The sequence below is a fragment of the Podarcis melisellensis genome (genome assembly GCF_964234715.1).
Source record: "Podarcis melisellensis genome assembly, chromosome: 1".
Taxonomy (NCBI): Eukaryota; Metazoa; Chordata; class Lepidosauria; order Squamata; family Lacertidae; genus Podarcis; species Podarcis melisellensis.
Window position 1 is genome coordinate 30,572,920 of NC_138528.1, and position 138,898 is coordinate 30,711,817.

The following is a 138,898-nucleotide window of genomic DNA, read 5'->3' on the forward strand; positions in this document are numbered from 1 at the left end:
GAGTCCGGAAGCACCTTCAGGGCTAAAAACTCGTGGAACATATTCTGCCAACAGCTGTGGAAACCGCGACAGCACGAAGCTCATTGTGCATGATTCGTGCTGCTCACCCTTTTGTAGTAAACGGGTTTACTTCACACCGGGAATCTCTCGAACGAAGTCACCGGCCAAATGTCCTTTTTATTTCCAGTCACGGGAAATGCCAAAACTAGGTGAAGTAAAAACAAAAAAGGCTTAAAACGCCGGAGGGCCGCCGGTGGCCTCGCTTTCCCTTGACCCGGGAAGCAAGCAAGCACCTCGAGGGGGAAAGAGACTTCGCTTGTTGCAAAAAGGGGGCAGCCCGAAGCGGCATGGGAAGATCCGGCTCAAATCCCCGCGAAGCAACAGCCGCCCCATCATTTTATTTAGAGCCGGGACAATAGCGAGCTGCCTTTTGGGGCTCGGCAGGGACGCCGACGGTGTCTTCTGAAATGCAAGCGAGGCAACCCCGCAGCACAGACGCCGCCTCAGAGGCGCTGCTCCCGCCAGCTCCCCGCGTGGCTCTCCCCTCGGCCTCGCGCCTGGTTCGCCAACGGCCTGTCGCGAACCTCCCTGCCGCCAGGCCGCGCCTGGGCTTGAAGTGGTTCCGGGTCGGGAGAAGCCGCCAACATGGAGCGTAGGGGGCCCGCGGGGCCTCCGGGAAGCCGGTGAAGGAAGGCAAGGGGCAGCCCGAGGGGGGTGGGGGACGGGACCCTGCTGCTCGCCTGGTTCTGAGGCCGCGAGAGGGGCGCGCGCGTGCGCACTGCCGGAGCCCCGCGGAATCCGCGGCAGCGTCTGAGGCCACAGCAGGAAGCTGCTGCTGCTGCTGCTGCCCACCGTCTCCCTCGCAGCAGCGGGGCCGCGGCTGGCGCTCGAGCCCTGCGGCAGGGAAGCCTCGGCGCCCCTTTCCTCAGCCCCAGGGCAGGCAGGCAGGCAGCAGCCATGTCTCTGGGCGAGTACGAGCGGCACTGCGACTCCATCAACTCCGACTTCGACAACGAGTCTTCCGGCAGGAGCGGCCCCCGGCCTGGCCCTGTCCTAGGCGGCGAGCAAGAGGAGCTGCATTATGCCCCCATCCGCGTCCTGGGCCGGGGCGCCTTCGGAGAGGCCACCTTGTACCGCCGGACCGAGGTAAATCTGCGCCCGCCGCCGCCGCCGCCGCGCCCCGCCATTCTTTCCCTCCTCCCATCTCCGGGCGCGTTGGCTGAAGAGGCTCCCCTCCTCCCCCGGAGTTTGAATCCCAGCTCTAACCCCGCGAAGGAGGGCAGCATTATTGGGCACGAAATGCTCCTTAGATAGCCTCCCCCTCGGGGTTCCCTCCCTCCCTTGTCACTGACATATCAAAGACGCCAGAGACCCAGCCAGGAAAGCAAGCAAGCAAGCAAACTTTGGCCATGCATTCAAGTAGCGTCTTCGCGAATACTTAAGCTAAAGTGTGAATAATTCTTCAGAGGAGTTGTTTGCAAAGGAAGACACAAGTTAACACTTCGGAAATCACGAAGTTGGAAGGGATTAGGGGGGGTGTCATCTAGTCCAACCCCTTCAATGCAGGGACTCTTTTCCCCAAGGCGGGGCTTGAACCCACAATATTGAGATAAAGAATCTCATGCTGTACCAACTGAGCTATCACAGGAGTATAAATGACAAAGCAGTTCTTGATTCTGGAAAGTGTGAGAGCCCCTCAGAAGACATATGCCTCTCTGATAGGGGTTGATGAAATCAGGAGGGTGCAAAACCCAGGAGCTTCTGTTGCGTTAATTTGAACTGGGTGCAATTAGGGCTAAACGACACTTGTTGCTAAATGCCTCATTGGAGTTGTGTGATTGATTCTTTAACTGAAAATGTCATCTGGTTAATGTGGATATTCATAAGGAAAGGGGTAAACACTTTTCTCCCGGCCCATGATCTCAACTAAAATTGAAGCTTTTGTTTGGCGTGGGAGAGTTGCTTCCATTGATACCAGTTGTTAATTCCCAGTTCTAATTTGGCATTTGGAAGCTGATGGAATTTGGGTAGCTGAAAATGAAATGTGGCACAAGGATGTAGTGGTGATATTTCCTCTCAAACAGCTTCCTGTACAGGGATAAAAAGAATGACAGGATGGAAGAGGGAGAAGGCAGCTGTAGAGCTGCATCATATTTCTGCAAGGATATGCCAGGCATATCATTTACAGTGCACAGAGGCTGATAACAAAGGATAGTCATAGACAGAAAAAAACAAGCACAACTTTTAAGGAAAGTGTCTTACACAAGGTTATAAGTTTTGCACCCATATAGACACTAACCTTTGCAGAGCTGGTGAGTCAGTGGTAGAGTTGCCATGTGTTCTCTTTTTCTAGGACATGTCCTCTTTTTCAGGGGTGAGATTTGAGACAAAATGCATTTATTTGCTTTGAATAGCCATCATAGCATCCTCTTTTTTGCTCTTCAAAATATGGCAACCCTAGTCAGTGCTATATAGATTGTGAAAGGTACATATATCATTGGCTTCCTCAGCAAAAAGGTTAACAGGGCCCAGTTAATTTAAAGGACCCGAAGATGTGTAGTTGTGGTTTTTGGAGGTTGAGATAGAAATGCCCACTTCTGTCACTTTCCTGAATATCAGCCAAAGTCTTCCCTTAATACATTTCCATTTTATTAATTGTTTTGCATCATTGACAATGGTAGGTTATTATTTCTTTATTGATTGATTAAATTTATATACCGCCGTTCAAAGATCTCAGGGCAGTTCACCAGCATTCCCTGTGCGGAAAAGGAAGCTTGATGGCACAGTTCAGTCAGTGATATATTTTAAATATGGCATTACAGAGAACCTGAAGGCCCCTGATCACATATTCTGCTACAGCTTCAGGGAGTTAATTAACCCACTTAATAGACTGCCTAGGTAAAACCAGGAATCTGCTTCAAGGATATAATACTAATTACTCCCAAGCTTTTATATCATTTTCAATATAATGTTGTTGCTGGAATATCTGACAAGTGCTATGAATTAATCAATTCTTGTTAGCGAATTTAGACAGTGTTTGTGTGGAGTTGTGTATGAAATAACAATAACCTTTCTTCTGAAAAGTCTATGTGTGATGGGACGATGAGCTGCTTGTGCGTAAAATGCAAGTCCCTCAGAGTTTGATCAGGTTTTCAAACCTCTGCCTGTGACGGAGCCCCTCCAGCATGGCTGCGTCAATCACTAGTAGAATCCGAAAGTGGCTGCTTTCGGAAACGTTTCCAACATAAAAGCTCCTTAACGGAAACACGTCGTCTGGCCTCTCGGCGTGACAGTTTCCGTCGAGGTGTGGGTGTCCCTATAGGAGGTCCTGAGACCTCCCCACTGGTTTCGCTTGAAGCGTCTCTGAGCCATCCCTCCGACTCACTTTCTCTTGGAGTTCTTGCTCGCCCTCTACTGGTTCCCTCTTCCGCTGCTACTGCTCTCTCAACCTCAGGGAGCCTTTGCACCTGCGGCGCTTTAGATGTCAGTTCCCTGACATCCACCTCCCCTCCAGGGCCCCCTTCACCCCCTCCCGTCTCCTCTCCTACTGGCGGTGAGGAGGTAAAACCCCTGAAAGAACCTCCCTCATCTTCCGACGTCGCGAACACTTCCTTCCACTTGTTGCTGTTCCTACTCTCTAGGTACTCTTCGTCATCAGAGTCCACTCCATCTTCCAACTCCGACTCCGCGAACCCTTCCATTTCCTCTTCCTCATCGGTGGTGCCGAAATACTCCCTCCTAAACCTTGCTATAGGCTGAGGTTTCCTCGGGAACCTTTGGTGGAACGTTTCTGTTAAAACCTCGTCATTGACTTCCTCTGCACTTACCCAGGTGTTTTCTGACTCCGGTTCCCCTTCCCACGCCACCAAATACTCCACCTGATTACCCTTCCACCTGGAATCGAGGATTTCCGCTACATGGTTGCGGCGTTCCCTCTCTTCCAAGGCTGGTCCCCTGACGTGCTCCCCTTCACGTCCCCCCCTGTATGGTGACAGTAACGACCTGTGGAACACTGGGTGCAATTTCATGTGGTTGGGTAATCGGAGTTTGAAAGCTACCGGGTTGACCTGCTGAATCACCTCAAAGGGTCCCAATCTTCTGGGCCTCAGTTTCTTACAACCCCCTTTGAACGGCAACCCTTGGGTTGACAACCACACTTGATCCCCCACCCTTATGGTTTCACCTTCCCTTCTGTTCTTGTCTGCCTGCTTCTTATATTGTGCCTTGGCCCTTTCTAAGTTGAGCTGGAGCTGCTGATGGATGGCTTCCATCTCTTCTACAAAATGTTCAGCCGCTGGAACGCTCCATCTCTCCCCTCCTTCCCCTGGAAATGCCCTGGGGTGACACCCGTAATTAGCCAAAAAGGGACTCATCCCTGTGGACACATTCTCCGCATTATTGTAGGCAAATTCTGCCAACGCCAACTTTTCGACCCAATCGTTCTCTCTGTCATTGACATAACACCTAAGATATTGTTGAAGAATGCCATTTGCCCTTTCCGCCTGCCCGTTGGTTTCAGGGTGCCGGGCAGTTGAAAAATTAACTTCCACGTGTAGCAAGCTCATGAGCTTCCTCCAGAACCTGGAAGTAAATTGTTTGCCTCGATCTGAGATCACCCTCGAGGGAGCCCCGTGCAACCTAAAGATATGTTCCACAAACAACTTCGCCGTTTCTTCCGCTGTGACTGCATGTGAGCATGCTACAAAATGGCACATCTTAGTTAACAGGTCTACTACTACCATGATGGCTGTTTTCCCCTTGGACCTTGGCAGATCCGTCATAAAATCTATTGATATCGCTTCCCAAGGCCGTTCTGGTGTGGGTAAAGGTTCTAATAACCCTGCCGGCGCCCTTCTTTCCCCTTTGGCTCGCTGACATTGGTCACACCCTCTTACATACTCCCTTACATCTTCCCTCACCTTAGGCCACCAAAATTCCCTGGTAACCAACCACATGGTTTTGTGTTGCCCAAAATGTCCCGCCGTGGGGCTATCATGCAACTGCTTGAGTACTCTCCCCCTCAATTCACCTTCGGGTATATACAGTGCCCCTTTGTAATACAATGCCCCATTTCTTTCCTCAAAACCTCCGGGGCTCTCGCCCTCCCCCCTGAGACCTCTGAGCTTATCCTGGGCATATTCATCATTTTCCGTTTCCTCCACCAGTTCCCGTTGCCCCACCAGCGCCGCCCCACACACCCAGCGGTCCTCCGGGATGACATGTCTCTCTTCGATCACCTCCTCCCCTTCCCAATATTCTGGTTTGCGTGAGAGCGCATCCGCCCTGATGTTTTCTGGGCCTGGCACATAACAAATCTCAAAGTTAAATTTGGAGAATTCCTGTGCCCATCTCACTTGTCGTTGGTTGAGCACTCGAGCTGTTCTCCAATACTCTAAATTTTTGTGGTCGGTGCACACTTGCACCTTGTGTTGTGCCCCAATTAATAAATGTCTCCACCTCCGGAATGCTTCGTGAATGGCAAGTAGTTCCCTGTCATACACCGTGTAATTCCTCTCGGACTTATTCAGTTTCCGCGAGAAGAATGCACACGGTCTCCACTCCGACGCACTCCTCCCCGGTTGAAGAAGGACCGCCCCTATAGCCCGGTCGGATGCATCTGTTTCCACTCTCATGGGTTTTTGTAAATCCACATGCAGAAGTTGTTCTTCCGAGGCGAAAGCCCTTTTCAGTTCTTCAAAGGCTCGATCCGCCTCCACCGTCCAAACAAATTTCTTCTTGCTGCTGAGGCAGTCGGTGATGGGCGCCGTCAAGTGGGCAAAGTTCTTGATGAACTTCCGATAAAAGTTCCCAAACCCCAAGAATCTTTGCACGTCCTTCTTGGTCTTCGGTGTCTTCCATTCCAGTACCGCTTGAACCTTGCCTGGATCCATGGCCAATCCCTTGTCTGACAAGCGGTACCCCAGGAATTCCACCTCCTTGGTATGAAACTGGCACTTCTCCAGTTTCACCCACAGCTGGTTGGCTTGCAGCCTGCCCAACACTTCTCGAACGTCCCTCACATGCTGTTCCTCATCTTCCGAATACACCAACACGTCGTCTAAAAAGGCCACACAGTTCTTGTAGAGCAAAGGTCCCAGAACGTGGTTTATAAAAGCTTGAAAACAGGCGGAGCCCCCTTGTAGACCGAAGGGCATAACGAGGTATTCAAAGGCTCCCAAAGGGGTAAACATGGTGGTCTTCCATTCATCTCCCTTCCTTATGCGTATCAGATTGTACGCCCCCCGCAGGTCCAGTTTTGTAAAAATCTTTCCCTTCCTTACTCTGGTCAAAATGTCGTCAATTCGGGGCATAGGGAAAGCCAGGGGCTCCGACACTGCATTGAGGCCCCTGAAGTCACACACCAGTCTCGGTTTGTCTGTGTTCTTTTTGTCCACAAAAAACACTGGGCTGCCCCCCACCGCTCGGGACTCTCTGATGAAACCTCGCTTCAAGTTTTTGTCAATGAACTCCCTCAGCTCCTGCATCTCCCTGTCTGACATGGCGTACAGCTTGCCTACTGGGAGTTGGGCCCCTGGGAGTAGGTTGATTTGACAGTCAAAGGGTCTATGCGGTGGCAGTTTGTCTGCTTCCCTTTCGCTGAATACGTTGCTCAGATCTGCGTATTGCGGGGGCACCTTCCCTTTGCCCATCACTTCCATCCCCGCTAGGGTGACTCTGTCTCCTCCCGAGACCTTCCCCTCCTTGCAGTGTTCTAGGCAATGCGCTGACCCAAAGGAGACCACCCTCTGATGCCAGCCCACTAGCGGATCGTGTAGCGCCAGCCAGCTCATCCCCAAAATGATGGGCGCTCCTCCCAGGATGGCCACATTAAACGCTATCTGTTCGGTGTGCCTTGCCACTCTCATTATCATCGGGACAGTCTGTTGGCTAACTTCTCCCCCCAACAGCTCTCTGCCGTCAATCGTAGTCACCTGCAAGGGGTTACTTAAAGGGATGGTCTGTATCTGGTGCTCAGCTGCAAACTCCTTACTCATGAAATTACAGGAGCTGCCTGAATCCAAAAGCGCCTTGACCTTTAGTGGGTGTCCGTTTGGCAGTTCTAGTAACACCTCTATCACTAAAGCAGGTCTGGGAGGTTCTGGCATGGGCACTTTCATTGCTCTTTGGCCTGGCTGCTGTGCCCCGACGGTGGCAGCCAGGCGTTGGCTTTTACTTGCTCCTTGCTTTCCTCTTCCTTTCCCCCAACAGCTCCTGCCATCCCTTGCCATTCCTTTCTTTGTGGGCAGACTCTGGCAAAGTGCCCTGGCTGTTGGCAGAGATAACATCTCTTGGCGCTCTTTCCCTCCTTCTTCCGCCCTTCACTGGGATTTGAAACTGCGCGCGCCCGCGCTGTTCCAACTTCCATCGGCTCTGCCGGCGGGAAAGATGGCTCTGGAATGTCTGGAATGCGGAACTCCCTCCAACGGTCTCCTTTCCCTTCCCGCCTTTCCAAAGCCCTCGCCTCCTGGCGCGCTCCTATGGCCAGCGCAGATTTGGTTAATTGGTCCATAGACTCCGCCCTGGGCCCCCGGGAAAGCTCATCTTTGACGGTTGAAGAAAGCCCCTCTTCGAAAAGCATTTGGATGGGCTCCGCCGATAGGTCCCACCCCAATTTATGAATCAGCATAGTAAATTCAGTCCAGTACTCACGGACAGATCTGCTTCCTTGCTGGCAAGCCATTAACTGCCTTCGCACCACCCCCTGCTCAATATCGCTGGAAAACATCAGGTCCATGGCACGAAAAAACTTCCTCGTGTCCTTTAAGATCTCATTATTCGCTGCCATCAGGGGTCTAACCCAATCTTTCGCCCCGGATTCGAGATGGCCAATCACATACGCCACTCGCGATTCCTCGTCGGGGAAGTCATCAAACTGCAAGTTTAGAGCGTATTGCATCTCTGTTCTAAAGGCATGATAGTTCCTGGGATCCCCCCCGAATTTCTGCACCAATCCTGGTACCTTTCTGGCGAGCGGGGTGGTTTTCTCCTTTCCCTTTTCTGCATCCTGAGCCCTCCTCTCCTCAAGCCTCGCCGTTTGCAGCGCCAACTGGATCTCCAACGCTCTGTACCTTTCTTCCAGGCTTGGACCCCCTCCAGCTGCTCCTGCACCCCCGGTTCCGGCTGGGTTGCTCATGATGCTTCTCTCTGCACAAGCTGGCTTTCGGTGACTTTCGGATTGCTGTGATGGGACGATGAGCTGCTTGTGCGTAAAATGCAAGTCCCTCAGAGTTTGATCAGGTTTTCAAACCTCTGCCTGTGACGGAGCCCCTCCAGCATGGCTGCGTCAATCACTAGTAGAATCCGAAAGTGGCTGCTTTCGGAAACGTTTCCAACATAAAAGCTCCTTAACGGAAACACGTCGTCTGGCCTCTCGGCGTGACAGTTTCCGTCGAGGTGTGGGTGTCCCTATAGGAGGTCCTGAGACCTCCCCACTGGTTTCGCTTGAAGCGTCTCTGAGCCATCCCTCCGACTCACTTTCTCTTGGAGTTCTTGCTCGCCCTCTACTGGTTCCCTCTTCCGCTGCTACTGCTCTCTCAACCTCAGGGAGCCTTTGCACCTGCGGCGCTTTAGATGTCAGTTCCCTGACACTATGCTATTTGATAATTTTTCAAAAGGAAGAGAGTGTTAGTTGTAGATAGCGATTTTTGGCATCAGAAATAAGGAAATGCCCATAGAGAATTTTTCAGACTAAATCTGAAAGTGAATGCAAAAAAGATTGATACCTTGTAAGAAATTAAATGCGCATTTAGCTAACTAGATTTTTTGTATTCCAGGATGACTCACTTGTAGTGTGGAAGGAAGTGGATCTTACAAGACTGTCAGAAAAAGAACGCCGTGATGCTTTGAATGAGATTGTTATCCTTGCACTTTTGCAACATGACAACATCATTGCCTATTACAATCACTTCATGGATAACACTACACTTCTGATTGAACTGGAATACTGTAATGGTGAGAACCCTTGTCTTGTAAACAGCAGGCATCTCTTCCATCTTAGGTTCTGTGGGGGAAGATGAAATGCAGAATCACTTTGTCTTGTTTATAGATGGCAAGCTTTAGTGACAGTTCTAACACAAACCAGAGTCATCTTGGAGAACTGCCACTTACGTTTCGCAGATACATATTCTAAAATGTATTTGTGGGAAGAAGAAACTTGGGAAACAGAAATAGCTAAAGGAAAGATGAGGCACTAAATGCTCAATAAATCAGATATAAATCTGCAGAATCTTGCAGGGGAAGCCTGAAAGAGGGCCTTCTTTGTGGCAGCCCCTAAGTTACGGAACTCCCTCCCCACAGAGGTGCATCTGTCTAGCAACTTCATTATACAGCTTTCAGCGAATAAGAAATACACACCTCTTTGCCTTGGCCTTTGACACCTGAGATGTGCATTTTCAGAACCTACCCTTAAAAACCCAAAAGATTATGATTGTATTTTTTAATTATAAGTTCTTAAATACTTTAAAACTGCATTTTGGATTGTTGTAACCTGCCTCGGGATGCTTAGGGTAAAGAGCAGGTGATAATTATAATAATGAGAAAGCTTGGGGAAATGGCAGATTCCTGGAGGATTTCTGGTAAATGCTAATAGAACATTTACAATCGATAGGTAAGCATTTCTCTCTTTTAATTGCAGGGGGAAACCTCTATGATAAGATCCTGCGGCAGAAAGACAAGTTGTTTGAGGAAGAGGTAACTTGAACAAACTGAGAAGAAACAGAACAGAGTTTAGTACTGTTTGATGTGCCACATTTTCCCAGTATTTATTTCATGCTTATTGCTATAGTATTAGCAAATTGCATCACTTGTGCCAGGAAACAACCAGCCTTTTCTTGGTGTTCCAATCTTGAACAGAACACTTTGATTATTCATTGTTGATCACGTAGCAAGAATAAAGACGTTACAGTGGTACCTCGGGTTAAGTACGTAATTCATTCTGGAGGTCCGTACTTAAACAGAAACTGTTCTTAACCTGAAGCACCACTTTAGCTAATGGGGCCTCCCGCTGCTGCCGCGCTGCCGGAGCACGATTTCTGTTCTAATCCTGAAGCAAAGTTCTTAACCCGAGGTACATTTCTGGGTTAGGGGAGTCTGTAAACTGAAGCAGTGGCGTAGCGTGGGGGGCGCAGGGGGGGCCGGCCGCACTGGGCGCAACATCTGGGGGGTAGGGTTAGGGGGCGCAAATCCACGGGTTAGGGTGCGCAAATCCACGGGTTAGGGGGTGCAAATTACTTGCCTTGCCCCAGGTGCTGACAACCCACACTACGCCACTGAACTGAAGCGTATATAACCCGAGGTACCACTGTACTTGGGTTTCAGTGGTGTCCAGGTCTTTTGTTCCCTGTCCCCATGGAATGGTACTCTTCTGGGATTGTTCATTAATATACAGATAATCTTGTAGAATGTTACATTTTATTTGTAAATAAATAAAAAGATTGTCTTTAAAAAAATAAAATAGTTAATTAAACAGTTAGTGTAATTTTGAGAACAATTAAAAATAACATAGAAAAGTGAGCAGCAGAAATGCAGTGAAAAAGGTTCTTTAGTAGCAGAACTGTTCTTTACTGTATGACAAGAGTACAGTTAGAGATCAAGCCTTACTTGGGAAGGTGGCTCCAGGGTGTAAACACAACCTTTGTAAAGATCTTACTCCTTTCTCTAATGGTACTCATCTTAGTAAATGAGGGCATGAAGAACAGGGTTGTGCTTAAGGACCTTGTGGAATGGGAAAGTACACATGGGAGGAGGCAGAGGGGTTGCCATGCCGTGGTAATTAGTTCTGTGATTTCACAGTCTTTATCTTTTTTTAGTTTTTTATTTTGGCCTGATATTCAGCCCATATTTCTAAACATGGCTTGTAAGTAGTGCAGTAAGTGTCTATCTGTAGGAGTCTCGTGCAAAGCAATCCCTGTGCATGTTTACTCAGCATTAAAACCTACTGTGTTCGGTGGTACTTACTGCCAGGTAAGTATATATAGGATTGCAGCCTAACTGTGGTTAGCTATTATTACTAGTTTTCTGTAGCTTCCCCTTGGCTTATTATTAAGAGATTTAAGAATCTGCATGACTACAATTACACAGCAAATCATAGGATAGCAACTCTAATGTAGAAACTGGTTATTCCTGCCAGTATGATTAGAATTCCAAACTTGCTCTTCCATTCTATATTTTTTAAAAGGAGCAAAAGTATTTACATTCTTCAATATCCTTAATCTAATTCTTAAATTTGGTAAGTAGAATAATACATGAAATTACTGATTTTTTTATTTATAAATTTGTTAGTCAGCTTTACAGCAGTTGACAGTGCAATACTTTGCATGTTTATTCAGTAGTAAGTCCCAGTAGTGAGTGTTCAGTTGGGCTAGTAAGTGCATCTGGAATTAGTGCTCAAAATGATTTAAAGCATTTTAAAAACCATCATATTAAAAACAATTTAAAAAGCTAAAACTAAACTCAAAAGCATATAACAAGTGTCTGTAACTGACAGATTCTGGCAATAGCCTTTACAATTAAACATTTTCAATTGCTGGCATAAACTATATCGTGAAGTGACAAGCACTTGTCATCTTACATCATGGAGACCATGTTATCCTGGAAAGATTACACCTTGAAAAAGATCTCAACACTGAGTTGTTCATATTGGAATAATAAAATTATCTTTCTAAAATAAACTTCCTGCATTGTTTCCCATGTGAACTCTCTTTTTTTGCAGATGGTACTGTGGTACCTATTTCAGATTGCATCAGCAGTGAGCTGCATCCACAGGGAAGGAATCCTTCACAGGTAGATGTGATTAATGAAGCTTGGGCTAACTTGTGGCCTAGTGCCTGAATATAAAACATGCTTGAGAGTATTGATAGCCTGCTTCTGCAAAGTACCATTTTAGTTTTTCCCTTGCTGCATTTTTTGAGCATCTACAGTGATTCCTTTTTAAATTGTCTGTTGTTATTTTTAAATATTTTACTAACAGCATTTTAATTTACTTGGTATTTTATTCTAATTGGTACTTTTATTGTTGTTAGCTGCTTAGGGCATTTGATATGATGACAGGGAATAAATATTTATCATAACAAATTGTGGGCGGTATTAAATATGCTTGTTCTATCAGTGAAACTTCCCCAGCTGTCCCTGTGAGCCTCCCACATGCTCCCTAAATCTGTGGGTTCCTCCAACCCACTGGAGCAGATTGGGGAGGGCACTGGGTGCATGTGTGGGGCAGGGAGTTCTGTTACGCAAATGGAAATCCTTGTGCTAATGGAACAAGTGCATTGGACATCATTCTAAAAGTAGAGTAAAGGGAAGCAATCTGATTTGCTTCACTCTTCTTAGCACAGAAATTGGATTTCCTATACTACAGATAACTTAATACCCTAGTGCAGTCTTCCTCAACCTTGGTACCACCAGTTGTTGTAGGGCTACAAAAATCTGTGACATCAGGTGTGGAGAGGAATGAGTTAAATCCTTTCACAGTAACATTAATAGAGGAGGAATAGCAGCATACTGAGTCCTATACCTGGTGACTGGAAGAACTACATCACTTTAATGCTTCCTTTTTCTAGAGATATAAAGACACTGAATATCTTCCTCACTAAAGCAAATCTTATAAAACTGGGTGACTATGGTTTGGCGAAAAAGCTGAACTCTGAATATTCGATGGCTGAAACAGTGAGTGTCTGAAACTTTAATGTTTTGATAGACTAATGTCTGGGATTTTGTGCGCAAATCAGGAGCTTGGGTCCTTTGGTGCCACTTAATGCTGTTTGCTTCTTTTCCTACTCCACTTCTGAATTGTCTTGTTAGAAATATAATATATCCTGTTACTTTGTAACCTGCCATCAGCAAATATGTATTCATTCAGATTTGCAACCCTTCAGTTGGGAAGGGCAGCAGATCCAGCCTCCGTGGAGCATTCTTGTAAGTTACCACTACTGCCTCTTTCTCCTCTGCATGCCCACAGCCATGCAGTCATGCTGTTGCTGCTGCACCTGTTTGTCACCCAGAAGCGGGTGGCGTGGGCATGCAGGCGGTAGGTGTGCAGCAGAGGCAGTGGGAGGGTTGGAGAGGCATTTTCTGTTCTGCCTTTAGGAATATCTAGGAATATGGGTAACTCCCAAAAATATAGATTTATACAAGAATAACTACGAGCCAGTGTGGAATGAAATAAGAAAGGACCTGGAGGTGTGGGGAAGAATGAAATTGTCATTTTGGGGAAGGATTTCTACAATCAAGATGAATGTGCTACCAAAAATGTTATTTTTATTTCAGACTATCCCCATAATTAAGGGGAATAGAATTTCCAAAGAGTGGCAAAGAGCGATTTTAAGATATATTTGGCAGGGCAAAAAGCCAAGAATTCAATTTAAGTTGTTAACAGATATAAGAGAAAGGGGAGGCTTTGCCCTGCCAGATCTGAAATTGTATTATGAGGCATCATGCCTTTGCTGGTTGAAAGATTGGATTAAACTAGAAAATAATGAATTGCTTGACTTAGAGGGGTTTGATAATAGATTTGGATGGCATGCGTGACTATCTCTAACATTTTTGCTCTGTTGTGTAGTTGGTAGGAACCCCGTACTACATGTCTCCAGAGCTCTGCCAGGGAGTAAAATACAACTTCAAATCTGATATCTGGGCAGTTGGTTGTGTTGCCTTTGAGCTCCTCACACTGAAAAGAACTTTTGATGCAACAGTAAGTCACACCTATGCTGGTCACTAACACTACATAATTTCCTTTCGTCATTTTTAATGTTCTGTGTGTGCTTGAGAGAGTGAGAGGGAGCCCCCAGTTGTGAAGAATGTGTTACAGTGAGAGCTGTAGGTCAGTTGGGTGCTTCCTGTTCAGGGATGATTATCATACTTGAAATTGATGGACCCAAATAACAAGTCCATTGATTTAAGTGGTTCTGAATGTGACTTACTTGGATATCACCCAGTAAATTGTCCCTTGCTGATGTTCTGAGTCTGTCTAGAAAGTGTATAGGAAGCTGTCTTCTACTGAATCATAAAATTGTTATATGTAGCTTGGTATTTTCTACACAGCCTGAAAGTGGTTGTCTAGGGTTTCAGGTAGGAATCTCTTCCAGCCTTACCTGGAGATGCTTGAATTGAATCTAGAACTTTTTGCATGAAAAGCAAATGTTCTGCCACGGAGCTATGTTCCAATAGAACGTAACATCTGAAACAATCAAAGAGAGAGAGAATATAATGCAGATCCACAGGACATCTTCTTAAACAGGTTCTCCAGATGCACTTGAATGATCACACTATTTCCCTTCTAGAATCCCTTGAACCTCTGTTTGAAGATTGTCCAAGGGAACCGAGCAATGGAGGTAGATTCCAGTGTTTATTCTCTGGACCTCATCCACATGGTCCACTCCTGCCTTGATCAGGTTGGTGAGATACAATTTTCTTTCAACTTTGCTGCCTCAGTGACACAACTTCAGAGGAAAGTGGGGTAAATGCCTTGTATTAATTACAAGACTGGATATGTAAGTTCTGGGCATCCTTGTCTATGGGCTCTGCAGAATGTGTGTTCTTGGCTGCCCAAGTTCTGCAGCAGCTTAGAAACTGTTAAAATACCTTTGTATTTGACGTGAAGAATCTACAGTGGCCTTTAACTTGACACTTTCTGCTAACTTTAATGTTCCTTTGATTCTCTGTGTTTTGGGGAAATGGGTAAAGACCATAAGAATGCGGTTAGTTAATCTGCCCTGAGACTTAATTGTTGAAAAATGATCCCTTTCCTTAGGGAGTGACCTGTCACTCACCTCTTTCAGGATCCTGAGAAGAGGCCGACTGCTGATGAGCTGCTTGAGAGTCCCCTTATCAGCAAGCACAGGAGGTAAAGAGTTGTACATTCCTTGGTCATGAACAGGCCATGTTGTTTGGGAGAGAGCTACAGAATCTTGTACAGCCTACTAGTCATGTCAATGCATCCCACATCCATTCACTTTGGCCATTGACTGATGAGGCACATCTTAGAATCATAGCGTTGGAAGGGACCCTGAGGGCCATCTAGTAGGATTAGGTAGGATTCTTCTGCATGGCATTTAGTGTCTGTTAAGCCTGTTGGAATCCCCTGTCAGAAGTGCTGTAATAATAGATGGTTGCTATTCTTCTTATTGCTTTTTTTTTCCACGGCAGGGAGATGGAAGAGAAAGTTGTGCTGCTTAATGGCCCAAACAAACGACCAAGGTAATGGAGTGCGTGTTGTACAGCGGAATTAAAGGAAATAGGTCCCTAGACATACTCACCCTTACTTGATTGCTTCACACTTTCAATGCTATCTTTTAGGTAATGCATGAGGCTACCACCTTGCTGAAGCTAAGCGGGTCTGAATCTGGTCTGCACCTAGATGGGAGACCAGCTGGGTACAATGTGTACACTGCCTTGAGTTCCAAAAGGGAAGAAGGCAGCTTCCACTATTGTTGTAAACTGTGCCCATTCTTCTCTTCTTGAATTGGACAGCATCCAGCTAAGCAGTTCTGCTAATGCAAGGAGTTAGCTGTGCAGTGGAACTTACCTGCCCACAACTCTTCCTGTTGTGACACTTAAATCTGTTCAAGGGATGCACAAGGAGAAGGTGGGGAAATTCCATTGTGCAGCTAAAAGTCCTTGTGCGCAGCTAGCGAAACTGTTTAGTTGTATGCCACCTATTGACTTGACACCAAACTGCACTTAAAAATACTTCATTGCTGATACTACTATGTTTTTCTCTCCTTAAGATAAAAGCCATTTGCTGTGGAAGATTATCCTTCATGGAATGCTGTAAATTTGCGTGTAACAAAATGTTGATGTTCTAAACAAAGTTGCTGAAGTGTTTGCATATTTTTTTCAATTTTTAACTGTGAAGTTTCGCTCATGCTACTGTTTCTGGAAATTCAAAAGCCTTGCTTGAGTCATCAAATTGGATTCTGATCTTTATTTGTATGCAGATTGGAGTAATCTTCTTCAACCTTTGTTTATCTATCCCTAGGTTCCCTACCTTTAAATTCCTAATGCTGTTTATGTGGCTTCTGAACAACATGAGTACCACTAAGGCTTATATAAAATGTTTCTGCCTGGAACCTGGGAATTTAATTTTCTTCCAGCTTGTCTTCTATTTCAGGGCTTCTAAAGCTACTCATGCTAAACAGTGATGACTCTTCATAACTCCCCTATTGACCTCATGTTTTACAGAACAAGCACCATGAACGAGGCTCCTATTGCTGTGGTGACATCACGCACGAGTGAAGTATATGTCTGGGGGGGTGGGAAGTCATCCCCTCAGAAGCTGGATGCCATTAAAAGTGGCTGCAGTGCACGACAGGTCTGTGCAGGAAACACTCATTTTGCAGTGGTTACAGTGGAAAAGGAGCTCTATACTTGGGTGGTAAGTGAAGTGTATGAAAAGTACTTTGGAAACTTGGATAATGTGTGAAGGCAGTGCAGAATGGATCTTGCATGAGTCATATTTAAGGTGATTGTCAGTACAGTTGGATATTCCTAGTTAATAAGTTGCAAAAAGTTGTAAGAGGTGTTACTCCCCATTCAAGAGTTTATGCTACTTAAGTTCAAGGTCTAAAACATGCACAGGGTTTTTGTTTGTTTGTTTGTTTTGCTTTCTGTATATGGCAGCAGTTATTTCACCTCCAGGAAAACGCCCCAAAGGTTCAGACAAGTGCAGCAACACCCTATAACATGTGAGAGGCTGTTGCTGAAAGAAAAATAGGGCACTCTCCCCGGTGTGTGCATGAAGGTGTACATGGGTCTCTCAGGATCCCAGTTGAAGTATATATAGTTTGTTACTTGGTTCCTTCGCATCAGACCTGCTAATAATGCTCCTTGGAGTTCCCAGGAAGCATCCTTTACCATCCTTTACCATGCTTCTGCATATTACAGAACATGCAAGGGGGCACCAAATTGCATGGCCAACTGGGACATGGAGACAAAGCCTCCTATCGGCAGCCTAAGCATGTGGAAAAACTGCAGGGCAAAGCCATTCGCCAAGTGTCTTGTGGAGATGACTTTACTGTCTGCATTACAGGTAAAATGTACCAGCAGATAAATGGCGTGGAAGAACTCAAATGCTATCTTGTTTTTGTTATATACATTGTAAACCACCCTGTGGTCCCTGGATGAAGGGTGATGCATAAATTTAAAACATAAATAAACAAATATCATATGTATTGACTGAAAAAGAAAATGACCTTTGCAGCAAGAGAGCATGAAATATTATGGCATAGGTAAATACAGGGATTTGCTGTACTGCTGCACTGGAATTAGTGCAGCTTCCCAAGATCAATATTTATTTCATGTTGCTTTAAACATTTATATATCACCAACATCTATATACAGCATAAAACCAATACAATAAAACACAAAAAGATGAGGAAGAAAACACGTTTTACAGTCAAAAAAGATTCTGCATGGTAACCTCTGTGATATGCATACACGGTGTAGATATGGGGCACCCTATCATTTAGTGGATGCAGGGCAGGGCACATTAGTCCAAGCATGTAATTGACCCAACTTGATCTAGATAATTAGATAACATGGTAGTCTGGTTTCCCTGTGTTTGAAGGAGTCAGAATCTCTATCTTACTCATTTGTCCCTTCCTTTCATGTAGATGAGGGTCAAGCCTTTGCCTTTGGCTCAGACTACTATGGCTGTATAGGTGTTTCCAAGGCATTTGGTTCTGAGGTTTTGGAGCCCAGGCAGCTGACCGTGTTCCTCAGCAACCCGGTGGAGCAGGTTTCTTGTGGAGATAACCATGTGGCTGTGCTGACCCGAAACCGAGAGGTCTACACGTGGGGCTGTGGCGAATATGGTATGTGGCTTTCTGTCTGCAGTCTCTAATACTGGCAGTAGAGACTGAGGCAAAATGCACACAATAAGAGTCATTCGAAGGAAAAACATGCATGCTCCTTCTCAAGTTTCATTTTATATGGTTGTGAACCACTTAGATGTTTTCTTAAAATCAAATGGTATAATTTTTTGTGTGAAATAAAAATTATACTACAGTATAATCACAGGCAATTGAGAGGCACTGTTTTGGTAACTGACTGGTGACAGATCCAACTTTTACTGTTATGAAAGACATCAGATTAAATTGGGATCCTTAATTCTGGAAAGATGGATGGTCATATCTATGATGTTGGATCTGTGAACATGAGAAATGAGGCAGCCCTGTTTCCTCAGACTGGACAGTCTGCTTTAAATCTGAAAGTCATTATCTGTAATAGTGTCCTTCAGCCAGGGGCGAAACTAGGCTTTGCTTCACCCAGGTCAAAGACCCAGATTGGCGCGTGCGCACACACAACCCCACAAATTTGTGTACAAACACACAGGTTTGGAGCCTCAGTGGCGCCCCTCTAGATGCTTTACTTGGGGCAAAAACCCCAATTCCCCCCCCCCCATAGCTATGGCACTGCCTTCAGCACTAGGAAATTTCTCATTATTGTCTCTTCTCAAATGCAGGTCGCTTAGGTTTGGATTCAGAAGAGGATCACTGCCTCCCACAGAAGGTAAAACTGACTAGACTTTTGCCATACTTTATGGGCTTCACACAGGTCCGCTGCGGCTCTGTTGTGGAGTATGTCCTCTCTTAAGACAGTTTTCTAAAGTTATAACAATTTCAAGACCACGAATTTGGTACAGTTCAATAATCAATAGGGATAAGCTGGTGGAAGAAAGTAAGAGGTTTGACAACCATATGTCAGGAGTGCTCTGATGGTGTTTCCTGCTTGGCAGGGGGTTGGACTCGATGGCCCTTGTGGTCTCTTCCAACTCTATGATTCTATGATTCTAATTCAAAGATCGCTTCTTATTGCGCCTAAGATTTCAGACTAAAATGGCAGAGTGGAAGAAAAGGAGGACCTTTTCTGCCTCCCCACTTCCAGCTACTCTCTGAAGACTGGAGAAGAGACCCTCTTAAGAAAATTAGGGAGGTGGGCAGGGGAAGGCTAGACCAGGGGTCAGCAACCTGCAGCCCACAGGCTACAAGTGGCCCATGGGGGTTTTTTTTAACGGCCCATGAGCTGCCCACTCGGTGAGTCCCCGCGCGCTGCGCTAAACCGGTGCAACGCAGAGCAGGGTCTCACTTCCGCGGTGCCAGAAATCGTTTCTGCACATGCGCAGACACCAGAAATTGCATCTGCACAGATGCAATCCAGCCCACGGAGCGATCTCCGCGGGAGTGAACCGGCCCAGGCGAGGCAAACCTTGCCGACCCCTGAACTAGACCATGTGAAAAATGAGCATAATATTTTAGTTTCAGTTCATTCATTTACATCTTTGTATTCTTGTTATAAAAGCACCTAGACATTCTGCTGTTGTGTAGGTTTATGGTTCCATTTAGCTCCTAGCTTTCATATCTCAGTTTCTAACTCTGGCACCACTACTGAGGAGGCACCCTGCCTGGTTCCCCGTTGCTTCACTTCTTGCAGCAAGGGAACCACAAGAAGGCCCTCGGTGCTGGATCTCCTTTCTACCTAGTCCAGATATTATTATATTTGATCTTCACTTAGGAATAGGAGCCTTATCAAACCAGGTCAGAGTATTTGTCCAATTTGCCCAGAATTATTTACTCTTGCTAACAGCAGGTCTCCAAGGTTTTAAGCAGAGGTCTTTCATGTCACCTGCTACTTCATCCTTTTTTAAAAGTGGAGGTTCTAAGGATTGCATTGGGACTTTATTCATACAAAGCATCTACTCTGCTATTGAACTAAAATTTCTCTTACTTGGTGACTCCGCAGTATTCTGTTGCAAGGATGTATCATGTTTCTCCTCTATAGGTAGAAATTCAGAAGACTTCCAATATTGTTTCAGTCCAGTGTGGCAGTGATGGAACCTTCCTACTCACACAGGCAGGCAAGGTTTTGGCTTGCGGTCTGAATGAGTTCAACAAACTGGGCCTGAACCAATGCACTTCAGGGATCATTAATCACGATGTGAGTAGTAATTTTAAAATTGCGTGGGAAATAAAGTTCTGGAAGTAGCAAACACGTATCTATTAATAAAAATGAATTTATTTTCAATAATCATTAATAAATGAAACATAACATATTTATTGAGTACTAGGTTGGAGCCATAGAAGGAAAAGAAAAACTAATGTGATATACCATGCTTGGCAGTAGGCTGCTTTCAGTTTTGTGTGGTACATTCAGCTGCAGGTTGGGTGTATTTGAGCAGTCTGTACAAGAAAATAGAATTTGATCTAGGCAAAAATTGCTTTGAAGGACTTGTATGATACTATGGCTTAGTGATGCACCACATGGATAGATTTGTTGGACTGTCTGCTCTCTTCCCTTAGGCTTACCAAGAAATTCCATACACCACCTGCTTCACTTTGGCCAAGAAACTCTCCTTCTACAAAGTTCGCACCATTGCCCCAGGAAAGACACACACAGCTGCCATAGATGGTGAGATCTAATCCCATTGTAATTGTATTCCATTCTTACAAAATAAAATCTGTAAAATACTTGGGGTGGGGGTGGGGTGCTTAATGGCCCAAACAAATGACCAGGGTAATGGATTGAGTGTTGAAGAGTGGAATTAAAGTATGTTTCAACATCAGAATCTGTTCATCACATCCCTTGCGAACATAGATCCGTTTGCGACTGGAAAACATTGTAAATTAATAAAGTACAGACTTGTTAAAATTAATGCACCCTTGCATTTAGTGCTGTATTTTAAATCTGCTGTTTCAAAATTTAAGCTCTACAAATTATTTGAGGTTTATTGAACAGGACCAATGCTGATTTTGAAATTAGTTTCTTTGTTCCACATTAGTAAAAAAATCTGAAACCTGAGAATTACCAGTGATGTATCAGATAAAGAGGAAGCCTGTCTGGTTCTCCAGTAGAGCTTAGTCACTGATGTGGTGTCCACAATGAGCCTTGTTCTTCCTTTCTTTCAGAACGGGGTCGTTTGCTTACCTTTGGCTCCAACAAGTGTGGGCAGCTGGGTGTTGGAGACTATAAGAAACGTCTGGGTATTAATCTGCTAGGAGGACCTCTTGGGGGGAAGCAGGTCATCAGGGTTTCCTGTGGTGATGAGTTCACTATAGCTGCTACTGATGGTGAGTTGGCCATGATTTTTTGTAAGCCGCATCTACAGAGGGCCAAGGGTGGCTACCTGCAATATTGGAGGAGAATAACATCCCGACTGATTTGCATTAGAGGAGAGGAACTTTGCTGTCTAGCTATAATTGTAGTAAAGCAACACAAAACATAATGTTCCTGCAGGAATGCCATATGCTGGTGGTTGGGAACCTCTGGCTAAGTAGGCCTGCCAGAGCTCTCCCTTTGGTTTGCCAAGCTGTTTTGTGCAAGCCTTACGCACCTGTCAAACATCTGATGACCTGTGATGTCAGGTGTGAGGCGGTAAAAGGGATATCTAATCTTCATTCTAAGCACTACAGCACTAAGATTGGAGATAAGCCCTCTGGCTACTCATTGACAATAAAAGGCAGTCTTTCCCTTTACTGCCACTGTAATTCTGGGTTGAGGGTAGAAATGCTGCCTTCTGTCTTTTACGGTTAAGACATAGCTCTGCCTGATCTTTATCTTCATATCTTTGTGCGAAACAACATATATCCAAGATTGGAGATAAACCATCTGTCTGCTCTTTCTCTAAAGAACAAGTAGAGAGCCTATCTCCAACCTTAGTGCTGTGGTGCTTAGCACTAATAAAGGGTGATAAAATCCCTAATCGTCTGTTAAATTAAGGCAGAGGAATCTTTCCAGCCACCCCTTCCAAGAACTGGAGTGGAGATAGTTAGAAATGCTGAGTGTATGTGCATGCATGTACCTGGTGTGAGAGTGCATGTATGAGTACAGTGGTACCTCTGGTTACGTATTTAATACGTTCCGGAGGTCTGTTCTTAACCTGAAACTGTTCTTAACCTGAGGTACCATTTTAGCTAATGGGGCCTCCTGCTGCTGCCGCGCGATTTCTGTTCTCATCCTGAAGCAAAGTTCTTAATCTGAGGTACTATTTCTGGGTTAGCAGAGTCTGTAACCTGAATCGTATGTAACCTGAAGCGTATGTAACCCGAGGTACCACTGTATATTACTGCATGTATGTATATGCATGTGAGAAGTTGAGAGGTGTCTGGTGTATGTGTTTCAATGGGGGATTAGAGGTACATGCATTTGTCTTTTCTGAGGAGTTCTTCCACCCACCCACCATTGGAATGACGCTCCCAGAATACTGGGCAAGTGCCAGTCTGTCCCCTCGCGGAATATAGATTCTCAACCCCTGTCTCATGGTGTTCTTCTAGACTGCATGATTAAAATTTCAACTGAAGGTGAGCCATTTGAGTGGAATGAAATGCAGCTGTATAGGAATCCTTGAAAGGCAGTTTGGAGTGTCTGACATGAGACTGATAACCCTTTTCTCTTTGCCAGATAACCATATCTTTGCCTGGGGTAATGGTGGAAATGGCCGTTTAGCAATGACACCAACAGAAAGGGCTCATAGTTCGGATATTTGTACATCATGGCCTCGGCCCATTTTTGGTTCCCTGCATTATGTCCCAGATTTATCTTGCCGTGGCTGGCACACCATCATAATTGTTGGTGAGTATTAAAAAGTTGGGAAACAGAAGCCTATTCAGGAATACTTGTCTTCTCGAATCATAAGGGAAATGTAAAATGTAACAAGTTCACTGGAAGAGTAGATGATAACCTTTCTAAGGAAATAGGTCAGCATGTTTTTGGAACCTTTGTCTGAGAAAATTTTCCTTCTTTCTCTCCAGAAAAAGTTATAAATTCTAAAACCATCCTCCGCTCCAGTAGCAGTGGCCTCTCAATTGGGACTGGTAAGTAATCAGGCTTTTAATAATAGGCCAAAGCTGGGAAAACACCAACTAGGCTTTAGGAAGGAGGTGGGAGGACTCTAGGACCCTGTCAGAGCCCTCAGGCCTCCTTCCCCAAGCCCAGTGCCTTACTTACCCGGCTTTGGGAAGGCAGCATGAGGGCTGGGTGGTGTGTGTGTGTGTGTGTGTGTGATGTTGCCAAGAGCCACCAAAGAGGCCTCAATGGCTGCATGTGGCTCTCAGGCCATCTTGCCTGCTGCTTGATGGACCAAATGGGCTGACTCAGTGTACCTTCATTCCTATCTGAAAACCTCATCTTGATCTAGCCCATTCATTTCTTTTTTAAAACTCCTCTGGTAGATTATTCTATTTTTGTAGCTTATTCTTCCCCCCCCCCCACCCATTTCATACATCGGAGAGCACAAAGGTTCTTTTCCTTGACTAACCTGGTTCAGCCCACCTGGTTGAATCAGTAGATGGAGAACTAGTCTAAGAAGATGGATAAGTGGTATTGCCAGAAAAGAAAAAGATGGTGAAAGTTAAAGTTGGGGAAGAGGGGCAGGGGTAATAAAATAAGTCTCTTCCTATTACCGTCATACCTCGGGTTAAATGTGCTTCAGGTTGAGCATTTTCAAGTTATGCTCCGCGGCGACCCGGAAGTAACACAGTGCGTTACTTCCAGGTTTCACTGCTTGCGCAGACACTCAAAATGATGTCACGCGCATTCACAAAAGCGGCAAAACACAACATGCGCAGTCGCATCTTACATTCTATTCAGGATGCGAAGAGGGCTCCGGAATGGATCCCGTTCGCATCCAAAGGTACCACTGTACATTTGAAATAATAATAGTTTGTGGACAAATGTCTGAGAATATATAGTAGGTTTATCTATCACAAAAATGTAAGGGGTCTGCATTTCCAGAAAGTGGTAACTTTTGGCTCAGCGTAAGCTACTGTAGGTCCCCAGTGAATTAGTTTCTTTTCCCCTCCACGCCCCCCACAACCAGTGTATGGACATTAGTATAATTTATTACAATTGCCCAAAATTGTGTGTCTAGTAAAAAATAATTCCAAACCTTTTGGGGTATATGTGTGTATGTTCTGAATATGCCCAGGATCCTATGTGAGCTGATGTACCTGAGTCTCATATGTTGTTTACTGTTGGATTATCTTCTCTTTGCATCACCATTCTGAGGTCTGACAAGACCTGCATTCCCAAGGCTGAAAATGCTCCTGAGCGAACAAGGGAAATATTTAACGATTTTAATACTCTACCCATTTCTGCTAGTGGCCCAAAGCTCTACAGCTGAAGGAGGAGAAGAGGAGGAAAGCGAGCGGGACTCTGAGACCCCTGACCCCAGCAGAGGTTTCCGAGGAACCATGGAAGCAGACCATGGGATGGGCGATCGGATTAGTGCAACAGAAGCAGTTGCAGACAGCAGTTCTGCCAGTAGCTCCTGCCCTAGCTGGTTACGCAAGGTAACAATTTCTATCTCACCTAAAGCAAAGTGGGTACAGGAAAACTGCATAGCATTTTTCCAATAAAGGTGGAGAATTTTGGGGTGAGAGGTTTCTCCTTGAACTTTAGTTGAATTTTGGAATCATAGAACTTTAGAATCATAGAATTGTAGAGTTGGAAGGGACCCTAAGGATAATCTAGTTCATGCCCCCCTGCGGTGTGGGAATCGCAACTAAAGAATCCCTGATAGGTGCCCATCCAACCTCTGTTTTAAAATCTCCAGTGAAGGAGAGTCTCCCACTTTCTGAAGTCGTCTGCTCCTTTTTCAAATAGCTCTTACTGTCAGAAAGTTCTTCTGAATGTTCTTTTCTTGGCAAATCATAAAAACACCATGGTAAATTTTGCCTCTGTTCCGGAATCACTTCTAAGGGCGTAGTTTGTAGGTGGGGCTTTTCAGGTAACAGACTCACTTCAGAAAAAGGAAGAGAAACCTTGATTAGAAGGATGATCGCTTTTGAATTCCAAACCCGTAATTTTACAATGTATACAACTTGGAGTGTTTTGTGATTTAGCAGTGAATAAATATTTCTAATTAAAACAAAGAAACAAGAAATGGGCTCAGAAATCCAGATTCAAAGCTTGAGAGATTAAGATTAAAGTAGAAACCATTTTAAACTGTCTTTGGCATTTTGTTTATATTTTCCTTTTCATGATGTGCTTTTTATCATTTTGTTTGTAAATGCCCTGAAAGCTGATGTTGAAAGTTGATATAAAATTCCTTTTTCCCATTCTGATTAGCTTCTAGGAAAAATAACTGAGCTGAAGCAAGTTAAAGCTACAATATATCCCATCTAGCCTTTTGTATCAGTGAGATCTCTTTTTATCCAGTGCCTGTTCTTTTATACCTCATGTTATGTTTGCTTCACATTGCGGCTTTTCAGGTTACGAACGCAGCAAACCTGGAAGTGTTTACTTCGGGGTTCGCCATGCGCGCATGCGCAGAAGCGACCTGCATGCTTTGTGCATGCACAGAAGCGCTCTATTGCGCTTTGCGCATGCGCAGTAGCGGCACTCTACTCACTGACTTTTTGGGGTGTGAAAGGCACCCTGAAACGGGTCACATTTATAAGTAGAGGTACCACTGTATAGTCGTGCCTTGGAAGTCGTGCCTGTATAGTCGTGCCTTGGAAGAAGATGAACGTTTTGGCTCCCAAACACCGTAAACCAATTGTTACGGGTTCCTTGGAACCTGAACGTCCGCCGTTCCTGCAGCCAATTGAAAGCCACGCCTTGGTTCCCGAACGTATTGGAAGTCGAACTGACTTCCAAAACGGATTCTGTTTGACTTCAGAGGTACGACTATAATGCTAAAAAAGGTTCTGAAGCAGTTAAAAACATAACCAGATAATTTTCCTTAGTTTATAGATAAGTACCAAAACCCTAAAAAGCAACATAGAAACAAGAAAATAGTTTTGTAGGACTGCACAGATTAGTTCATAATGTGTAGGATACATTTTGTTGACCTCCCTTGTAAAATTGAACAGCAGGATAAGTAAGTGAAATGCAAGTAAAACTGGCAGAGCCTAAAATTTAATATCAGCCCATCATTGCTGCAATACCAAAGTCTTTCTTTCACAGATAAATCCACACATATCAGAGCATGGTTTGCCATTGTTGGACAGCAGTCTATTGTAAGTGCCAATGAAACAAACATTATGAAATCTGGCAGTCATTTGCATCCTGACACTGAACAAAGCTTATCCACTGAATCATCCCAAAGAAAATATTATTGGGGCAGAAACCCAAACTATCAAGATTCTGCCTCAAAAAGGCAGGTACAGCTCATCAGTTCTGCCACTTCTATTGAATTCAGTCTGTCACTAAGAATAGAAGGATACATATTGCAAGAACACATAATTTCTCTCTGTTACATTCAATGACACATGCTATATTTTGGGGGAATAGCACGAAGACAAGTAGAACAGAAAGGAGACAGGCTCCAGTGTTTACTGGAAAAAGAGGTTCATTTAGCTCAATGTCTTCCTGAGAAAAAACTCCTTTGTCAGAAGCTATAAGCAAAGATAAATATAAGAATAAAGGACGTTGTTATTGCATCATAAAATCACAAAACCTTGTAAAAATTAAAAATACAGAAATTCAGAAAATCTAAAGATATAAATCAAAACATTGTTACACTCTTAACAAAGTTTGGAAACATGTGAACATCAGTAAATCTTAATAAACCTCCACATGTTTGACTCTTAGAGCCATTAACTGCAGTGTGAATCACACTGTGGCTATTTTCTAAACAGAAAGAGAATGCCACCTGTGTTCCTTTTTTATATTCCTCAGATTGCAGCAAAGGTAGATAAGAAAGTGAAGAAAATCTGACATTGTTCTCTCTCTCTCTCTCTCTCTCTCTCTCTCTCTCTCTCTCTCTCTCTCTCTCTCTCTCTGTGTGTGTGTGTGTGTAACCAGGAGCTGGAGAATGCAGAGTTCATCCCCATGCCTGAAAACCCCTCTCTTGTGAGCCTAGCCTCTTCAGAATCTGACAAAGAAACTCTTCCCTACAATGAGCTTAAGGGACTGCACTTGGCTTCACCCACAAATGTTGATAACAAGTCTGAAGCAGGATCTTGGGTAATGTAAATTGCTAAACATATGGAACTCTTCAAGACAGTTTGAGGCTGATGGTAGAAATAGGATGCAAGGATAATAATTCAGACTGGTATAATACAGACTTTACATGGGAAAGAGAGATAGTACATAGGAGAGGATGTAGTCTTTTCATTTCTGAATAGTGGATGACAGTGAGAAATTAATCCCAGCAGCAATTGATTTAGCAAGGAGACAGATTGCTGAGAATTAAACTGATGCTGTTTAAGGGCTTCATAATTTAATTTACCTCGCCCTAAGGAGCACCTTTGGTAAGGCACTTTTTTACCCTTCATTTCAAGAAATCAGATTATGGTTGAGGAGGAGAATTAAAGAAAGAAAACATCTCAAGAAACAGGTACAGCTGTGGGAAAGGATGTAGTCTTAACCTACCCAGTCTCAAAATAGAGTGCAGATGACATTTGCAGCTACAGATTTGACAATGATTTCTCTATGAGCTAATATTTCAGTACATCACTTATTCAAGAATTCTGCTTCCATTATTTAGTATTAAATTCTCAGTACTTTTGCTCTCATCTTCTACCCATGGCTTGCTGCAAGTATAGGCTTTGGAAATTTTCCACATTGTACATAGATATACAGGGTGAGTCCTTTAAAAGAGGGCCCCTGGATACAGAGTACACATGTTCCACGGGGCCTCTTTTAAAAGACTCACCCTGTATATGTACATACAAACAAGCTCATTCCTGAATCTCCTGTCTTTCTTGTGCAGCGGCAACCCTTGGATTCAGCAGAGCCCTGTAGCGGGCAGAAGACATTTGGGGTACCAACTGCATGCAAATGCAGTTTGCTGCAGACTGAAGTGGAACGTCTGCATGGCTTAATATCAAAGTGTTTGGCTGACCAGCAGATGCTGCAGCAACAAACAAACCGTCTCAGTGCCCAGCTCCAGAGTCTCTCCAGGAGGACAGAAGGGTCACAGCAGGTAAGGTTTCTACTGTGAGAAGGATGACATATTAAATGCTGGAGTAATTCCAAATGTTCCTGTAGTTCCTTGAAATTGGTGCTGAGATCTAGATTAAGAGAAGTTAGGCTGTAGCAGCCAGCTGATAAAGTTGGATGCAAGCTAACAGAGATGCAGAACCTGTGGCTTATACTGCAGTAATCGAGTAGCTTCAGACAACCTTGGGCTTGTTGGATTTGTGGCTAGGAATTGTTGACTGTAATATAGTGATGACTGTTTTGTTGGAAGGCTGGAGGATGCCTGACTCTACATTTACCAGCAGCATTTGGGGATGCTAGTGTTGGCTTAACCTAGAAACAAATGGGGTCTCTCTTACATCACTCCACTTTTATTTCTCTTCCCCTGCCTGAAGACCTCTGGAGGCTGATAATGGGGGGAAAGTTGATTATTAAAACACACTTGTTTTTCCTTTCAGTTGGTCATCCCATGTCTGGAGTGTAACTTGAGCTCTGTTAGCTAATAGTAGAGGCAGACTGCCCCCCGTAAATATGTTCCAGATTAGCAGGTCTCTGGGAAGCAGCGGATTTTTTAATAATACTTCCTTGGCAGTCTGAGCAGATGGTTGTTTGACTCTAAACCTCACTATTCTATTCTTTGTACATGTGTGCAATAAGCGAATGCAGCAGACATGGTTTAACTGAACAGCCAAGTGACAGAGTTCATGTGCAATATATAATGTGTTTCTTTATTCTATCAGGAGTAATTTTTGTTTGTTTGTCTGGGCAGCTTGAGGCTCATTCCAAAGCCACACAAACATCCAAGGAAGAGATGGAAGCAGATCCAAAGCCTGACTTGGATTCTGACTCCTGGTGTCTCCTGGGAACTGACTCATGCCGCTTCAGCCTGTAGTCTTTTAAGTTCACTGGAATCTATCCAATTTCACAGCACACTAACTTGAATGAAGAGAGCAGGTTTCCTGGCTTCAGGTCCTTTGTGAACAAGAAGGTCAGGGTCTTCACAGCGTCCATGTATGCAAGAGGGGAAGCTCCTCCCTAAGCTATGAACCTAGGAGGACATTTAGAGAAAGGCAGAGCCCAAAGTTCAAGCCAGGGTCTGTTCAGACGTCAGCAGCCTGCCCTCTCTATAAATACATTATCTCAGTCTGCCCTTGAGGTCAGGTAGCCACACCACAGGAATGGCTCCAATAGCATGTCCTTAATCCCCCCCCCCCCGACTTTGCAAAGGCAGTATTGAGCCCTGACACATCATCTTCTGGCGACTGAAAAAGGAAAGAAAATGAATACCAACAATAACAGTCAAACTGTCATGCTCCAAGTTGCTTTCAACCTAAAGTCAAAGGGCAGGACATCAGCTTTGTAGGAGGGGAAGCATTGGAAAAATACTACTCTGAAGGTGGAAACAGAGAAAATCTGTCTTTCACTGCAGATGCATTTCTGGTTATATTTCCTCCAATCTGTACAGAAGGTGTTTTTAACTTTTAACTGAAGGGATGTTAGGGAGAGGATCTCTGTCACCCTTTTCTTAGCACTTCTAGGTACGGTTCTGATACAATTTTTTTTTAATGGCTGTATTTTCCAGTTATCCAAGTAGTCTGTAGTTCTAGAGTTCACAGCAATTATTTTTCAAGCCAGCCAAGGACTACGTGAAATTGAAATTGGACACACAACTTATTTGCTTCTTCTTTTCATCTTAGTTTGAGTACTGGAGTGAGTTGTTGAAAGCCTCTTAGCTTTGCGCCCCTTCTGCAAATCAGTATTTTCATTTCCTGTCTAATGCTTGATGAAGCTGGAAGAAAGCAGTGTCAGCTTTAATAATTTATCCAAATAAATTACTTAGAACCATAGACTTGGTAGAGTTGGAAGGGACCATGAGGGTCATCTTGTCCAACCCACAACCTTGAGATTAAGTCTCATGCTCTACCAACTGAGCTATCTTGGCTTGTAATAGACTAACATATACCAATTCAAAGCTTTCTAGTTTAATCAGTTCTAAACTGTATATAAGGGAACTCTGAAGATAGAGTTTCTGCTTTTCACCTTAAAGATGAAATTGATACTTTCGCTAAATGGTGTAATTGGCATAATTGTGATTCCTGGGAGCCACTTCTGCATACTCCCCACCCTGGAGTGGAATTCCCACTGTTCCTTATTTAAGAAAATAATACCCTAATCTAACTTTTGTGAACAGTTACTGTATCTATTTTGTCATAGATAGAGTTTACAATCTTCCATTCACTTGTCTCTAATATCCCCTTATGCACTTTTCTCTTCTAGAACTATTATCAGACTGATAAACATTTTATGGTTGGAAACAGGTGCTAGAGTATCCTACCCTAATAGTTCCATTGTTGAGGAGTTACCTGGTTCTTCTCCAAATACTGTCTTGGAACTGACATAGATACCATTTTTTTCTTCTGTTCAGCCCCAAGAATAGTGTTGGTATGCCTTTCCTTACTGTTGGTGGAGGAAGGAGAAGAGCTTGAAATACCAAATGAACCGTAGGTTATTGTGTTATTTGATCAATAATCTTGTCTCCAAAAGTATTGGAGCAGTTTTATTATTTTTATATGAGAATGCTGTTGTGGCTGTAGAGACTGTCCTGTTATAAAGTAGGAACTAAGAGAGAATGAACTCTTGGATATTGTCCAGCAAGGAATTGCTGAGCAAATGGGAGTCGCTCCTTGTTACACGTTTGGTAAGTGAAATGCACAGACAATTTCCCCCTTGGATCTTGTGGAGTACTAGATACTATATTGAGGATGATCTGTGCTCCACAGCAATATATGTATGTGCCTTAGGATTCACGCTGTTCAAGCTGTGCCTGTTACAGACCATAATATATGCACCAACCCTGCTATGCAACCAAAGAAGCAGTTTAAACACATATCTTGCCCTAGGCTAGAGGGCAAATGGGCCAGGTGTGCCTTTGAGCAGTTTCAGACCCATTTCTTTCAGCAGTGCTAGCTCTGTAGATGTCAGTCTCTTGCTAGCATTGCTGTTAATTTGTTATAATGGAATGTGAAACATGCCTGCACTGACACTCTAGTTGAAAACTAGTTTGTCATTATCTATTTTTTGAAAGGTTCAATGGTGGAATGGTTTGACGTTTTCTGTTTAAATAAATGTTGACACTCATTTGCCTCGTGTGTTCTGAATTTTTCTAATAGAAATGAGATAATGTATGCTTACTTGTAGCTCAAGTACAGGTCCATGATTTCAGCATCAACTCTGGACTTCTCATCTTGCTTGAATGGAACAAACTTTTTTTTCCATTACTCGGTTGTACACTTGCAGTCATCAGAAATGTTAGGACGGATGTCTTGCGCTTTCAGTGACAGAGCTTGACTCTAGTTTTTTTTAGCTTCCCCCCCCCCAACAAGGCACATCTTAAAATCTCTACAACTTTGGCTCTACAGAATTAGCTATCATCACTCATATTTTTCGTCATGTGAATTTTGTTAGCAATATTAGCTTTATTTGCCATCAGTAACCAGTGCACTAAGAAGACAGGGATAGCACACACTGGTTAGAAATATGATAAATAACTTGCTGTTGAGAGGTGGATATATATCTTTGAGTCTGGAACAACTAATAGAGATGAGGATTCCCTGTTTTCTCAAGAGTACTGTATCTTGGAAAAGCAGAGGACCCATATCTCTGGGGTTTTTTTTAAGGTAATAAGGAGAGCAGGTATAGCAGATATTTGTTATTGGAGATGCGCCCTCCTAGAATTTGCAGTGCTGTGAAGTGTTCCCATATGCTGACTGTCATTCTTGGGGACAATGGTGTGTTTATTTAGAAATGATTAAAAATTACGCAGCTCATCAGCATAGAGCTCTCTCACTGTTAAACCCACATAGCAGGTTGAAGGGCTGTGCTGAGAGAGAGTTACTTACAGAAGCTCTGCAATACAGTCTCCCTATTAATATTGCACATCAGAGGTGATGCTGATGTTGGCTTGGATTCACAGTCAAAAAACTCCATACCTCATAGATGGCAGCAAAAATCAATCTATTTAAATTGCCTTCTCAGGCCTCTGGTGCCAAATCAAGGCTCAAGTGTATTCAGAAACTTTATACACAACTGACGATATATATTTTGCATATGAAGAAAGACCCAAATAAGAGTAGAGCCATCTCTCTCTTCTATGGCTTTGGCATCTTCCTTAGCCACACATGCATAATAGAGTACACTGCAAGGCTTTTGGGGGGGGAGGGGTATCTGCTTGTTTTTAACTCCTTTGAAACAATCTGAATCTCTCCAAGTGCATATTTCTTACTGTTCTGCAGACAGTGCAAACTATTTTGTTGAAGAGATAATCTCTAAATGGTTGTAACTCAAGGAAAATGGGTTCTGGATTTTTCTTTAATTCCTCTTGAAGGGATTTTAAAATTTCCTTTGGCTGGTACAGGAGAAGCAGTGGAAACCTTTGATAACATCACCTTTGAAAGCATGCAGAAAGCAAACAAGGGGAGTTGGCAATAGCCATGCGTGCAATGGAGAAAACCAGTTTGTCCTCAACATTTTTTTTACTTTGTTAGTAACAGAAATGTGGAGTGTGTTTTGAAAATTGTTTCATATTTCCATTATAGTAGCTCCTACAGTGGGGATACTCCCCTGAATTCCTTGTCCTACTTTTTTACAAAGTTAAACACATCAGTACTCTTTGCTGCTCTTTTTTATGACCGGTGATATGAAAGGGGCTTATGCACACCACTAGTTTTGTCCTTACAATCTCGAAAGCCATATCAGCATTTCTCACAAGTGAATCAACACTTGCATTTTGAAGCTTTCGGACATCCGTAGCAATGCTTATGAACCACATAATCTGTTGAAGTACTGCATTGCATAAAATAATGCTGGTATCTCTGAAGAACTGTGATGGAGGTAATACATTCCCACGTTCAATTATTACATTTCCCCCATGTTTTCCAAGTTGCCACATTCCACATATTTTATTACAGACGTTAGTTCATCACTGGGAGACAATGAATGCATACACACCCTGCTTTTAATGCACTTTTAATGCACTTGTTCCCCTTGCTTGCCTAACACTCTCTCTAGTTGGTGAGCCCCCAAAATGTCTCTGCCACTAACCTGACACCAAAGATATGGCTAGTCCAAATGCCCACCTCCTGAATAACTAACTAGTTTTCCTTCCCCGCTCCCCGAGCTTATGACTGCATAAAGAGGTAGGATTCAGTGGCCAAATCATGCTAAAGTAATCAATCCATTTTACAATCACCATTCTCATATTCCCCATAGCCATTCTTTTTTAGCTTTAGAGAAATTTGGACTTTGTAGATAGGCAAGAAAACTTAATGGCCAGATGAGATGGATAGCATGCAATATGTCCAAGTAGGTATCACCCCCTTCCCAGCAGTTATATTAGTAATACAGTTCTATAATTTGAGCTTTACGTAATGCTGAGCATCTGGGTAGTTTAAGACCTTCATTTCAGTTATGGGAGCTAAGAATTCTCTGTTCTTGTATGAATATGTAAACCAAGAATGGTAGTCCACTTAGCAGATGCCTTACAAAGTTGAAGATTACCTCAAGACAGGTAGGAGTTCCTTCTGATAATTCTCAGTAGTATCTTTCTAGTACATAATCCCATGTCCTAGGAGGCAGACAGAAATCCTAATGTTCCTGACAAATGTGCATGGGTTCTGTGAAGGGGAGGGAATGAGGACCAGCCAACAGCAGCAACACAGATGTAAGAGCACTACCTTAGGTCTAACTATTTTACAAAGCACTGGACCTTAATATGCAATACATGGGGTTTAATAATCTGTTCATGGTTTATGGGCTTCTCACTGATTTCACACCTTTGTATTTTATATATAAAATGAAACTGCAGCACTGAGAATGCTGTCTGCTACTCTGTGCTATCAAACAAGGAGATGGCAGGGAGCCTCAATGTGATGATGCCAGTTGCAGATCTCACTTTGGCCCACTACTATCAGCGCTTCTTTTGCTGTGGCGGTGGGGGTCTGTTCTTAATGTTCTTGCACTTGGGAATGTGTCTCTCAGCCACCTTAGGTGCAAACTGACGGGTGCAATAAGGGCATAACTTGTAGTCTGGGTTCTCCATAGCAGGGGCCGGGGGGAGGTCTGATGCCTTCCCTCCTTTGGAGATTACTCGTTGCAGCTCACGAGCCCTACGCAATGTCTTGATGAACGATTCGTGCTTCTGTCTCCAGTTGCTTTGCTTAGATAGCTCACTGTTTTGCTTGGAAGCCTCAAAATTTTGTCTGGAATTCTTTTTCTGTAGTGAGAAGGGGGAAAGGGAGAAACTATTAGTACAACCTGTTAGCTCACACTCTGATATTTCCTGCCACTGTTTTTGTTCTGGACACAGTTTAGTTATCATATACCAGATAGCAGGACATTTCTAATGTAACAGGTTCTTGGTCCCTATAAGGCAAATGGAACTACATAGCATATGTGAAGACCAAAGTTCTGCTAGGTGGACAGAACACGTGCTGCTTTTAAAAAGTCATATCACTAACTCACAGGTCCACTGCAGAATGATATCACTAGGTTTTCTACCAAAATCATTGCCACTGCTCAGATCATCTGAACATTGTAACTGGAATGCAGATGAAATCTCTTAAATGGGGGTAAAATTACCAGATTTAATCTGATGGTGAAATTGAACAGACCCTCTAAAATAGAAAGACTTTGATGCCACTGGACTGTTCCATACTTTTAAAAATGAGTACTTTCTTCATTCTTAATTTCAGAGGATCGTTCTAAGCCTGATCTTAATCTTATCATGCAGCTGTGACATTTGTAGGTTAGTTATGAGTGACTTGACTTGTTACATAAAATTAATTTGATAATTTTGAAGATTTGTTTTCACATCCTCAACACCTCGTTTTTGTATGATGAAAGAAGGTAAAATTGGGCTCTTGTTTGGTATAATTTCTAGCATTCACCCTACCCACGGCTGAATTGAAGTAAATGAATGGCAATTAGAGGTATATTAGGGATCATCAAGATTTATTAGGAATTCCACATGATTTGAAAGGAACTCCAAGAATTAAAGAATGAACATCAAAGTGGAAACCAGAGAATGATGGCAAATGATGCTGGTACATCATTAAAGCTAAAAAGGACCCAGGCTGATCAGTGACTGCCTAAAAGTTCCAAACAGACCCAAAGGAACAGCAGGGTATGCATAACAAGTAAGTAAATGTATTACCTGAGAGGTGTCTGTACCCTTCAATAGATAATAGGTCTCTAATTCGGTGCCTTTTGCTCTAGCCTTGCTTGAATCAAACACTTTTCTCTTGGAGCCATGATTCTTCCTGCAGATGCTTATGTGCTTCTCCAACCTGGAGCAATAAAGCTTTCGCCCACAGAAATTGCACTCTCCCCAATCCTCTACACTGCTTGGAGCCTCTGTATATGAGGGTTCTGCTGCCACACAGTCAACCTGTCCCAATGAGGCTGCTGCGGAAGGAGCCTGGTCACGTATGGAAGCCAGTTCTGGGCTAGAAGTGGCTGAAATCTGGGATACATTCTCTCGAATTTTACTGTTGCTAGCCACCAATCTTTGCTTTTTTAGCTTTTCCATGTGGAGTGCCTGGGGAGGCAGGGCAGTCCCCGCTGAGACAGCAGGGCTGTCTGGAATATGTACCTTTTGACAGTCACGCGTTTGAGCTACAGATCTGGAAACATGGCCCTGAGTAATACCTGCTGCTTTCCTCTCCGGAATACATAGTCCTCCCCGCTGCCGTCTTCCTTCTGCTTCAGCCTGCTGCCTCTCCCACTGGATTCTTCGAAGCTCTTCTTCCGTTCTCCTCAGCTTCTCCCTGAGCAGGGCCTCCTTTCGCTGGATCTCCTCCTCTAAGCTCCGCCCAGCAGCCTCCAGTTTTTGAATGTAGCCCGACTCTGCCCTACGGGAATGAGAAGCTGCTCTCTTGGATTGCTCTACAGAAAAAGGAGAAGGCACTCTAACATGATGAGTCTTGACTGCATGTGACCTTCCTTTTTTCTCTGAGCTAGGGCTAATGGGAGGAGTCTTTCTAGCTGGTGGGCTCCCAACTTGCCAAGAACTGGGCAGGTGAACATTCCCAGCTGTATGGGGAAAGACTGGTTTTAGAGGGTATGACCTGTCCACACCTTCTCTCCGTTTGGTTCTCCAGTGGGAGGGCAGACTGTTGGCCTGGCCCTTGAAGTACCAATTGCGTGGGCCAGCAGAATAGAAACCTGCCTTCTCCAAGATCAGTTGACTAGTTTCTGTAGGCTGAGAACAAGAAGAGCTCCGCCCTTTTTGGATATGAAGATCTGCCAGCTTCTTATCTTTGTTGCACAGGAATTGCTGCTGGATATTACTCCTCAAGTGTTCTAGCTGGACCTGCTCTTTAAGAGCCTCAGGGTGGCATCTTTCCTGGCTTGTTGCAGGAAGGCTGGAATTGGCCGCCATTGGATCCATATGTGAACACACAGCCAGCTGCAAATGAGCCATTCAGCATTTCCAGTAAAGCCTGGGGGAATGCAACAAGTTACATACATGCTATGATTGGGGCCCTCATGCTAGAATCCCTTTCCCCTACTATAATAGGGGAAAGCAAGTACACATCAGCTCTAGGGGGGCTTTATAGATATATAAAGGGGGGCCTTGCTTTTCAGTGATGGAAACGGCACTGGCATATGGGGAGGATGACAGAATATTGCATGAGGACCTGACATTGTATCAGCACAATATCCAGAATCCTTAAATCTGTGCAAATGTAAGTGCACCAGGCAAATTTGGGGACCCTATGCCATTAGAAATTTCTGTGTTGACATCAGGGCCTAAGGGAGCAGGAATGGTGTAGAAAAGGGGACAAGAAGTCAACAGTGTATCAAGTATTCCAGTCCTTTCCTTTCCTCTCTTAAAATAGACTGGCAGAGGGAGGGATCAAACCATTATATCTGCACAGAAAGCCTTTTACAAAGACTTTAATAAATGGGGGGGGGAGGTTCATAACTTGATGCAATCCATCCTCCCTACTTCAAATGGTGAGGGTACCTAGAAGAGAGCCTCCAAAGAGGATAAGCACAGGAAAGCTGACATGGTAGCAAGTTTTCCTTCAGGTACCTGGGTATCAAGCCATTTAAAGATAAGTACCAGCACTCAGAAATTGATGAGCAGCCAGTGAAGTTTTTAAATACACTTGAAATATGTTCAAAATGATCAGAAAGTATGCTGAACCAACTGAAATTACCAGTACTCAAAAGTACCTCACATGCAATGTATCATATCCGTCAACCCTAGATTATATCAGGGTATGGACAACTGTGTTCAAGCTATCTGTTCAACTGGTGCACCAACCTAAGCTTATGAAAGGTTTTGACTACCAAAGGCAGCAGAGTAAATAAAATGGATAAATTTCTCTATATAGCATCCAGCTGACACTATATGTATAGCATCTAGAATACAGGATATTTAACTAGATATACTATTGCTCTCATTCACTATGACAGTTCTCATGTAATAGAAGACAGTAACATAGTGTACACCTAAGGCAGTGTTTAGGGTCTACTGACTCTAATGGAAGCTACTGACCCTAATGGAACCAGCAAAATTCCTAATAATGGGAAGGTGGCCTGACAGGTGTTTGATAGCTCATTACAGGTACACTAACCTTAATGTAACTGAACAGTTTAGACTACAGTAGAAGCTTCATCAGATGTTGGCAAGTGATGGGCCTCAATTTTTCAGAAAGCTGATGCAAGATACCTGCCAAAATAATGCTTTTAAATCATGGTAGCTATTCCTATGTGAAACTAATAGAGGTTGCATCCTCAAGTTAAGGGTGCCAGTGGCCCTCCAGATGTTGCACTCCAGCCTCCATAATCCCTGACTATCCCCTTGTCTATCCTGGCTAAGGCTGACAGGTGTTGGAGACCAACAATTTGTGTCTGGCCACAGGGTCCCCACCCCACCCCCACCCCTTATTCTTCAACAAGACTGCCAGTTAGTTGCAGAATTAAAAGATTTCAACCCAGCGTCCTGTTACCGCTCGCTCCAAGCGACTGCCTGGTCAGTTCTACGCGGGGCAACAGGAGCCAAGCAAACATCTTCCACCGAGAAATGGGATGAAGCCAAGAGGGGACACCCACACCCACCTGTTCAGTCTCCAGGGTAACTTGGACCCCCGCGCTCCGCAAGGCCTGCCTGCTCGCCCGCCCTCGCAGAGCATGTCTGGCTGCTCCAGACACTCGCCCGCAGCCCCTCAAGCCAAGCCTATTCTCACCTGCCTCTTCTTACCGCAGCCTCCGATCCTCAGGGCAGCTGTTTACCACCGTTGCTTAGCAACAATCGCCCGCGTGCTACATCCGGCTCCGTCCTCCCCGCTTCCTGTCTGCATCTTTAGGGTCTGTCTATCTCTGTGCGTTGACTTATTTTTATTTATTTTGAAGGGAAATGGTCGTCCCCTCTCTATGGTTCGAGCTTATTTGCCGTTCCAGCATGAAAAGGGCGGGGGGAGGGGAGGGGAGGGGGAGGGGAAGGTTAGAGAAAGAGACGCCCGGTCTCGTTCCTTGACGACCGTCTCCACTTCCGCTCCATGTTCTGAGGCCCTTCTAGTAACCTGGGCCGAGGGCAGCTCCATGGTAAGGTGAGCCGTTAGTGGCGGTTGGTGCCGCCCAGGTGCCCCTGGCTCCTGGCTGGGACCTCGGAGACCGGCTCCGCTCTTTGGCGACGAGCCTGGCGGCAGCTTCGCGCTCTCAAATATAACGCGCCGAGAGGCTCCTGAATCGGCAGGTCTCTCCTTCCCTCTTCTGTAGCCAAGGGGATGCAAATGACGGGCGGCCCTGACCCCGCCGCGCCCCTTCGCCCTCTGCCCTCCCTAATATGGAGCGGGACGCGGAGTGGGAGGCGGTCCTCTCTCCCTGGGAGAGTGGCTGGGCCAAGTAGGCGCCGCCGCCACAGCCATGGCTCCTTCGTCGGAGGTTGCGGAGATGACCGTCGTCTTCTCCCAGCATTTGCAGGGGTGGGCACTATGGGACCCCGACCCTCGGCGTCTCCTTTTCTGCCTAATCGCGTCTCTGCTTTTGGTCCAGGCGCCAGCGGCCATGGCGGAGGGAGACGGCCTCATTTCAGTGGACTACGAAGTGTTCGGGAAAGTCCAAGGGGTGTTTTTCCGCAAAAACACACAGGTGGGTGTGCTCTAGTCTGAGGTTTCCCTGGGGTAGGCAAAGGGAAGGGCGTGTGTGACTTCTCCGGTCGCCTCCCCAGCGCGCCCACACAGGCATTGGGGGGGGGGGAGCGTGAGCATTATGAGGGCTTTAGAAGCTTTGCTTGGGCAACTTAAGTTGTGTATACACTCCCGCATCCAGTGCATTCCTGCTGCTTCTTTGAGATACAGTTGTGGCCAAGTAGTGTATGTATCTATGTCTAGCTGTGTTTTAAGCTCAGGCTACAGTCCTATCTCCCGTCCATTTACCGTATTTAAGAGTAAACCACACTGATCCTCAGTTTGTATTTCCAAAAGGCCTAGATTGTAAGCAGTGGCTATTTCTTTCTTCTTTGATATTGGTTGATATGCAAATATATTCTGTAGTTTCCTTTCTATTCAGACATTGTGTGTTTGTGTGTTTGTCTGCATATATAGTGGTACTCGGGTTACATACGCTTCAGGTTACATACGCTTCAGGTTACAGACTCCACTAACCCAGAAATATTACCTCGGGTTAAGAACTTTGCTTCAGGATGAGAACAGAAATCGTGCTCTGGCGGCACGGCAGCAGCAGGAGGCCCCATTAGCTAAAGTGGTGCTTCAGGTTAAGAACAGTTTCAGGTTAAGAACGGACCTCCGGAACGAATTAAGTACAGTACTTAACCCGAGGTACCACTGTATATGTTGACAACGGAATGCTGCTCCGGAGGTGAAGCCAAACTGCTGAAAAATTACAGTACCAATAACTTATAACTGCTGCCTCCTGTGTTGTTTTTGCTGTGTTAGCAGCACTGAAGTGACCTCCCTGGGGCGCAAGCCTGGGCAGTGTATATGGAGGACCTGGGCTGCCTAGACAAAAAGACACTCCTTTTGGCCTTGTTGGTGTGGTCTAAAGGAAAGGAAATATGTTTCACACCAACATGGCTGCCGGAGCTGCCGGAAGGAGTGTACAAGGCGCCATCCGACTGTCTTAGGGACTCCAGTCTGGATTTGTATAGTGTTTACTCCTTAGCCTTTCCTTCTCTCAAATATGTCCCACAAGGCAGTGTATTATTATCTCTTTTTCCAGCATATAAATTGCATCTTTATATATTTTTTTAGACTGAAGGAAAGAAGTTGGGTGTCGTTGGCTGGGTGCAGAATACTGACTATGGCACTGTGCAAGGCCAAATCCAAGGTCCTACTGTCAAGGTGCGACAACTTCAAGAATGGCTTCAGAAGACAGGAAGCCCCAAGTCCCGCATCGACAGAGCTGAATTCCGCAATGAGAAGAAGATTGCTCGTTTAGAGCATAGTGACTTTTGTATTGTCAAATAATAGTGCCCCAGGGGGAAAGTACTATATTTATAGTAAGAGCAGTAAGCTCATTGGGAAGAAAGCGCTCCCTTTAGTTTTTATATTAATTGTTTATTTGCAGATTTATTCACTTTTAACTATATATTTAAATTATTTATTTACATTGTGATTACATTGGTTACACTGAATGTCCTAAGAACTTGATGTGTTAAAAATTGTTAATAAAGTGTATGCTTAGGTTTGTTTATTAATTTATTTAACATCACCCCCTGGAGGTGCACTCCATTGTCTCTTGAGACAGGCAGATGCCAAAAAAAGTTTAGAGCATTTGTACCCTGCTCTTAAATCAACAAGGCTCCCAGAGTAGCTTTACATACAATCAATTAAAACAGGACAGTCCCTGTCCACAGGCTTACATCAATGGCAGACTTTTGGTCTTTAAAATGTCAGTGGCACCCTGTGCAAGGCCAAAATCTGGCACCACCTCAGCCTCTCACCTTTGGTTCTGCTCAATTCACTATCTTATAGTTGCAAAGCCCTGCAGCGCCCTCCAGTGCGATGGAACCGATTGCACTGCCCAAAATTCGCCTCTGCCTACAATCTAAAAAGCCACAACACATAAGGGAAAAGGGACAAGGAGGGAAGAGGGAAAAACACATCAAACTCAGGCACTAGTTTTTAAAACAGTTGTTTTTATAATGACAAGCTTGCATAGTTCAGGGGTAGGAGGTGCATGATGCAGCTGGGCCTTTGGCAAAACTGGTGGAATGAATGATCCCTGGAGGAAAGGATAATCAAAGGCTACTTACTAGCCATGAAGTCTATTATCTACCTCCACTATTGGAGGCTGCATGTCTCTGAATGCCTGTTGCTGGGAATCACATGTGGGAAGAGTGCTGTTGCATTCACTTCTCACTTGTAGGCTTCCCATTGGTATGTGCTTGGCCACACTGGTTACTTGACTAGACAGGCCTTTGGCCTGATCCAGCAAGGCTCTTACATTCTTAACAGTGGAGCCTATCCATATAAAACTGGTTTACAAACACTTCATGTGTATGCAGTCTGTACTGCATTGAGAAGGCTATATAGCTAATGCTCAGATCTGATGAATTTAAAGAGCACAAAAAAGGCTCCAACCTGTATGTTTCAAACCCAACATTCATCCCCAGATTTGCTTTGGCCTCTGAATAATTTTCACAGAGGCAGCTGTATTAGTCTGTTCAGCTAAAACACTATCATTGCACCTTAAAGGCTAATAAATTTTAATATGTTATCAGCTTTCATGGCTTAGAGCCCAGTTCACCGGATGGAAAGAATGCAATTGTGCACAGCGTTAGAAACAAATTTTCTGAGTTCTTTCGCTCCCTTGCCTACAGAGATTTCTTTTGCTGCTGCTTATTCCACGCCGCTTTTGGAGGGCTGACTTATCGGCCCTTCTTTAGGAGCGCCCCAGAGACGTCCAACACAGACTTCGTGCGGCAAACACAAAGGATCCTACCAGCGGGGCTGGCGAATGAGAGTTTCGAAAAGACTACAATACCCAGGGTGCATTGCAACGTGTTTCTGTACGCTGGGAATCGGTGTCCCGATGCTTTCGCGGGGGCTGTTGAGCAGCAGCAACAACAACAACGACAGGCCTCCCTCCTCAGCGCTGCCGCCGTCGAGTTTTCAGGTGGTGTCTGACAGTTAATTTCACCAGCTGAGACGGCGGGAGATGCAAGTCGATTTGGCTGCCACGGATGTGGATTGGTGCCTTGTCCGGTTGCGGGAAGAGAAGCGGGTCTGTTGCGACCACGCCTGGGATGCAAGGAGGGAGGAGACAGAGTCCGGCCAGTGGTTTACCCGGGGCAGCCCAACCGCTTTCTACTTTGTCTTTATAAAGTCTGGAGCACCTGCTTTTCTCTCCAGCTTTGGTCACCCCAAAGTCTTGCTTTAGTTGAGGCAAAGAGGCGGGCATATATCCTCCCCCCTTTCCCCTCATCAGCTGGAATCGCTTCATAAGGGGTTTTAATTGTATTTTAAAAGTGCGTTTGCTTTATTCAAATCTTTCTAGGTACTCATTTACTGTATTTTATTTCTCAAACCCTGGTTGGCACAATAGCAGTCCCGTGAAATGGGATAGACTGAGAGTGGCTGACTGGCCCAAGATCTCCTAAGTGAGTGTCAAAACTGAGGATAGTTTTGAACTTGTGCTTCTGCCAGTATTTTAACAATGACTCTATACCTGCTCTGCAAATACTGGTCCAAGCAATGGGAGTTGGCATTGCAGTAACCAAGAAGCAAAGGAAGTGGTGGCTAGCTGGTGCTTCCTTTTTCATTTTTTAACTTTATGCATCCTCTCAAAGCCAGCACCACACTAGCTTCTTTCTGTGTGTAACTAGTCTGAATGGACTGCACAGTTTTTGGGTGCTTCCAGATAAGTGTTTATTGTGGAATCAGTTCTCTTTTTTAATTTATTTTTGCAGCATCCATGTAATGTTATTCGCATGAAAATACCAGAGCATAATTTCCCCCTAGAGGTACCCTTTCTGTGGAAAATCCAGTAGGTCAAAAATGTTGCTAATGCCCCATTTACAATATTAAGCCCCCATCTAGAACATTTGTAATAAGCACAATGTTTGTGTCTCTTCACTTATTACCATCTGTGTGCCAGCTAAATTATGGCACTCTGCATTAGTGTCCAGCAGTTATGCTCAATTTCACTCATATTAAGTTGACACAATCCTGTGTGTATATGTGTGTTGTTTTCAACTTGTGAAACCACATGTTGAATTCACCAAAAATCAGTTATTTGTCATAATTTAGCTTTGGCATTGATGGCTTTGGATTTTGTGTATACAGTATGTGCATGTTCATATGGTTTGGACAGAACATAAAGAAGTGTTGAATCAACTTAGAAACAAATGGAGCGATTCTGCAATTGCTGAACTTTTCTAAAATGAGAACTGAATTTTGTTGACAAATGCTGCAAACTGGGACTAAGCACCATTTGACTCTATGAGGCTTACTTATGAGTAGGCAAATATAGGATTGTGCTGTAAGGCAACAAGAATGACCATGGAAACAAACTAGGGAAATGTTAAGGAATTTATGAGGCGTCTGGCTAAATATATCTATTAAGCTTTTGGTTGTTGTCACTCTGTTTTCTTATAGGGGATTCAAAGAAAGCGGCAGTACATACCAGTCTCCTGAGGTTTTCATCCTTCCACTTTTGTGATGATCAAATGCTTGGCTGAAGAAGTGCAAACCAGCTTGCGGTCTGGAGTGGCCATCAACTCACTAGGCCAGTGTGTTGAGGAGCTTGTCCTTAACAGCATAGATGCTAAAGCAACATGTGTGGCTGTCCGATTGGATATGGAAACTTTTAAAGTCCAGGTGGTGGATAATGGCAGTGGGATGGGAAGAGATGACCTCAACAAAGTGGGAAATAGGTATTTTACCAGTAAATGCTACTCAGTGGAAGACCTAGAAAATCTAAAGTTTTATGGCTTCCGTGGAGAAGCTTTGGCAAGCATAGTAAACATGGCCAGTATATTGGAAATATCATCCAAGACAAATAAGGTAGCAAAAACCTTCCTGAAACTTTTTCACAATGGAAAAGGACTGGAGGTCTCTGAAACAGAATTGAATAGACCAAGTGCTGGAACAACAGTGACTGCATACAATTTATTCCACCAATTACCTGTGAGAAGAAAGTGCATGGATTCCAGATTGGAATTTGAGAGAGTGAGGCATAAAGTAGAGGCTCTTTCACTTATTCATCCCTCCATCTCATTTTCTTTAAGGAATGATGCTTCCTGTTCAATGGTGCTTCAGTTACCAAAGACAAAAGATACACGATCTCGGTTTTCTCAGATTTATGATCTAGGTAGATCCCAGAAATTACGAGAAATAAATTATAAATCTGCAGTATTCGAGATAAGTGGCTTTATCAGTTCTGAAGGGCATTACAATAAGAATATTCAGTTTCTATATGTGAATAATAGATTGGTATTAAAAACAAGATTGCATAAACTTATTGACTTTTTATTAAGAAAACAAAGCATTATATGTAAGACAAAAAGTGGGTCTTTGACTTCAAGTCCTGCTCGTCAGCGCTCTGGCCCAGAGCTCTATGGAGTCTTTATTATCAATGTGAAATGTCCATATGATGCGTATGATGTGTGTTTGGAACCTGCAAAAACTCTAATAGAGTTTCACAACTGGAATGCTCTCCTAGATTGCATTGAGGAAGGAGTAAAATATTTTTTAAAGCGAGAACATTTATTTATTGAGCTGTGTGGTGAAGACGTTAAGGAATTTAATGAAAACAATGACTTTTGTTTAGTTAAAACTGTAGATTTACACCCATCTCTCCTTGAGGAGAAGGACTTGCAGGAGAGTTTCAAGAGAGCTTCTGATAATATTGTGGATTCTTATGAAATGTTTAATCTGCAGTCAAAGTCTGTCAAAAGGAAATTAATTCATGAAAATAAGACATCAGACCACACAGCACCAACTAACAATTTGGAGGGAATAGATGCTGGCTCAGATTTGACTAGCACTGGACCTGTTCATGATCTGAGTAGCAGTAATGTGAAGAATCTTCTGCCTGACAAAAATGGCACAATTCCCAGCTTGCCAAAGTTGGGTAACCTACACCAAGAATCAAACATTTCTGATAATCTCCCTGTTGAGCCAATTAATTCCAAGTGTCCAGAAGAAATCGGCGAACAGGACAATACAGTTGCTTTAGAAATAGACAAGTATGCTTCACTTTGTACTGAGAAACATGATAACTGTGCAAATAGGCAACAAGACAGAGCCCTTCAGGAAAGTAACCCCAGCACTGTCACTCTGAGACATATTGAAGCTATGGAAGATGTTAATGAGTTTGAAGGTGAATCTCTTCTTGGACACGGATTGATAGGAAAATATAAGCCAGTGACAGGTAGGGAACCGTCTGCAGGATCAAATGTCAATGGAGAAGTGGTAATGGGAAGGAAAAAAATTAAGTTGTGTTCCACAGGCCTTATAACACATCTGATGCAAAATCTGCCACCTCACAAAACAACAGAAATTAACAGTTCATTAGACAGACAGACACAACTGGGTCCAATAAGTGCCAAGGATATATTTGGAAAAAAGCTAGAGTTTTCAGAGAAAACTCCAAGTGCTGAAGAAAACTTGAGGACCAGTGCTGCCATTGGAAACAAATGTATGAGGAAGAAGAACATGTCAGGTCAAAAGAATGAGGTAGTTTCTTTTCCTCCACATGGTAGTGTTGACTTTGTAACATCACATGGCAAAGAATTTATTTATAAGGCACCTTCAGGTCCTGTTCATCATCTAGACAGTGCAACTCGGACTAGGGAAATGATTGATCCTTCAGTTAGGTCTAGATCCTGTGGCTTTACAAAACTAAGCTTGCATCCAAAGCTGGGGTCATTAGATAGATTCAGAAGACATTATGGGAACGTAAAGAGTACGCCAACAACTGATGTGGAAAAGGGTGAGGTTAAAAGGCCAGCCTGTGGCAGGTATCCCACTAATGAGAATACAAATTTTCAGAACTCTAGTACTTGTGAAATTCCAACTAAGGAACATTTTGTGTCTAATAACTGTGGTCATGATTGCCTTTTTTCTCTAGAAAGGTCTCAGCACTCCATAAAAGAAAGTCTATTACATGGAGAAGCTGTTCATATAAGGGAGAGTCCTCTGACACTGATAAAAAATAAACCTCTTTCTGGCACTAACTTCACAGGAACACTTGCCTCTAAAGTATCTAGAATGAAGGACTGCCTTATAGAAACTTTAACTACAGAACCTCTAGGGCATACTTCAGAACAATCCCAAGCTCGTTCAGGCCAAAAAGATGAAGTCAGACATGACCACCTATCTCAAAATAATCTTTTGCAGAGTGCTTGCCAAATACCTCAAATTTCCCCAAGAAAAACAGGAGCAGAGAGTTTTTCTTTTGCTTCAGCCTCTGATGAGCAGGATGATCCTGTAGGAATCTCTAGCACAAGACCTGGGAATGCGGAAGATATTGTCAGCCATGGTTTCATTGACACTGATGGGGAATATGCAGTTTCCCCAAACAGAAGTTTAGCTTTGTCCAATAAAGAGGCTGATTCTGAAGGCTCCTGTGAAAATACAGGCATTGTGGATGGATTTATAAAGCAAGCTGGGAAAGCCTCTGAACTGCAAAATGTGAACTTGACTGGCAATAAGGAGGATGCTGCAGATGACTCAAGTGCAGCTGAGAAGGAAGAGCCACAGTTGCATCATTCTGAATGGTTTCAGCAGTTTGATGCTTCGTTGGGTAGAATGGTATACATCAACAAACTGACTGGACTGAGCACCTATGCTGCTCCCAGTGAGGAACCTCAGGCTATATGTACTAAAGATATAAGCACAGTGGCTGTAAACGTCATGGAGAGTGGTAAGTTCGCAGTGTTTTTTCAGGTTTGCTTATTGTCAGGGATTATTTAGTTGTGATTCCTGCATTGCAGGAGGTTAGGCGAGACGACCCCCTTCAGTTCTGTGATTCTATAAGCACAAAACCATGTAACCACCTGTAGCAGGATAGGCAGTTGGGGGAGAGGGAGGAAGAAAGTCCAGGTGTTTGAAAAAAATATTTATTTCAGTCTCAACACCTTTTGGAACAGTCCTTCAAGGGAGAGGGAATACATTCTCTGAACAAGAATTGTCACCAGTGTTTTTATGCACTTGATGAGAACTGTTCAAAACATGCCCCTGAAACATGTTGGGCCTGGAATGAATTTTCCTTCAAGCACTTGGGAGTTTCTTCCTCCCCCCCACTCCCTGCTGAAAACCACTGTTCTTTTATTTCTGAACAGTTTATATGCAGGTCTCCTTGCTGATGTGTCTTTCGTAATTCATAAAATGTTGACTAAATCTTATTTCTCCATCATTACAGTGTTGCACTGATGCGATTCTTTAATGTTTTGTATTATGCTAATCACCTATTGATCCTTTTATAATAAAAACAGCAAGTGGACATTTTTGTAGACTAGCACTTGTAAGCACATCTATAGAAGTAATTCTTTTGTTGGGTATTTAGGGTTTCAGTGCAGATGCCACCCATTTAGAAGTGAGCTTATTGTGCCCTTCCTTCCAAGACCTCAGCAAGAGAGGAGTTTAGCAAGCCAAGATTTCAGAGGTAGGCCAGGACATAGAGTACTATGTTAAATAATAACAAACCAAAGAATTCTGCCAGCTGTCCCAACAGGAACTTGGAGTGATTCAAGGTCTGTTAACAATGGGACTTGTATGAATCACTTGACGTGTGGAATTGGAAATAACTTTTTTAAGGGTCAAAGTCAATTAAAATGTGGATAGCACGCAGTGCCTACTTCTATGTAAACAACAGTGATTTGAAGAGGAAAATTAATCCCTTTCTTCTGATTGTCCTAGTTCTCGTCTGGAAATGACAGCATATTTAATTTTTGAGATCTTTATGAATCAAGGAAAGGTGAATCATTGTTCTGGTATGTGTTTTCTCTAGTAGGAATGAGCAACTTACTTCAAGCCCTCTTTAACATTTCAAGGCAAGGCAGATTGTTGTACTAAAACACACACTGGAGGAAGATCCTGACGCTTTAACAATCTCACCTAAAGGTGACAGAGCTACTTAAGCAGCAATTTGGGGATACAAACTTTGCTTTGTATCCTTCTATATAAATAGTGCAGTGTAGTGGTTTTCTAATCTTGTGATAAAATAAAATTTCAAATGTCATAATGGGCAGTGTGCTTTTTCTTCTTGGATATTATCTTGTAGATGGAAAAAATATGAACCAACCCCCATAGTTTCAGTACTTTGCATATATTTTCTTCTAGATACGCAAGGAGAATCTCTCCAGTCCTTGTTTTCTGAATGGGACAATCCTGTGTTTGCTCACTTTCCAGAGGTGGGTGGAATTGCGTCACCATTAATTATTGGGATTTGCTTCTGTCTTATGTTGCATTGTGATTTTTGGACTGAGATAATAATTGTTGTATAGATTTATGGAACTGTCCAAAAACTTACCACTCACGCCTCTTAGGCTTATTGAGTCTACAAGTCCTTCATGCAATTTGGAAATTGGTGGTATTTTTGTTCAAACTTTTCCAAAAGCTTATCCTGTTTCATTTGGAAGCCAAATTGCTTTTATAGGCCCTGCTTAGATTACCACAACAACAATCTTGACGAGGATAAAGCACTGTGCCCTAGTTATAAGCTAAATGGTTTATAGCACAGTTTTCAGTTATCTCTGGCAATGTAAATAGTGCAATGTGATTATTCTTGTAGGACTAACTGGATTCTATAATGTGATAGGGAATCTATAGCATTATCCATTGCATTTTCGGCTCATTTAAATTAAGATTCTTTACTCATGAGGGATATGGCTATCTTTAGAATAAACGTATTTATTTGAAACTGAGTCCAACTGAGCTTCAAGAAAACTTCTTTCAAGTAAATATATAGAAGGAGTTGGTCAGTGATGGAAAGTACCGTATTTTTCACACCATAACACTCACTTTTTTCCTCCTAGAAAGTAAGGGGAAATGTCTGTGCGTGTTATGGAGGGAATGCCTATGGATGGCGGGGGGATCTGCTGCAGTCGTGAGCAGAGGATCCATGGTTCCCCTTCCTTCCCCTTCCTTCCCTCCTCCGTGGCTCGCTTTGAAACAGCAAAGCGGGAGAAGAGCCGCTGAGTGGGGAGGAGAGAGAGAGACAGAGAGCCTGCTTGCTTTAAAGGAGCAAAGTGGGAGAGGAGAGGAGCCGCTTACACGAGTGTAAGCGGCTCCTGTCCGGTTGGCTCCTTTAAAGCAAGCAGGCTCTCTGTCTCTCTCTCCTCCCCACTTGCTAAATAACAGCAACGTTTTTTCAAGCAGGCTCTCTGTCTCTCTCTCCTCCCCACTCGCTAAATAGCAGCAAAGATTTTTCAAGCAGGCTCTCTGTCTCTCTCTCCTCCCCACTCGCTAAATAACAGCAACGTTTTTTCAAGCAGGCTCTCTGTCTCTCTCTCCTCCCCACTCGCTAAATAGCTGCAAAGATTTTTCAAGCAGGCTCTCTGTCTCTCTCTCCTCCCCACTCGCTAAATAGCAGCAAAGTTTTTTGCAAGCAGGCTCTCTGTCTCTCTCTCCTCCCCACTCCTCTTATAAGAGCCTTCTCCTCTTATACCCCTCTTCTGCATTATTAGCAGCATCCTTCTCCACACACCCCACGCATGTTCCTTGTCCCTTGAGTGCTTTTCCTTCCCTCCCCACTTAAAACGTGGTTACAAAGCACGGATCCACACGGATCCTCAGGATTTTTGCACTGGGTCACCCCAAATTCACCATCAGATCACATAGCATGTCCATGGCTACAGCTTGCACCAAAAAAATCACGCACCCACCGTTGCCTGGGGCCGCAGTGGTGCAAAAATGTGGTTACAAAGCACGGATCCACATGGTTCCTCAGGATTTTTGCATTGGACTACCCCAAATGCAACCCACAGGTGGCGCTGTGGGTTAAAGCCTCAGCGCCTAGGACTTGCTGATCGAAAGGTCGGCGGTTCGAATCCCTGCTGCGGGGTGCGCTCCCGCTGCTCGGTCCCAGCGCCTGCCAACCTAGCAGTTCGAAAGCACCTCCGGGTGCAAGTAGATAAATAGGGACCGCTTACCAGCGGGAAGGTAAACGGCGTTTCCGTGTGCAGCTCTGGCTCGCCAGAGCAGCGATGTCACACTGGCCATGTGACCCGGAAGTGTCTCCGGACAGCGCTGGCCCCTGGCCTCTTAAGTGAGATGGGCGCACAACCCCAGAGTCTGTCAAGACTGGCCCGTACGGGCAGGGGTACCTTTACCTTTACCTTTACCCCAAACTCACCGTCAGATCACATGTCTGTGGCCACAGCATGAACCACAAAAATCATACATCCACTGTTTCGTTTAGAATATTTTTTTTCTTGTTTTCCTCCTCTAAAAGCTATGTGCGTGTTATGGTTGGGAGCGTGTTATAGAGCGAAAAACATGGTATATACTATGCCCATTAGGTTATATTCATATTTTAACTTGGCAGTAGTCAAGTCAAAGTAGCAAACCTTCTGCTGTTGCCTTTTAAAAAATAACATCAGCTGCAAGCTTCAGTCCAGTAAGGGATAGCTTCCATCATTATCATTATCATCTCAAACTGATGTAGACATTAAGCATCTGTGTAAGGTGACAACAATAGTGGGTGATAGTTTTACTAGCTCGTTGCATCCACTCCAAATACAACAAAATGCTGATACTATAGTGGGTGACCACATCGCTTCTCAAATATCAGTGGGACCAATTGAAATGTTTTGGGTAAGATTGCTGCAAAAAACCCACTTATCTTGATCAGAAGGACTGCACACTGCTGATGTTACAACTTTATTTAGCGTCCCACAGAGGTTTGCAAGATGGTGTGGGAAACTCCCATATCAATACTATTTGAATGGGACTTCGAGTTCTGTTACGAAGAACATTGTTTAAAAACGATTGTTCATATGATTTTGAGTTCTGATATTTGTTGTTCCAGCAGACATCCTAATAAGTTAATTTTGATTATATGTTTTATAGGTTGCTCTTAATGTGAGCAGTGGGCAAGCTGATAATCTTGCTGTGAAAATCCATAACATCCTGTACCCATATAGGTTCACCAAGAAGATGATTGATTCAGTGGAGGTGAATATGCTAACAATTTGCACAAAACATTTCTTTTGAGTTGGAAAGATACAGTGCAGTAATTAATAGCTGTTGTTAGCAAAGAATGTTTTATTGGTGTATGTCAACAAATTGTTGAACTAGTGAAATATTTTTGTTGAATTAAAAAGAGACCCCTGACCATTAGGTCCAGTCATGGCCGACTCTGGGGTTGCAGCGCTCATCTTGCTTTATTGGCCGAGGAAGCCGGCATACAGCTTCCGGGTCATGTGGCCAGCATGACTAAGCCGCTTCTGGCAAACCAGAGCAGCGCATGGAAACACCGTTTACCTTCCCGCCAGAGCAGTACCTATTTATCTACTTGCACTTTGATGTGCTTTCGAACTGCTAGGTTGGCAGGAGCTGGGACCGAGCAACAGGAGCTCATCCCGTCGCGGGGATTCGAACCGCCGAACTTCTGATCGGCAAGTCCTAGGCTCTGTGGTTTAACCCACAGCGCCACCCGCGTCCCATCTTTGTTGAATTATTATACAGTTATTATAGATTTATTTGCAAGTTTTAATGAATAGTCAACTGAATGTGTTACAGGTTCTTAATCAAGTGGACAATAAATTTATTGCCTGTTTAATAAATACTATGGCTGATGAGAATGAAGACACAGGTAAGAATGCTACTTCCTCTGAGTAATGGGGTTTGGCAGCTTTTGTAGAACTTGGCTTTACCCGGGACAATGACATAACTCTTTTCATATTGAGCCAGTAATGGCATTTCTAAGCTGGCATCCTGGGCCATGTTGCTTTTGAGAAGACTTTAATCTCTACTCCTCGGTTGAAGAGCAGAGATTAAATGCTGTTCCCTTGGCTGCACGATCCTGTTCTGTGTTGGGAATGGGGCACACAGGCAGTACAAGACTAAACTCCATCCTCCAGCCTCTCAGTTGATGTCACCAATGTTGTCAGCTGATGGCCCAATGGGGGTGGACCTGGGGAAGATGGTCTTGTTGGCCAGGATTGGTCTGCATGCTGGAGGTTCCCAACCCCTGGTCAATAGGACAAATCTGCAAAATATCTTAATGATATGATGTAGATTCAAATAATGATTGCTAATTCATAAATTAGTGTGTAGAATAGACTTTTATTGAATTCATCTGTAGAACATATCAAAAGAGAACCTATTTAACCTTGCATCGAGAGTAGACTATACAATATTAACACTTTAAAACCTCTTAAGATCACTCTTTGGGGAAGTAATGTGTAAAAATACTACAATTTTCTTTTTTCTAGTGCTTGAAAGTAATATAACAGGTTTTCCATTAATGCCCAATCTAAACATTTTTTAGCTATTCTATTACTTTCAGTATTCTTTGTTATCTCCAATCCTGACAATATTATTGCCACAGCCTGTATGTAAGAAGTTACTTCCTTGGTGGGGGGTTTTCCCCATACCAAGCCTTTGACATAATTTAGTTTTTCAAAAATGGGATTTAAAAGAATCTCTTAAACAATAACAGAAACTATTATGCATTTTATCTTCTTCCCCGATACTTTTTTGCTGCATGACATATAAGATAATATCCCCTCTTTCTTTCTTTTTTAACATTTCCAGCATATGCTCAGAAAACTTCTATTTATTCTATTGGATGAGATGAGATCAAAAGAAAATAGTAGCACAAGTTTATATGCTGAATTTTTTTATGATGCTTTTGATCTAGGTGGAAATCTCTTAGTGCTGGTGGATCAGCATGCAGCCCATGAGCGTATCCGCCTAGAGCAACTTATTACAGGTATAGTTACAGGTGGCTAAAAAAAAAAAGCAGCTTTCTTCCTTTTCTGATGCAAATCTGTATTAGATTTGTTGTGATGTATGTCAGTTAATTGTAGGGAATGAAAATATAGGATCAGTTTCATTGTGAGAACTAGCATCTTCAACATTGGCTTCTTTTGATTTTTCTTTACATCCCATATTTTTAGCTAATTGTGAATAATCTCCTCTGTCCAACAAGGGATGTGTATTTTTCAAGCCTCAGGAGATTCTGGCCACAACTCAGTAGAACACAGCAGCAGTCCATTGTGCCTATAACAGTTCATTGACCTCCTTGTCAACAAGAGTTATGAATTTTCTACAGGGAAGAGTCCAAGAGAAACTTTTCTGGTTGTAGCCTGGCAGCGAAAATTGCTCAAGAATGTGAAAAGCCCTTGGGACTGCAAAAAGTGTTTGCTAAAGGATTTAAATGGAGTCACTATGCTTGTAACAGCTTGCTTGGCTATTTTTTGGGTGGGTCGTGCGTTAAAGGAAATTATAATTGTTATCTATTTGGATGGCCATGGTTGATACTGGCTGGGAATCCTCATGTCTCATGAACAAGCTTGCGGTTGAAAATAGAGAATATTCAGTTCTTAATATTATAGGTCCCCCGTCCACTGCTGAAGAAAATACTGTACTATGTTACTTCAAACTGCATGCATGTTGCATTCTAAAACATAAGGCTGTAGGATGAGGCAGTAAGGTACATTTCTTATATATAATATAGATAACAGTGCATTTGTTGTTATCAGATTCCTATGAGAAGCAACCAGAAAAATTGGGCAAGAAGAAATTGCTGGCCTCCACTGTTTGCCCCCCATTGGAGATTGAGATTACAGAGGAGCAGAGGAGACTCTTATGGTTGGTATTAGCCAGACTGTGAATTGGCTGTGATTCTGTTTTAAAATACATGCAACTTTTTCTGGTTTAAGCCCATCCAAAGCAGCTTACAACAATAAAAACTACAAGTTATCAAAACTCAATTATTTCTAAAACCAAGCATAACACAGATTCACAAGGATAAGACAGACCAGCACCTTAAATTAGGCCTGGACACACACCGGCAGCCAGTGTAGCTGGTATTGTAAAGGTGATATTGAAGCGGAATGAGTATCTCCTTCTCTGAGTTGTTCCTCTTCTGTGGTAGACGGATTATGAAGTTCCAAGTTACATTGGTTGGAAGTGAAAAAGATTTGTTTGCTCAGTCTCCAAGGACTGAAGAGCAGTCTTGTTCAAGTATTTAAATCTCCCAGTTGGAGATCAATTGGGTATTAGATTAAACTTTATTAGGGTACAGGCCCCCCAACACTTCTGAAAAAGTGGCTTCTTTTGCCTTTAAAGCGACAATTTTAAGGAGAAAAGTTTGTGGGAATGATAAGCTAAATTCTTCAATAGAGAAAACTCTTATCTGACAGAAAGTTTGGTTTTAATACTTATTTTAACTGTGTAATGTATTCTGTTCTGCTTTTATTATGTTTTACATTTTTAATGTCTTCAGCTACACAAATAAATAATATTCAAACTTTAAAGAAACCATACTATATCCACTGACCTGGAAATAAGCAACTTACTTCTGAATAAACATTTATTTGGTTGTGGTGTAAGGGGGTATGTTTTGACCATAAATCATAATAAAATTTACAATCTAAAAAGATAGGTTCAAATACAATTTCATTTGATGTTTAATCATAAACTTTTTTTCTTGAACTGAACAATGAGTAGTGCTCTATAACAGAAACTCTGCTCCTCCATAGAATGATTTTTCACTTTTTTTTTTTTTGTAAAGAAAGTATATCAGCAAATGATTGTGCTGATCCTTGATTATACTGTGTTCCTTTTTAAGAAAGTGCAGTAATTGTAGTTTGGGAGTTTTTGCACTGGGTGGAAAGGAATATCCAGTGCTGATCTTCCAGTTCAGAATCTTGTGCTTCCATTTTAATTTCTAGGTGCTGCCAAAAAAGTCTGGAGGACTTAGGCCTTGAAGTATCCTTTCCAGAGAACAATCGCTCTCAGATTCTTATTGGGAAAGTGCCACTGTGTTTTGTGGAGAAAGAGGCCAATGAATTGCGCCGTGGCAGGCAGACAGTGACGAAGAGCATTGTGCAGGTGATATGTGGATGTGAATAATTTACTATGTCTGCTCTATAATAACGATCGGCAGCAAGTTGCTTGGTAGTCCTGTCTGCATTGCAATTACTCTTGTTCCCTGCCCTGCATAACTAGGAGTCTGTACGAAGTCCTGAAAACAGAAAGATACCATGAAGTGTGGGAGAACTCTTATGTGGCTCCCTGCACCAGTAACAGACAGCGTGGTGGGATGGACCTCCTGACAGTGGAGTCACTGCTGCTTGCCAGCTGGAGAGGTTGGTGTGGTGCAAATGCACCGCTTGGTGTGGCAGATTGGCTCCGCACTGCACCAACCTTTGTGCCACCTTGCCCCTCTCCCTCACCTTCTGGGCAAACAGCTGTGTGGCGATCACACAGGGTCCCCGGACGTTTGACAGTCTATTTACCCTGTGCCACCACTGTAATTGCTTTCTTTGCTGCCACCAACCCGGTTCTCTCACACAGAGTCCAGTCAGTTGTTAACATTAACAAATAATCAAGTTTATTTATAGGCATGAACAAGCTTATGGTTTCAGTTAATTTTTCTTGTCAGTTTCTTAATCTTATTTCCTTAACTGTCCTATTCGTTCCTAACAACTTCAAACTGATTATCCCAACTATCTGACTCCACCTAACAATTCCTCTCACTCTCTCACCACACAACTCGACCAACCCACAGACTATTCCTTCCTCTTCCTTCTCCAACTCCCAACTCTCAACTCACTTTTCAACCACTCTAACTCTAACTCCTCCTATCAGTTTCCACTGGCCAATCACTTCACACTCATTTAACCCTTTCCTTATGACCCACCTAGGAGGCAAACGCCACAAGCTGCAACTCAGCTGTGGGGGGCCAGGTGAGCAGCACTACCATGCCACCCACTACAGCCTCATATTTTTTTCATGTGTCATCATTCTTTATTTGCATGCTGTTTTTTCATCATAGATCATGCTCAAAGCAGCTTACAACTTCAAAATTCACGAGCATTTACAAGGCAGAACAACATGTAAATGGTTATATAAACAATAGGCTAATGAAAACATCTCTTATTAATAAATATACAATAAGATAAAACAATCCACTGATTTTTTTTTTTTTTGAGAGTAATCATATAAAAACGTTTACTGCTGGTCAAAGGACACCAAATTTTATACACAAAAAGAAAGACTTTTTCCAAACCTCATCCACCTCATTGAATGGGAGAAAGAAATGCAAGAAACAACAAAAATTAAAAATGATGGGTGAAAAGGCATGTTGGATAGAAAATATCGTCCTATCTCTTACCCACCTAGCACCTTTTAATATGCCATCTAGCATCTTGTAATGATCTCTCTCTCTCTTTCTTATTTTTTTATTTAAGATTTTCTTGTTTTACAGAAGTATGTGTAATGTCTCTTGTATTTTTTTCATGTAACATTTTTACAAATCATTTTCATTTGTTGAGACATTTGGGGAATACAGCCTCATATTTGTCACTTTTTAATTTAAGAAACAGGCTAGAGATCAGTTCAGAGCTTGTATGACTTTTCGGAAACCAGATGTCCTCATTTACCATGTATGATTTCTGAGTCGTTTCAACCTCAGGATTGCTTTGTGGGTTACAGGTTGTCAATGCAGCACTTCGTACAGTTGTATTGGAAGTCTTATGTTGTTGACAGAGATAGGTTTGCTTTCCTCAACTTGGCCTATTGAGACTTGTGAGTGGGTACTCTTTGTGACAAAGAAGCGAATTAACAGTTGCCTTTCCTCCAAGTTGGTTCGTGTGTGTGTTGGCACACATACCATCTTGCTTACTGTGGAAGAAGGGCACATTCAGTTTTTGACATTCTGTAATAACCAGAGTTATTACAAAATGCACTGAATGACAGCCAAGGCCGCACTTTTAAGGGAAATAATGTAATTAATGTAGTTGGGGAATTACATTCACATTTAATGACTGTAGGTAACTGTGAGAGGGTGCAGCAGAAGCTGGGTATGTGTTGTCTGGTTATAGGTTATGTTTCTTCTGTATGCATCCACTTTGGAGATCTGTACAGTGGTGCCTCGCAAGACGAAAAGAATCCGTTCTGCGATTCTCTTCGTCTAGCGGTTTTTGCGTCTTGCGAAGCAAGCCCATTGACAGCTTAGCGGATTAGCACTATTAGCGGTCTAGCGGCTTTTAGCGATCAGCTGTTAAGCGGCTTAGCGGCTTAGGAAAAGGGGGGGAAAGGCGGGGAAAAAACGTGGGAACTTGCAAGATTTTTTCGTCTTGCGAAGCAACCCCATAGGGAAATTCATTTTGCGAAGCGTCTCCAAAACGGAAAACCCTTTCGTCTAGCGGGTTTTCCATCTTGCGAGGCATTCGTCTTTGAAAACTGTTTGTGTATTTGAAAACTGTTTCCACATGTGGATTATGTTGCACATTAGGCATAGGATCTGGAATGGTGAGGAGAATAAAAATATTGGAAGACGTATGAGGAAAATTCTATTCAGAGATGCTACCAGATTAAAGCATGATCTTTCAGTATTGTTTCCACTATATCGATTAAGTTTTTCCTGAGCTTTCGCAGTGTTACATACAGGTCTTGATCAGGCAGACTGGAACAGCTTGCTAATAATTCTTACCTAAAGTGGATAGGTTACTCACTCTGCAGATGTATTAGCTGCTTCATACAGATAGCAGCCTAATCCTAATATATTTAACATCCAAATATATAGAAATGATACTTAAACCTGCAGAGCATTTTATACCTAGGATTTGCTTAGCCTATTTTCCATTGTAATTGGCAAGATGGGTTTGGGGAAACTGCAGTCATACTCATGCATGAAAATCCATTAAGGCTGATAGTCAACCAAGTTTTAATCAGAGTGGACCCACTGAAATTAATGAACATGACTTAGTTAGGTGGGTGTACTCCAAGTAAACTTAGTTGACTACTACCCATTAATTTATTTTGAAACATTTCTGTATCATCTTTCAATTCAAAATTTCCAGGGCAGTTTATAATAACAAATTAAAACACAATAAATTTAACATTATATCTGCAAGTTTACTACCTAATGGGCTTCTTAGTTCCATCCACATACTTTCCTCTGAGACATCTGGTGTGCTGAAATGGGCATGTATAGATCCTTTGTATTCTGATTTTTTTGGTTTTGTTTTTTTGTTACCATGGTTTTGATAATCCCCTTTTGAAGGACAGAGATTTTGTTTGTGAGGGTGAGAAAAGAACATAACCTCATTTGTCTGATCTGTATCTTTTGTATTTTTTTAGGAGTTCATTCGAGAGGAAATTGAGGTATGGTGTGTGTGGGTATGTGTGGTTTATAAAGAAGAGCTGTATGAATTAGACATGACTCGCACATTACCCTCCTAAAGTCGGAAAGCATATTGAATTTCCATCTGCATGTTTGGGAATCCTGAGGTTGGGGCAGACTCCTTCCCACCAGTGGCCAGAACAGGAGGATAAGAAAAGCCGGCCCTCCCTCTATGCTTGGGGAGGAGTTGGAAGAAAGAGAGCAGACGCATCATGTTGTCCTTGGACCTGTGACATCTGTTTCAAAGCAAGTGTACATTCTTCACTCTTGCCATTGGTAGACGGCAATTCACCCCCTTCGTTGAGATTCTAAAACAACACAGCCCAGTAATAGTGAAGCTCCCAGAATAAACACAGTAACAAAACAGTGTCTAGAGGGGAGCAGATACATCAGTAAATAAATAACCATGTATGTTTAAACCACAAATGGCCTTTCACTGGAGAATCTGTGGTACAAGCTTTTGTTACATGGAAAATGAGGGGGGGAAATATACAGTGCTCCACATAAATTGTTCTTTTATTGTGTAGGGTTCTAAAATAACCAGGGGATAATTCATATTCCCTTGTTAAAGGAACTAACAGTCTGTAACAGCCTAAGGGCTGTTCACAACTTACACTTGAATGAGATTTTTACTAGGAGAAGGAAAACAGTTAGTAACCACCCCCACGATTATGAAGGGGACTGGGAGCAAAATCCTTAAAGGGAGCTCTCTGCTGAGCACTCCCCCCTCCTTGCTGAGGAAGGAGTCTAATGCTTCGATGCAACAGTGAATTGTTTCAAATTTAGAGCTTGTCCACACCTCCACTTGTGCCATGTCTGAGCAGTTTTCCCCTTGCCCTGTTCCTTTCCCGGGGAAAGACTGCTCTTTAGTACTAAATTGGAGCCAATGTGAATCCAGGGGAAAAGCTGAATTGCTGTTTGCTCTGATTGAATGCTAAAGAGCGGTTTCATCTAGTGAAAGCAGCAGGGCAACAGGAAGGGTGGATATGCCTAGTTGACTGCTGGTGCAGAGCATGGCATGAGAAAGCCAAGATTATATGGACCACCTGGGACCTTATGGACCACCTGGGACCTCACTATCTCTAGTTGCTGTGACTTTTCATTCTTAGTTGTCTTTAGAAACAATTGTTGTTTTTCAGCTTCTGCAATCCACAGGAGGGGCACGAGGGACACTGCCTCTAACAATTCTGAAGGTGCTGGCTTCCCAGGCTTGCCATGGTAAGGAAAGCATTGTTTATCTTGGGCCACCTTTCTTCTACAGAAACCTTCCTCACATTTTCAGAGAGGACAGGTGTAGTTTTCGTTAAAAGCAGAACAGCAGGGATCTATGATGTTTCATACTGAAACTGTGCTTCCGTCTATCAGTTTACTGTGAACTCAGTGCTGCTCATGCATGCAAGTTTTGTGCTGCATCTAAAAAGCATCATCCTTATCAAAATGCTATCACATGCTGTTTTCCCATTTAATCCAGATTTACCATTTTCATGGAGGATCCGAAGCGAACTCCCCATGAACAGTAATGGGGGAGTGGGGAATGAAATGGCATTTTGATGAGGAGGATGTTGTTGTGTGGATGATGTCATGTGTATTCTGTGAAAAACTTGCATACACAAGGAGAAATGTGGAGAGAAATCTGCCTTTGATTTTCACAACTATTGTTTCTTCCTCACCCTCATGGGCAAAAAACGGGTTTTACTACAGGTATGAGTTGCAAATTGTGTGCTGTTGGTTGCCGTAGTGAAACAGATATTAACATAGTTGTAGAGCTTTTTTGGGGGGGAGGTCCCTCTCCTTTTATGCAACTTCATGGCTAGGAAAGAGCTGCCCTTCTTGTAGAGTTACTTCATCCAGCCTCTTATTTTTTCAGGTGCTATTAAGTTCAATCACAGCTTGACTTTGGAGGAGAGCTGCCATCTTATGGAAGCTTTGTCATGTTGTCAGTTACCTTTTCAGTGTGCTCATGGGAGACCTTCGATGCTGCCTCTTGCTGATGTAGATCACTTGCAGCAGGAAAGCCAGGTATTACATTCAGCAGACAAAATGGTGACTGAGTGTACCTATCCTAACAGAAATTTCATACTAACCATCAAGTTTGCCTGGGTAGAACACACTACTTCAGTTTTCTTCTTCTGTATGTGTATATATTACATGCAACCTTTTAGGGTAGAACCGTCCCGATGTGGTTTACTTCAAATTTGGATAGAGAGATTTAATAATGTGCAAAAACTATCCAGCATCTCATCTGAGAATTAGTTTAGTTGAAGTCCTATGTGAACGACTACTATAAAGGCCTTTTCAAAATAAGATTTAGCTTTTTTAATAATACCTGTAAAGGAACACATGAGGAATCAGAACTGAACATCCATGTCCATGTGGATTTCTGAACAGGACCAGGCAAGAATCTAATACATTTCTTGCAGATCTTTTCCAGTGCAATCCTATACAGTGTCTACTCAGATGTAAGTCATATTGAGTTCAGTGGGGCTTACTCTCAGGCAAGTAGAAACAAGCACTGTTCATGATAATTGTATAACAAGTTTTAATTAATTTTGCAGAAAAACAAAAAGTAAACTCGGAGGGTACTCTCCATTTAAATATCAATTTGTACAGGATTTTATAAGCAATATTATTGGATTATTTTCTTTGAGTTAAGGTATGTGTGACCAAGTCATTAATGTTCTTTTTTCCGCTTCAGCCTAAACCTAATCTGGCTAAACTAAAGAAAATGGTGAAGTGCTGGCAACTCTTTGGGAAAGAGAAGGACTGTTGTACCTGAAAGCGCTGACCAGATCTTAAAATTTCATTGAATGCTGATGCCTCTCAACAGGTAGTGCTTGAGGCAAAAGCCAATAGATGTTCCTGTTATGGAACACAAATTACTGTGGGACTGGGATCAACTCTGAAAGCACAAGAAAAGAAGGAATTTCAGCATTCTGAATTCATTCAGCAAGGACCAGGATTGTCTAATATTTAAAAAATATATGAGGCAGAATATTCACATCTGTACTCCTGAAAAATGTGGAATGACTTGCATTGCACTAGCACTGTATAATTAAATGCTTTTGAAAGGTTGTTTTTGTAAAATAATAATAGTAAAATAATAATAGAATCACACTCTTGTCTCATTGCTTTATGGTCATACCATTATGGTCCTACACAGATTCAACATTTGATCAGAACTGTTGCTTCAACCAAATTGTTATACTGCTTACCTTAGTATTTTTGTCATTTGGTATTTCAAGTCACTTTTAAATGCTGATTTGCATTATCCAACTGATGCAGAGTTTCAAACTGAATTACCACCAATATAAAATGCTTCTTATTCTTTGAACCACCCTGAGATCTCTGGGTATAGGGCGGTATTCAATAAATAATAATAATTCACTAAATAATTAAAGCATTCAGATGCTATTTTGTAGAATTGGTTACTTTAACTTGCCCTGAATGCAAGTATCATCAGCATTTAATTGAAACAAGAATGAGAGCAGGCTACTTTCCATCAGAAACTATCTGAATAGCTAAACTTTATTTCTATGTCCTATTTCAAGAAGCAAAGTAGAAGAATCAAGGAGCTGGACCTGTTACAGGAGAATTTGTGATGACAGACTGAAGGTGGCTTAGCAGCTGTAAGCAAATTCCCTATCAATGTTTAGGCCACCACTGAACTCTAGAGCCTCTATGCTATCCTAAAACTTTCAATAAAGCTGACAGAACACAGGACTGGAGCAGTGCTTTTTCTGACAGAGAAAGCAAAGGTCAAATAAAGTATCTTTTGAAGACAGTATATCCATTTCCTGCAGTTTGACGTTTTATTTTGGCGGTGCTTCTTCAGGCGAAAGTACACATCTACTCCGTGATATAAATGGCATCCACAGCTCAAAGTTCACGATCCGCCGGGTGATAGAGTTCACTCATTAGACGATAGATGTAGGAAGGAGCGTTGCCTCCAATATTTGAAATGAAGAGTGTGATAAGTTCTGGAGGAACGTAGTCAAAGACTGGACAATAAATGTTGACCTTAGACAGAATATCTCCTGAAAGAAAAATATGCAATTTGAGTGAAAAATGAACAACAGAAGTGAACAAGAAAAAATTGGCCTTGCACTTAGTGTATGGCACATGAGAATCAGTGAAAAAACTGAGACAATGCAGCAAAAAGATGTGAGATAAAAACCTATCTTGCCTCATGTGCTCTATTATTCAAAGCCTGAGTACACAACAGTGTAATCATAAGTGTGTTTATTCAAAAGAAAACTGCACTGAGAATCCCTCAGAACAGCAGCGTTAAAGACACAGTTGGGGACCATTGCCCGTGCTTGCTTAGCCAAAATTAGCTTAATAGTATATCACTGCTTATATCACACCATATTTTGCCTTCGGTGCCCAATATGAGTTGGAGGAAGGCATGTACAAAATATATTAGCTGAAGAAACAGTTACAGAACAGTTATTGCTTAAAGTAGAACAGGATGTAAGCACAGTGAATATCTCCCTAGTACTAACCGTGCAACCTTTTGCATGTTTACTCAGAAGTATGTCCCATGAAGTTCAACGAGACTTGCTTTTTGGTCAGTGAATTTAAGATTGAAGCTTAATAACTCAGGCTGCAATCCTATGCACACTTACTTGGGAGTAAGCCCTGTTGAACACAATGGGATTTCTTTCTAAGAAAACATGTATAGATTGGGCTTTCAAAGGTCCAGAGTCACTAAAAGTAGTTTACAAAGTAGCTTCCTCTCAAAAGAATTTTTAAAAATTCTACCTTCTGTGAAAGGCAACACTTCCTGTGGAGAGACGAATTTATGGAATGAGTCGTCTTCATTAAGGAACTGGAAGAGAGAACAGCAAAGGAACCATCACTATCATCCTATGCAAGAGATGCAGCATAGGTACTTTTCTCGTACATTTAAAAACTTATCATTTATTCTTATTATCAAGCCTATGAATTCTGTATCCAATATCATTTTCAGCGCTTGCATGTTCCACATAGCCTTGGTCCATTCCATATGCCTTAGATTTCAGAAGAGATACGATCCAAATGGTACCCAGCGGTGCAGGACAGGATTCAAGTGCATTGACACGGTTACTTTATAGTCTTCTCTACAAGACACACGGACATTTTGCAACTTGCTTGCACTAGCAAAGGTCCATATTAATGCATGCATTTGGATTCATCCATGTGTAGCAGCACTGGCTCTCTCTGAGCATTTGTGTTGCTCTTGACCATAGAGATACTATTCAGAGGTTACTGCGCCTACCTGTGGTGTGAGCTTGAACATGGGTGCGCAGACAATAAGAGGGGTGGAGTGGTGCTTGGCTGCCAGTGCCAAGGTATGAGTGCCACTGACAGCTATCAGGGCACCATTGGCCAAGATAGTCTTTGTTCCAATTATTACCTGCAATACAGAAATATTAAGAAACCAGAGTATCATAATAATGTGGTGGAAGTTATTTATTTTAGATCATGACACAGCATGATGATAAACATTCCTAACGTACGATAGAACCAGTAACTCGAGTGGGGAGCAAATTTTGGGTATAATTCATCATAGCACTAAGGAGATCATTCCGGAAGCACAAACATTTCTGTTTTCCCAATGAATTGATCTCTCCTCTCCTCCCCCCGCACATTGTTCACGGGGTGTCTCTCAGCTCTCCAGAGTGTATTGGGGGAAGCACAGGGCGGGGGGGGGGAGCCCATTGCACTAGCAGGGATCCTTGCACTGGCTTCCACTTCCACTAGCAAAACTGTAGTTGAGTCTGGCCCTCTTGCTTGTCAAAAAGGTTGATCTTGACCCATCTGACCCAACACAATTTCTCTCCTTTGGGAATCCCCAGATAACATGCAGTCAGCCAAGAGCTTTTTTTGATGTGTCCCCCCCCCCCAAGCCAGCTCCAGTTTTTCAGAACAGGAATTTTGCCTGCTATTGGACTCTGGCTCTGATGCCACGATGCTAAAAGATTTTTGTGGGGCTCCCAGCCCATCCTCCATTTCTTCTATTTAAAACTTTTTTTAAAAAAAATTAAAGTCTAGTTATTTCAATAACTACTTCCATAGGTATTGCACTGTGATACTGTTTTGGGGGTGCTTTTTCTGTGGCCCACAGAATTTTGTCTTTTGTCTTTTTTCAAAAAGCCATATCCATTTTTTACACTTTGTCCCCTGGCTGGTTTACAATAGTTCAATGCAGCCCTCAGCCTAAAAGAGTTTCGCCACTCTGAATCTACAAGCTTCCCAGTATGGTCCACATAGCAGCAGAAACAAAACAAACAATCCCAACCTGCCTACCTTGTTGACGCGAGACATGACAGCAAAGATGGCGGCATCACTCATGACGGTAGTTTCTATGTTCTCCTTAGACAAACGGACAGCCATTTCATGACCCTGAAAAGGAAAAAGGGGAAAGTGACAATGTGCGTTGGAAGGGCCAGGCAAGTAATGCTTGTAAGCTAGAGTTTCTGAAGCTTTATGAGCACACAGTTCATCTCAAGCCAGGTCACACCAATGGTCCCACTACTCCAAGTATTATTTCTGTCAACAGTAACAAGACAGATTCCTTGACAATATCCATCACCTCTTAACCCCAGAATCGGTCAGTCAGAAGTCTAAAAATGGAGATTCACACCTATGGTTTATTTTTTCTACTATCTATCGCTCAAGTATTCACCTAATGCTTTAAAAACAAACAGTAATGCTCATCATTCACCACAATTAAATTACTATGTGATTTATTTATAACAATTATTGACAGAACATTTAGACTGTTCTTCATTACAAAAGAACCATGGGACAGTTTCCAAAATACTATAAAACTATGTATTAAACAAAGAAACAACAAATAGATTTATCAGTAAACACAAAGCTGAATAGCCTATATGTCAGTCACCAAACACCTAGGAGAACAGATATGTTTAAAGCTGGCACTATTATCCTGCCACTTCCAGAAGAAGAATTCCAGACAGGCAATTCCATCACAGAGAATGTCTGATCCTGTATTAGAGCTTTGCCTGCAACAGCAGACTTTGGAACAACAAGAAGAGTTGGTTGATACAGTGTGGGAATAATATTAATGGTGTGTTGTCTGTGCATTATATGAAGAAATGCTTTCTTATATCTCAAAACTGCCAGCAATCAGAATTTATTGTGAAATGGGTGCTGTTCATGCATGCAAGATTTTCACATTGTCCATAAAAGCCATTATCATCAGAAACACTACCATCCTCCTACTGGGAAAGGTAAGAAGTTTCCCTTAACCTACTGCCTGTTCACAAAGCCTATACATTCCCATAAATGGAAAAAAAATATTTCATTTATGATTAAAATATACAGTTTCTATTTTTGTTAAATTTGTTAAATAAATAAAACAAAAATACAATTAGAAGTGTTCCATAGTCAACAGTGAGCAGGGGACAAGGATAGCCCAGATAACAGGCCTCACCTGACAAAAGGGTGCACATTCAGCCACAATTACATGGAATTTCCTCTTGCGTGCTGCCTCCTTCAGGAAGGCCTCAACCGTGCGTGAATAGCCAATGGTCATGATCACCTCATTAGAGTGGATATGCTCCAGGGCCTGCATGGCAATGTTGTCAGTGGTGCCCTCTGCAAATAAAAGAAAAGAAAAAAGAAATCCAGCCACAAGAGAAAAGACAGGCCCAACACCTCCTCCACTGCAAATTAGCTAGGAAATGAGGCACTAATCCAAACAGGGTGGAATCTCATTATTACCTACCATACCTGAATCGTATACTGCCAAGGGCTTATGGCATTAAAAAAGAAAAAAAGGACACATTACTGATATGGTTTGCAATTACAATAGGATGAAAGGGCATTATGTGCATTATATAAACTTTTAACAGTCCCTACAGATTACAGACACAAACTGTTTAGCTTTCATTCCATGCAAGAAGTAGCTTTCTGTGGTTATGTCCGTATCTTGAACCTAGGTGAGCTATACTTGTACCACTTAATATATCATGAGTACTAAAATCTTCTTACGCTACTCCAGCTGAAAATAATGGGAAAAACTCTGCCTGTTTCTTCTCATTTCTGATCTTCCTAATAGGAAGGCAGCATTATGTAGCAGTTAAGGGTGGAACACTTCAGAAATATTCATTATTGGAACTTTCTCATTTTACTAGCAATCATGTAGTTCCAACAATTAATCCTGTTATTATACAGCTCTCTCTTACCTAGTTCAATCAACAGTTCACTAATAATTTCAATGATATTGGCCCTGAGTGGAGGATAGTAGATATTGAAACTCTCAGTGTCGTCATTGCTTTCTGAGGTCAGAAGTTTGTGTAGTGATTCCTGCTGGTCACTCTCCTCACTGTATCCTCGAAGCCTACAAAACAGAAGGAACTTTTTCAAAACAGAAAAACAATCCTGCTGGAAGACTAAGTTACATGCTGGACCAGGCACTGTGGCTTCCCATCAAAGAAGGAATTAAGAACATCTGATTATATTTATGTTAGTCCTTCTAAAAGCCAAATATCCTGGGTCAATATTGCTTACACAGCTCAAGTGTGTTTGGCCAGAAAAGAAAAAGAATAGCATGTGCAATTGTGGTTTAATTCAAGGTAATTGCTTTGCCAGGGAATGGTACAGTGGTGCCTCGCAAGACGAATGCCTCGCAAGACGAAAAACGCGCAAGACGAAAGAGTTTTCCGTTTTTTGAGTCGTTCTGCAAGACGAATTTCCCTATGGGCTTGCTTCGCAAGACGAAACGTCTTGCGAGTTAGTTTCCTTTTTCTTAAAGCCGCTAAGCCGTTAATAGCCGCTAAGCCGCTAATAGCCGTGCTTCGCAAGACGAAAAAACTGCAAGACGAAGAGACTCGCGGAACGGATTAATTTCGTCTTGCGAGGCACCACTGTACATACAGTTGCAACACATTATTATTATTAATTATAATTTCTTACCCACCCTTCATCCTAAGGGCTGAGGGCGGGTTACAATTAAAACACAATATTAAAAACAGATTAAAACACCACTCCTGTGTAAGAGAGGGAGGACCCCAGGAACAGCTGAAGACGCCTAAGCTTGGATGCCTCTTTGCAGGACCAAAGCCCTGAGGCCTGGACTCAGCCACTCTCACCAACACCTGTCACTCTACCCCCAGCTGAATTACATCATCTAGCTGGGCTGGTGAAATAAAAGGGTTGCTGTGGGGGATCTAGAGTATTTGTTCCTGGCATTAAGCAGTGGGACAGATTAGGGATTCTGCTGGTTTACTGCCTGCCTCACTGCCCACGGTCTCCCAACCTGAGCTGACAGAGCGGGTCTCAGAATGGTGTTGAGGGCTCCTGGACGGCTGGTTTTGGGGGCTTTCAACAGTCATGGTAAAGTGCTCTGGGGTGGCTCAGGGCTTCATGGTTACCATGATGACCTTGGGGCTGTCTCAACATATCATCAGCCCAACACATGTGGCAGGTCACACTCTGGACCTCCAGCTGGGCAGGAAGAGGGTGGTCTGAAAGTGGGGAATTTTGATATCAGTCCCCTGTCATAGACATGGAATGTTTTCCTCAGGGAGGCTCGCCTGGTGCCTTTGTTACATATCTTTAGGAGCCAGGGAAAAACATTCCTCCTCTCTCAGATGTTTATTAATTAAACAAACTTTGGCCTTTTAAACGGTGGTGGGGGGCAGGTATTGTTTTGTTACTGTGTTATGTATTTTTTCTATTTTTAGCTTGTAAACCACCCTGTGTTCCTCGGATGAAGAGTAGTATAGAAATTTAATAAATAAAATAAAGCAGCTTACAATAACATAAATAATTTGGGTCCTAAAAATAGTGGAATAAAGGTTCAACATTCCAAAAGCCTTTCTACAAATGATTTCTAATGGTTATATATAAATTTTAAACAGAAAGTTTCAGGTGTGGTAAGGTCAGGTGGTTTCTACATTAGAGAAATTGGATTGGCTAGGTTCTGATCAAACAAAAGCAACCATTACCTGCCATACTCCTCTCGAATGATCTTCAGCACTCGTCTCACCATATTGCCTACAGTGGTCTCAGATGGCTGGGCAGCAGTCATTTTCTTACCCTCCTGACGAATTATGCTTATCAGCTCTCCTGAAATGTAGGGAACTTTCAAAGTTAATTACATAGTACAGGGTGTCTACTCCTCACAGTAGACACTCAAATGATACTTCAAACTACTCACTCTGCCTGCATCCGGTTGGCAGGAACCCGGGGTAGGGTGGGGCTGTGTGGTACATTGCATTACCTTCCATTCCCCCTTTTTTTGGTGATTAAAATAAGCCTACCCAGATCAGGATGATACATCTAGTAAAAAGTGCCTACATTACACAGATCAACAGATACAAAGAAAGGATAACCACTTGCAGGCAGGGTGTGTGTGGAGGTGTGTGGCTTATGTACCTTTTAAGGGCCCCAGACATCCTTTTTATTGGGCATTCAATATTATTTGTGTTCATGATTGTATTGGGGTGGTTATATGCAATCCCACTATCAATACAGTACTGTTTACTTCTGCAAATGTTTTGGGGCAAACATACTGCTTCATTTCAATTAAGGGCATCTCCCATAGCTTTTAACTGAAATGTTGTAACTTCTCATATCACAGACGCTCTGGAGTTATTGTTTTGCCTCACTTTTGCCGGCACAAGAGTGGCCCTCTAGACAGCAATAATGTGATGACATTTGAGGACACATTGCAGAACTACTAATAAAATGTAATAACGTATGGGAGGTCCAATAGAAAACCACCACTAATGCACCATTATCACATGGAAGACGGGTTGCACACCAATCTCGGGACCCCTAAGAATTGTGTATAAGAAAATGTTGGCAGCTACATAGCGGTGGGGAAAAACGAAGCACCTTCAATAATCAGCTCTCCAATACAACCCTTTAAAATACAGGTGGCCCTCCAGGTGTTCCAGCTCCCATCAGCCCCAACCATCACGATCAATTGTCAGGGACGATGGGATCTGGAGGGGCAACAACATCTACAGGGCCATAGGTCTCCTATCTCTGCTTAAAAGGTGCAGGAGTCATCAACTTCCATTGCACCTGTGGCCGCTCGAGGTGGAAAGGCAAATTATGTATGGTGAGTTACAGATAGGTAGCCCTGTTGGTCTGACATAGTAAAAACAAAAAAATTTCCTTTCAGTAGCACCTTAAAGACCAACTAAGTCAGTTCTTGGTATGAGCTTTGGTGTGCATGCACACGAAAGCTCATACCAAGAACTGACTTAGTTGGTCTTTAAGGTGCTACTGGAAGGAATTTTTTTTGTTTTTTTTATGTATGGTGAGCTAGGCAAGTCCTGCATCGTTGCAGCTACTTGTGGAGAAAGAAGCCAACCGAAGTAAAATCGCGGTTTTGTTTCTCGGTTTAGGGAAGAAACGGGTGGAGGGCACGACTGGGGAGAAAGGGTTTAAGCACGGCGACAGGAGCCTGTGCATGCGGCGAGGGCTCCCTCGCTGCCTCTGCTTCTCTCTCACCCGCATTGTCCCAGCGCCCGTTCGCCACGATCCTCCGCAGCAGGCCCACCGTCTGCCGGGCAACATCCTCCGAGCGAGGCCTCTTTCCGCCCCGCTTTAGCAGCGCCACAAAGTCCTCGATCTGCCCGGAGAGATCGGATTCCCTTTTCGCAGCCGCGGCCGACATCCCGGCGATTCGAAGCGAAGGTTGATGGAAAGGGTTGGCGGGGCGGGGGAACTAATCCGGCGGGGGGAACGAAAAGCAACAGGAGTTTGTAGCCAGCCGGACCGACGCACACGGGCTTTTTCCGGGTAGGCCCGTTGCCATTGGACGACCGAAGAACCTGCCCCGCCGCCCGTTGAGATCTGATAGGCCCGATCTCCAGAGGGGGCGGGGCTTGCCTCGCGGTCTTGTTGTGCATTGCCGGGAGGGACGCGGCGTCGTTGTGGCCGCTCCGACTCCTTTCGTCATCGAAGCGGAAGAAGCCGGAGGAGGAAGGCGCTGTTTTCCGGACGGGGAGACCAAAGGAAGCGGCACCTGTTTTGAGAACGGAAAGGGCGCTGCAGGACCAGACCAGAAAGGTTTATCTCGTCCAGCGTTCTGTGTTTACGGTGGCCAGTGGCCTAATCCAGCTTCCTTTGTCCCTGTTTATTGCACAGCTGCAAAAGGGATGCTGGCAGGTGTAGCATGTCAGGTAGCTGTGCTGCATAGGATGGAGAAGTTGTACCCCGCACCCAGTGCCGGATTTACGTATAAGCTGAACAAACTATAGCTTAGGGCCCCCCAAAAAAGTAAAGGGGAAAAAACCCTGGATGTACATTTCCAAAATATAAGATAAAAAACAAATACAGTAAAACAAAACCTACATACAGCAACAGTGTTTTGTGTTGTGTAGGCTCCTATGATGTAAGTAACGGGGCCCGCCTGCTAGCCTGCTCCCTAAAATATCACTGGTTTGCTCATTTCTAGATACAGGGTGCCTACGTTCTGCATGGACCGGTTGTGTGGCAACATGTGCAAATGGCTTTGGATACCTATTAGGTCCATAAATTACCATATAGCATATATTCAACACAAAAAAACAGCAACAATTTGTTGTTGACAAAGGGCAGCTGGACATATAAAGGGCCCGATTACCTTCAGTAGTTTAGGGCCTCTTCAAACCTAAATCCAGCCCTGCCCGGGCTGAACCACTGTTAATTGTCATAATTTGCTGGGGAAGGAAAAGAGTCTTTTTACAGAGCAGAACACCTTTGGCTGGCTGTGAGTGTTGGCACAGATGAGCAAAGGTTATCATGGGAAGGGGTGCATCATGATCACGGGCAAAGGCAGCAGGGAGTGCTGCATCCCCCCAATCAAGTAAATGAATAAAAACACTTAACTAAACGTAGAAATTGTAGAAAGCTTTTGACAGATTTTTCTGAGCACTTGGGGTAAAAAGATCTTTTTTAAAAAAACACACCTGTTGAGACATTTCATTCCAAATTGCTAGACAGATCTCTCCCATCTTATATTGTGGTCATGGGCATATCCAGGATTTATGGGGTGGGGTGGGGTGGGGTGGGCAGGATACGCACATAAATCCTGGTTATGCTCATGATCATGTAAGAGATAAGGTGGGGCAAAGCCAGGGAGGGTTTTAATAATCCAGGACTTTGGAGGCAAAAGATAAAGGGATACTGGTTGGTAGTGGAAGGAGATTTATTTGAGAACAGAAGATACAGGTTTTATGCTTAGGGAGCCAGAGGAGAGATAGTTGCTGAGTATATTACACACCTCCTGGGACTTTTTAAAAAGAAGGTTTGTACAGACAAGAGCAAAAATATGTGAGGATCAGGAAAAGGGTAGGGATTTCAATTCTCAGAGTAGTTTAACTGTCAGTCTCTCGTCCCAGGGAACTCTGGGAATTGTAGCTCTGTGCATAGGGGTCTCCTAACAACTCTCAGCACACCTAACAAACTAACAGTCCTAGAATGACTGTTTAAAGTGGCACAATGTTGCTTTAAATGTGTAGTATAGATGGGGACCATGTGTATCTGTATCAGCAAATTCTGCTTGATAATTGGGGGGTTGTACAGGACCTCAGAAAAACTGAGCAATGGAACTCATTGCCACAAGGTAAATGCCATGACAAATAATTTAGCAATTTCAAAAAATGGATTGGATATCAGTAAAAAATGATGTTAGTAACTGCCAGCTGATATGCCAAACTCTCCCTCCATTTTCTACCATTTAGTAATTGTGTCTCTGTGCCATAATTTTGTGAGCCTCAGTAATTTTCAGCCATCTCAAGAGGGCCCTGGGACTAGAAAATGTGAGAACCCCTGGCTTGGAAGCCTATTTTGGCATTAAGCAGTACATAAATTAATTCAACATCATCTACATTTGCTAAGAGTGATAAAATTAAGTGCAGATGACTTGAATTCTGTGGAAATGATTCAGAGAAATTTCTTAAGATTGCTCTTGTCTTAAACCTGTGTAGAAGATGGCTTCCGGGCAAGTTCATTCCTTCATGCAAATATATATATATATATATATATATATATATATATATATATATATATATATATATATATACACTTCAAGTATTTGCTTGGCCATAAAACCCACTGACTGGCCTTGGACCAGTCTCTCTCTTAGCCTGACCTGAGCTGCCTCACAGGAGAAGGCCTGATAAGGAATGAATGAAGGGATGCAATGAATAACATCCTCAATACCTTTATTAGGCCAACTGAAATGTCACAAAATAGTGTGCGGCCTTTCAAGTGCTCCAGAGCTATTCATCATGCTTGATCAGGCAGGGGCAGGATGTCAGGAAAAGATGCTTATGTGAAAGCCTTGCTGGTGTGAAAGCCTTGCTTCTCTGCATCTGATAAGAGACTTAAGAGGGTGTGTGGGTTGAGTTAGCAGACATTTAAGTGAGGCTCTTTTAGCTGTTATGTAGGTATCAGATTGTTGGAAGAAGGAAACACATGATAGTTGATCCTCCAACTCTAGAAATACAACCAGCTGTTACTCAGTTCTATCTCCATTCATAGATGGAGGTACAGATTCCTTAGTAGGTAGGGAAAAGAAATAAAGAGAATCTAGGCAGTCCTCCCAGTAACGGGTGAATATTCATTTTATATGGTGTGCTAGGTTAATCATAGATTAATTATAGAACTGTAGAGATGGAAGGGAACCCAAGGATCATCTAGTCCAGGCATAGGCAAACTCTGCCCTCCAGATGTTTTGGGAATACAACTCCCACCATCCCAAGCTAACAGGACAGGGATGATGGGAGTTGTAATCCCAAAACATCTGGAGGGCTGAGTTTGCCTATGCCTGATCTAGTCTAACCCCAGCCATTTAGGGATCCTGCCCACAGCCGTCCTTGATGGACTGGAACTGAGCAGATTTACCAAACAGAGAGAAGGAATTCTCAGAGAATGAAGTCTCATCTTTGGGTGGTATAAGTTCTCTTCAGCTGTTGTACAGCTAAATTCAGTATTTTTCAAGTCACACAAAAACAATAAAAATAACACTTCCTTTTTCTCTAATCTGATCATATCACAGTTAGGAAATAACCACGTTACATTTCCACATTTCTGTATTAATATGTCATGATATGTGCTTATGCTGGTAACTGAATCAGTATTCTGGAGAATGTTTTATCGCCCAGAACGTGCTCCCAGCTGTCTGAGGCTTACTGGAAGTAGCCCATCACATTTTGCTTTCATCATGCCAGCTCATAAGCTTGCAGTCTGATATTCAATAACTTGGGTTGGGGGTGAGGTCAAGTTGGAAGAGAACTCCATGAGACTTGAGTTGTGTCTCAAGGTTCATCTTGGCAATTCTCAGGAACTTTGTTTTCTTTACCCATAACTCCCTTTGGTGTTCCCTGATCCAAATAGTAACAATCCCACGATTTCTCATTTGAACAAGACATTTCTGAGGTCGTGCTCTTTCCTATACATGTCTGCAGAGATCTTCCTGTTCCGATTTTGAGTATCAGCAACCTGCTTCTAATTGGCTGGGTTTATTCTAAACCAGCCTGGTTTGTCAGTTTCCCTTGGTCTTACAGTAGGATCCTACTTTTGAGTTGTCGCCACCAGTCCCTGTATCATTTGCTCTGTGTCTAGCATCTTTCCTATTGGCCCCAATATCAAAGTTTTGGGTTAAGGCTGATGTTATTTCAGCTGTGGGAGGCGGATCCATTATAAACTCTGAGAAAGCCCATCTGGCTTCTTCCCAGGAAGGTTATTGTAACCTTGGCAGCAAGTACCCTCAAGAAGCAGAGGGGAGAGAGGTGATGTGGCCGGAAGAAGACGTACATTATTTTGGTCCAGACGCCAGTCCCCCACCCCCCTCCCTTCTGCTATCAATCTTCCAGGAATAGCAGAGATCACTTTATATTATGAATGGAATTTTGAGTGTGTATGTATGTATCTAATCTCTTTTTTACAGTCATTGACAATTATCCCAAAAAGAAACTTTGTCCAAATACTGTATATAAAATAGTACCAAACAAAACAGAGAACCATAGCAATAAACTTAATAGTAGAGGTATCATAATATAGAATGCTAGGCATAAATAACAAAAGTTTGCTAAAATTACTCCCTGGCAAGTTTTACAGGCAACAGCACAATATTTAGCCACCCTGGAAGAGGTCGATGCCTTCTGATCTGAAGGAAGTAAAAAAGCATAACATACACCCAATTGTCTGGGGATTTCCATAAAAGGGATTCAATAAAAACTTATGTCTATAGAAGGAGCAATACATTAGGACATGAGTTATCAGTTCTGTCTCTCCAGATTCACAGGGACAAAAGGGTGGTTGTTGGACAGTTCCAACAATGTACTTAGAACTTTATAGAGAAGTACAAGCAAAGGAGAGTGGTCCCCATCCCAAGGAGTATAGAGTCTCAATTTCAATAGGCAGGGGGGCAACAGAAGATAGGAGGGAAGAGGGAGGCCAGGGATAGCAAGGGATGAATGTGGGGGGAAAGGCAACTTTTATGTACTAAGGTTTTGTTTTGGCTGGGGATAAGGACAATTGTTTCAAGAGATTCTCTCCCTTTGGTTCTCATTTCACTGCTTAGTGCTCATGGGACTTACATTCGTTTTGTTTCTCAACCGCTCATGCGGCTTCCACCCTCCCAGATCACTTTATGCATACCATGAAGTTTGCCTGCAGCACTTTTTATTGCCAGTGTTAATTAGAGCCAAGGAGGGAGTAAGAAAGATGGGAGGAGGGTTTTGCATAAGAACCGAGGGTCAGGAGGTGCAGAGGGCTGAATTTTAAATAGTGATTAATTTGGGGCAGGGGGAAGCTGGGTAAGGGCAGGATACATTAGTGGTGCATTCTGCATGGTATGGAGAGGAGCTTATTTCTCTCTCTCATAACACGAGAGCCCAAGGCCACCCAATGAAGCTGAATGTTGGAAGATTCAGGACAGGCAGAAGAAAGAACTTCCAAATAGTGAAACCGGAATTCCCTCCCACAAGATGGCCACCCACTTTAAAAGAGAGAAGGGCCATAGCTCAGCATCTGCTTTGCATTTAGATGATCCAAAGTTCAATCCTCAGCATCTCCAGATAAGGCTGAGAACGTTCCCTGTTTTAAACTGATAGAGCTGCTTCCTATGTTCCTGTTATGTACTGAGTTGAATAGGATCCAAAATGCAGCAGTCTGATTGGTCCTAGAACAATAGGTTTCAGAATGCAGCAGTCTGATTGGTCCTAGAACAATGCAGCAGTATGATTGGTCCGCAGGAGCCACCCAATCCAGCTCCAGGTGGAAGTGAATCCATAACCTGATTGGCATACAGGAGAATCCCGGAATTAGCCAATCACGTGCAGCCCATTGTGTAAATAATGTATATAAAGCAGATATTTGGGGGGGGGACTTTCATTCCTCCCCACCACTATGAGCTGAATAAAGAGCATGAAATCCACTCTCAAACGAGTATGTTTCAGTTCCTATGAAGATTAGACCTGTTTCCTGAGGATAGGGCTATCAAAGGTCACTGGCCATGATGGTTACAGTCTGCCTCCACTGTCAAGAGGATGTATGTATGTCAGTTGCTGTGAATCACAAGTGGGGAGAATGCTGTTGCACTCAGGTCCTGCTTGCTGGATTCCCATAGGTTCCTGGGCTAGAGGGAGGCTGAACGAGACAGGCCATCAGCCTTATGACTTAAAATAGCAAGCCATTGCTGTCCAACGAGTTTCTAATGGCAACATGGAGCCTGTGCCAGGTTGCAGAATCGGAAGGAAATGGGGTCCATATCAAGAAGAAAAAGGAGTCTATATCTGATGAAAACATTGAGGCTTCAGGGAGTGATGCAGAGTCTATGTTAAGCATCAGGAAGGAGTCTCTATGGGGAACTGCTAGATTTATTTTGGATAGTGCAATATTTGAGAGACTCTGAGCCAAAGTAAATGGGATGGGAAAGTAGCTGTTCCTGGCAGCCTGAAGGACAGGGTCGGTAAAGCCAAAAGCAGCTCCTTTCTCTGTAATTTCTGGAAGGTAGAAATTGTTGCTTAGGCAGCAGAAACTGTTTTCACCCCGGGGAGCCTCTCTTATTCATCCCCTCCACTCTCCTTAATCTCCCTGGGGACCAGATCAAACTTACTTTGGCTAGAACTCCGGGCTTAATCCTAATATCTGTTTGAATTTATGCAGGTAAGAAATGAGACCGGCCATCTTCAGAAGAAGAAGAAATGTATTTGGCTTTGTATACGGCACACTGTATATTTAATGCATATAGCTTCCCCCAGAGAATCCTGGGAACTGTAGTTTGTTAAGGGTCCTGCTGGGGATTGTAGCTGTTAGGGGTAAGCTACAGTTCCCTGGGTTATTTGGAGTTGCTTTGAATGTATGGTGCATATGCAGCCTGAATAATTGTTGCAGGTAAGCTAATGTTTTGGGGAGAAGGGGCGTTTGATCACAGAAATCATACTGTCCATCCTCCTCTGTGTGCACACCATACATTTAAAGCACCCCCCCCCAAAAATAATAATTCTGGGAAGTATAGTTTACCTCTCACAGAGCTACAATTCCAAGCACCCTTAATAAATTGGAAGGGGGTAGATGTGCTTAGGCAGCCCTTGTTATCCATTACCAAAGGATTTGCCTTCCCACAGTTGAAAGCCTCTGTCCCTGGGGCCTTCTTGTAGCCAGCTATAAAGTCATAAAGGTCGATTTCTAAGTGGGGTCCCACTCCTTTCCCAGGCTGCATAGTCTGTTGTGCTGGCACAGCTCATCTCCCAGAAAAAATATCATGTTGCTGTTGTGCTGGCCAATGGCATGCGCTTGGCAGGGTTTGCCTGCTTCGGTACATGTTTCTGTCTCAGGCTCCCCCCCCCCCTTTTTTGTATGATCTAGTGCCTCGATGATACCCTTCAACTGATCCCATCTAAAATATTTCTGCCATGGCTGGCTGCTACTTTTGGCATGAGTCAATATTCCTGCCAGACACATTTATACCTGTGAAAAAGGAGCAAAATAAATTACGCAATTGATGGGCAGGGGATCCCAGACCTGTCTGCTTTGTTTACTTTCCCTTCAAATAAACAAAGAGGCCACAGGACAAATGGGTGAGATACAGAATGATGCCGGACTGATTCCAGAGTATCAGTTTAAAGCACAGAAACACAGCATCTTCCCTCAAAGTTGCATTTGTGTTGCATTTTCATAACACCCAAAGCCTTTCTATTTTGTTATTGGGGCAGCTCTTTGTCCACATAGAACATTCCATTATAATGCAATTGCATGAATGCCATGATGCAAATCTGCCAGTTTCGGTTTCTCTCGGTTTCTCATTTTTCCTATCTTCAACTCAGCTTTTCTTCCACATTTCCACACCAGTTTGCAATTAAAGAGGGGGGCGGAAAGTTCCTCATGAAAATTCATCAGCATTTTGGTTCATAATTTTCCTGATTTTGCCTAATATACCTTTTTTGTGTAAAACAATTTCCCCATATATAATGCATTTTTATGCCCTGTTTATCATTGTGTATGCAACTCTGTACACATTTGCCTGGAGAATGGCACTGCAAAGTTTAGAGAAATGCACATTTCAAAGGATAGCTGTTTTTTCAGATTGTGTATTGTTTCAGAATGGGCAAAATAGGCAGGTTGGCATTTAAATGCAAACTGACTCAAATTTCTCCCTGTTCCCTTACTTGGGAGTCAATGGGAACTGAAGCTTTACATGGACAAGTGGTTTTATAAGTTTTATTTTGAAACACCCTGCTGAGAACTTCTGGAAAAGTCATCTTTCAATCTCTAGTGAGCTTCAACTTATGTACACTCAATTCTTCAAAGGCCAAGCTTGCCTCTCAGGTGCTGGATTGTCCTTTATCATTATTAAGCATCTTCTAAACCCCTTTATGGTCAATGAAGCGCACTTGACGCTCTGCAAGGCTTCATGAAGCCTTGGGTGTTAATTTGCCATGCCCATTTTATCCCCAGAGAGCGCCTGAAAGGATATTTTCGGAGCTTTCCGCTTCCACATAACTGTGGCTTGCATTCCAGCAGCTGACAAGGGAACTGGTCACAACTATCAAGTTACACAGTGGGGATGATAATTCCAGCCACAACAAGTAGCATCTGGTTGCTGGTAGCGGAAGAAACCACTTCCAAAGCATAATGTGCCCAGAAAGTGATTGACAAGGAGGATGGATGTTGGGTCAGAATCAGAGAATGAAGGTGGTATGAAGGGAGAAGGGCATACGATACATTATAGGGAAGTGCAAAATAGGGAGGGTGTCTTTGTGTTTAGAAACTGCAAGCTGGTACAGGGTGCTAAGGCTAGACTGCTTTCAGGTAGCCATTGCAGGGTCCATGTTTCTCCACTGCTGTTTAATTTGCGTTGGCTCCCAATTAGTTTCTGGCCACAGCTCAAGATGCTATTATGTTTGAAGCCCTAAATGGCTTGGGTGCAGCGTATTTTAAGGACCACCTCCTTCCATAATGGCCAGCCCACCAATTGAGGTCATCAGCGGAGACCTTGTCTCACATCCCGCCACAACAAGACATACGGTTGGTTATGGTGACCCAAGGAAGAGCATTCTCAATGGCAGTGGCCAGCCTTGGATCACCTGCATTATAGACACATTATATATGGCTAACCTCTCTCCTACCTTGCAATCTCTCCAGGATCCTCAGGCTAGCAATAGGTGTAGCCCATAAGGTGGGTGTGGCCACCTCACAGACTTGCAAACAAACACTGCACCCCCATTCCTCAGCTGACCAGCAGAGGACCAGGGGGTATTGCTTTCTTATCACAGTTCGGCTGGCCTGGGCTGGGCAGAAACATTTATCATCCAGTCCAGCTCTACAACAGTTAGAAAAATCAGGGGTGTGGTTTTCTTTCCCATCACTGAGTTGGGCAGATAGTTTGAAGTGCTCTGCCCACCCCAGTTCTCACAATATTACCAATCAGCCCAGCCTAGCATACCATCAATGGTGGCGCTGAATGAAGTGCCAGCCTCTCCTCTGCTCTCACCTCTGCCACTGAGAGCAGATTGTAGGGCTCTGGAAACAGGAAAGGATTCTCCAATTTGTTCTGATGCTTCCCGAGTCTTTATGATAGTGGTATAGAAATGTAAAAGAAAGATTGCATATTTGAATGATCATTTCAAGAATCTGAAGACAGTAGCAGGATTGAAATAAATCCTACAATGTAGAAGTAGAGTGAAGAGACAAATTGTGTGATTGGATTTGATATGGGATACCTGTTGAAGGGAGGGAGGGAAGTCGTAAGCTTGGCAGAGCAAAAAGGTTTTTTGTGTTGGTTATTGTATGGTTGGAAAGGTTGTTTAATGGAAAATAATAAAAATTTATGGGGAAAAAAGAAATGTAAAAGGAGGAAAGGAAGGAAAGAAGGAGAAAGAAAGAAAGAAAGAAAGAACATGTTTAAAGTCCTTTTAGATTTATATTCAAGTCCTACAACCAATACAGGAAACGGGGATTTTATTTAGTCAACATTGATTCATTTTCTTTTTGCCTTATGGCTGATTTTCTGGACAGATGTGCCTTACTTCATTGTATTTCCACTGCAAGGCTGAGTCATTGACTCAGTGGTCTTCTCCTTTCCTCTTGTCAAGACTGCTTCCCATGAATTATGTGAACTTGACAGTCTTGCTGTAGCAACTACGTTTTCCTTTCCCCTTTACAGTTGTGCAATGTTTTCCCCAGCTTTGTCTTAGCTTAATAATATGCATTTTGTTAATCTGATATGTGCTAGTGAAGTGAACTGCATTTGGGGAGAACGGGCATTTGTGGTGCGTGGGACCTGTCCCAACACTCGGCTGGCATGGAGCAACTTACCTGAGAGTTTGTATTTTTGGTTCTTAGATATACACAAGCAAAGATGCTATTTCTCCCTCAACATAGCTCACCAGTAAAGCTAGCTATCTGGTAGCAAAACTACCCCTACCCCATGAATTATGTGACAATGAGATATTCAGAAATGGAACTTCAGCTTCTTTCTTTCTTTCTTTCTTTCTTTCTTTCTTTCTTTCTTTCTTTCTTTCTTTCTTTCTTTCTTTCTCTTTTTTCCATCTTCTGGAAAGACACCAACACAGTAAATCTCAAAATAGTGTCAAATGTACAAACTTAAGACAGCAAACAGTTTATAAGGAAGCCAGAACCTGTGAAGCTTTGTAAACACGTTATTAGTGCTGTGATAATGCAGGCTACATATAACGCAACTCACACTTAGTTTGATCAGGGCACTGATCTGTAAATCATCTGCTACCAGCATGTTGCAGTTCCAGTCAGAATTGGAAGCCCCATAGCTGTAATTAAAGCAAAAAATATTTAGCATGATGCCGGTTGTCTTATTCCTTCTTCTGCTGCACACAATGAAGTCCTAACAGCAGATCATCTCTGTAACAGGGCTGAATAGCAATGACATGATCATCATACTGATATTTGGGGAGAAATGGGGCACTTCCACACTAGCCCTTTTCTCTGGAATTAACGCCATTCAGAGCTGTTTGACAGTGGAACAGACTCCAAAGAGAGGGTCCCTGCCAACTCTACAATTCTATGATTCTGTGATACTCAGAGAATCTTGATAAGTGGGTGGTATCTGTTAGAATTCTAGCCCAGTCAGAGGTATGTGCCTATCTGTTCAGGCACCGGCTGAATTCCTTAGACCTCCCTCCGGCGACTCCCGGCAGGAATAAACATACTCGAGGTCCGTTCCGGCGATTTTCCTCAGGCTGTGAGGAAAACACACCAACTGCTACTCCTCCTCCCTGCTCCCTGCATATCCCCAGGGAGGGGAATCAGACACAGACAGTAAACGTATCTACATGTCTTTATTTGTGTCTTTTAGCAGTCATACAGTAAAGATGTCAGCTCTCTTCAACAGACAGAGAGAAACTCCACCAATGTACTTCCAGCACAGGTCATATGACAAACCCACTGAGCTAACATCCGGTGCTCAGTACAGAATGGACTGCCCCTTTATTCCCATGGCAACAGTCACAAACTTCCTGTTTGGCTTTCCAGCCACAAGCAGCAGACTTGGCTGCTATAGCCTTTGCTTGCTGCCGCATTGCTGCTTTAGAATAACATACTCCCCCTAAAGTATCAATGCGTGCTGCGAGCAAAGCGTCATCCAGAGAAGAAAACAAACAGTTGTTATACTTATAACATTCCCCTGTTGTTTCAGTTCCACCCTTGGAACTACCCGCCACTGGTTTTACCAATGTACCTCTCTGGTTGTGTGACTTCCAAAGAATGAGTGCTTCTGCATTACCTTGGTTAGCAACTCTCTGTTGTGCCTTTGTCTCTGACTCAGACACAGCTTCAATTTGACCTTGGTCGTTTACAACAGCAACACATAAGTTAGCAAACTCTTGTGAATACCTCTTGGGTGGTACACCCTTCGTTGCTCTCTCAGACCTACGTAAGAGGTGCTGCTCTTCTTTGATTTCTGGTTCAGCCTCTGAACTCTCTGGAGAACCAGTACTAAGCTTAATCAGTGGTTCATCCTCCTCTTCTGAGGGTCTAGTCATTGTGTGAGATTTCCTCTCAATGACTGTGACAACTGAGCTGTCTGAGCTATCGCTGTCATCATCAGTAGTACTGAACTCAATAAGATCAAACTCATCATCATCATCATCAGAATCATCATCACCTGTGGGAAATGTGTGAACAATCACTCTCTCCTGTTCAGGAGCACTCTCTAGAAATTTTGTGAGAATCACCTGACCAGATTCAGACAAAATTACTCTGTAGAGACCCTTTTCATAACCCACAAAAATGCCTCTGGCATTCTTTACTCCACCTGGAGCTTCTGTTCTCACATGAGACCCAAAAACCTTGAAATGGGCAACAGAAGGTTTTCTGTGGAACAATTTCTCAAAAGGAGAACATCCCAACTCTTTTGAAAACTTTCTCAACCACGTGTAACAAAATGACATTAGCGACTCAGCCCAGTACTCATGTGGCAGATGTGAACTAAGCAATTGCGCTTCCATTCCCTTTTGCAATTCTTTGTTCACCCTAACACAAACACATTTCTTCCAAGCTTCTTCAGAACTAGCAGTTTTGTGTATTATCCCTTTCTTCTTCAGGAACCTCTGGAACTCCTGTAAAAGAAAAATTGGCTTCTCATCTGTGCAAAGACAATCTATGTCAGCATCATGCATATTTTTAACCTTGTCACAAAACTCTTTAAACCTTTCTAAGGCTTCTTTCGGTCTCTCCAAAAGATAAATCCAGACAAAACCTGTAAAAGAATCAACACATATTAGGTAATACTTCGCATTGCCTCTAGACGGTGCTAAAGGACCAATCACATCAGCATACACCCGCTGAAATGCCTTGTCGACCCTCGAGGTCACCAGCTTGGTGTTTTCCTTGGCTACACCTGCAAAAGAAATCATGTTATAATCACAAGAATTACATTCCATGTAATCACTTTGATCAAAAGTCAACAAATACAGTCCATCTTTCCCTTTGGCAGAAAGATACAACTCTCCATCTTTGTAGATCTCACAGTTCTGATCATCATAGGACAGTTTTAGTCCCTTCTTGGCAATCTGCGAAATGCTGAGCAGATTATACTTCAACTCTGGAACCAAATAAACATTGTTTATAGTCAAGTTCAGACTTTTAAGATACACAGTTCCAATCCCAGTGGCTTCCAGCTCTTGACCGTTGGCTAGTTGCACAGCGAAGCTTTGCTTCTCAAACGTAGAAAATAGTCCTCTGTGTCCTGTCATGTGAACTGTGGCTCCAGTATCTAGGACAAAGAAGTTTCCCACCTCTGGTGTGGCTTTTAGCGACATCAAAGCCTTTGCAGTCTTTGCCTTTGGCTTGGTGTGACCTTTGTCTGACGCCTCAGACTTTGTGGAGCTCGCCTTGGCTCCTCTGTTCTGACGTGGCTTCTTGCAGTACCGCTGAAGATGCCCAATCTGGTCACAATTGTAGCATCGGACAACGTTTAAAGCTACAGCGTCTTCTCCAGTAGCAACAGCAGTGGGGGCGTTAGAACTCCGTTCTTTGCTCCCCCTGTCCTTGACTTCCAGGGCGGCAAGTCTGTCATGTTCATTCAACACGACGGCAAAGACCCTCTCCGACGTGAGATCAGCTGCTGGGAGAGACCCCAGCTGACTGGCAACTGTTTTGTAAGTCCGATTCAGACTGTTGATCACCATGAAGCAAAACACTTCCTCCTGCAGACGGAAGTTACGTTCCACCATCTGTTGACGCAGAAATTTCATTTCCGTCAGGTGCGCTTGAACATCTCCATCAGGCGCAAGCCTCAGGTTTGTCAGCTTCTCAAAATACAGCAACGCTGAAGAACCTGCATCTCTCTGATGTGTCCTTCTCAGCGTGTCCCAAACATCTTTCGCGTGGTCTAAATCTTGTATGTGGATCAGCTGCGAATCTGACACACACAGAATTATAGCAGTTCTGGCCTTCACATCCTGTGACTCCCAAGCACGTGTTGGTGCTGCTGGAATGGGGTTCTCAATCACCTCAAACAGTCTCTGATTCTGCAGCAAGGCCTTCATCTTAATAGACCAAGACGCATAATTGTCACTGGTCAAAAGGTCTGGAGTAGGCAGGCCTCCCCCCTTCTTGGCATCCATTTTGAGTCCTTGCATTGACTCTCAAACACAAGCCTCTAAAATCCAATAGCTGGCTTGTTTACACTCTGTGCACCTGGCAGCTCTGAACGCTAGCTGCTTTGGAAAGTCCCTTTCCAACAGTTCGTTTGATTGGGCCTAAGTCATAACAAAACCTTGTTTTTGCCTCTCCGAGGCAAAAAGCCTGACTTATCCAGCCCTCTCGTGAAACTGGCCTTCGTTGCTAAGCAACAGCATTCCTTTTCCCTGAACAGGAAACCACAGGAATGCTTGGAATGCAGAGCTCTTGTCTCTCGGAGCTGTTTTTCTCAAACCTTGCTCCCTCGAAGCAGAGAATAAATCAATCTGCATTCACACTTCTAAGCCCGAAAATCTCATACCTGGGCTCCGTTGCTTGGCTTTCAGATTCTTCTGGTCAGCTGCTGGCTGCAGAGGATCAGCTTCTCACCTCAGGCTTCCATGGAGGCCACTTCTTGATGCAGAGGTCGATGAAAACAGCAACCGGCGTCTGCTACCACTGCTACCACTGTTAGAATTCTAGCCCAGTCAGAGGTATGTGCCTATCTGTTCAGGCACCGGCTGAATTCCTTAGACCTCCAAGACTTGGCTGCTATAGCCTTTGCTTGCTGCCGCATTGCTGCTTTAGAATAACAGTATCTAGCTAGGCTTTAATCAGAATAGACCCATTGAAATTGATACACCTAATTTAGTCATGTTGCTACTCAAACCTTCTATCCCAGGGAGACTCCAGACAAATTTGCAGCAAAAACTTCATATCCTGAGGAAACTCCAGGGGATTTTGTGGCTAAAATCTTTATTCTCCATTACCCTGCCATAGTTATTTAATACTTTGTTTACAGTGATTTTTTTCTGACATATTTGCAGTGTCAACCTTTCGTGTGTGGACAGGTGCTATAGACTTGTCAGCTGGCTTGGAGGAATGCTCTGTAAGAGCATAATGCGATATGGCACCACCAGATCTGGCACATGGCCATGCTGGAAAAATTGCCAGAGAAGTGTGAATTTGCAGCTAATCAAAAGACTACACTTTTAGCCCACTTTGGTGTGATATTATTATTCATGCAAATCAACCAGTCGCCAGAGCCCCACCATTGGCATCTGTTCAACTATGGCTGGGGTAGATAGATAATATATGGTCCAAGAATAGAGATTCCGGGAAGGTTGTCAGCAAGGGGAAAGAAACAGGGATAGGTTAAGATACAAAAAAGGCAAGCTCAACTATATGGGTTTAAAAAACAAATAATGTTGTAAATTTTCAAAACCAGCAAACTAATTGCTTTGTTTTTAACTAGTAAAGGTAAAGGTAAAGGGACCCCTGACCATTAGGTCCAGTCGTGTCCGACTCTGGGGTTGCGGCGCTCATCTCGCTTTACTGGCTGAGGGAGCTGGCGTACAGCTTCCGGGTCATGTGCCCAGCATGACTAAGCTGCTTCTGGAGAACCAGAGCAGCACACGGAAACACCATTTACCTTCCCGCCGGAGTGGTACCTATTTATGTACTTGCACTTTGCCGTGCTTTCAGACTGCTAGGTTGGCAGGAGCAGGGACCGAGCAACAGGAGCTCACCCCGTCACGGGGATTCGAACTGCTTACCTTCTGATCGGCAAGTCCTAGGCTCTGTGGTTTAACCCACAGTGCCACCCACGTCCCATTTTTAACTAGTAATCCACTTTAATGCACACAAATAAAAGCATTTTTAAAGCTTACAAGATTACAGAGCTATGTGGGTTTTATATCCTATTATTATTTATAAGGAATACAAGAAGCAAAATGGGAAATGGGTGTGGATAGACGTTAACTTTACGATGATTTGAAATCTGAACTTGAACCTAGTTAGTATGCTAATATCCTTATTTGTTAGGCTTTTCCCGCTTTCTTTTATTTAATTATGCTATTTTTCTTTCATTTCCCCCCTCTTCTCTTCTTAACTCTTAAAAAGCAAACTGTATGATGTGTAAGATTGTATCAGGCTGAATTTATTGGAGTATTTTGTATATACTTGGTTTTCAGTAAATAAAATAAATAAAAGGGGCATTGCTTCACCCCCTTGATCATTTTGGCTACCCTTTTCTGAACAGCATCATCATCATCATCATCATCATCATTTATACACCACTCATCCAGCTGGGTTTCCCCAGCCACTCTGGGCTGCTCCCAACAGATTAAAAACAGAATAAAACATCAAACATTAAAAACTTCCCTAAACAGGGTTGCCTTTTTGCAGCTCTACAATGAGGCAACCAGAAATGGAAACAGTATTTCAGATGTGGTTGAACCATGTGTGGCATTATGGCATTATAATACAGTGGTACCTCGGGTTAAGTACTTAATTCGTTCCGGAGGTCCGTTCTTAACCTGAAAATGTTCTTATCCTGAAGCACCACTTTAGCTAATGGGGCCTCCTGCTGCTGCCGTGCTGCCGGAGCACGATTTCTGTTCTTATCTTGAAGCAAAGTTCTTAACCTGAGGTACTATTTCTGGGTTAGCGGAGTCTGTAACCTGAAGCGTATGTAACCTGAAGCGTATTTAACCTGAAGCGAATGTAACCCGAGGTACCACTGTATTGGCAGGTTTATTTTCAATTCCTTCCCTAATGATCCCTAGCATGGAGTTAACCAGTTTCACAACTGCTGCACACTGGGTCAATACATTCCTTGAGCTATCCACTACAACCCCAAGGTTTTCTTGCAGGTCGGTCACTGCCAGGACAGAACCCATGAGTGTATAAGTGAACATAAGAGGAGCTTGCCCCAGTGTGTATCAATTTACACTTGTTTAAATTGAATTGCATTTGCCATTTTACTACCCATGCACACACTATGGAGAGGTTCTTTGGAGATCTTCACAATCTGTTTATTTTAACCACCCTAAACAATTTGGTATCTTCACTTCTATCTCACTTCTTACCAATAACCTCCAAATCTTTTATCAACAAGTTACAAAGCCTGATTCTTAGGCAACTCCACTTTTTTCATCCCTCTATTGAAACAACTGCCCATTTATTCCTTCCTTCTGTTTCCTGTTTCTTAACCAGTTACTGATCCACAAGAGAACCTCTCCTCTTTTTTGATGACTGCTAAACTTCAGTCAGTTTTTGGTGAGGTTCTTTGTCAAAGGCTTTTTGAAAGTACACAGTGTCAACTGGATCACCTCTGTATGTTTGTTGATGCAGGTGGTGATGGGGCTGGCAAAACTCCACATTTTTGCAGTGTATTTCCTCATTGCCTTTTGCTTTATTTTAATTTCATTTTGATGTTGGTATTTTTTAAAAAGTGTGTGAATTATAAAATAAAAACCTCATTTGTAGGCCTGGGCAAATCTCTCAATTTTGGTTTCTTTCAGTTTCTTGTTTTTCCGATTTTAAGTTCCATTTGCCCCATTTGTGTACCAGTTTGCAATTAAAAAAACCCAATTTTGCACAAAAACATACTAATTTTTGTGTGCAATTCCTCTAATATTTGTACAAAGCAATTTCTCCATATGTAATTCATTTTTGTGCACACACTGGGGACACACATTTCTTGGTTAGAATACTGCAACTCAAAATTCAGAAAACTGCAAATTTTGCGTGATCACCATGTGTTAGTTCAGAAAAGGAGAGTTAGTAAGGTCTGCTTAAAAATGCAATCCAAATAATTTATCCCCTATCCCTGCTCTTTTGCACCCTGTCATGATATGCCGTGTAATGCAGTCTCTTTCTCATTACTTTGCAACATCGTCTTTCTGTGCGCCACAAAACTCCTTCCTCCATTGCTTTTCAACAGCTCATATTTTTCTTTTCTTTTCTTTTTAAAAATGTTTTTGCCCTACAGCTCAACTACGCAAATTTTTAAAAAGCAAAAGTTAATGGTCTGGGGGATTGCTAGGGCTGGTGCAACAATGTGCACTTTTGCATTTGCTGTGGGAATGAACATTATGGGAAATGTAGTGCTACGTAGTGCTATGTTAAGTACCATGTGGAACGGCAGTGATAAATCTGCTTCCAGCTGATTTGGAAAAGTAACGCTTCAGCAGCACTAAAGGGTGATGGTGTAAAAGAGGTCAGTGGTGCAGTGGCAGAGCTCCATGCTCCGGCCCTGGGGAGCGGAGAGCAGGCGGGGGCGTGGCTGGCACGCGTCCTGGGGGTGTGGTGCACGTCCCCGGGGCATGGCGTGCATCCTGGGGGCGTTGTGTGCTGTCTGCCCGGGCGGGGGGTCAGCCACAATGGCACCCCACCAGGATTGCGCTGCTGGGGGCAGTGTGCTCCCCTCACCCCCATCTTCTTCTGCAAGGGCAGTGGTGTGCCGACTGAATTCAGGTGCTACTTCCCACTGCTGCCGCCACCACTGCTGAAGATGATGCAACCATCTATTGAACTTGGTCAAAGGCAGCCCCTACTTCACCCTTCAAAATCAGCAGCACAATGTACATTGGTGACCACGTCAGTGGCGTAGCGTGGGTTGTCAGCACCCGGGGCAAGGCAAGTAATTTGCGCCCCCTCGAGTCTCTTCCACTAGATTAGCGCGCCCCCCCTCAGATGTTGCACCCAGCCCCCCCTGCACCCCCCACACTACGCTACTGGACTACGTTAATGGTTTCCTCCAGAATTCTTTCCTGGGCCTTCAGAGGCATGTCACCTGCAGTGTGCACTGCCCTTATCCCACAGTGCATTTTGTTCATTTATGTGGTAGTGATAAAGTGGGATATCAAATCCAAACTCCTCCTCCTCCTCTTCTTCTTCTTCTTCTTCTTCAAAATGTGTACTCTTTCACGCTTTTGTTTCAGCCCCCATCCATATCTGTTTAGTGTTCTGGTAAATACTAATACCCCAGGATCATACCTCTGCACAAGAAACCTGAGTTGGGGATTAATAGGCTATAGATGAATCATTTCTGTGACTCTCTTCAGTTTACAACCTGCAGCACAGTTCTTATCTCACTTATGCTCACAGCAATTTTGTGAAATGATCCCTATCAAGCAAGGGCAGGGAAGATCTTGCTTGAGGCCACCCAGTGAGTTTCTTCACCGCTCTTCCATGCCCCAAACCAACCCACTGTCTTCTTTACTGTACTGATTCCTGCTTTTACTCAAAAGCTGCTCACTCTTCTGCAACCCTCACCTATCATACATATTCCCTGTTATCTTAGTCTGAGTCAATATTATTATGACGCCTAAAGCCAGCTGTATCTATATGATAAATAGACACAATGAGCTGGGAGCATAGACTTTTTGAGCTTCTGAATTGTGGGCTAGAAACCCAGGACATGTATTAGAGCAAAGCTCAGTGGTAGAGCCCATGCTTTTGTATGCAAAAAAAAGTCCAAGATCCCTGTCTGGATAGCTGCTGTCAGTCAGCATAGCCCATCCCCTACACTGTGTAGCCCCACCTCAATCTCCAGGCAGCAAGAAACTCCAGGCAATCTAGCGCTTATCAGGTTCGGTATCCTTGGAACAAAGATCAGTTGGGGTTGGTGGTATCTTTGGGATATGTGTTTTAATTTACAACCTGACCAAAGGGTGGAGGGTCTCACAGCATTAACACTCTTGTAGAATTTGCTTTCCCTTTAGGTTTCTAGGGAAGCCCCAAGTCCAGTTTCAGACCCAGCAAGGAGCAAGAACTGCCTCTGTCTCCTAACTTCCAGCTGACACACACAACTCTACCTGTTGTTCTCCTATGTACCAGCCAGGGGGGTGTTCTCTGACACAGAGAAGCTTCTTTGGATATGTTAAATCATGGTACTTAACTAGTCAGCCAAAACCATCACCTTGACAAAATAACTAGTATGGGAAACTTCCTCTGGTGCATTCTACCCTCATATATACATATCCCAGTAATTGGAAGGGAACCCAAGTATCATCCTGACCGATTCCCCCCAAATTCATAACAATATAAAGCAGTTTGCTATGTTCCTGTGTCCTCTTTTTGTAATGTAGGAAGAATACTTTTTCATTTTTAAGCTGTTTAATATGGTTGCATTGATATATATCTTAGTTTATATTAGAGCATATGACATGCAGCAATTATGTAAAATTAAAAATAAAACAACAGTAAACTCTGAAACGTTTCTGAATATATTAACAAAGCTGTGTTGAAGAGTATATACCAAAATTATTACAGGTATTACAGATATGAAATGATGTGTTGTAGCATGTATTCTTTGATTGGTGACCATAAGTAACAGGTATTTTGTATCAACAATGAGAACCTATAGGAATTCATAGGAAGGGGAGAGGGAAAGAATTAAAATACAGTGGTACCTCGGGTTAAGTACGTAATTCATTTCGGAGGTCCGTTCTTAACCTGAAACTGTTCTTATCCTGAGGTACCACTATAGCTAATGGGGCCTCCCGCTGCTGCTGCGCCGCCGCACGATTTCTGTTCTCATCCTGAAGCAAAGTTCTTAACCAGAGGTACTATTTCCGGGTTAGCGGAGTCTGTAACCTAAAGTGTCTATAACCTGAAGTACCCCTATATATACTTCGTGCATGCCAGACTGTGGGTCTTGTTCTACCATATGCGTCATTGTTTAAGTAATCAATAAAGACACACCAGACTACATAAAAATTATCATGTTTCTTTTGGACTCTTGCTCCTTTTAATTTTCATGTCATTTTTTCCAGTAATGCTGTTCACCAGATTGCATTATACCATTGGTCCACAGTTAATAATTGTAAGGATTTCCATGTCCTGGCAATAGTTGTTCTTGCAGCAGTTAATATATGTTTTATGAGTTCCTTCTTTGTAAATTGCAACGTATCACATCTATAGAAGTTAAGTTGAGCCAGCCCTGGAGTCATGGAGACGGTCTGCCTTGTAATCAAAAGATATTTCTCTAAATACATTTTTCCAGAACTCCTGTGACCTTTTCTGCCTGGAAAAATGGGTGCAGCAATAGAAATGAAAGGAAAGAGCACTGTGTAATACCTAACCATTCATTCCAGCTCTTGGTTAAGCCCTGGCTTTCCTCCCCTTCCTCAGCGTAGGCTTGAAGTGTACAATGGCCATGTTGTTGGGGTGAGGGCAGGTGCTCCGCTGGCTCTTGTCCAACACACGTGTGTCCCAGAATAGGCAAGAGTGTCAAAAGGAGGAGCGTCTACTCCAGATATGCTTCTGCAGTACCTCTCTCAGCTGCTAGTCACTTGCAGAAGTTTAGTATAATTTTGGATTGTTCTCCTTAAACTGGTCATTGGGCAAACCAAATTAAATAGATGCCTGGGTGCCCTAGCTTTATCCCTGGCATTAAAAGGTAAAGGGATCCCTGACCATTAGGTCCAATTGTGACCAACTCTGGGGTTGGTAGATCTCATCTCACTCTATAGGCCGAGGGAGCCAGTGTTTGTCCGCAGACAGCTTCCAGGTCATGTGGCCAGCATGACTAAGCTGCTTCTGGCGAACCAAAGCAGTGCACGGAAATGCCATTTACTTTCCCACCAGAGTGGTACCTATTTATCTACTTGCACTTTGACGTGCTTTTGAACTGCTAGGTTGGCAAGAGCTGGGACCGAGCAACGGGAGTTCACCGTGTCGCGGGGATTCGAACCGCCAACCTTCTGATCGGCAAGTCCTAGGCTCTGTGGTTTAACCCACAGCGCCACCCGCGTGCCTATATCCCTGGCATTAGGTCTACCCTAAAAGATCCCAGTTAATAACCAGCTGCCACAAAAATACAGTGGTACCTCGGGTTAAGAACTTAATTCGTTCTGGAGGTCCGTTCTTAACCTGAAACTGTTCTTATCCTGAGGTACCACTATAGCTAATGGGGCCTCCCACTGCTGCTGCGCCGCCGCTGTGCGATTTCTGTTCTCATCCTGAAGCAAAGTTCTTAACCTGAGGTACTATTTCTGGGTTAGCGGAGTCTGTAACCTGAAGCGTCTGTAACCCGAGGTATCACTGTAACGAGTTTACAGAATAGTAGGACTCTTTTCGTATGGGTGGTGATGGTGTAAATCTGGCGGGTGTTGTCAAGTCACTATTCTGCCACCTCTCAAATTCTGCCCACCCAAGTACCTATAGAAGCTTTTCCTCAGTTTGGTACCTTTTGCTGGTCTCCCATCTCCCATCAGCCAGAGCTAGCACAGCGAATGGTCGAGGAGAGTGAAAGTTGTGGTCCAATATATAGAGGGAGGTTGGGAAAGCCTGCTTATGCACCCTAGTGCGATAGTTGGACTGAAAAGACGGAGGCATTCATGTGGTTCAGTTGGTTCAAAATCCACCCAAATCTGAACACACCAGGTAAAAAAGTAGGTTTATTCATCAGAACATATGGATAATTAAACTGTGAGCAATGAAATAAACAAGGTGTTAGTTATAATAGGAGTCTTAGCTTGTGTTACAGACAGGCAGTTCTCGGTTTCGGTGGGGGGGCTTTTGGGCAAGGTGCCCTCAGTGGACCCCCCTTTTTTTGCAAGGCACACACCCATTCATTTAGCAGGGAACAAGTTTCTAGTCCTTTTGGCTGCCCAGATGTGCTCAAAAGTACATGGCCAATGCTTGTAGAAATAATTATGAGAACATAGAACATCAGTCAATTATGCATAAATTTAGCTTGCTTTGGCATAGTATTCAGATTATCTGCGGCAGCATTTTGTGTTTCTGTGTGTAGGGGGTGCATTTAGTGTACACAGCCCTGAGTCGTCTGCATTTGGGAGAGAAGTGATGCCTCTTTGTTTCCGCGTGGAGCGGAACCCCTCTACCCCTTGCACAGCCTGGCTGCTTTTTTGATTGCCCCCGCTGTGCGTCATTATGACATCTGCTCTCCTGCACATGCTACAGGATGTGTGTGCATGCAAGTGCATGCAGTGTAAACAGTGCTTGATGGCAGCACAAACACAATCCTGCCAGACATCCTCCTCGGCCTGTTCTCGCTATGGTAACAGCCCTGCTCGGCTCTCTGGCAGCTGGAGCCTGCTGTTTGTTTTTGTCCGGGCTCAGAACACTGCAGCCGATTAAGCAGGATCGCCATGGGAACGAGAGCCTTTCGGCCTGCCAAGCTCCATTCACGGGGTCCACAATAATGGCGAGACCTTTTGTCTGCCGCGGTTCCGAGAATAGGTAGGTCAGAGACAGCAGGAAGACTCGTGTTAACCCTCCTTGTGACATTTCCCCCATTTCCGAGACCTCCCAGCCCTGGAAAACCCTGTCATGGGATGAGTCCAGGGTGTAAGATAGAGATCTAGGATGGCTAATTGACCAAATGAGAGAGGAAGAGGAAGGAGGGAACCCCACTGAAACTAGGCCTGGCCTACTGTTAGCAGCCTCTGATAACAGCTTTATCTGCAGTGTACATTAAAGCACATGACTTCTCCCCAAGAACCCTGGGAACTGCAGTTTGGTAAGGGTGCTGAAATTGTAGCTCTGTCAGGGGTAAATTACCGTTCCCAGAATGCTTTGGGGGAAATTATGTGCTTTAAATGTACGGTGCGTACACAGCCAAAGTCAACAAGTGAAGTTTTTCACAATATGGGAATAAACAATCACTAGCTAATTTCTGCATAACAAACCAAAGTCAAAACAACAGAGACCAGCTGAGATGTTGGCCGCTCTATAGTTTTCATTCCTCCAACAGGAGACTCCCTCGCTGTTTCCATTTCCCAAGACTTCTTGTCAGGCGCAGATCCTGAGATAAATGTTTGGCCTTTAACTGCTTCAAGGAAGGCAGCATTTCACCAGATGCAGCTTTTCGTAGCTTTGCTGTGATGGGAGCAACTTACTGCATGGGGTGGGCTTTCCCCCTTCTGTCTCTTTGGACTGGGATCTGGGAATACTATCTGGGCCTTGGGGATGTTACAAGGGGATTCCTGCAAGGCGGCCAAAAGCAAAAGAGGTCAGAAGTCCTGGACGTCCAGGACTAAAAACTAGCAAGGAATGTCATACTTTAAAATTATGAGCAATCCTGCAATTCTTTGTGTCAATAGAGGGAGTTCACATGTGTCTTCTCAGGAATGCATTTGAGAGGAGTAGGATTACGATTGTGTATACACCATACAGCTAAAGCACAGACAAGCACACCCAAAATCCTGGGAACTGTAGTTTGCTAAGCTTGCTGGGAATTGTAGTTCTGTGGGGCAAAACTACAGTTCCCATGGTTTTTTGGGGTGTGTGTCATATTTTGTTTGTTTAATTTTTATACCACTCTGTACCCATAAATCTCAGTGCGTTTCATAACATAAAATTACAAAAAAAGCATTAAAAACATAATAAAAATAAGAACAAAGAATCTAATAATCTCCTATGGTATGTATGCAGCCATGTAATCTGCTTGGCCACGCTACCTGGAAACAATATGCATGCTGGCCCCATCACCTGTCAGATGGACATGCTGTGTCAGTGTGAGGGGGTCACATGCACAAAGTGGAAATGGATGCACACAAAGCTCATCTGAATTAGAGGGAAACCTGGGACATTCCATGTGTGGAGGTTGTGCCAAATGCATAGAACAGAAAGGCTCTACTTCAGTTGCAGAGCATCTGTTTCGCACACAGAAGCCGTCAGGGCCAATCCCCAACATCTCTGGGCAAGACTGGGAGGAAACCATGTCTGAAATCCAGAAGAGCCACTGCCAATCCGAATGTGGAGAGGACTGAGTTAGCTGGACTGAAAGTCTGATGTGGTACAAGGCAGCTTCCTTCTATATGTGCCTATAAAGTTCATTTGTATGTGTGCACGAACCCTCCACGCCATTGCTTTCTGTCAGCTTCCAAACCTAAACACACATTAGAGCTGAACTAAAATCACATGTCATGAATTCTGGAATTGTGCTTATCTGAGGGGAACTGTGGCCTTCAAAAGCAGACTCGCTGGCAAGACTGTATTACGTTAGACCAGGGATGGAGAACATGTGGCCAGCATGACTAAGCCGCTTCTGGCGAACCAGAGTAGCGCACAGAAATGGCATCTACCTTTACGCCGGTGTGGTACCTATTTATCTACTTGCATTAGCATGCTTTCGAACTACTAGGTTGGCAGGAGCTGGGACAGAGCAACAGGAGCTCACCCTGTCACTGTGATTTGAACCACCGACCTTCTGATCGGCAAGCCTAGGTGCTTATCTGAGGGAACTGTCACCTTCAAAAGCCTCAGTGGTTTAGACCACAGCGCCACCTGCGTCCCTTTTAGACCCGTGTCCCTGAGGTAGACTGGGCCATAAATAAACTTATTAGATGAATAATCATGCAGTACAATATATCCTTTAATAACTGTTTACTTGCTGTTGCTTTTTGCCATCTTAAAAAAGTCATTTCCCTCTGATGCATAATTTTAAACTGAAGGCAGGTGTGCCATCCATTTAAAATGTGCATTTTTTTGTGCATTTTTGTTGTTGCTGCCAAAAATGATTGTGCATTTTTGGGGGGAAGTTTTGCCCCAAAAATGCACAATCATTTTTGGCAGCAACAACAAAAATGCACAAAAAAATGCACATTTTAAATGGATGGCACACCAAAGCACACCATAGATATTCCTGTACCTTTAACATGTTCCTGAAATGTAGAAGTTTATCAGGGGAAAGATTGCCCATCATTGCTTCACCTCTGACCTCACCTCGCCAAAACAAAACCCTTACAGTGTGTTTCGTGTGAATGTGAAGTCGGGAGGGTGTATAGATTAGACACAGCATTCAGAACCAAGAACTTGCTGCCACTGGGCATCAAACCAAGACAAAGATTATCCTTTTCATTTTGAGTCTGTCCAGAGGTAAGGCTGACATTGCTCTCAGGTGCCAGACAAATGTGCCCTAAGGCAGTAAAAATAAACAGTGTTGTTCCAGCCATGTGCAGCTGGAGGTGAGTAATGGCCTGCAGCTTCCTGCTGTTGCTGACAGAAACAAACAACAATTGCACATGGCAATGGAGATGGTCAACACCGAACACTTCCCTCAATTGTCAGTCTCCTGAGCAAACCAGAGCCCTAAGACACCTGGCTTGGATGAAACTTACATGCGATAGGAATTTTCAGTGAATGGCACCAGAATATTCTGCTGTAGTGTTCTGAACATTCTGACAATAGTGGGTGAGTTGCTACTTTCATATAATTAAACACACTCTAAATCAAACAAACAAACACAGGAAAGAAGGCCAAACATGAATGATTTTCCTCCAGGAGGTTGGAGGTGGTTTGACGTGCTCTGTTACACATCACCCCCCAATCTCCGAGCGGTGAGAGACTCCAGGTGTTCCTCAGGCTGTTTCCTTTGGAAAAGGTCAGCAGAAACTGTGGTGTCTTTAGGATATATGGTTTTATTTACACATATATACAACCACACAATCATCTAGTCCAGCCCCCTGCAAATTCATGAATACGCAGCTGTCCCTTACGGGTGTCGAACCTGCAACCTTGGTGTTGTCAGCATCACACTCTAACCAATTAGGGTGGAGGGTATCACAGCATTAACACCCCAACAGATATTGCTTATCCATTGGTTTCCAGGGGAGCCCCCAAGCTTAGCACAGAGCTAACGTGTGTCTCCAGGCCCCAGCCTGCTTCCAGCTCAGTTGACGCACAACTCTGGCTATTGTCCTGCATAGCAGCTAGGTGAGCGGGTGGGGGAAAGCGCCACCCATTTGTTCTATGGCACAGAACAACTTATTTGGTTATGCTGAATAGTGGTACTTAACTAGCCAGCCAAAGCCATTACCTTGACAAAGGAACTAGTTTTCAAGCTTCCTCTTATACATTCTACTCTCACTTGTATGGAACTGAAGGTTTGGCATGGGACCCAGGGTTCCATCCAGACTGACCCCCCCCCCCATTTGCAACAGTACACTTATTTTGCCACTGATAAACAGATCTGGCAGGCTTCTGTATTCCTTCCAAAACCTGAAGGACCTCTTCACGCCAAGTGACAGTGGGACAAAAAATAAACAAGCAGGTGGTACGCCTTGGGGAGTGATACTGCTCTCAAACACATTTTCAACTTCATTCAGTTGCTTGTATAACCTGTTTATTAAGCCTTCATCCTGATTAGTTTGTGGGGAGATTAGATAACCTCAGCTATTTACTGAGCATGCATCCTGATTGGTTTGCAAGGAGGTTAAAAGATATTGAGTGAAGCAAGTGCTACCTCACATTTAACAGTGCATTTTCTTATCGCTTTCCTCAATGCAAGAAGTCTGATGGTAGTGGAGAACAGGATTGTTGCACAAGAGCGTTAATCAACTTGGATTGTGCAATTTGATTTTGCTGGTATGTGATGAATCCCACCTGAACCACTCTTAGAAATATAGTCTGCCATAAGCCAAAGCCTGCAGGGACTCTTATTTCATTGCACCCTGGCCCTAATTTGGAAAATCAATTATTATTTCAGCTGTGATTTTCAATTCCTGCCTTTTTCAACTTCCTCCCAGTGGTTTCATCTTTTCATCTGTTCTGGAGTTTTAAACCCCTCCAATGTTGTTAATGCACCTTGAGCTGGAAACAGACAATAGTGGATTAAAAACAACAACAACTGAAGATTATTTGATCAATGCTTGCTATCCCAAGGGGTAGATACCTATTTCCTTTGGCCCAACTTGTCCAAATAGATTTTGGAAGCAATACCTGCAAACCTGTTTACCAGAGACAAAAGTGGGATGACAATACCTGCCACAATGCTACATTTAACATTTCTTCTTCCAAACCACTTTCAACTGTGTGTAGGAGGAAGACTATTGTCTCTCTCACCTTTGCGTTCACTTGTGGCAGCACAGCTGACCCAGTCCTGATGGAAAAGCAGATTTATTTATTTTTGCGCGATGGGTGGGGTAGGTTTAATTTGTGGCAAAGAAGTGGTTAGCAGAGTGTTTAATCTGCTTTAATCTTCTTATCTGCTCTAAATGCCCCCTCCTCCAGCCGCTTTTCCCTTTCTGGGGTTTCAAATGTTTACAGAAAGATTCCAAACCTGTTTGCATGCATGGGGTGCAAATATATTTTTGTTTTTTTTTATATTGTAAGCTGCCCTGTAATCCTCAAGATGTAGCATGGTATAAAAAAAACTATAATAAATAATACTAATAATAAATACAAATTTGAACTTCGCAATGGGAACAGCAGCTGAGGCTAGGGGAATTTGGATCAGAGCAGGCATAGGGTTTTAAGCACAATGCATTTCAATCCTGGCTAATGCAAACAAAGGGGCAGAGAGATGCTTTTTTCATCTGGAACCTGCAGGATAGATAACTAAAGTGGGGACCAGCAATAAAATGTTGCTATTGATCCCCAGATTCTATTCAGGGCTCCACTCAGCCCAAAATAAAAGTCTTGTATTGCAGCAAGGCTCATGGAGAAGTTTTGAACATGTTTCAGGTAAGATGCTGCCAATTAAAATGTGCAGTCGTGCCCTCATTTGGCTGGCAGCGCTTAGCTATAAACATATGAAGGGAAACTTTCATTTGTGGTTTGAAGGGGGGGGATAACCCTGGCTTTGATGCAGCATCGTCTCATCTCCCTACAAACAAATCCTAGGAGGAATCCTCAATAAACAAGCCCTCTGGGAACTCTTTTCCTTGGGAAATAAATGGAATTCTGGGTGGACATGCATCCGCTTGCACTGAAAGTCCAACACCAAATTTTAAAGTTGTTTTTATCTTTTTGAAAGCCCTTGGTGGGTAATAAAAAAGGCAGAAATGTAAAAACGTTTAAAGTAAAATAAATGAATGAATGAAGAAAAGCTATGGGTGTGGCCATCTGCTTCAGAGGAGTGCAAAGGTACGTAGTGGTGGGTGATTAAATATAAAATTCCGCTTCGTCCTTAAAGCTGATTTGCATTTGCTTACTAGAGATTTAAATGCTTCCATATGTTTAGGCTATGTCCTGGCAACTAATGAATGCAACAGCATTATCAAAATCCAGACCCCCTTGTGAAATACTTGGGTTGCCTGCCTTGTTTTTCTTTCTTTCTTAGAACTGATAGTATTAGACATTTTGATCAATAAACAGCAATGAGTTCAACCAGCCAGAAGAAAAGACCATCTTAACCAATCAAGGCCACATGCATCAAGACCACCTACTTTAAAGATAATAAAAACAGGGATATAATACAGATCCTTTGGAATCAATTGAGGTTTTGTCCCTGCTTACAGTGGAATGTGGGCTGCATACCAAATATAAAAATGCTTACAGCCCAATCTTATGGATCACTATTCAGAAGTTACACTGAGTTCAGTGGACTTATTCCCAAGTAACAGTACTTGGGGATTACAGCCCTAGTTATTCCAAAATTCTGAAAACACTTTGCAAACATTATCTTAGTGAATGCTGCATTTTCCCAATCACATCCATATTATGCACTTAAAGCACATTACTTTCCCCAATAATCCAGAGAACTGTAGTTTGTCAAAAGTGCTTTGAATTGTAGCTTTGTGAAGGGTTAAGTACAGTTCCCAGAATTATGGGGTGGGGGACCATCTCGTTAAATTTACTTTAAATGTATGATGTGGATGTGACCATATGCCAGTGTTTGTTATTTTCATATTGCAGTGATACTGAAGCTCAGAATCACTGGCTTTTGCAGTAACTTTGAGCAGAGGTTTCAACTAGGGACTTCTAGCTTATGGAACAAGCTCTTATACTCTCCCAGGCTAAATGCAGGGTGCTTCCAGACGGGAGTTTATTGTGGAATCAGTGATACCCAGGCACACATGTTTTTTGCAGCATCTATACAACATCATCACCAGTCTATATCTTATGTACATTTAGTCTGGATTTCCCATTACCATGGAAAACTAGGTAAGCAATAATAACTCATTATGCATTTATTCATGCATGCATTTATCTGGTTTTAGTGGGCAGTTTGGCATGCATGTGGTGACATTTCGAGAGGTTGCCTCTATTGCTACACCCCCACTTCTGTTTGCTCCCCGCCTGGCAGCCCCCAATACCAATGGAAAGAAACCTATTTTCACTTATTGCCACATGCCAGTTTGGAGGAGAGGGTCTATGAAATTCTCCATATAGTAAATGCGGGGTATTACCTGGGAAACTGCAATTGAAGGACATATATCAGGCAATAATAATAATATTAATAATAATTAATACAGGTATTGCAAAAGACTTCAATATTAACTATTATTATATTTTTTTAAAAATTAAATACCTACTGTAAATAATACCCCCAAAAAGCACAATGCTTCATTTCCCCCATTGTGAAACATGGTAATGTGTGCTCTTGCACACTTCCTGGGATTTCCCCCCCCCCAATGTGTCCACACAAAGACACCGAAATACCTATACACATGTTCAGAATGCAAAATGGTAATGGAGGGCAAGGGAGGAGTGATGAAGAGATGGGAAAAAAGAACACAGGCCAGATATATTTCATCAGGCTCCACCCACTGATGGGAATTGCAAGCAACAGAATAATATTTATTTATTACTTACTGAAGTTATACCTCGCCCTTCCTTCCCGAAGAGCCCAGGGTGGCAAACAGCAACACCAAGCGAAAACTGTTAAAAAAATATAAAAACTATTGCCATTAGGAACATGTAAATGCAGTTACAGTTAAAAGCATTCTGAAAGGAGTTATAGTTGAATATAACAGTGAATATCCATTGCCAAAGAAATGGGAATGTGTGGAAGCTAACGTGCAAATTGGACATGCAGAAAAATCTGACCGAAAGAGCCACTTGTGATATGAGGTCCCCATCTGGGAGAACATGGATATGTAACTGTGAAACCGAAAAAAACACACAGACGAATAAAGACTACTGCATAACGCCTCAAGTGGAATGACTACGGGAACATGGATCCATGATAGCAGCCGAGTTGCTACCCAGATTCATTACTGTCAAACAAGACCAAAATAGAGTTATTAAAAAACATGAGTGTTTTTTAAAGGACCATGGAATTTTGGCACACCTGGCCTAAGTGCTTATGCTACAGGAAACAGCAGACTGCAAACTTGCAAATATTCTCCTTGGCGCATTTTCATGCCAAATAAATCTTTTCTGTTTTGTATTCCCAAAGGAGCAGTTCTGTCTCAGTCTTTTACCAACTCTTGGAACTACAAGGAGCTTTATGCTTACCAAACAGCTATATAACATGCCTTATAATGGTGCAGTTCCACTCAGAAGGCTCTCAGCCTTTCTATATTGTTCTTACATTGGAGTATTGGGTTTCAGAGGATCAAACCCGCACTATATATGGTCTTGCAAGGTGTTTCAGCTCTTGCTAATCTCCCGCTTGTCCATATGTCATGGGTGGCAATAATAATTACTGACACCTTAAAATATGTGCAACTTGCACAGTTTTCCTACTTTTTGCAATGAACTGCTGGAATTTGGGGAAGGGGGTTGAGGGGACATGCCATGTGTACCTGCTTTCAATGTGCAAATGGGCAACAGTTTTAAAAATAAGAATAACTATAATAACTATAATAATGATGAATTTTCTCCAGAAAGGGTAAATCTGGATTTACTGGGTGTAGGGGGAAAGACAGGCTGGCATTTTTATGCCAACAATGTCATGTGGGATTGCAAAATACTGACATGCATGAGAAGCACCTATCCCACAATAAACACCCACCTGGATACGCCCACTGTGTCAGGAGGACCCAAAAGGGACCTGAAACAAACACCACTGCCTTCCTGTCTCCCAAGAGTATGCATTGCTTTCTGCTGCACCTTCTATTGAGTCTCTGCTTATTTTGTTTCTCCCTCCAAATTTCCTCCTGCTTCTGAAGAATGTCAATGGAATGGGAGGTATGCAGAGGAGATTAAAGTGCTCAGTTTCACCACCAAAGGTCGGTGTGATACCCAGCAAAAAAGGAAGAGAACTGCATCCTTGCATATATGCATAAATCAACAGACTTACTGATAACATTCCAAGGTCTAGTGGGCTTGCTTTCTGTGACATGTACGCAAGAACCACTCAGCAGCTGAAATATTGTTCGTATTTTTGCGTTTTTACTCTTGATTCATACCCTCCGTGCCTTTGAGGGGGCTTGCCAGGGATGATGGCTGCTTCAGTGACCTTGGATGAGAGCAGAATGAAAACAACCAATCAATCAATCAAATATGACACTTAGAAAACATGCGGAACGGAAGGATGGAAGTCAACGGCTCTATGGAGCATAAAGTAGGATATATGTAATAAGACTTGATGTTTTTGTTGGTTGGTGTTGGTGTTCTTAAATCTCAATAAAAACCATTTGGGGGGGAGGAATGACACTTAGCCCCCTTATAAATCAGGACATTGTTTTCTTATCTTTCTGACTATTTCAAACCCTTTTCTAAAGTTCTCATTGAGCCATGTCCTAACCTTAGCCACCTGCCTTCACTGGATCCCAAATCCTTGCCTTTACTGTCACATCTAAAAGGACTGTAAAGTGGGATATAGTGAGATCTTTCTCGGTCTGCATCTGAATTGGAATTGTTTTTAAGATGTTTTAATCACGTTTTTTGCCACCCTGGACATCTTTGGGAGGAAAGGCAGGGTATAAGTTTAATAAATAAATGCTGTGCATGACATACCATCTCAGATATGTAAGCTTTGCTTGTGCCACATAAATGCCAGAAGCCACAACTTTGGCCTCTGCAACAACCCATAGTTTAGTTCGGATTTGATTCAAAGGCTCCTTTATGACATATGGGATGGTCCTCTCTCACGCAGTATAACCAAAACAATGTGTATTGTTCTAACCTTAAAGACAATGCTAATGCATATAATAGACATATTTGCATACATCACTGGTACATAGGTAAGGATGGAAATTAAAACTAGCCACCCAACAAAAGCATGTATCTTGCAATAAGCCTGCATTTGAAATACATTTAAACAAAAATATCTTACAATTTCTGACTTAGCATATATGAAAACATCTAATGTATACAAGATCAGTAACATACAGTTCAGCACTTACCAAATAGAAGAGTCTGTGTGTTCTGCTCATGACGTGACATTTAGTCATTTTATTTACAGTATTTATTTCAAGGCCCCTCATAATCTGAAAGATCACCTCACCCGTTATATGCCCAATCTATCAGTACACTCTTCAGTTGAGAGCCTCCTGAAGATTCTAGTTTATCAGGAGGTCCATTCTGTTACAATATAGAAACCAGGCCTTCAGTGTTGTGGCCCCTACCCTGTGGAATTCCCACCCATCAAATATTAGGCAGGCGCCATTTTGTTGCCTTTTGAGGCCTACAGACCACATTCCCCTTCCAACCAGCCTTTTAAGTTAAAATCTTTCCCACTCTGCATCTGAACTAGAATTGTTTTAAAGATGTTTTTAACACTTGTTGTTGGCCAGCCGGCACTCCTTAAGGAGTAAGGGCAGGATATAAACTGAACAAATAAATAATCTGATAACCTAAGCTGTAGTTTATTTAGCTGGTTGCGCATAAACCTGGCACTGCTCTCAGCAGTCTATAATTACTTCAGCATGTACATGAGGCTTCGCTTGCTTGATGAAGCCATCATGTCAACATTTCCCTGCATTTGGAAAGCTAATACATTACAGGGAAGACTAGGGCAAATGCCCTATGTGCACCTAAATGCGGTGCTGACCACCAAGGAATTTATCACATCAGAAACAGCATGTTTGAACTAGCTGAATCTCCTTTACAAGCCAAGGTTTCTTCTAGCTGCTCTTGAGGAGGGAACAAGACTGTTAGCATCCAACTTACTCACCCTCAGGCGGAAACTTAAATGTTTTAAACACACAACTCACATACACACATGAAATTTGTGGAATTTAATGCTATGACCACAGGATTGTGAAATTCCAAGCCACAACTGAATTATATACTGTGATAAGTAGCAAACAATGTTTTTTGAAGGAAAAGAAAAATACTTTTGAGCCAAGACAACACCTACATCTGTGTTTGCACAGCAGACAGCAACAATAAAACCCTAATCCTGATTTGGCCCTTGTACAACTTCTGTAATAGAGATTATAACTAGCCGTGATGAATATGTTCGAAACGAATTCCGTTTCAAGGCATACATCCAAGGTCAGCAAACTTGAGGTTCATGCTGACTTCTGAGAGTTTTATTTCTTAATCTTAATGGTGTGTAGCAAAAGAAAAAGAGAGAGGCGCCACGGAGCGAGAGAGAGAAAAGTAAGAGAGATTAAATGGACATTGTAGAGAGTTGTAAAAATTATAGACTGAACCCACTTATACGGTTCCATTCAGTCAATCATCAGGCACTGAGACAGGTTCCTTTCTACAATCTGTTTTCCAATATGGTATATCTTAAACTCTGAATGGCAGTGCTTCTACTACGTACGGTAGCAGAGTACATCCTAAGGCAGGGATTGGGAACCTCAACCCCAGGGTCCAAATGTGGCCATCTGGTCCTCAGCCCCCTGAGTGTTTCTGCCTGGCTGCAATGTGCCCTTGGGCTCTTGCTTGACTGAATGGAGGGTAGGGAGACATGTGTAAAAGAAAAGCACTTCCTCATGTGGTGCATACACTCCCATTGGAGGCAATGAGGGCCACCAACTTCATGAAGGACGAGGCTACAAGCGGCTACCTGCCACAATGGCTATGCTCTACCTGCACTGGCAGAGGCCTTGTGCCTCTGAATACCAATTGCCGGGAATCACAGGTGGGGCAGAATGCAGCTACGCTCAAATCCAGCTTGCAGGCTGGAGGCGGATTTATGGTAGTGCAACCAGTTCCGCCGCACCGGAAGAATCATCGTTCTATTGTCTGGAGAGGTCACTTCCTGGTTTAAATGGAGAAGCTGTTTCCAGTGGAGCCCAGCAACAGAAGAGCAGCACCGGGGGTTGAAATTTTGCACCCCTTAGCAATTTTGGGCCTGGGGCAACCACCCCTGTGGTCCCCTCATGCTACCTCACTGCTGGACCTAGGGAGCGCTGTAGAGTGTCGTAACGATGACATAGTGAATTGAGCAGAACAGAAAGTGGGTGGTACAGAATTTTGGCCTCTCACAGGGCACTGCTGAAATTTGAAAGACCAAAGTCTGCCCCTGTGTAGGCTTCTTGGTCAGTTGCTGTGCGAACAGAATACTGGACTAGATGGGCTGTTGGTCTGTAGTTGCCAGGTACTTAAAGGACTGGAGCACAGTTCTTTACATAGAATGGCATAAAACGTGCTGATTTATAGGTATAGACGCCCAGGAAACTTTAAATAAAGTTTGAAGTTGTAAAAGTTTCAAAGTTTCAAAAACTTGAACAAAGTTTAAAAGGGAGGGAGGGAGGGCAAGAGACCCAGGGCTCACCACAAAAGACCCAGGGCAAAGGATTATTTGTGTTCACTGAACATCTCTCACTGGTCTAAGACATATTACTGAACTCATGGCCAAAGTGGATGTAATATGTGTGACTGCAATCTGAATGCATTTGTTTGAACACCCTCTTATGGGGGCTAATTGGATAATCCAACCCCTGGCACCAGACAGTCTTGTTGGTTTGGGTGAGAGCTCTATAAAAACGTTATTGAGGTTTTAGCTGCTTGTCCACACACTGGAAGCCCCAAATAGCTGCAGCTTCCTAGCATGTGACCACAATAGTGAGATTTCCATTTATAATAAGGTCAGGCCGCTTCCCAAAGTGTAAAGTGACCCTCAACTGCATCAAGACTGACCTTGGGGGGGTGTGTCCAATTTCATACAGATTTTTGTTATACATTTCTGATACCTTTAATATTTTGAAGAATTTTGTCTGTTTATGAAAACTGAAGTTAGAAGTTGGGGTGGCTGGGACTGGGTGCAAGTAATTAGCTTTGACTAGGACGTAAGATAGCCTGGGCACTGCACCCATACACAAAGCTGGGTGCATGTGCGTCATGGCTGGCAGCATCTTCCTGCCCCATAAACATAAACGATCCAAGATAACGCGTGAACTCCCCCCCCCCCAACTCCACGACCTCCTTCCCCGCCTGTCACTTTTGCACGACGTCGGGGCTGTAAGGCGAAAAGGTCAGGCAAGAGCAGCAGACGTGCCTAGCTGCGTCCAGAGACCCTCCCGTCGCTCGGGCGGCGGATGGGCACCGCTTGTCGCCGCCAGGGGCCCGCGCTCGCTCCTCGAGGTGCCCTCGACGACCCTGCGCGCTGGGAGGTGCAGAAGGGCCTTCCCGTCGGAGGTCACGCAGGGCCTTCCCGCTCCACGCTGGCCCACCCGGCAGCCCTGCCCGCAAAGCCTGCGCCCGGAAGCGCCCTCCCGGGGTCCGCGGGGATGCAGGGAGCGGGGGCGGGCGCCCGAGGGGGCGGGGAGGAGCCGGCCAGCCGCCCGCTTCACGTGGCCCCGGGGCAGCAGGAGGTGCAGCCGAGAGAGCCTCGCTCCCCAGAGCAGCCCGCGGCGGAGCGGAGTCGCCCGGGAGCCGGTCCCTCTGCTGTTCGTTCCCTCTCCAGCTCCACTTGGCGCCCGGGGAAAAGAGCGCTTGCCCTGCTGGCGCCCGCCAGGCTCCTCTGGGAAGGAACCACACGCGCTCAGCCAGCCAGGGATCCTGCAGGCGCGACGCGGCGGCTCGCCGCCCCGCCGCCGGCTATGCTGACCAATGTGCAGTAGGAATCGAGGCGGCATCGCTTCCCGCTCCGAATCGGAACTTGAGACCGGCGCGAGAGAGAAGCGGAGGGAGCCGGCGCCCGCGATGCAGCTCTTCGGGGGCTTGCTGGTGGCTCTCGCCCTGCGGGTTGTGGGCGCGCAGGTGAGCTCCGCAGAAGCCCCTCTGTCCTGGCCCCTGGCAGGTGAGGCTGGGGTGGGGCTGCCCCTTCCCTCCTCATCCCCAGAGGGGCTGGCAGAGGGGTGTCAGAGTGGGTTTGGGGCGGCAGCCGATTACTGTTCGTGCCGTCCCGTGACTTAAAATGCGAGGAACCGGGCTGCAACCCTGGAATTAGCACGCCCTCTGTTCCGGAAGCCTTGTCCCGATCCCAGGTACGTGGAAAACGACTGTGGTTGTTCAGTGGCTGAACTCGGCGCGCCCCACGAGGTGCAGAGCTTGAGCGTCGGTGGAAAAAAGACGTGAACCCAGGCACAAGTTTACACTCTTGAAATTTACACTTCACGCTGTTTAGATCTTTATTTTAAAACTGGAAGTACTCTACGGAGGAAAGATCTCTTATGATCTGGAAGTTTTTAAAATCTCCAAATCTCAGGTGTGTCATAATTATTTAGTAGTGTGGGGAAAGAAGGCACTCTGCAGATGCTCATAGGCACTGCTACCGTCTCCTGGGGTCCCAGGAAGCACCTTGGCACTGAGGTGGGGGGGGGGGGCTACCAGGCTTAGAGGAATCCTTGATCTGGTGGGGCAGAAAGCATAGCCCAGATTCAGGAATGATTGATTGACCCGGTAAATTGCCTAAGTGTGTGGCTTCAGTTAGGGGGAAACGCTACCGGTATGTGTTTTAAAAAAACACATTTTAATTATCCTGTTCTTGCAGCCAAGATACTCTTTCTCATCCTTTCCTACCCTTTCTTTTGTGTGAAACTGAAGGTGTTTTCAGTCAGCCTGTTTATTGAGCATTTGTCTTTATTTGTTTGCAGGGAGACTAGATTACGTTGGCTATTTAATGAACATTACTTCTGATTTGTTTGTGGGGAGGTTAGATTATTGCACACTTTCTAGTTCATTTCCCCAATCATTTGGGGAAGTGGATTTCTTGTGCATGGCTCACAATCAACTATTAATTGCACAACCCGAATTTGCTGGTATGTGTTTGAATCCCACCTGAAAACAGCAACAATCCCCCAGAGTTCTGTCAGTGAGTGGGTGAGTCTAGAACCAGATTAGCACAGAGCATTAAAGTGTGCATGTCTTGTGAAGCATTGTCAAAGCCATTTCTGAGGATCTGCGTGTCCTTGCAAGGATACTGCACCCACCATGGTATATTGCTTATCTCTCCTGTGTCAAGTTGCTACACCCAGATAGACATTTCAGAAGACTGGCACCAAGCCGTGCAGATACGCTCATGGAAGTCAAGGGCACCCAGGCTGAAAGCACCTTAAGGGCTTTCTGAAGTTCTTAACTGGAATGGAATGCAGGTTGAGTAGGCTTCCTACCTGCCTCCTGGACCACTGGATTGCCCCAATGCCAAGCAGTCCCTATATTCTGGCACAAACAAGCAGAAAAGCCCCTTGATTAAGATGGATTGCCGTCAAGAGCAGAAGACCTGGAAAGAATCTGTCCACTTCCCCCGGGATGCTGACCTTGAGCATGCCCAGGTGGGCACTAGACTCTTGAGAGGAGCAAACGTCAATAATTTCTGACCCAAGACTCTTCTTTAGTGCAAATTGTTGGACTACATGAGCCTTGAGGTCCCTTCCAAGTCTATGATTCCATTTATCTGACCACCTCAAATATTTACTTGCCTCACCCTTTGTAGTAAAAACGTTAAATTTTCTGGAGAGGGAAGTTGTGCACTGCTAGACTGATATCTACTGGCTTGAAATAGAATTGCGGTTTCTGGGTGATATCCAGTGGTAGCCAAACTCAGAGTAGACCCACTGAACAAGGAGAGCACTTCTGTAACTCAGTGACCCAAGGGGCTTGTAAGAGACATGACATCATCAGTAGATTAATCATAGCAGATTGGAAAAGGACTTCATTTTGAAATGAGAGGAGCTGACTAATGCTTGGCTTGAAGTCACATTCTCTCACTTGCAGCTTGTCTCTCTAATCTTATATACATGCAAGTTGATTGGTGTAGGAAAAGCACTTTGCGCATGCTTAGAGGCATACTGTTATTGGGTTGGAACCAGGCAAAGTTAGTTGAACAAATTATTCATGAAATAATTCAGGACACATCCATTTCACTGGCCAACCTAGCAGAAATAGTTCTTTACTAAAATTTCTACACCACCTCTGTAAAGAAATTCTCAGGATAAAACGAAAATATAAAGAATGATAAAAATACAGGCAAATCAAATCAGCTTTAAAAAATACAAGGATGAAAAAAACAGCAATATATTTATTCCCTTCTTGATTATTTTACATCTTCCATGTCTGGGTCTGATTTTACAATACATTGGTGAGGGAGGCAAAGTAAAGACTGTGCAGCTGATTTTAACACTGAAGCGACAATATATTTGTATTGTGAACCATTTTCATAGCCAGGATAGGAAGAAAGGTGTTATTTAAATCCAGTAATTTGCTGAATAAATATTTTGGGCTCTGGTATACTCTGGATTCAAGCATATAGAACTGATCCCAGCTGATAAGCGGTTGGGAGCTTCTGAGTTGAACCAGTTACATTGGTGGGGCTACTTCTTCCCATCATTCTGTTGCCCCTGCTGTGTCAAACTCTGGATTGTAAATTCCTCAGGGCAGGGACCTGACTTCCTGTTGCTTTGTAATACCCAGTGCTGTAGAAATCATAATAAATATAACAGGTGACACATACATTAACCAAGGCTACCATGCACTGCTCGCTTATCAAAGAGTACAAGATTGCACAGTTACCAAAGGAGGAAGGAAGGAATTTTCTGTACTCTTGAGTCCTGGACTGCAGCATGTGGACAATGTGCCTTTTGCCCAAAAACCTCCCTTGCAACATCTTAATTAATTGATTTCATTTTAGAAAATAAAATGCGGCCTTTAAACAAGTTTCAGCACATGAGAATCATCCCACTGTCTTCTGTGCGTTACAGAAATGATCCACGCTGAATTGCTAGTGATTGCTAGTGTTGGGAATGCCTGGGAAAAATTACTTTCCTCTCCCCTTTCTCTCCCTAGAGGCAAGATGTGCTTCTTCAGAACAGCACCACTGAAGCGGCAGGTGAGTGTGAAGCTTGTCCCTCTTTTATGATGTCAAAAGGGCCTCCAAGAAGACACATGTGAATGGAAGAGACTTGAAGGCTCTATTATGTCATTGTCTTTGTTTTGGCACACCAGGCAGTTATTCATTGGTTCAGAGATGAAACAAATTTTCTGCATGCTATCAGTGAGACTTCTAATAGCCAAATTAGCCATGATATTAAATGTGTCTTTGTATTTAATGTGCAGATTTTTTTTAAATAAAAAATGCAAATAGAAGCTGCTGGGGAATGGGAGAGAGCTGATAATTATTGGGATCACAGCAGGTGGGCTGGGTGGGAGATTAACCATTCCCTCTGCTTAGGAAACTCCACCCTCTGAAGCTGGCATTTGCACTGGAAGGAAATCCTCTGTTGGGCTCAGTGCAGGATTTCCGCCCGATGCAACGACAACTTTCAGAGGAGAAAGAGAGATTTTCCTCAGGACTGCAGTAGGAGATGAAAGGGTTAAGTCTCCTCCATCATGATAATTATTAGCATTTTTTATGCCTATGCATTAAAAGCAAAGACACATTTAATGGCACATCTAATTTGGCCTTTAGCCTATAATGAAGCCTAAGCATATGCAAACTGAATAATTACACATTCTTTCCCTGATTCCCCCTGTCTTCCCTTCCTCTGTCTTTTCACTTGTGTCGAATTTTAGATTGTGAGCCCCTTGGGGCAGGGACCTTGACCTTTTGTGCTCCTCGTGCATACCGATGAGGCTATATAAGTAAATACAGTAGTATTACTAGCATCAGCAGCGGTGGTGGTGGTGGTAATCTAACACTCTCCCCACCTCTCTGAGCACAGAGAAATTGCAGAGGTGCAGTGCTTGCCTAGGTTTGGTTTTCATCGGAAGGTAGTCACTGGAGGCTTATGGTGCTTTGCAACATAGGAGTTTATTTTCGCATATACAGGTTGAGCCTAGGTGGAGGCACACAGCACGAAAACATCCACTCTCACTGCTCCAGTCAGATCTGAGCAGCTTGTAGAGCCGAGATTTCAGCTGTCTCCCTCTTTGTCTGTGTCTCACTCAAATATTGCAGCCAGACAGAGGCAACTAGCTCCCCCTGCCCTTTGTCTGGACAGGGTATTATTATTCAACCATCTCCTCGCCTTCCTGAGCCATTTACTTACAGTTTTCCTCACAGAAGATGTGCCTTGCAACTTTGCCACACGCCATTAAAGAACATGTGGAGACTTTTTGGGTTGCATTTACCCCTCTCCCAATCTTACAACAGTTTCACACAGTTTTCAACATCTGTGATATATTGTGAAGGAGATGGGTAAGATTGCGGTTCTGGATTTATGTCCTTTCCCCATGTGACCATATTATAGTTGAAATTAAAGGCCTGTGATGTTCTGACTTCCTTCTGATCTACAGCCAAGCATTTCCAGTCTCGCTTATTGAAAGAAAGGATGGGAGGCTGGAAGCTTCCGCCAAGCGCATGAAATGGTGTTATAATCAGCACTTACTTAAGTCGGAGACTCTGCTGGATAAATCAGACTTCCCTGTGACTTCCAAACACACCATTTTCCTGGCAAGGAGATGTCAAAGTTCTGGCTGAGAAACTGAGATGTTTTCTGCAAAACCGCTGAATCTAGAAGTTTCTGCCAGTGGGATTAATAACACTCTTAGGAAAGATGCTTTTCGAAAGGCTTGCGCTGGCCTTTAAGTTACAGATGGTTTGGACAACATGGGGTGTCCTTGCCCTGCAGTCTGCCTTACTCTGGAAATAGTGGTAAAGGAGCAGTTAGGAGACCCCTGTTCCCCTCACACAGCTACAATTCCCAGAGTAGCTTAACTGGCAAACCCTCTTCCCAGGGGACTCTGGGAATTGTCGGCCTGTGAGGGGAATGGGGTTCTCCTTCTCCTAACAACCTTCCGCACTCCTAACAAGCCACAGTTCCCAGGATTGTGGGGGGGAAGCCCTAGCTATTTAAAGCAGCACAATACTGTTTTTAATGGTTAGTACAGGTGGGACATGAGTGGCGCTGTGGGTTAAACCACAGAGCCTAGGACTTGCTGATCAGGTCGGCGGTTTGAATCCCCGTGACGGGGTGAGCTCCCGTTGCTCGATCCCTGCTCCTGCCAACCTAGCAGTTCGAAAGCACGTCAGAGTGCAAGTAGATAAATAGGTACTGCTCTCGCGGGAAGGTAAACGGCGTTTCCGTGTGCTGCTCTGCTTCACCAGAAGCGGCTTAGTCATGCTGGCCACATGACCCGGAAGCTGCACACCGGCTCCCTCGGCCAATAAAGTAAGATGAGCGCCGTAACCCCAGAGTTGGCCACGACTGGACCTAATGGTCAGGGGTCCCTTTACCTTTACCTTACAGATGGGGCCTTGTAGCCTTCACCAACCTGGTGCCCTCCAGATGTTGTGGACTATGTTGCCTATCAGCCCCAGATAGCACAGCCAATGGCGACTGGGGCTGATGGGAGTTGTAGTCCAAAACAACTGGGGAGAACCAGGTTGGCAAAGGCGGATGAATCTGATACAAGGCACCTTCCTACATCCTTGCTGCCCACCAGTTACCTGAAGCAGCCGTGTCTCCGTTGTCCATGCTCTAAGCCTGTTGCCCCAAATCTTTTGTATCTTCTTCAGTTGTCTCCTTTCATGACGTTTGGAACCGCAGCTCCTGCCAGCCCTTGGAGAAGCTCGTTGATGTGGTATCCGAGTACCCCAGTGAAGTAGAGCATGTGTTCAGCCCTTCCTGCGTCTTCTTGCAGCGTTGCAGCGGGTGCTGCGGAGACGAGAGGCTCCAGTGCGTCCCAACGGAGGTAGCCAACGTCACCATGCAGGTAAAGAGGTTGGGCTTTGTGGTGCTTGGTTCCGAGCTGTCTCTCCATGGAATATAGAAAGTGGCCTTATACCAAGTCAGGCCATTGGCCCATCTACCTCATTATTGTCTACACCACGGGTTGTCAACCTGGTCCCTACCGCCCACTAGTGGACGTTTCAGGATTCTAGGTGGGCGGTAGGGGGTTCTACGGCACAAACTGAATCCTCCTTCCATCGAGCACTGGTGGGCGGTAATGCAAGAAAGATGTGTTAGTGGGTGATAGGTATAAAAAGGTTGACTACCCTGGTCTATACCAATGTTTCCCAAACTTGGGTCTCCACCTGTTTTTGGACTGCAACTCCCATCATCCCTAGCTAGCAGGACCAGTGGTAGAAGAAGAAGAGTTTGGATTTGATATCCCGCTTTGTCACTACCCGAAGGAGTCTCAAAGCGGCTAACATTCTCCTTTCCCTTCCTCCCCCACAACAAACACTCTGGGAGGTGAGTGGGGCTGAGAGACTTCAGAGAAGTGTGACTGGCCCAAGGTCACCCAGCAGCTGCATGTGGAGGAGCGGAGACGCGAACCCGGTTCGCCAGATTATGAGGCTACTGCTCTTAACCACTACACCACACTGGTAGGAATTGTAGCCCCAAAACAGCTAGAGACCCAAATTTGGGAAACACAGGTCTACTTTGACTGGCAGCAGCTCCCCAGGATTTCAGACAGGGCGCTCTCCCAGTTCTACCTGGACATGCTGGGGATTGAACCTGGAGACTTCTGCATTAAAAGCTGGTGTTTTTACCGCTGAGCTACAGCCCTTCCCCATAGTGGTCAGCACTTCTTTGCTTTACATCTTCTGTGCAAGCTGGGAAACTGAAGCTCAGTGCATTCCTGTGATTTCTAGCAACTGGTATTCGGAGACACGATGCCTCTGACAGTGAAGGTAGAACATAGCCATCATAGTTGGTAGTCATCAATAGCCCCTCTCCTCCATGGATTTGTCCAATCCTCTTTTAAATCCATCCAAGATGGCGGCCCGTCACTGCTTCCTGTGGCAGTGAGTTCCATAGTTTAACTATATGCTGTGTGAAGAAGTACTTTCTTTGTTCTGCCCTGAATCTTCCAACATTTCTCTTTGTTGGGTGTCCACAACTTCTAGTGGACATCCTTTCTCTATGCACTTTCTCCATGCTGGGCATAATTATATAAATTTCTGTCATGCCGCCTCTTACTTGCCCATTCTCTTAAGTCCCAAATGCTCTGAGAGTTACATAGGTTTCACCCTTACAGCTCCTGAAGGTGAATTCAGAAGAACAAGCGCCCTATGTGGAGCTGTCCTTTGTGGAGCATAGGAAATGTGTATGCAGGTATGTGTCTTCATGATGGTATTTTTCTGTTTTCAAAAATTACATTTATATACCACCTTTTCTTTTAAGGAGCTCAAAGTGGTGTACATGGTTCTCCTCCCCATTTCACCTTCACAACAGCCCTGTGAGGTAGGTTAGGCTAAGAGATGGTGACTGGCCCAAGGTCACCCCATGAGCTTCTTGGCTGAGCGGGGATTTGAACCTTGGTCTCCCAGGTCCTGGTCCAGCACGCTAACCATTACGCCACACTGGCTGTCCTGGGTATCCAGTGCTTCACAGGAGTCAAGTAATCCCTGGAAGGAGAGGGAATGATGTGGGGTAGGCCCGGTAGGGAGACCCTTTAATGAAATCCACAAGCCCCTCTATTTGACTCCCTCTAATTTTAGCCTTCAAAAAACAGTAGCCAAGGGAGCCAGCAGAAATATTTTTTAAAAGGTGAGGGGGCTTGGACTGGTGGTGCCTCAGGCAGCCTGTTAATGTAACCTGAGCTTAACTGGGGCAGGTGTTCTCAATTCTTGTCATGGTGAGCCACAATGGGATGTATTTGGGCCGGTGGGGGCAGTGCGAGGGAACTGTATTCTCTGCAGTTAAGTCCACTACACCTCCTGCCAGCCCCAAAATGAAGAAGCAGGACAGTCGCTTTCAGCATGTTCCTTGACACCTCAGGCTTGGAGCATTCCTTCTGCACATTTAGATCAAATTCCAGCTTTCCCCCAGGGGTTAGATTGTTGACACCAAGCCCTCCTCAGCAGGAAACAGTTGTTCTTCCACCATTTGCTGTGCTACAGGAACTCCACGCACAATTCTCATTCTGATTGACTAGAATTTTTTTGGATTTGTTGGCTACATAAAGGCAAGGCTGGTGGAGTAACTGAATCTCCTCAGGTCTGCCGTGCCTTAAGCTGACCAGACTAAAGGCATGGCTGTCCTAGCCAGCACACAATTGGGGGGGGGGGAATCCTGACAATCCGTATGTTATCTGTGTTAAAAAGCATAGTAATGAAATGTTGTTCCCAACAATTTACAGTCTGTGTCAGAAAAAGCTGGATCCTGTGGTCAGTGCCATTGTGTATCATTGCTCATACTTTTTTTCACAAATGTTTGCATTTTGCACAATTTAATTATGGTTTTACTTGTCACTGGGAGGAGCAGGAACAGTCGAGGTCACCCCCAATCATGAAGAATTCAGCAGACATTGGTCATATTCTTTCAACCATATCTTCACAGTCATAAGGACTAGAAACTTTAAAAAAAATACAGAAAGGAAGCTAAAATTCTTATGAAGCCAAGTTCAACATTCAGTGTCATATTCTACATGCTTTCTAGACACCAGTGAAATTGCAGCAGATACACAGCCCTGGGGGTGCCCTACATGCCTGATGCTTAATGAGCCAGCAACCCAACCAAGTGACAAAATGTGACAGAAGTAGCAGCTGTTCCAACTCAGCTGTCCATTTGTGGCCTTTGGGGCCTTTATAGGAACCTCATTTTACCAAAAGGAACAAAGAAACAGCCCCTGTTGCTTGCAGCACGAATACACACAGCATCATACAACCCTTCACTTCCAGCTAGTGTCCTTGCTCTCACAAGCAGAGACAAAACAAAAACTACCTTTCCAAGATAATTATTCCCTAGCTTAATCAGTGTATTGCCTCTGAATACACTGGCCTCTGAAATGCCCCAAATAGGTGGTCTCAGACTGGCAACGTGGGGGTGCTGATGTGCAATGATGCTGAGAACATTCCTAACTCCTCTTAGCCTCGACTAATCCTGTTGGTGTACAACATGTGCTGTAAGGGAGGGTGCATTTTTGCCTGCAGTGCCTGCTTCCTGAAGGGATCTTTGTAGAGAGACTGAAAGCCACTTGATGCTCTCCTTTATTTCTACCTACCATTCTCCCCCTCAACATCCAACAACATATTTGAAATTCTGTCCCAACAGACCATTTCAGTGGGTGCGACTGAATAATGTTGCTTATGAGACTGTTAACGGGATCTCACCTGCGTTTGGTGGTCTAAGAAGGGAGACTGGGCCTTGTGTGAGCCAAAACATGGGGCCTGGTTAAGTGATAGACAGTGGGGTGTGTGTGAGGTGGGGTTGGGATCCTTGGCGACTATGAACCATGCCAGGTAGCAGAACATGAGTCTAGAAGCTCTGAATGACTCTATTCCTTATAAAGAGGAAATCATCACAATTAGGGGGCAAGCCCATCTGTGTGTGTTTTTTTTTTTTTTGCTATTCCCATCACATTGGATCTCTTAATATCTATGAATGTTGCAGCCCCATACTCTGAACGTGACAGTCTAACTCTCTTCTCCCTAGGCCTCGGCGGGATGCTGTGAAGTCAGGGAGGTAAGTAGAATTAGCAAGGTTTCTGGACGTTGGTTACTCTCCATAGTGGAGAGGGGTTGGGGCGACCCAGATGGGCGGGGTATAAATAATAAAGTTATTATTATTGGTGTCTCATTTCCCACCATCTCTTCTGTTTCCTTCCTTCTTCCCTCCTAAAGGAGGAGGAGACCCAAGGGACGCAGCAAGAGGAAGAGGGCAAAGCAGAGACCCAAAGATTGATCCTCTAGGTGAGTGTCAATACCAGGGAATGGGGGGAAGAATAATTCTTCAAGTTATGGTTTAGCTGTAGATGTTTGCTACCAGAAGTGCCTGCTTTTGGGCTCCTGTTTACTGGCATGGATAATGCGAAGTTAGATTATTAGTAAACACAATTAAAACATTAAAATAATAAATAAAAGGTAAAGGTAAAGGTACCCCTGCCCGTATGGGCCAGTCTTGACAGACTCTGGGGTTGTGCGCCCATCTCACTTAAGAGGCCAGAAGCCAGCGCTGTCCGGAGACACTTCCGGGTCACGTGGCCAGCGTGACATCGCTGCTCTGGCGAGCCAGAGCCGCACACGGAAACGCCGTTTACCTTCCCGCTGGTAAGCGGTCCCTATTTATCTACTTGCACCCGGAGGTGCTTTCGAACTGCTAGGTTGGCAGGTGCTGGGACCGAGCAGCGGGAGCGCACCCCGCCGCAGGGATTCGAACCGCCGACCTTTGGATTGGCAAGTCCTAGGCGCTGAGGCTTTAACCCACAGCGCCACCTGCGTCCCAGACAAAATAATAAATAGACACCATCAATAAACTAAAAACATACCAGTATTCTAAATATCTGTACAGATCAATATATATATAGTTTTCACTGCATGTTTGCCAGTGTAATAATCTCCCTGGCTGTGGGTTGTTTTTGGTGATGGAACTCTCAGGTTCTAGGGCCACAGAATCACAACCTCTATTGTTCCTACTATCATAAATGTTTCTGAGGTGCATTTGTTTCATTTTATATACCACCTTTTGCTTCAAGGAGCTGCACATGGTTCTCCGGCTCCCAATTTCACCTTCACAACAAGCCTGTGAGGCAGGTTAGGCTGAGAGACAGTGTCTGGCCCAAGGTCCCCCAGTGAGCTTCAGTGCTCAGTGGGAATTCGGTCTTCCAGGTCATAGTTGCAACACTCTTAACCCTTAACACCACACTGGCTCTCTTTCTCTTTACAGGCAAACTGATTGTTGGAGCTATTTTACTCATTGTTGGAAGCAGACTTTGCATGTGTGAGCATACTGTTGGAACCAAACAGTAATCTGGGCAATTTCACATGACAAGTTATTAGAACTTGAAGCTGCAGATGCACACAGGTTTTGCACAGTGTCCACACAATGTTGTCCTCTTCAGAATGCTGTCCTGTATTATTTTCCCATTTCATATGGATTTGCAATTTCTGCAGAAAATCTGATAATTTTTTTAAAAAAAACCTCTTTCAGAATGCATAAATCCAGATTAAAAAAAGGGGGGGATGGGACAGCATTTTTAAGGGTGGACACTGCAAAAACCTTATATGCATGAGCAGCACTGAGCCTGTGGTAAACCGCCATCTTGAAACACCCCATAACCCAAAAGGAAAAGTCCCCGATGTAGCTAAAGATAAATTGCCCTTAAATCCCATTGAAATCAACGAAGTTTAATTTGCCCCCTTGATTTCAATAGGACTTGAGTAGCCTCCAACCCACCACCTTCAACCAAATTTGCAGCAATGAGGGGAGTTGAGGATGCATTACTGTGGGCTTTGCAGTGATGGGCCCCTCAAGATTCCCCTGACCCAAAGATTTTCCTCCTTGCCAACCTCACCAATTGGTCAGGCCAGCAGAAAAATTTTAATTCGCGACTAAAACTTTCGCTGACAGATGACATTCAATCATCCATCAAAGGTCGCACCCCTAATTAAAATGCATTTAACTTGCTGTGTTTCTTTTTAAAGCTCACCATAAAAACCTTCCCATTTAAGGACTTGAGATCGAAAATAGCAAATACCAAGGCCTTGAATAGCTGGTTTGCCTTTTGTTATCCAGAAAGTAAACTTTAACCTTTCAGGGGGAAAAAGTGAAACTATTGTTTATTTGAGCAGATTGGAGCCCTTATCTCCAGGGAAAGGGAGGATTTGAGGAGATAAGTGGGGCAGGTTTTCCATTGTGCCTTGTAGAAACATAGTGTTTCTGTGGATTGTAGCTGAGGGTGCAGCTTTGCCTTTTCCAGCTTTGAAACTCCTATTTCTAAAAATCTGTATCCTTTTAGACTCCTCCCATCTTTCTTGCCTAAAAAGAAAAATAAATGCTTTACAGAAAACTAATGCTTAATAAAAACAGCACTTAACAGTTAAATGCCTTAGGGTTCCTCTAACTATTCTCAAGAAATCAGTGGACTAAAATTAGTCACATCCATTAGTTTCAGTAGGTTTACTCTTAATTTGACTTAGCTGGATACAACCCTTAGTCTGGATGGAGAAACTAAGGTATATTTGGTGGCAATATTTTTGTTTGCTTAAGTGCATGTTTAAGGCACAAGGGCCAGGAACCAAAGATCAACTTTAGATGTGCTTTGGGCAGTGGGGTGGGGAAGAGGGAAATTAGACACTGAGAACTGAAACCAGACTGAGAAATAAATAACTTTGTGCTGTGGAAAGGGAAGTGAGATAATTCCTTATATTACTGGGGAAGGATTTGCAGTGATAACATTTATGCATATTTACTCATAAGTAAGGGACACGGGTGGCGCTGTGGGTTAAACCACAGAGCCTAGGACTTGCTGATTAGAAGGTCGGCGGTTCGAATCCCTGCGATGGGGTGAGCTCCCGTTGCTCGGTCCCTGCTCCTGCCAACCTAGCAGTTCGAAAGCACATCAAAGTGCAAGTAGATAAATAGGTACCACTCTGGCGGGAAGATAAACGGTGTTTCCGTGCGCTGCTCTGGTTCGCCAGAAGCGGCTTAGTCATGCTGGCCACATGACCTGGAAGCTGTATGCCGGCTCCCTCGGCCAATAAAGTGAGATGCGCGCCGCAACCCCAGAGTCGGCCACGACTGGACCTAATGGTCAGGTGTCCCTTTACCTTTACTCATAAGTAAGGATCACTAAATTCAGAAGTAAGTCCTGGTGACTAGTACAATGCCTAGGCATGCTCTGCTCAGAAGTAAGAATCACTGAGGCCAAGAGTAAGCCATAATGAGTTCAAGTGAAGCCTCTGGAAGCTCCCCCTGCTATAACAGGCACGTCAAAAAAACCCTCAGGAGTTGAATATGAAAGTGGGGTGTGCATGTGTACTGTACGCAAACGGACTTGGGGGGGAGGTGCCGAACCAAGTCTTTGGGGTGAAAGAAAGCCTAGTTTCTCCCCTGGCTCTAGGACTTAAGCAAGTACAAGTAGATTATTTAATTTAAAAAATAGCACATGTCTATGCCTCACCTTCCTTCCCAACTGGATTGTGGTAAGAATTCACTTCTGCACAACCTTATTTGTTACCCAGGTGAAGGTCGCATCTACACTATGCCTTTAAAGCACATATAAAGGCCATGGCTCCCCCCTATATATATAAACTGTAGTTTTTAAGGGTTCTAGGAATTGTAGCTCTGTGGGGTATAACCTACAGCTCCCAGGATTTGGGGTGGTAGGAGAGCCAGGACTGTTAAAGCAGTATAAATGTGCTTTAACTGTTTAGTGTGGATGCAACCTAGGCTTCTGCCATGTGAGTTTACTTAGCTTTGTTTTTTATCTGCTGCTATTTTCTATGTTGTCCTAAACTGTTTTTAATTGCAATTTCTACATCGTCTTGAGGCGTGTGAGGAAGGAGATTAATTCATTAATAATTGCTATTAATTAAAATTCTGTTTTATCTGCATCATTCTAAACTGTTTTTAAAATAAAGCATGGGAGTCTGTGTTAGAAGTTTAAAAATCTCATTGTACGTGACCCTTATGCCTTAATCCTGCACATTTTTTCAAAAATAAAATCTCTTTTCTCTGACATGCATACTCTTACACAGAGAGATTTTCCAAAGATCTCCATTTCCAGAGAAGGTTGTCATGTGGGGCTGCTACTCAAGAAACACAAGCTGAACGCCCCCGAGCAGCCAAGACCAGGACAACTAAAACAGTTGGCATTCTCTTTGTGGCATCTAGTCAGATTTTTAAGAGGTTCCTCAGGAGACATGCTTAATCCCACGTAATGTGTGGCCTGTTCTGGGAACTTGGAAGCTGGATTCTAGTGAGAAATGTGATTATTACATGAAAGAACTTGGGTGTGGGCTTAGCCACCCGGGAGGCTGTTGGTGTTGCCAAGCCCAATGTGATCATCGTCTTCAGTGGGGATATTATAACCATCAAAACAGAGAGCGGTTTAAAGAACACACAGTTTTCCTTCTAAGAGTTTGATAAGACCACAGCAGATGGCAGGGAATATTGTGACATATTAGACAATGACTTACATAGGCCTCATCAAAGTGGCTTTCAACCTATGTGCAGATCCCTTTGGGACGCAGACATCACAGGCCAGAATGCACCCTCAGGCCATACCTGTACATTTAAAGCACTTTAAACAGCCCTGGTTTTCCCCAAAGAATCCTGGGAGTTGTAGTTAAGGGTGCCAAGAGCTGTTAGGGGGCCCCTTTCCCCCTCACAGACCTACAATTCTCAGAGTTGCCTGGGAAGAGGGATTGATTGTTAATCCTTGAACTTCTGGAAGGAAAAGCAAGATATAGATATACAACAAGGAACAAATATGTCAGTGTCACAAGTCTCAGCAAAACACATTTTGCCAACCTCGATAAAATATTATGTCAAAGTACAGTAAGTAGGAATATTATCTTGCAGCAGTTACAAGGTGTTTGATTATTTCATGGTTGTATTTGCAGATTCATTTTTCATTTCTTATTTTTGCTTTATAGTTGCTGTTTATTACTAAATAGCAGCCTAGTGATGACAACAGATCAGTAGGGGTTGCATGGGGGACATGGCAATTCAGAGGAGTTACTTGCAAGCCAAACACACCAAGCCCAGTCAGTTGTGTTTTACTTTGTAAAGGCAGCACATGCCTGGGGAGTAAATGAAATAATGTACCTGCAAGGAAGGTACTTAAGTAAACATACCCCAGTGTTCTGCACCATTCATGAGCTCTTGTGCTCATGTTATCCCTGGTTTCTCACAGGCATCTGGTTGCCCACTGTGAGAACAATATGCTGGTCTACTTGGGTTATTGGCCTAATCCAGCAGGTCATTCTTATGTATTCAGCTTCTCCTGCTTTATCTGCTGCTGTGGGAGGGGTCCCTCCTGAGTCCTAGATGGGAGTGGTCAACAGTTCTTCCTCTGATTGCTTAGCAATAGTGATAAATTGATCTGGCACCTTTAGCAAGAGTAGCACCTGCCAAGTGCCAAAGCATTAGAGCTGCCTCAAAGTTTTGTGCTCTAACTTTCTTCAGAAATATCTGATTGACTTATTTTTTAGAAGCTATGAGTCTGGGAGCACTGCTTGAATGGGACCTGATACATCTGTGCCCCCTTATTGGCAGCCCTGTACAGTGCAGTTAATATGACCCTGAAACAGAGGATGAAGCAGCGGATTGGAGCCCCACAAAGTGACTGCTTTTCTCAAAACACTGAGCTGTTGACAGACTAACCCCAAAGCAGCCTTGCAGCCAATCTGAAGTCTTGTGTTTATTCAGCAGAGTGGTCACCTTGAGAGAGAAGCTATTTAAAACAAAGCAACTCAAAACTGAGCAATTCCTCTATTTGAGGGTCCATGGTTAGCCTTACGCCTTTTTCACAGCACTGTAAACTAAGCAGCTATTGTTAGACATGATAAGTTTTACTATGCAATGCTTTTTAGGTGTGGCAGCAGTAGTGGATTTGTAATGTTTATGAATTGTCAGAGAGACAGTTGAACTAAGGCCACAGTTGGATGCATACTTACTTGAATAACATAGTTCTTTCTTAATAAACATAGATGGGCTGGGCTGCAATGCATTCAGTGAAAAGTGTGTCACATCCTAGAAAAAAAGTCCAAAAGTCCTTTGTCATACAAGTATAAATGTTCTTTTTATGGGATATTTGGATTTTAAGGTTGTTAAATACATTTGACAGCATGGCCTTGTTAGGTTCCTAATTTGCTGAAAATTACTGCATCCACTTTCCATGCCTGTTAACACAAGACCCAGCCACCTTCTTGGTGTTCATCCTGTCCCTTGCTCTCTTTCCAGGTGGGATTTCTGATGAAGGTGGCTGCTTTGTTAGCAGATGGCAGCGCCACAGTGCCGGTATTTATTACTCTGTCCTCTTCAACACTCCCCTACACACAAGCCCATTGCATTTTTGACTGATGAATTCTGGAGGGGCCCGTAGCAGTTCAACCACTTTCAAACCATCCTGAGCAAACCAGGAAGAACCAAGGAAACATCACAGTGGGAGCAGATCAAGCCAATGTGAACAGGAGATGCTAACTGCATACAAGGAGGTTGACTGGGGGCCAGGTGAAGAGAAGAAGCCACACATTTGTCTAGGTTCTTTCCCTGCCTTCATATATAGCTAATATTTCACACTGACATCCACAGAATTGGAATCAGAAGGGAAGTACAAGAAAAGAGCAGTTGGCCTAACTGGCAGGTACAGTATTATGAGGCATGAACTTAGAACAAACTGGCCACAAACAGAAACAGGTGCTTCCTGCTGAATTGTCTGGATGCTACAGTCTGGCTGGGCAGTGAGGTGGCAAAGCGAAACAAGTGGTTTGAGCAGTGTCATCAGCCCTTGGCTAAGTCTTTTTGCTTTCCACCAATTCTGTTGCATTGAAAACGATCTCTTTATCTTGCCAAAAACTCGCGTATCAGAAGAAACTATGCTTCGTCAGCCCGATACATCTAAAATACCTTCTTCCTTGATGAACTAAAGCTGGAAGAGTACTTTGTCAGGTAGCATCTTGGAAGCTGTGGAAAGAGTAATTGTGTTCTGAGGCAGCAGATCCTATTCTGAAGAAACCTCCAGCACGTTACTCACAAAGGCGAGGAGCCAAGGGAATCATGAGACTGGAGAGACAGCCTATGCAGAGCTCAAGCTGCTGTGGGTTTAGTGCGCAAATATCATATTTTACTGCATAAGTAATTGGTTTATCGAAAAACTAGTGCTGGAAAATACACAATAGAGAGAGTATCCCACAAATCTAAAGGTTCATGTATCTGTAAAGCGCACATAGTCACTTTTCTCAACAAAATTGTAGCCGAATCCTGTGCTTGGCAAATCTGTCTTGTGCTGCTGTGTATCATTTGCATCCGTATTGTAACATAACTAACTATGCAGCGTTTTGTTGATATGGCTGGTTTTGTGGTGGTTGGAAAAGACAGCGACAAGGTATGGGAGTGGATGATGCCACTGCTTCCCACCCTCTCTCTGCTAAATTGTGTCGCATCTAACAGCTGGCTATGTCATCTCAATGCCAATGGCACCTTTGGGAATGGGGGCTGTTGCTGGTTTATTAGCACTATCGTATCTCATTGCAGTCAGTCCTATTGGAAAGGGTTGCAAAATGCAAGTAACTGTAGCTTGGCTGCATAACAATAGCCAAACTCTGAATGAATAATTGTGAAGCAATAGGCATTCTAAATTAGCTCTCACTGTTTGAAGAAATATCGGTGTCGTGTCGTTTTAGGTTGCATAATATTGCCCATCTATAAATCAGTTACATGCTACGGTGCGGCTGAGTATGTTACAGATCAGTATTAGATTGTAAAAGTGATGGCTAAGCAATGAGGTGGTGCATGACAAATTAGTTTGAAGAACCACATGAGAGAGTGACTTATTTATCCTTTTACAGAAGAAGTAGAAGATGTATTGACCACTTGTAGTTTCAAATATGGATAACGATGCATTTCAACATGCAGCACATCTGTTCTCCAGAATGCCATGGGACGTGACATACAGATGTTCAAAGTAATCTAGACAGAACTGTGTGAAATACCAGTAGCTGTTAATCAGGATAGGACATGCACCCTCATGCAGCGATTGTGCAAGAATCTACAATTGCTAGAGGTTCATAGGGAAAACAAGAAATGAAATATTCCCCAATGTTCTCAGCATTTGGAAAATCTCACAATATCCAATACAGGCTTCTGCTGGATACAGGACGAGAAGGACCATTTATATGACACAATGGATTTGCTGTTTCTTGTATATGACAACCTGATTGCAATATGGTCTTGATCTTTATCCTGTGGTAGAGTCTATTTTTTATGGGGTGTGGTGGGACTTAAGATTCCTGCTTTCTGTTCAGTGCAATGAAGCAACATTCCAAATGGATTCTAAATATAATACTGTTATGGTTAAAACACAGCTCCAGATTCTGAAAATATTTTTGTCAGCTCATTCCATTATCTCTTCTGGGGGAAAAACCACTCTCCCAAGAAACACTGTCTGCCTTCTGAGGATGTGTGAGGCATTAACTGCCATTGCAATTCATCATTATTGCTGAATCCCTTACCGTTGGGTGGGAAAGCATGAGCCAACATGCTGGGCTGTCAAGTGAGAGTTTGGAAGAATGAAGTGCTTTGCTCTGTCACATTTATTTTGGGGCAAGTAATTGTTTCTCATCTGCAAAATGGATATAATTGACTACTAGGCTTTCTATACAACAGAGAAGACGTGAAAATTACAACAGAACTGTTGGAATGTTGGCCTATTGTGGCAAGAGAAACCAGATAATTATATTGATGTGGTAGCTGAAAGACTCTGTTTAAACACAGTTCTTGTCTGCTTTCCTTTAGTATCTTTTTCTTCTGAGACTGCAGGCTGGTTATCACAAGAAGTATTTAACTGGAATGCAGTACACCCAAACATATTTTTGCAAGTGCTCACTAGATGGCTCCAAGCTTGAAAGCAGCCCCTTCATCTATGCTGGGCTTTATAGAGGATATAATGATTAGGATTATGGCAACCAAGGATCTATGACAATGTCCTCTTTTTTTTATCCAGTTGGCATCTTTTCCCCATCTGGATGAGTACTCCGTGTGTTGTTCTCGTTTTAAACCATTTTCTCAGAGATACTGAAGTTTCCTCTGCTTAACAATTGCAGCTCTGGATAATATTTCAGTGCCCCACAATAGTGCAGCCAGATAATATCAGCAAGGTCACTTCCATGAGCTTGTCTAAACCCCTTTGAAAGCCATCCAGCTTGGTGGTTATCGCTACATCTTGCAGTGAATTCCACATTTTAACCATGTGGTGTATGATGTACTTTTGTCTGCCCTGAATCTTACATTTTTCAGCTTTCTTGGGCTCTAGTACTTTGAAAGCAGGAGAAACACACCTGTCTCTCCACTTTCTCCACATCACACACATCCCCCACCCCAAAAATCCTAATAAAAACGTGGGGAGAGGCTCCTGTGCTGGTGGGTTTCCTACACACATTTGGCTGGCCATTATGAGAACAGAATGCTGGAATGTATTGACCAGGGGTGGGCAACTTAAGGCCAGATCTGGCCCAATAGTCCTCTCAAGCCGACCCACGGACGGACAGGGAATCAGTGTGTTTTTACATGAGTAGAATGTGTCCTTTTATTTAAAATGCCTCTCTGGGTTATTTGTGGGGCATAGGAATTCATTCTTCTCCCCCCTCCAAAAAAATATAGTCAGTAAACCACATGGTCTGAGGGACAGTGGACTGGCCCACCGCTGAAAAAGGTTGTTGACCCCTGGTATTGACCATTGCCCAGGACCCAGCAGGCACCATCTTGCGCTCTTCAGGGTACAGACAAAAGCATGGGTCATGTGAAATAATGTTGAAAGAATAAACGTTTTTCACTAGGTGTATTGCCTTTCCAGTAGCTCAGTTCCACACGGAGAGATTTAGCAGAAACATGGCTTCGACCACCACCCCACAAATACACTAGTCCTCTCCCAGCAGTCATTTGGATAGTATGGCAAGCTTACGAGAATCGAGGTAGTTACCACGGACTAAAGCCATAACACCGACTCTGGAAACGGGACGGAATTTATTGACATAGTCCTCTGACCCAGGAGGACAAAGTGAAATGAGATCGAAAGTGAATACATGTATACAATCACGTACTTCTTTAGGGGGAATGGCAGCCCAAGGAATATTTCTAATTTCATTTCTAACAGTTTTGATTTCATTTCCCCACCCCACCCCCGGAGACAGACTTGGACTCCGCAGCCTGGCTCTGCCGACAGGGACGCGGGCTCTTTAAGAGGCAGCTCTCGAGCCAGCTGCCCGGGGATTGGTGCTTTATTCTAAAGGCCGGCTAGTGAGCTCATCCGCAGCCAATCGCTGCAACCGCGGACCACCCACACAGCCCCCGCAAGTTGCATCCTCCGACACCTGGCTCTTCCACCGGCGAGCCGGATCCCCGAGCCGAGATGGAAGGAGGAGAAGGAGGCGCCGCTACCGCCGCCGCCGGGGATTCCGTGCCTCGCCCTCATCTCCGACCAGCATCTCAGGCACCACGACTCCTTTAGGTACGGGGTGCCCCTTCCCCGCAGGCACCTGTGCCCTGCCCACGTCACACACACACACACCCCGGGGAAAGATGCGGGCAGGTTGTTGCAGCGCGTTCTAAGCCGAGAAGGGGGGGGCGGGGGGGGTTAGGCCAGGTTCGCCCCCCCCACTCCAGCTTATCTTTTGCACCACCTGCTTCCTTAAGCGTCACGGGGCAGCTGCAACCCCCCCCCCCCTCCAGATCGAGTAAAACAATGGAAATACTTAGCTGTCCAAATCACGTCGGTTCTGCCCCCCCCCCAACAAAAGTCCTGCCCTCCTAATAAAAATTCTGGCTGCAACCATGGAGCGAGGGGGGTGGGTTTGCAAGTGCGGCCATCTCCCTAGCGAGGCCTTTCCCCCCTTTCTAAGGCCGGCAGCGGATGCCCGCACACAATGGCCCTCTCTTAGCAGCACAGCACCTTGCTTCAACGCTTCTGGGATTCCTGCACCGACCCTTCTCCAAGTTGAGGCTGGTAGTTTTATTAGCGCCGGAGGGAGAATGGGGAGCCAAGTCCTGGCCGTGTGGCTCGTCCAGCGTCCGAATCTGTGCAGCTCCCTCCCTCCCGGGCCTGTGGCTCCGCCTGACCTAAGCGTCCAAAGGCCCCGAGGCTAACCATGCAGCCAGGGGCATACCGTTAGCACCCGCCGTTCTGTTTCCGGTCTGCTTGCCTCCGAGAGGAACAAGAGCCTAAACAGCCTCTTGGGTTTCGCTTGCAGAAAAACGGTGGAGGCAGAAACCTATTGTGAACCTTAATCACACCTATCTATTGCTTCCCAAGGCCTGGCCTGGGCAAAAGCAGGGTTGCAGCCTTGGGTTGGTTGATGTGGTCTGAATAATCGATTTAAACTCTTAGATTCTTTTTTAAAAATTGTTTTTAGTGCTATCTACTTATGGAAACAACAGGTGGTTGGCACAATTTCAGAAGAGGCTTTCTCCTGTTAGAGGAGGAGGGGAAAGCCTCTTCTAAGAGGGTGCTTACTGCGACATGAGCATGTGCCTTTTATTCAATACCATGGTTGTATTTGCAATTATTATTTACTGAATTTATATACTGCCCTATACCCTGAGGTCTCAGGGCAGTTCACAAAAAAGATCACAATATATTAAATCAAAATAAAAACAATACAGTGGTATCTCGGGATACGAATGGGATTCGTCCTGGAGCCCCGTTTGCATCCTGAAGCAAGCATTTTGCCGCTTCCGCGCATGCATGTGACGTCATTTTGACCATCTGGGCATTTGGACGTGGCGAAACCTGGAAGTAACGCACTCTGTTACTTCTGGGTTGCCGCAGAGCGCAACCCGAAAATGCTTACCGTATTTTTCGCCCTATAGGACGCACTTTTTCCCCTCCAAAAATGAAGGGGAAATGTGTGTGCGTCCTATGGGGCGAATGCAGGCTTTCGCTGAAGCCTGGAGAGCGAGAGGGGTCGGTGCGCACCAACCCCTCTCGCTCTCTAGGCTTCAGGAAGCTATCCGCAAGCCTTGGGAGCCCACGGGAGTTCCGGCCAGGCTCCCTAGGCTTGCGGATAGCAGCCTGTTCTGGGGGCTGGGGTCGGGGGAAGCTCGGGCTTCCCCCGTCCCCGCCCCGCGCCTGGGGGTAAAATAATTTCCCCCCCTTTATTTCCCCCCCCAAAAAAACTAGGTGCGCCCTATGGGCTGGTGCGCCCTATGGGGCGAAAAGTACGGTAACTTGAAGCACATTTATCCCAAGGTATGACTGTAACCCAATAATACCCCCCCCCCCAAAAAAGAGCCACATTTTAAAAGGGTATAGAATGTTGATCAGGTCAACCAAAGGCCTGTTTAAAACGGATTAAGCAAGTGTTTAATCCTTGACAAAATACTTTAAACTCTCACTCATACCTGGGCAACTCTCATTAGGTGACAGACCTTCTGCAGAGACTGTATTGCTTGCAAACTCTTTCCACTCTTTTGAGTGCTGGCACTTTCTAGCTCCAATTTGTAGCCCTTTGCACCCGCCCCCAATCTTCTCCCTAACCTGCTAATTCACCCTTCCTTTTTCTCTACCTCTAATTCTGCCTTTGTCTCAAGCATTACAGGAAGTAGGCTGGTGAGGATTCATTGAGAATGGCCAGTTTTTAAGCAGAGTGACCCCCTGAGCAACGGTTTGGGCATGGATTCCGAATCCTGCACTCGAGCCTTCTCCCAGGCCCGAGTATATCTTGAGCAAATCCGAAGCCGGGTTGCGCCAGGGGGCGTTGACGCGCATGGAACTGGGAAGCGTGACTACCTGGTGGATGCGGCCAAGCAGATCCGCCTGGCTTTGGAACGGGATGTGAGCGAGGACTACGAAGAAGCTTTCAACCATTACAAGAATGGCGTGGATGTGCTGCTCAACGGGGTTCAGGGTACGGTGGGGAAGTGGAGTGGGTGGGTTGTGAAAGATGTAGGGATCCTGGCAGAAGCGGAATTAGGGGAGTGCGACCAGTTCATTTTTACTGGGTGTGGAGCCTCGAGGATGCTACATGGGATGCCACAAGTATGATGTAGAATGGAAGCGCAGAGCTGCTGGTTGTGGGACAAAGTTAGACACCACACAGGGTGCTGCTGGAATTTGAGACTGTAGGGTCCACCAATGGACCCTGGGGTAGGTGGAGCATAGAAGCATGGAAGGTGCATGGCTAACTTACGAATGCTCTTCATAGGGTGAATAAATGAGGAAAAAATATTGGAAAAAATATGTGAAATTATACAAATTATGTGAATATATATAGAGAGAGAGCAATTTAAAATTTACAGATAAATGTCATCTTTTCTTTACATAAACATACATAGTCTATTTATTCTTCTATACATGTTCATATCTTCTACATAATTGACTTCCCTCTACCTCTTAACATCATCTCTCTTTATTTCATTTTCTTTTGTACTGTGTTCTAATATACTTCCAACCTTCTATTTATATAGAATATCTCCTCTAATTGTCTTTTAGTTTGTGAAATTTACTCCAGGCACATCCAGGTTTTGATTTGGGAACCATGTTTACACAAATAATTTTTAAAACAATCCCATTCTTTTTTAACCCTTATGTTTGAGTAATTTCTTATAGCGAATTTATAAATGTCACAGAATTCATTTTTTGTGGCACAGAATTTAGATTGCTTGTGGGTGCAGAATTCTAGCTTTTTAAAAGTGTGGGGAACACACAGCCTTGCCTATTGGGCCAGGCATGTTGTGATGTGAGGAACAGCTGAGGATCTAAAAAGAACTACATAAAATGAGAGCTAAGAATGAGTAATGCCTCTCATGCAGTGGATCCTAATAAGGAGCGCCGTGAAGCTGTGAAGAGGAAGATCACCCAGTACTTGAAACGTGCTGAAGAGATCTTCAACTGCCATCTACAACGAACTCTGGGAAATGGAAGCTCCACTGAAACAGTGAGAATTTTTTTGGGGGGGGGATAGGGGACATGCAGCTGGATTTCCAGCAGTTTAAAAAACAAAAACCACCAAGTACTGTTACTGTCTCCTTTGTTCTACTCCACCTAGTTTCTCAGACTAAGACGTTTCTCAATTTTTCATTGATTGACAGGGTTACAGCAGCCTTCGCTTTCGGCCAATTAGGACACTCAGCGCACCAGTGGAGAACCTGAGGCACTGTAAGGTTGTAGGAATAATTGACAAGGTAATTAGTTGCACCTGAAATGGTGTTCTAGAAGATTAACCATGTCTGGCGATTGTAGCAAAAGCCCAAAGAAGCCCGGGAACCTTAAATATTAATCCCCCCCCGCCCCCAGTGTTGCTGCAGTGCATGACCATTGGCCATGTTGGCTGGGGCTGAGGGCAGCTGTTGTCCAACAGCATCTGGAGGGCCTAAAGTTCCTTATCCTTGTCTTAGAGCCACCCTCATGACTTCATGCAACAAACTGAGTTGGCTCCAGCCTATGAAATCCAATCTTTAGCTGCTTCAGGATTCTGCTGGTTTGTCAATCAAATTTTAATGCATCTCATCAGGCAAGTTTTCATCATGTAAAACAACAAGAAGCAAAACGAAAAGGAGCAGTACTATGAAACAACAGCAGGGCCACACACACAACCGAAGCTCTAAAAAGCTGCAGGAAATTAGAAACAACAACACTGATTTAAAATGCCTGAGAGAATAAAGAGAGATTCTCCCCAACCCTAAAACCTTGAGGTGCATATGAGTACCAGGCAGACCATTGCACTGTTGTGGTTAACTTGTGCTTTTGTTGCTTGTAGGTACAGATAGTGCAGGACCCTGCTACTGGGGGAACCTTTATACTGAAGGTATGTGCATCCGCCTTCCTCTCACTCACTTCCTTTCCTCTATTTCCCTTCCCTTTGGCAATCCTAGACATGGTGTTACTGAGAACCAACCTAGCCTTGAAAAAGCCCTCCTGGGCTCAATCTTGTTCTCTTTAGTATCTGTGATGTGATAGCTAGCCCCAATCTCTCCATACTGTCCAATTTGTGAAGCTTTGCTCATGTCCTTTTCTATTGAGGAATTCCTTTTACAAATCCATCACTAGCCCTCTTCTCCTTTTAGAAGAACAAAGCTTATTCTTCAAATACAAGCTATTTTAAAGTGCTGCTTTAAATTAAATTAAAATCTAAATGAAAGAATTGGCAGCCTATTTATGAATCAAAGACTCGTGCGTAAAATCACAAACTGGTGAGAATCTTAGGGTTTGGTGTTAACACACTTCAGACTGCAGCAGCCAAGTTTTACTAGGAATAAAAATGAAGACAGGAGGACAAAGCAGACTGGGAAATAATAGGAACCCTTTAGCTCAAATCTATCTATGCTGACCTAGTTATTTACAAGCAGGTTTCTGGACCCCTCACAAGTAACAAAGCATAGGTGCTCATTTACAGGGTTATCCAAATGGACGGTGAAACCTGAGGAGGAGAGGGAACTCGTGACGGAATGTGAGGGACAAAGGGACTATTTTACTAGTCCCTTTTTTAAGGGCTTCCTCCCCATGTTGGGCTGAGTGACATCTGGCACTCTTTCAGCCAATCGGGTAACTAGTGTAACCCCTTTTTGGGAGCTGAGGAGATGTAAGCACCTGATGTGAGCAGGTGAAGATGGTTATCACTGGTGGAAATTACTGGGATTTCTCCTTCTACCTGCCAGGCCAAACCTATTCTGAGCTTGTGGACTCAGCTCAGCTGGAATATGTGCTTGCCTCACTCAGGCTAAACAGAGGGCAAGATAGCAGAGCCTTTCTCCACAGAATCTATGTATCTGCCACCCCTTCTGTTTACTGTTGAGAAGTTGCTTGGCCAATGCCTCTTTATAGCATCAGGCCTCTCTACTGGTCCCCTTGCTCTTCCTGAGCTGCAGAAGCACTTGCACCAAAGGAATGCTAAGAAAGAAGGGGGGAACCTTGGCTGCAGTAAAAGGGTGTCTCATGCTGAACTTTGGTGCTTGACAATGACTTTCCTATTTCAGCAGGCAGTTTTCTATTTCCAGGATCAGTTTTAATTCTTATTATTTTTGTATATGTGTGGTTTTTGTTTTTGCTTTTAAAAAAACACACTTAGGAATTTTGAACATTAATTTATTAATACCTGAAATAACAAGCACTTTTAATGTATTTAAAGCATGCACCGCCTTTCAATTCAAAGTTTTCCAGTATGGAATCACTTGCAAATAAAACCAGAGGTATTTTGGGGCAACAATGAAATTCTTCAGCAATAATGAACTGCCTAACTCGTGTACAGGGCCAATGTTGAAATGGCACAGAGTCTATAGAAAAATACATCAACATATTTTGTCAGCTAATCATTTGCTGCTCCAGAGTACTTAAATGGAAAACATGCAGGGCTCCTGTACATTCTGCACACTTTGGACTTTTACAGATTAGTTTCCAACTGTGTTCTATAATACAGTGGATGGTAAGAGGGCCTTTGCTACACTGGAAGAGGCTGCTGGGCTCTTCTGGCCAAACGGCATTCAGACAGCCAACCCACATCTCTTGGTTCTGTGTTCCCTTCCAGAGCCTCCCCAAATCGCACGTGGAGACCCGTGAAAGGCAGACAATCATCCCACATGGAATCCCCTTTATGGTTGAATTGCTGTGCTACTCTGTAAGTGAAGACTCTGTCTTCCTCCACCTGGAGCACGTGAAAGGTGAGTGGTAAAGGATTTGCCATTTCCCCACTCCTATTTCCCAGCCTCACCTGGGTAAATCTTTTGAGTGCTTGAGTTTTGCGTTTGTTGCTAAATTTACTTGGTCCTAATGAAAGTCTTGCCCAACTGTGAGTTTTGGGTTGTTTTTCTTATCATGGGCCAACATGGCTTCATTTGCTTTTTAATACAAAATGAGACCTTCGGGCAAATTGGAGATCGTGCAAAGTACTAAGACTAAGTTGGACTAAGATTTATCAGTGTGCAAGCAAGGGGAAAGAGTGGAATTATTTCTGTCCGTGAACCAAATAACCCTCTGAGATACCTTGAGTGTAGCATCCAGTACAGGAAGATGAAAAATTCATTGTAGAGGATAACTCAACTGTAAACTAATTTCTCCTTCAGGGAACTGGGAATTGTGTGCACTTGCACGTAGAGCAGATTGGTTTTATGATAGCAGGGAATTGGAGTATCAGCCATCCTGTACAAAATACCGTATTTTTCCATGTATAAGACTCCCCCATGTATAAGACGCCCTCTATTTTTTCATCCCCAAATTAAGAAAATGTACTGTGCACTATCCGTGTATAAGACAACCCCTTATTTTAAACTTCAAAAATTTAGGAAAAAATATAGCCTTATACATGAAAAAATACGGTATTTCACTTCCTGCAGATCAGGTCAGATGTTATGTTGTTGTAGTCCAAACTTATTGTTGCTAGAACAGATCTGGATAAAAAGGGACCCATTATGCAAGTCTTTTAATAGATCAATGCTATCAGGCACTTGTCTGAGGAACAGGATTTTTAGGTTTCTCCTGCAGCATTTCTGCAAGTTACAGAAATATAACATTGGAATCTTCCAGTTTGGTTTTTTTGTGTGATTTCTTTTCTGCCATTCTCCATTAAATCCCAGCTGGCTTTGTGGTTTGTAGTCACCCTATAGCAGCTTGTTACACATGTTTATGGTTGCAGGTCATCCACTCTATCCTTAACCTGAGGGGGGTGGGAAACTTTTGGGCATGTGGCGTCTGAGAAATTATCTCGCCAGAAACTTTGATTGCTTCTTCCTCTGAGAGTTGTTTGAATAGTTATCCTGTGCATTCTGAATTTAGCTAATACCTCTGCCGGCCTGACTGCAGACATATAGTAGGTTAGCAGCCTTTTGAATTGCACATCATTTTTCTTCAGGCAGGAATAAAATTGGGAACACTTAAGCTTTTGTTAATCCTGACGGGGGGAGGAAAAGCTTCTCTGTGCGGTTTGAAAGCTTGCTGCCTGATCCTCCTAATAGAGCTGGTTCAGTAAGAGATCAACTGAACCACTTTGCCTTCTCTCTGTCCTCTCAACCCTCTTATTCTCTGCGGCCTGGTATCAGGCTAGCAGGCAACTGTATTAGAAGGGATAATGGAAGAGGAGGCATAGCTGTTGGGGAACTGGAGTTGGCATGTTTCTGAGAAGCCCTTCTTCCTTTTTCCACAGGGGGGACCCTCTGGTCCCATCTTCGCTCACAGAATTGTTCCCATCATAAATCCTCCAGCACCTCCAATACATCAAATGCAAAGCTCAGCTTGGTCTTGAATCACACCAGTGAAGAAGGGGTCACAGGAAACCCTCAAGAAGCCGATTCTGTGTCCCAGCAGAGCGGCAATTTCTACCCTGAGAACAGTGCTAGCCAGATCCCTACTGCTGTAAATGTATTCAGAAGTGGTGACCACTCGTTGCCTCGGAAGAAGTCCCTTGACCATATGCATGTGAGAACATCAACTAACGAGAAGTGGCATGTTGGACCTGCAGTTGGACCATGGGGCATGATTGGAGGGAAGCATTTAAGTGCAACACACACTTTGTCTACACAATCTAATTTGAAACCAGCACACTGGGGGCATCGCTGCTTGGTCAACCAGAGGACTTTCAGGTCGTGTGACTCACTTATCAGAACTGATAGCATCAGCAGCATATCTGAGAGAGCTACCACACAGCAGGAGCCAAAACCACATGCAGGCGAGAGATCTAGCCAACATGTCTCAGAGACAGGAAGAGGATGTGTGTCAAAAACAGAAGCTCCATGTCACCGAATAGCACAGCTTGCGCATTCTCCAGCTGGCCAAAGACAGGTGCATCCTGGAATTCTTCAGCAGAACCCGTGTGGTCAGGAGAACCAACGGAATGTGACACAAATGAAAGAAGGGAGCCTTTTGCAGGAAGAGTTGACTACTGAGCGTAAACAGCACAAAAACCAGCTGGCACCAAGGCAATATGGGTCTGCAGCGAACCAGGATGCGCACAGGGACAGCCTTGGGGCCTGGGATGTAAGTGAGGACCAGATCCAACTTTGGGCAGCTGAGCTGGTTTTGGCTTTGGAGGGTCTCCACCAGCAGGGGATCCTATGCCAGGACCTCAACCCACGAAACCTACTGCTGGATGATACTGGTAAGTTTTCTCCCAAGAAGGGGCTGAATGAAAACTCTAGTCTGTTGTATTTGGTAGCTGTGGAGCATTTGGTTTCGTTGGGAAAACCTTCCAGCTCCCTCTCCCTTATGTTTTGTGAGATTACAGAAAAACAAACTATTGTGAGGGGCAGGGAGAGCACACTCCCAGGGCCAAATTCCCTCAGAGGAAAGTGGTTGAGACCAAAACACACTCTCACCTACACTTGCGAGGGAAGAGATGGAGAGAGAATGAACTTAGAATCCAAGTTAGAAGGGACCACGAGGGTCACCTAGTCCAACCCCCCTTTGTTCAATGGGCTCAGACCCATGACCTGAGATTAAGTCTTGTGCTTTACCAACTGAGCATGTCATTTTTCTGTACTGCAAGAAAAGCTTCCCTGTCCTCAGGTCTATATCTCAGTTCAGTCCCACAATCAGCATTTTGGTTCTGCTAAATAACATCACTTGAACCATGCTTAGATTTCCTGTTTATTTCCTTCGGCTTACAGGGGAGCTGTGAATAGACAGCACATATTGTCATTTAATAAAACAGGTGCCCAAGACTTAAACCCAAGGGCAGTTTTTGAGATTCGCAACTCAAATGGGGATTTGTCAGTGTTCAGAAAGGTGACTAGGGGCTTCTGAGGCCTCCTGTTTTTCTTGGCCTTGCATAACTGCTCTTGCCATTTCTGTGGGTTCGTAGGTCACATCCATCTCACATACTTTGGCCAGTGGACCGAGGTGGAACCACAGTGTTGCGATGAGGCGCTGGAAGACTTATACTGTGCTCCAGGTAATGAAGACATTTGCTCTTCCCTTGACAGATGGGGGCAAGAGGAAAGATAGATCACCCCCCCCCCATTTATTTCTTTTATTTGCTTTTAAGTCATTTTATGCTGTTATATTGGTTTTGGTTTGTATTTTTGTTTTCATAATACTGCTTTTATATTATACCCCACTTGGAAATGTTTAGATATTAAGTGGTTTATAAATGCTCTTAAATGCAATAAAACAGGCAAGCTGGCCTGACCTGAGACACCCCTCTTTGTGACTACAGTCCTTTTAAAGAATCTTGCCCAGGTGGTTACAGGAGACAAGGGCTTCTGGCATGGTCTTTCTGCCGCTGTAATTCACGCTCTTTTCTCTGCAGAGGTGGGTGGAATTTCTAAGCTGACCGAAGCTTGCGACTGGTGGAGCTTTGGGGCGCTGCTCTACGAGTTACTGAGTGGAACTGTGAGTAACTAAACCTGTCATATCTAGATTGGCAAGCCAGTATTAGGAAAACAGAAAGCGTTCTAATGGTGATAGTGGTGCTACACAAAGTGATGTTGACTAGGAGCACGACAAACTGCATTTGAACCTTGTTATCTCTCCCTTCTTTGCTGCAAAGTGTAAATTTTGTTGACGTGGATTGCCTGCACCATGGAGTCTACTGCTTACTTAGTTGGCATGGGCAAACTGGGTTATTTTCAGAACAGTTATCCTTAGCATTAGCAGCCTTTGCTGCAGGATAGCCTGGTTTTAATAGCTGTTTATCTCTTAGTCTTTAGCCCAGAATCACCCCTCAGGGATTCATCCTCACACCAAGGTTCATCTTCCAGAAAAGCTCAGCCAGTCTGCTTCATCCCTAGTCTCCGAGGTGAGAATGCTGGCCAGTTAGCATTAGAATTGGAGGATGGCTGTGATAGTGTGCATTTGGAGTCTGAACTACCATCTCCCATTCCCTTCCCAGCTGCTGCAATATGATCCCAAGCAACGTTTAGGCTCTGGTGAAGAGGGAGTGAACAGGATCAAGGCACACCCTTTCTTCAGCACCATCCAATGGAACAAGTTAGTTGCATAAGAAGAACCAAAGAGATTTGGGGGATGGTGTGGAGCTGTGCTTCCAGAATGCAGCACCCGGCTGTTTTAACTGCTGGATTGTGTCCCTGCCAGATGGAAAACCCAAATCCTTCTAGAAGCACTTGCCTCCTGAATGAATGAATGAATAAATACATACATATCCCGGGTCTTGTGGACCTGGGTGGTGCCAATAGCGCTGTTGCTCAGGGGGAAATCCACAGAGCTTGGCTGTAGATTTTTCAGCTTTGAGTTGCTCCTATTCTGCTTCCTAGCTATATGCCAATAGCAGCTAAAGGGATCAAATTCAGCTTTGGAAGATTTAGCCTGCTGGAGTTAACCTTCAAAGCATGAACAAAGATTATGAGCATCTTGTAAGGCTGACGTAGCCAGCATCCTCCCTTCCCACATGTTGCTGGACTCCAGCTCCCACCATGCTCAGTCAGCATGACCAGAAATCAGGGATGATGCCAGATGGCAATTCTGAGCAGTTGGAGGGCATCATGTTGGCTACCCCTGCAATACACAGAATTGTAGAGGTGGAAGGGACAAGGGTTCCAACCCCCTGCAAAGCAGGAAACTTTTGCCCAATATGGGACTGGAACCCATAACCCTAAGATTAAGAGCGAACAGAACTGTCTAGGTATGGTTTGCTTGCAGAACCAAAACATCAAGCCCTTTATTGACGCTCTCAACATAGCTTACTCTACATCAGGCATGTCCAACTGGTCGATCTCTGGGCATCCCTGCTCAACAACTTTGGTCAATCCAATGGGTAGATCACTGCCGGTTTTTTAGTGGGAGTAGATTGCAGTCTCTCGGGAGCTGGACATGCCTGCTCTACATGATCCGTTTCCCCAAATCAGACATGGCCAAAGGTAGCTTCCCCCCATACGTTCTACTTGCATGTTCCACCTCAATTCAGTTGAGCTTTCCAGTGATGTTCCTCGTGCCACAGCAGTATCTACTCTATCACGCATCAGCTGTGTCTCCTCCCCAATTTAACCTCGAAGCATCTTCTTCCTATACCTGCTTGACCCCAGCTTACCAGTGCTTTTCTGCTTAAGTACCCTAGGCGGACGTCTTGGATTACACTCTGTATAGTTCACAGCTTGCATGTTGCACTTGGCTTCTTCTGCAGAATGGAGACGAGCTCTTATGCAGAGGGGAAGTGAGCAAAAGGCTCTTCTTGTGTTTGCTCTCTGTGGATCTTCCATGTTCTTGCCAATGAACGTTTTAAAATAAAAGACTCTCAGCACAACCAAGCACTTGCGTGCGATCTTTAGCAACACCGCTAGCTGGTTCTATTGTGATGCCCATGCAAAGGTGTACCTTGGCTTCCACCAGCTGAGGCAGCTCACCACTACAGTTAGATGAGGTACCTTCCTATGCAAGGTATGCTGGAAAAACATGTAAGCCAAGGTGTGTAAAATACGACTGGTTTCTGGCACAAAATATCCACACGACACTATCTTCAGAACTGGTTCAAAGGTGATGGGTGCACTATGTGTGGTTGTAAGTGTAAGGATGGGAAATACTGTGGTTGTAGGCTGTGTATGTCAACTAAAAATATGTGGACCTGTCTACCCTTTTTTAAGAGGTACCAGGAAGTCTCTCACACATCATGAGAATTGCTTTGGAACAGTGGAGTTAACACCCTTCAGCCTTATTCTAAAATACTTGATGGCAATAATATGTAGCCCATTTTTCTTTCAGGAACAGCTAAGCTTTCCTGGAAACAGCCACTGTACTTCCTATGTGAGTCATACACACTGAGCTGTTTAGGTCCTAGTCTACGTATTCTAGGTTCCAAAGGCTAAACACTGCAACATAGTTCAATACCATTTTTCTTTGTATGGTATGTATAAATAGATTTCTGGGCAGCTGCAGTAGCTGTTCTCAACAGTAGCCCAACTCCTCCAACACACATTTCTAAACTTAAATTGAGAAACTGTTTGCATCTTTAGCCCAAGTAGAAATTGCAAATCAATCCCCAATGAGCATATAGTGTGGTACCTCGGGTTAAGAACTTAATTCATTCTGGAGGTCCGTTCTTAACCTGAAACTGTTCTTAACCTGA

The 138,898-nt window shown here is 43.9% G+C and overlaps 7 protein-coding genes across 18 annotated transcripts; 5 read left to right on the plus strand and 2 right to left on the minus strand.

Moving 5' to 3' along the window:
• Positions 1–539: 539 nt before the first annotated feature.
• On the plus strand, positions 540–30,993 carry NEK9 (NIMA related kinase 9). The gene is made up of 22 exons (XM_081909997.1): positions 540–1,146; positions 8,775–8,952; positions 9,635–9,690; positions 11,711–11,781; positions 12,558–12,663; positions 13,556–13,687; positions 14,277–14,387; positions 14,775–14,839; positions 15,142–15,192; positions 16,177–16,369; positions 16,879–17,023; positions 17,607–17,807; positions 18,458–18,504; positions 19,774–19,929; positions 20,292–20,400; positions 20,898–21,059; positions 22,390–22,560; positions 22,740–22,802; positions 24,088–24,278; positions 26,737–26,898; positions 27,647–27,859; positions 28,625–30,993. The coding sequence occupies exons 1-22, from the start codon at positions 958–960 to the stop codon at positions 28,745–28,747; spliced, it is 2,895 nt and encodes a 964-aa protein (XP_081766123.1). The 5' UTR covers positions 540–957; the 3' UTR covers positions 28,748–30,993.
• Positions 30,994–33,266: 2,273 nt separating this feature from the next.
• ZC2HC1C (zinc finger C2HC-type containing 1C) lies at positions 33,267–38,259 on the minus strand. 3 transcript variants are annotated; one of them, XM_081912423.1, is made up of 4 exons: positions 38,109–38,259; positions 37,497–37,591; positions 35,066–36,353; positions 33,267–34,126 (listed from the first exon to the last, which is right to left on the minus strand). In XM_081912423.1, exons 3-4 carry the CDS (start codon positions 36,332–36,334, stop codon positions 33,821–33,823), a joined length of 1,575 nt encoding a protein of 524 aa, XP_081768549.1. In that variant the 5' UTR covers positions 36,335–36,353; positions 37,497–37,591; positions 38,109–38,259; the 3' UTR covers positions 33,267–33,820. The 3 variants fall into 3 exon arrangements, with proteins under 3 accessions (XP_081768549.1, XP_081768550.1, XP_081768551.1); XM_081912424.1 differs by lacking the exon at positions 38,109–38,259 and adding an exon at positions 37,975–38,094; XM_081912425.1 differs by lacking the exon at positions 37,497–37,591 and having other exon boundaries at positions 38,109–38,222.
• Positions 38,053–40,567, plus strand: ACYP1 (acylphosphatase 1; the record flags this gene model as incomplete). Of its 4 annotated transcripts, none has more annotated exons than XM_081915510.1 (3): positions 38,053–38,466; positions 38,917–39,012; positions 40,134–40,567. In XM_081915510.1, 3 exons carry the CDS (start codon positions 38,053–38,055, stop codon positions 40,347–40,349), a joined length of 726 nt encoding a protein of 241 aa, XP_081771636.1. In that variant the 3' UTR covers positions 40,350–40,567. The 4 variants fall into 4 exon arrangements, with proteins under 4 accessions (XP_081771636.1, XP_081771638.1, XP_081771639.1 ...); XM_081915512.1 differs by lacking the exon at positions 38,053–38,466 and adding an exon at positions 38,473–38,617; XM_081915513.1 differs by lacking the exon at positions 38,053–38,466 and adding an exon at positions 38,473–38,613.
• A 1,309-nt stretch (positions 40,568–41,876) lies between these two features.
• Positions 41,877–61,305, plus strand: MLH3 (mutL homolog 3). Of its 6 annotated transcripts, XM_081909066.1 has the most exons (13): positions 41,882–42,000; positions 43,482–46,763; positions 47,403–47,493; positions 48,171–48,241; positions 50,901–51,005; positions 51,573–51,645; positions 52,696–52,767; positions 53,540–53,648; positions 54,734–54,893; positions 58,149–58,172; positions 59,331–59,409; positions 60,059–60,210; positions 60,887–61,305. In XM_081909066.1, the coding sequence occupies exons 2-13, from the start codon at positions 43,545–43,547 to the stop codon at positions 60,965–60,967; spliced, it is 4,236 nt and encodes a 1,411-aa protein (XP_081765192.1). In that variant the 5' UTR covers positions 41,882–42,000; positions 43,482–43,544; the 3' UTR covers positions 60,968–61,305. The 6 variants fall into 6 exon arrangements, with proteins under 6 accessions (XP_081765196.1, XP_081765192.1, XP_081765193.1 ...); XM_081909067.1 differs by lacking the exon at positions 41,882–42,000 and having other exon boundaries at positions 42,400–46,763; XM_081909068.1 differs by lacking the exon at positions 41,882–42,000 and having other exon boundaries at positions 43,482–46,752; positions 47,395–47,493.
• Positions 61,306–61,977: 672 nt separating this feature from the next.
• Positions 61,978–69,929, minus strand: EIF2B2 (eukaryotic translation initiation factor 2B subunit beta). The gene is made up of 8 exons (XM_081914612.1): positions 69,664–69,929; positions 68,148–68,268; positions 66,384–66,538; positions 65,630–65,793; positions 64,480–64,575; positions 63,449–63,586; positions 62,953–63,019; positions 61,978–62,225 (listed from the first exon to the last, which is right to left on the minus strand). Exons 1-8 carry the CDS (start codon positions 69,827–69,829, stop codon positions 62,068–62,070), a joined length of 1,065 nt encoding a protein of 354 aa, XP_081770738.1. The 5' UTR covers positions 69,830–69,929; the 3' UTR covers positions 61,978–62,067.
• Positions 69,930–105,902: 35,973 nt separating this feature from the next.
• PGF (placental growth factor) lies at positions 105,903–124,266 on the plus strand. Its single transcript, XM_081915914.1, has 7 exons — positions 105,903–106,329; positions 109,354–109,396; positions 112,025–112,221; positions 113,494–113,570; positions 115,893–115,922; positions 116,081–116,149; positions 122,145–124,266. The coding sequence occupies exons 1-6, from the start codon at positions 106,180–106,182 to the stop codon at positions 116,139–116,141; spliced, it is 558 nt and encodes a 185-aa protein (XP_081772040.1). The 5' UTR covers positions 105,903–106,179; the 3' UTR covers positions 116,142–116,149; positions 122,145–124,266.
• A 1,961-nt stretch (positions 124,267–126,227) lies between these two features.
• Positions 126,228–137,014, plus strand: RPS6KL1 (ribosomal protein S6 kinase like 1). 2 transcript variants are annotated; one of them, XM_081911628.1, is made up of 11 exons: positions 126,228–126,408; positions 128,495–128,803; positions 129,708–129,832; positions 129,987–130,079; positions 130,655–130,702; positions 132,419–132,551; positions 134,030–134,980; positions 135,683–135,772; positions 136,130–136,212; positions 136,523–136,618; positions 136,712–137,014. In XM_081911628.1, the coding sequence occupies exons 2-11, from the start codon at positions 128,569–128,571 to the stop codon at positions 136,820–136,822; spliced, it is 1,965 nt and encodes a 654-aa protein (XP_081767754.1). In that variant the 5' UTR covers positions 126,228–126,408; positions 128,495–128,568; the 3' UTR covers positions 136,823–137,014. The 2 variants fall into 2 exon arrangements, with proteins under 2 accessions (XP_081767754.1, XP_081767753.1); XM_081911627.1 differs by having other exon boundaries at positions 126,229–126,408; positions 128,487–128,803.
• Positions 137,015–138,898: the final 1,884 nt, after the last annotated feature.

Coding starts and splice junctions, on each gene's coding strand:
- EIF2B2 (XM_081914612.1), bottom strand. CDS start 69,829: ATGTCGGCCGCGGCTGCGAAAAGGGAATCCGATCTCTCCGGGCAGATC. Junction 63,587..64,479: donor TCATGTCTCGCGTCAACAAG/GTAGGCAGGTTG, acceptor TCTGTATTGCAG/GTAATAATTGGAACAAAGAC. Junction 63,020..63,448: donor TGTTCAAGCTCACACCACAG/GTAGGCGCAGTA, acceptor TCTCTCTTCCAG/TTCCTTAATGAAGACGACTC.
- NEK9 (XM_081909997.1), top strand. CDS start 958: ATGTCTCTGGGCGAGTACGAGCGGCACTGCGACTCCATCAACTCCGAC. Junction 14,388..14,774: donor TCCACTCCTGCCTTGATCAG/GTTGGTGAGATA, acceptor CACCTCTTTCAG/GATCCTGAGAAGAGGCCGAC. Junction 17,808..18,457: donor GTGGGGCTGTGGCGAATATG/GTATGTGGCTTT, acceptor TCTCAAATGCAG/GTCGCTTAGGTTTGGATTCA.
- RPS6KL1 (XM_081911628.1), top strand. CDS start 128,569: ATGGATTCCGAATCCTGCACTCGAGCCTTCTCCCAGGCCCGAGTATAT. Junction 128,804..129,707: donor GCTGCTCAACGGGGTTCAGG/GTACGGTGGGGA, acceptor CCTCTCATGCAG/TGGATCCTAATAAGGAGCGC. Junction 135,773..136,129: donor AGACTTATACTGTGCTCCAG/GTAATGAAGACA, acceptor TTTTCTCTGCAG/AGGTGGGTGGAATTTCTAAG.
- MLH3 (XM_081909066.1), top strand. CDS start 43,545: ATGATCAAATGCTTGGCTGAAGAAGTGCAAACCAGCTTGCGGTCTGGA. Junction 46,764..47,402: donor TGGAGAGTGGTAAGTTCGCA/GTGTTTTTTCAG, acceptor TTAGGGTTTCAG/TGCAGATGCCACCCATTTAG. Junction 60,211..60,886: donor ACTTGCAGCAGGAAAGCCAG/GTATTACATTCA, acceptor TTTCCGCTTCAG/CCTAAACCTAATCTGGCTAA.
- ZC2HC1C (XM_081912423.1), bottom strand. CDS start 36,334: ATGGCTCATTTGCAGCTGGCTGTGTGTTCACATATGGATCCAATGGCG. Junction 34,127..35,065: donor AGGGTACAGACACCTCTCAG/GTAATACATTTA, acceptor TTCTCACTACAG/AAAAAGAATTCCAGACAAAA.
- PGF (XM_081915914.1), top strand. CDS start 106,180: ATGTGCAGTAGGAATCGAGGCGGCATCGCTTCCCGCTCCGAATCGGAA. Junction 109,397..112,024: donor CAGCACCACTGAAGCGGCAG/GTGAGTGTGAAG, acceptor TATCTTCTTCAG/TTGTCTCCTTTCATGACGTT. Junction 112,222..113,493: donor TAGCCAACGTCACCATGCAG/GTAAAGAGGTTG, acceptor TCACCCTTACAG/CTCCTGAAGGTGAATTCAGA.